A 109,233-nucleotide genomic window follows, 5' to 3' on the forward strand; every position below is an offset into this window, starting at 1 on the left:
AGTAACTGGCCAAAGGTCTCACAACTAGCAAGTAGCAAGGCCAGGACATGAATCCAGGCAGACTGGATCCAGTGTCCAGCTTCTTAACCACAAGGCTTCTTAACATATATTAAAGTGTAGTTAACATAGGGCCTGGCATGGGGTAGTTGTTCCATAAGCCATAGTTATTTCTCTATTCCTCTCAGACAGCTTACTCTTCAAATCTTACAGTTCAGCATCCAGAATGAAACCAACAACCGTTCTGACTCCATCCTGCCAGAACCCAGGGTCCCTCACTCCATCTTCTCATGCTTGTACACACTGGGTAGTAGCTGGAATTGAGGGCTCTCGAGTAAGGCTCTCTGAGTTCCAATCCAGGCTCCACCATTCACTAGCTCTGTAAACATAGAAATGTTACATCCCGCCCTGAGTCTCAGTTTCCTCACCTGTAAATTGGGGACAATAACAATCCCTATATCCTAGAATTATTATAAGGATTCAGTGAGATGATACATGCAGAATGTTTTCCACCTAGCCTGGCTCATAAAAAGTGTACAATAAATTGTAGCAATTATGATTAAGGCTTCTCAATGAGAAGCCCCCAAAGGCTCTGAGGCTGTGAAATACTCTCCCAACCACCTTTAGGGCCAAAATTGGGACCAGATGACCTCATTGCTTGCAGACAAGGCTGGCTGGGTATGAGGACTTCTCACCTGACCCAACACAGGATCTACCAGACACGTACTTCCTGGAGGCAATGTGGTTCAGGGAGTGATCTCTTGGGTCTGATAGACCTGGGTCTGAATTCCAGCTTGGATTTCTCCTCAGCACCTCAGTTTCTTCGTTTGTCAAATGGGAAGGGAGCAGTATGAGGAGTGATTAAGAATGTGGGGTGTGGATTCAGCATATTAGGTATCATTCATTCTACTCCTTGCTCAGCCATCGACCAGCTATGTGAGCCTTCACCTCCATGAGCCTCTGTTGTCTGTTCTAATGGGTGTTGTCATCATTCCTCTTCCTAGAGTGGCTACGAGGATTCCCCAGGACCGTGTGTGCCCACGCTCTGGACACTGTAGCTGTTAGGATGAGAGGCGTTGTATACCAGTGGTTAGGAGCTTAGGCTCTGGAGTCAAACTGCAACAGGCCTAATTCAAATTCCAGCTCTGACAATTACTCCTGGTGAGATCTTAGGGAAATCAAGTTCTTCTTATCTGTGAAGTGAGAAAAATAACAGTAAACATCTGATACAGCGTATGAGGATTCAGTCAGAGGATGCATGTAAAACACTTAAAACTGGCCTGGTTTGGTGTCAGTGGCCAAGAAGTGGCAAAGATATTATGATGCTGATTTTTTAAATATCCTTTTCTAGAATGCAAATGCATTTGCCCCAGAGTTTGAGGAGTTGAAAATATATGCTGAGTGCTGAGCCTTCAGGATGAGATTCAAGTCTAAAAAAAGAAAAACAAACAAGCAAAACAACTCATTTATATGATGAAGTAAACCAAGGTCATGTGACCACATCAGACCCCATTCCACATCTATATAAGATCAATCCTACTTAATTGTAGTGTAGCTCGGATGTTGGACTCTCACCAGAACCATGTCGGAGTCCCAGCAATGTCCATACTCACTGTGGAACCTGAGACAAGTGACTTCACCTCTGACCCTCAGCGTTTAACCCGGCTAGTAACAGACTCCCTCACAGAGCTATTTAGAAGGATTCAGTGAGATGATGCACAAAGCGTGGTACATGGAAAGGGCTGTTGTTACTACTACTACAGCGCCCGTCTTTCCCCTTCTATTTTAAGGGTTATCTCCCGCGTGCCAGACACTCGCCTTAGGCGGTCTCGGTTCCCACAGTCCTAAGCTCCTCTGAGTCGAGTCACGCCCTCCTCAGCAGGGCCCCTTCCAGCTCCTCCTCCCACCCCACTCTCCATCCCCATTTCCCCACTAGCCGTGGGGAAGGAGACGCCAGACAACAGTCGCCAGAACCCCGAAGCTGAGCAGAAGCAAAGGGACAGAATTCTAACCGCCGCCCGAAACCATTGGGCTGGGCTCCCTCCTCCCGGTCCCCTGATCAATCAAAGGCGAAGAAGCAAGCTTCGGGACCAATCAGAAGTGGAAGCGGTGGAGCAATGCCCGCCTCCTTAAAGCGCCCTCGCGCCTGATTGGATGTGTCCAGGCTAAGCCACTTAGGAGTGGGGCCAGCTGATCGACGGTGCAATGGCAGCGGGGCTAGGGGAAGAAGGGAGGCAGTCGGCCAGCCAGATTGGTACGGTGTGTCAGCACCAAAGCCCTGCCTAGTCAGAAAGCCCGCTGGCCGGGTTCTAACCCCGGGCCAGTTAATGGTGGGGCAGCGTAATGGGTCATTCTCTTTACGGTGTGTGTGTGGGGGGGGGGGCTGGTACATGAAGTACGCAGTTAATCCTGACTCAGCAGACAGTTGAGGCGTCATCGTGTATTTGAAGCGCGAGCATCTAGGCCAATGAGGGGGGTCAAGGCACTGCCCTCTCTTGTGTCTTCCCTGTCCCCGCATACTTTCGGGTGAGGCAGGGTGCGTTCTGCAGCCAATTAATGGTGGTGCAAGGCAAGAGACGGGAAAGGGGAGCTGCCCACAGGCACCCAAAGCCTGATGGCCTCCTATCCAATCCCAGTCACTTCTCCACAGATTGTAAGGGGTTGAGAGAAAGGTGAAAGGGTTTGCAACGAGGACTACACAGGGTAGCAAGAAAGAAGCAAGAAAGCAGTGGTATCCCTGAGCACTTGCGGAGGGAGCCTCCAAAGCTATGCAGGTGAAGGAGGTTCAGGCCCCAGTCTCTTCATAAAGAGGGTGGGACAGAGCAATCTCCGCAGCCAGAAAGCATTGAGGACCGGCTGGTGGATGAGATCTCAGCCTTAGAGGCCTGAAGCCTAAGTCCGCGGACCAATCAGATTTAAGGCCCTGTCCCTCCACAGCGCCAGCCAGGTGGGCGCGAGCTCGGCTCCGCAGCCAATCAGCGGAGGTCGCGAGGCAGAGTTGGGGACCCGGGGGCGGGGAGGGAGAGGGGCGGGAGTGGTGAGGAGTGGAGCTGTCCTAGGTGCCTCCCAGGCTGCTGAGATCCCTCAGCCGGCGGGAGCCAGGAAAGAGGGTGTGGCCAGCACTGCGGCCAATCAGCGTCTGCCTCGGGATCCAGGGCGACCAGCGAGCTGTGCACGCGGCCCGGCCTCGAGCTCCGAGCCTCGCGCCGCTCCACTTTCTAACGGCCACTCGGGCTTGTGCCGCCCTGAGTGTATGTGAGGCGGAGTGAGGAGAGGAACAGGGCCTGAGTCGGTGAGTGCCATGGATTTTCTTTCTTTTCTTCGGGCTTGGGCCTGGCCCAGGCAAAGCTGAGGTACGGGGGCTTGAGTGGTCGCCCTGAGGATGAGGATCGGGAAGTGGGGGTGAGGGCGTTAGGCTTTGGGGACTCCCTCTTCCCTGGAGAGGCTGGAAATGGGGCCTCCTGGGTATCGTTGGGCCCGGCTGGGCAGAGACCAGGCCGGCATGTCCCTGGTCCCTGAGACAGCCTGATTTGGAAGTGTGTTGTGGGGCAGGTGGAGGCACTTGGAGCTCTGTGTGGGGTCATTGGCCATGAGGTATGGCCTCTGAACTATGAGAGGTTGTCCGGGGTCTCTGGACTGAGACTGGATCTGGTGACTGGAGAGGTCTGTGACTCTCCAGAGGCTCTTGGGAGTCTTTGACCAAGAAATGAAACTAGTGAGAACTTGAGAAGGTTTTCTGGAGTCTTTGGATCCAGCCTGTTGATGAAGTCGAAAGCCCAATGGGAAGTTGTCAAGAGTCATTGCATCCTGGCTGTGATGGGAACATGTGGCTGCAAGACTTTTGGGGGACTCTGGCTTTCGGGTTGGGGCACTCATGTAAGATTTTCCAGTACTGGGTCCAGGTTGGACAATGTGGCCAGGAGCTTAGGGCCGTGGTCTTCTGGAGGTTCCGGGGTGGGGAGGGTGTCTCTGAATCCCAGCAGGTTGTTTGCCCTCCATGAAGTATTATTGTTTTGTGGTGGCTCTAGACAGAACCAGGATTGAGTCGTGTCTGGGGCCTTTTAGTCCCTGTTCCCATTCTTCTGCAAACTGTCTCTGGTCATTCCCAGAAGACATCAGGCTCTAAGCATGGGGCAGCTGCTTGGGGAGGATGGACGTTGTACTGGAGCATAGGAGGTGTGTGAGATATCCGGCTCTTTAGGAAATCACCCAGGTTGTCTTTACTGAAGATCTTTTTATACTTATGAGGCAGGATGTTGATATCTAATTTCACTCAGCTGTTCAAGCTCTACCTGGTACTAAAGCTTTCAGGGTACTTTCATGTACACCCAGAGTTCTTAAACCAAGGGTGGAGGTGCAAGGGGGGAGTCTATGAGTGGATTACAGGGTCTATGAGCTCCTGGAAATAATCCAAAAAACTGTATGTGTGTTGGCGGGGGGGGGGGGCGGTAAAAGCAGCCACAAGGATGAGGAGTGAAGCCTGTCCAAGGGTGAGTTTCAGAGCAGTCTGTGACTCTCTTGTCATTCATATGCAAAATGGTATGAGAATCTACAATTTTCTGATGTAAAGAGTTGATTCCGTGACTTACAATTTTAAAAAGCATAGTGACCCCCTGAGAGGTTAAGAACCACTAAAATAAAGCAGGCTCCCATATTATTTATGGGGCTTAGGCAAGACTAGAAATGGAGATTTCCCCTCTTATCCCCACATCTGGTGTTGGCGCATACTTCAAGGTGTCTCACATACTAGCCTGCATGTCCAAGTTCAGTCTACGTGCCCCTCCCACCCAATCAGGGCCACACAATTACATCAATCACACAGCCCACTCGGAAGAGTATAGACCTGGGGCTGAGGCCAATGTAAACCCAGGAAGTGGGGCTATTTGGGCCAGGAGGTCCAGGGTTCCGAGTTCCCAGAGCATGGTCTAGAATTGGGGGGCACAGGTTCCAGGTGGGTACTTCCTAGATACCCTTGGACTCCTCAGTCCATGGGGAGGGACACAACTAGAGGTCAGAGTGGGGCCCTCTGTCTGGATTTGAGGCAATATGGATATTCAATACTGGTCTTGAAAATAGTCCCTATGAGGAAGTTGAGGGTCTCAGAAGAGTTAGCCCCATGTTAGAGCTGAAGAAAAAGGCAGTCCACTGTGAGGATGCAGTGGAACCTAAGTTGTTTTTACTTCTCATCTGGTTCTTTTGCCACTTAATCCACAAGAGGTGTGCTATGATAGGGTCTCTATGACCTAGATTCAGCTCACCTGCCTATTACTATATCCAGATCTTGGGCTATGTAGAACATAGATTTAAGGGAAGAAAGAAACTCATTCATTCTGTGGTGTCTCTCCTCTGGTATGTGTTGGATGTACTTAACTAAAAAGAGTGAACATTTGAAGATTTATGTAAGGTTTGGATAATTGGTTTTAATCTATATAAAATGCTGTAGGGAGTTTAACCACCTTAATTTGCCGAAAGCGATGTGTTCCTGGGAAGAGTGGAAAATTCATAGAACTTTTCTGAATTGAATCTTGTTTAACCTGGCTTTTGGAGGTACTCAATACCTCAATACGTGAGACCAAGGGAGGATATTTTCATAAAACAGATAATCATCCCTCTAATTAGCATATTCTGATGGTTTAGTTTTAATTATAATATTTGAAGAGACTCTATACTTGTATTGCTGTGTTGACATTTTTACAGCAAGCTGGGTTGTGCCTGAAGGGGCTTATGGTCAAGTCTATCAGTAAGAATAAAAGATATCAGATTTCAAACTTTATTTAGTAATATGAGTATTAGAAAGGACTGAGAGGCAAAAATCATACCTCCTTTTCCCACATTCTTTTCTTCCAATTATATCCTACCTAACCTCTCCCACCTACGGTACCCTCTCCCAGGATGCAGGCTTGTGTCCTCATAACCTGTGGTTTCCTGGCTCCACCCCAGAGAGACAACTGCAGGAGATTCCTACTGAGTCAGCCTGGGAAGTGGAAGGTGGGCAAGGTTTCTGAGGCTGGGGAGGAGAGTCCTTTCAAGAAGAGAAACACAGACTTCCCTGGTGGTCCAGTGGTTAGGACTCCGGGCTTCCAATGCAGGGGGCACGGGTTCGATCCCTCGTCAGGGAAGTTCTGCATGCCATGCAGCCAAGAAAAAAAAAAAAAAGAAAGAGAGAGAGAAAGAGTCAGCAGTGTCCCTACCCTTCCAAGTCAAAGTGCTATTTGCTTCTGCTTCTGCTACCACTGCTCAGTGCAAGGTGGTTTGGACTGTGCAGTCAAGAATGTCGGAAGGAAGAAGGGCTGAGGTGTAGAGGGCCCTAGAGATACCTCTAAGGAGGCAGTCTCTAAAGGGATATCCTTAGATGGGGGTAGACACCAAGTGGGAGGAAAGATGGGGTTTCCCAATCTTGGGGGCTTTTGTTCACTGAATGGGGAGTCCCCTTGCCCCTTGCCCTCACTTTTAGGTTTCCTGAAAGCCCGTTGACACTCCCTGTCAACTGCATAAGAGGATGCTGCCCTTTGAGCACAGCCTCCAACTCTTTTGAACATCAGTGGGCAACCACCAGTGGGGGAGCCGAGTCATGGGCACATGATGTAGGCCTGGGAGGTGAGGGGACCCTACTCCACTGGGTGATGATGTAATCTTCCAGACCCCTATACCTACACTTGGGGTTTCTCCTTCATGGCTTTCCCCACTTATTCCATATCCTCAGGGAGTGTGTATTTCTGTGTTGGAGGAAGGATGTTTCCCTCTGTATACCTACATGTCAGGGATTGGTGCATTTCTGTGTCCAAGTCAAGTGTCTTTTATATGGGTATCTAATGAGTCCCTGGGTGTGGTGGTGTGAGGAGTTAGAAAGCTCAGAAATGGAAAATATTTAACGACCAGAGTAGCAAATGAATACAGCTTGCCCATTTGCATTTTCCCTTTCACTCTGACTCATCTTCCCCTCTCCCCACACTATTATTGCCCCTCCACTAGCCCCACCCATTGGCACACCCTGTCTGATCTAGGAGGGATTAACATCCGTTTGCACCCAAGCTAGAATGAGAGGTAGAGGGAAGGCATGTTAGGTCTGGAGAGAGAGTAGAAGGATGGTCTGAACATCTGGGGGTCCTGGAGCCAAAAGGTGAAACAGCAGTTTTAGAGACATAATATTTGAGTCTAGGAGGGGACCAGAATGTAAGAGAGAAGCCTGGGGGGAAGCAGACTGTGTCTTGTCACCAGAACAGCCTACCAGTGCCTGCCTTGTGAACCTTCCAGTTATTCATTAGGCACATATCATAAGCGATTTAGCAGCACTGGTTCTGTGAATGAAAATTCTGCCACAGGACGAGGAATAATAAAATAGTAAGAAACAGAGAAAGAAATTTGAGTCTCTCAGACCTCATCTTTTCCCCAGGTTAAGGAGTGCTAAAGTGTAAAAAGAGGGGAAATCTCTGAGGACCTTCACCCCCTGGGCAGGAAGTCAAAGAAACCTCGGAGTCCTGATTTCAGAGAAATGTCATTTGTCATCAACCCAGGAAAAGGAGTTTTTCTCTTCGAAGACCACCGCAGGCCCTTCCTGGGGTTGCCCCCATCAGAGCCTGATGGGAGGATCTGAGTCACTCACACACCCAGTCCCCAGTGATGGCCCAGATGACAGGGGTCATTCCCACAGAGCAGTTGAGGCTTCCTAGTACCAAGTCAGAGAGAGGGAGGAGGAGGCATGCTTTTGGCCCTCCTTCACTCTCTCCTTAGAATGCAGATGTTTCAGTCCTTTTTACTTTTGAGGTAGTAGAAAGAGCTTCCAGCTGCTAGAGATCTACTGACACCTCTAAGAAACAGAACTAATACTATTTGAATGATGCTATGTACCGAGAAACCACTTTCACATATATCATGTCATTTCATCTTCACCCCACCTCCAAATGAGGTAAGCAGAGGTTATCCCTATTTCATGGATGAGTTAACTGAGGCTCAGAGAGGTGACTTGCCCAAGGTGACTCAACTAGTAAATGGCAGAGATGAGACTCAAACGCAGGTCTGATTATCCCAAAGTTCTTATTGCTTTAGATACACTTCTTTGACTCTAGGAGTTCACAAATGAAATAAGGAGACAGGAGGTTAGGAGGCAGAATACCTGGGCTCTGGAGGGGAGGAGTGGTCTCTCCTGGAGGGGTGAAGCACAGCCAGGGGTATAAAACCACACCCCTTGGGGGACTGTGGCAGACTGATACTTGGGACACCCAATGGACGACTGTGAGGTCAGGGGCGGGGCTAGCTCCAGGGTAGGGGCGCCCAGGAGCCCCAACAGCAGTTCAGAGCATGCGGTGTCCAGGAGGAAGCTACAACCGGTGAGTGGCTGCTTCTCCCCAGCTGAGACTTTCCTCCCACTACACCCCTCTTTCTGTCCACTTCCTGCCAGCCTGTAGCCCTCTCCGTGAAGTGTCCAACTAGTAATCCTCCCTCCTATGGGGTCCATACTCATGGTGAGCCCACACCTAGGAATATGCCTGCTGGGCACTGCGACACTTAGGTGCGTCTCTTCGTATCTGGGTTCCCAGTTTTCTTAAAAGCCAATGTGGTGGTTTTGATGTGTGATAAATTTCTGCCTTGTTCGGTTCTGTCTTTCTGTTCTTCACTTTTGGCTTATGAAAAACAAAATTGAACCATCTCCTTATCCTAATCTTGAGAGGAAATAGCCTCTCCCTCTATAGTTCCCATTTCCCTTTCTCCGGCTTCCTCAAGGGTCAAAGCCTTCTCCAAAGTCTCTCCATCTTCGGGTGAGGAGCCTTCTCTCCTGTGGCTTCTGACCTGCTCTCTTATCTCACTGCATGGGAGTCTTTGGTCTCTTCCAGTTCCTTCTCTGAGGATGGGTTCTAGAAGTTTCGTCCTCAGGGAGATGATTGATTGATCCCTTAGAGCCTGCCCTCCTGCAGTTACGACCCCTGTCTTGCTGCCCTTTCTTCCTCTCGGGACCCTCAGCTCCACATGATGGGCTTGCAGGGGGAGGACACACTAGCTTTCTAAACTCACCCATGAAGCTGTGTCTTGCTCCATCCCTAACTTCCAGGGCTGACTGGGTTTTGTGGTGATCTTCTTGTCTGGAATGAGGAGAGCCTGACCTATTCAGAGGTCTTTCCCTGCAGACGAGCTTGGAGAAGCAGAAGTATCAGTGTTTGCTATCCTTTAAGTCAGACATTGCCAACTGGCAGGACCCATCTCTACTAGTCTTAAATCCACTACTTGACATAGTTCTTAACTGTCTGGTCCTTGCTCTTTAAGTCCTGAATTTGGTCTGATTTCCATTCTCCCACCACCCCACCCCCACCCCTGGCCCCTGCTATGATTCTGGATAAGCTCAGGTCCTCTCTCGGGTCAGTTTATCTGCTCCATTCAGGACAGAGAGCTCTGATTCAGAACCAGCAACTCACTCTCTCTCCCCTCACCTCCACAGGCTTGAGAATATGCTGTTCCTCCCTCCACTTTTCACCATGGACCCCACACTGTGGCCCTTCTCTCAGAACCTCTGAGATTGGTACCCAGGCAAGGCACAATGCCCATGTCCCCAACAAGACTGCCTAGTCCCTATGGCTCTGATCGGCTGGTACGGCTAGCAGCCAGGCTCCGGCCAGCACTGTGTGATACCCTGATCACAGTGGGGAGCCAGGAGTTCCCTGCCCACAGCCTGGTGCTGGCAGGTGTGAGCCAGCAACTGGGTCGCAGGGGTCACTGGGCTCTGGTGAAAGGCATCAGCCCTTCCACCTTTGCCCAACTTCTGCACTTTGTTTATGGGGAGAGCCTAGAGCTGCAACCTGGGGAACTGGGGCCCCTTGAGGAGGCAGCCAGAGCATTAGGGGTGCAGTCCCTGGAAGAGGCATGCATGAGGGCTCGAAGAGATACAGCCAGAGAAGAGGTGGGTCCAGGGCTGAAGGAACAACAGGAGGAGCCAGAGAAACCCACAAGGGATTCTGTGAGAGGAGTGGGGGGCTTTGGAGAGAAGCAGAGACCACAGAAGTTTGTTAGAGCTGGTGGGAAAGAACAGGAGACGTTGCACAGGCACAGGCCATCAAGAGAGAGCCCTGAGATGGCAGAGGCAACTCTCGAGGATCAAGGGGAGCAGATGAGACCAGAGGAGAAACTCAACCAATCCCCTGTTGGCCGCGGAGGAGCAGATGGGAAGCAAGAAGTGATCATGTGGGTGAGGGACAGTCCAGGGGGCTCTGAGGAAAGTCTGCGGGAGTTCCCTGGCCCCCTTCCCCCACCAGGTTCCCTCCAAACCGGCATCACCCCTAGGCCCTGGTGGGCTGAGGCCCCTTGGTTGGGGGAGGGCCAGCCTGCCCTGTGGAGCATCCTGCTGTTGCCGCCCAGATATGGCACTCCCTTCTCCCATAGCACCCCCATGACTGCAGCCCGGCAGGAGGTCTGGCCTCAGGACCAGAGGTGAGTTGAAGGGCCTATGGAAGACCTCCGGTTGGGAGGGAGTGGCTCAGGAGAGGCAGCAGTGAAGGGTGGAAGGGCACCACATCTCTTATCTCTACTATACATTTCCTGAGCTGGGGAAAGGACAAGAAGCTCCCACCACAGGGAAATCCAAAGCCCAGCCCCTGAGGACTCATGACACCTCCCTCCCCAGAAAGGAATTGGCCAGGATCCCAGGTGTAGCCAAAGCTGTAACTCTTCCCCATCCCACTCCCAGGATCCCACTGTCCCTGAACCTCCACAAAGGCCTCTGGAACCAGAACCAGTTGGCCTCCTGCAGCCCCACCCCAGGTAAGCCCCTCACTTGCCCTGCATGCACCCTGTAACATGTTCTCTCAGCTGGGGCTGAGGCTGGGGCTCCAGGAGTCCAGCCTGAGCAGAGCCCCTACTTTGCTCCCTTCAGGTTCCCTCCCCCAGGGCCCCACACAGCTCAGCCCTGGGGAGATGGAAGAGTCTGATCAGAGGCACACAGGTGAGTAGGGTGAAGGCACTTTTGCCTCAGCCCCACTGTAGCCCCTGATGTCTTGCCTGAGTGTTCCAGTGATCCGGCTCTGGGATTCCCAGCCCTGCCCTCCTTTGCCTTTTGTCCCCATAGGTGAACTTGCAACCTGTGTGGGTCATGTGGGCACAGCAAGCCACGCATCTCAACAACACCCTCCCCCACCCCCTCCTGCTCGGTCTCGGCCCTATTCTTGTTCTGTCTGTGGAAAGAGGTTTTCACTCAAACATCAGATGGAGACGCACTACCGTGTCCACACAGGTATGGGCGCCCTGCCCTGTGTGAATTGTCTACCTCCTTCCAAACTCCAGTGGGCCCACTCCTAAGTCCCTCTCGAGTGTCTGGCTCCCCCGCAACGACCTTGCCCAGTTGCCCCAATCTACCCCTAGGCCAGCTTTCGTTCCTTTCTTCTTTCCTTCATGGGTCTTCCCCTCCACCTGCCCTAGGAGAGAAGCCCTTCTCCTGTAGCCTCTGTCCCCAGCGCTCCCGGGACTTCTCAGCCATGACCAAGCACCTGCGGACGCACGGGGCCGCACCCTACCGCTGCCCTCTGTGCCAGGCCGGCTGCCCCAGCCTGGCCTCCATGCAGACGCACATGCGCGGCCACTCGCCCAGCCAGCTCCCGCCGGGATGGACCATTCGCTCCACCTTCCTCTACTCCTCCTCCTCCTCGAGGCCATCTCGGGCCTCGACCTCTCCCTGTAGGCCCCCTTCCTCAACCACCTGACAGGGTGTCAGTAGCTTCTTTGGCTTCAGCCAGCGTACAGAATAAAAGATGGGCCGGCGGGCCGGCTAGGCTTCTGACCTCGCACCGCGGCTACGGCAGCCTAGCAAACTCTGCTCCAAGAAGCGTCGCAGGAAGGGCGCCAAGAGCCCTCTCCCAGATGACCGCGGGCCACAGAAACCTGGGCCAGCGAGCCCGTGTGGGGTGAGGGCAGTGAAGTGTGCACGAGTGAAGGTTAACTGTGCGGGGACTGGCGGTTCATCACCAAAATAAAGAGTTTCCTGTGCCCTCCTCTCCGGACCAGAAAGCCGAGTCCGGACTTCAGCCTGCGCGCGGGGGACAGCCTTGCCCCTAGTCCTGTAGCGGCCCCTGGTGGTTCAGCGCGGCGGCCACCTCCTCCGTCTCCCGGGGCTCCCCGTCCTTACCCGGAGGCAGCGGGCCGCGAGGACTCGGCGTCCAGGCCGACTTAGCAGCAAGCCCTGTGGGGGGAGGCTGTCAGAACCCAAGTTACCCGTCCCTTCCACAGCAAGCAACTGCGCGCGGAGTCTGAGTCTGGGCCCCCAGCCGGGGGCTCGAGAGGAACGCGTGCTCCGCCCTGCTTTCGGCCACCCTCCTTCTTTCCTAGAGCACAAGAGCCGAAAGGCCGCAGCCTCTCCGGCATCTTCCCTCCAGGCTGTACGAAACGGCTGCCGGGTCGAGCTCCGAACTGAGAGTAATCTTTTGCCGCCGCCCCTTACCCAGCCCACGCCTCCTGCAGTAGCGAACTTCATTTTCCAGTGTCTCTGGTGTTCCCAGGGTCCGAGGCCCACCGCCCTCTGGGAGTGGTAGTTCACACGGGCCGCTGGCCTCGACAAGAACAATGGGAGGAGTCTGGGGCAAGAACCACATCTCCCGGCGGCCCCGGAGATCCCTTTCTGGGTCGGGTCAGGACCCCATAGTCCCAGCTCTCGCGGCCCTAGCTCGCCGGGAAGGAGCGAGGCGCTTGAACTACATTTCCCAGAGGCCCCATGCGCCTCATCCTCTCCCGCCGCGACGCGGGGGTCTATGCTCTTCAGATGCGGTCTAAGGGTGACGGTCGGACGGCCTCGGACTCCCGCTCCCGTGGTGCCCCGCGCGCGGCCGGCCCAGCCCCCGGCTCCCGCCAACCCCGCGGCGGCGCTGGTTGTTGTCGTGAGCCGCCGCCCCGCCCCTCCTCTGCTCCCCTCCCCCCCGGCCCTGCTTACGGGCCGCCCCTCCCCCCGCCTCCCCGGCCCCTCTCACGGTGCCAAGATGGCGGCGGCGGCGGGCGGCGGCAGTTGCCCCGGGCCTGGCTCCGCGCGGGGCCGCTTCCCGGGCCGGCCGCGGGGTTCTGGCGGGGGCGGGGGCCGCGGCGGACGGGGCAGCGGGGCCGAAAGAGTGCGGGTAGCTCTGCGGCGCGGCGGCGGCGCGGCGGGGCCGGGCGGAGCCGAGCCCGGGGAGGACACGGCCCTGCTCCGTTTGCTGGGGCTCCGCCGGGGCCTGCGCCGGCTCCGCCGCCTGTGGGCCGGCCCGCGCATTCAGCGGGGTCGGGGCCGGGGCCGGGGCCGGGGCTGGGGCTGGGGCCCGAGCCGGGACTGCCTGCTGGAGGAGGAGAGCAGTGACGGGGAGTCCGACGATGAGGTGAGGCAGTCGGAGGCGTCCCCAGCGCCGGGCGGGGCGGAGGCGGGGGGCTTCCAGGGGTCTGGGTGGCCCCGAGGGGTGGCGTGGGGAAGCGTGGTCCTCAGGCCTCCTGAGGAGGGAAAGGGCCCTGGAAATAGGCATGGGAGGAGGTAGGCTGCACGGAGCTGTCGGAGGAAGAGGCCTCTGAAAGTGGATAGAGAAGCCTGGGCTGTAGCTGGGCACTTGGGCCCGAGGCTGGTTCTGCTGAAGTGTCTTGGGCTGATCCTTCTTGGTAGTTGGCAAATCCAGGGCAGGAGATGTTTGGGCTAGGAGGCTGTGGAGACTGCACGCCCAACCGGTGGTTGACAGCAGCAGGGTGGCTCGAGTGGACCCAGGCTAGGGCTCTCTGGGCTCTTACCTGCAGGCTGCCCCGCCCGGCCGCATAACCTCCGACACATCCCTGATTTCACCAGCGCCCCAATTCTTCTTCTGACTTAAAGTGGAGAGAGGGTAAAATGGTGGAGGGCTTCCTCTTGGGGGCACAGGTTGAAGAGAAATGGAATGCAGGATGAGACTGGGCACTCTAGCAGGTCTGAGTTCAATTCAGGATTTATTATCAGTCTCTCAGAAAGGCAGGAAGATGTGCGTTTTATTACTTAGGACAGTTTGTAGCCACCTGAGGACTCAGGGCAGATTATAATATGATAAACCGCTTGATATACACACACACGCACACACACCCACACACAAACACACACCCTGCTTGGGTGCCCCAATTCCCATTTTCATTCAGGAAGAAACTACAGCCCGAGAGGGTATAAGCGGAGGTTCCACTTTTTTCTCAGTTGGGGATGAGGGAATCTGAGGATAGTGCCTACTGCCTGATCTGAGGAGACCCTCTTGTGTTCCCTTTGGACCAGTGAACCACTGATGGCTGTGCTGGTGTGGTCTGGAACTGGGGGTGCAGCTTCAAAATACCCTCTGCCTCCATCCCTAGGAGGAGACCATCTTTTCTTTTCTCCTCATTTTCCAGTCTTTTTAGTTCTTTTGTAAATAGGGATATGTTAAGGGGGAAGCTGGGGATATTCCTCGGAACCTGAGTCTCACATGAAACGAGGGCTTTGGCACTGACTGCTGTTTCTCCCCTCCACCCCTGGTCCCCTAAATCAGGAGTTTCAGGGTTTTCATTCAGATGAAGATGTGGCCCCCAGTTCCCTGCGCTCTGCGCTCCGATCCCAGCGAGGTGAGTGATGGGGAAACTCTACCTCTATAGCTTTACAGGAATGTTATTCTTGCTTTTCATGTCAGCTCTTCCCTGCTCAACTAGAGTCTTCATCAGTTACCAAGTGTGTTCTGTGTTCAAAGCTCAAGCTAGGCTGGGCTGTTGGGGAAACAGACAAGACTTAGTCCCTGCCCTCCTGGAGTCTTCCTCAGTCTGCAGGGCTACCTTGACCCATCTCCCCACACCTATTCTCCTTTTAGGTCGAGCCCCCCGAGGTCGGGGCCGCAAGCATAAGATGACCCCCCTTCCGCCTCCTCGCCTAGCAGATGTGGCTCCTACCCCCCCAAAGACTCCTGCCCGGAAACGGGGTGAGGAGGGCACAGAACGGATGGTGCAGGCACTGACTGAACTTCTCCGGCGGGCCCAGGCACCCCCAGCCCCCCGGAGCCGGGCATGTGAGTCCTCCACCCCCCGTCGGTCTCGGGGGCGGCCCCCAGGACGGTCAGCAGGCCCCTGCAGGAAGAAGCAGCAAGCAGTAGTGGTGGCAGAAGCAGCTGTGACAATCCCCAAACCTGAGCCCCCACCTCCTGTTGTTCCAGTAAAACACCGAACTGGCAGCTGGAAGTGCAAGGAGGGGCCCGGCCCAGGACCTGGGACCCCCAAGCGTGGAGGACAGTCTGGGCGAGGAGGCCGTGGAGGCAGGGGCCGAGGCCGAGGCGGGCTCCCCCTCGTGATCAAGTTTGTTTCAAAGGCCAAAAAAGTGAAGATGGGACAATTGTCCTTGGGACTTGAATCAGGTCAGGGTCAAGATCAACATGAGGAAAGCTGGCAGGATGCCCCTCAAGGAAGAGTTGGATCTGGACAGGGAGAGGGCCCCTGCTGGAGGAAGGAGCAGAAGCTGGAGGAGGACGGAGAGGAGAAGAAAGAAGAGAAAGACAAGGAGGAGGAGGAAGAGAAGGAAGAGCGAGCTGCAGCCGAGGAAGAGATGGTGCTAGCTGAGGAAAAGGAAGAGGCAAAGCTGCCGTCACCACCCCTGACTCCTCCAGCCCCTCCACCTCCTCCTTCCCTCCCACCCCGCTCAACATCTCCTCCATCCCCACTTTGCCCTCCACCACCCCCAGTGTCTCCTCCGCCCCCACCATCCCCTCCACCGCCTCCTGCCCCAGAGGAGCAGGAAGAATCCCCTCCTCCCGTGGTCCCAGCTACATGCTCCAGGAAGAGGGGCCGGCCTCCCCTGACTCCCAGCCAGCGGGCAGAGCGGGAAGCTGCTCGGGCAGGGCCAGAGGGCACCTCTCCTCCCACTCCAGTCCCCAGCACCACCACAGGAGGCCCTCTGGAAGACAGCCCCACTGTGGCCCCCAAAAGTACCACCTTTCTGAAGAACATCCGGCAGTTTATTATGCCTGTGGTGAGTGCCCGCTCTTCCCGTGTCATCAAGACGCCCCGGCGATTTATGGATGAAGACCCGCCCAAACCCTCAAAGGTGGAGGTCTCACCTACTCTACGGCCTCCTGTTGCCACCTCCCCACTCGCCCCCCAGGAACCAGCACCAGCCCCGTCTCCACCGCGTGCCCCAACTCCTCCACCTACCCCAGCCCCACTCCCTGAGAAGAGACGGTCCATCCTAAGGGAACCCACATTTCGCTGGACCTCACTGACCCGGGAACTGCCCCCTCCTCCCCCTGCTCCTCCGCCGGCCCCACCCCCGCTTCCTGCACCCGTCACTCCATCCCGGAGGCCCCTGCTCCTTCGGGCCCCTCAGTTTACCCCAAGCGAAGCCCACCTGAAGATCTACGAATCGGTGCTTACTACTCCTCCTCTTGGGGCCCCTGAAGCCCCTGAGCCAGAGCCGCCTCCTGCCGATGACTCTCCAGCTGAGCCTGAGCCACGGGCAGTGGGCCGCACGAACCACCTCAGCTTGCCTCGATTTGCCCCTGTGGTCGCCACTCCTGTTAAGGCCGAGGTGCCGCCTCCTGGGGCTCCAGCTCCAAGCAGTGGGCAGCAGCCTCAGGCTCAGCTGCAGCAGCCCGTACAGGCCTTGCACACCCAGCTGCTGCCTCCAGCACTACCACCACAGCAGTCACAAGTACAGCCGCAGTTACAGCTGCAGCCGCTGCCACCACAGCAGCCGCCACCACTGGAAAAGGCCCGGACTGCAGGCCTGGGTTCCTTACCACTGTCTGGTGTGGAGGAGAAAATGTTCAGCCTCCTCAAGAGAGCCAAGGTGCAGCTAATCAAGATCGACCAGCAGCAGCAGCAGAAGGTGGCATCTTTGATGCCGGTGAGCGTGGTACTTGGGCCAGGCCCCTGCACCCAGCCTCAATTCTCTGCAGCCCCTGAACCTCGTTCCCTCCCTAGACACCCTCCAGCATTGCAGGGAACCTTCAGAGCCAGTCCTTCCCCTGTCCCCCAGCTTCCTGTGTTCCTTCCCTGGCCCCATCCCTCCCCAGTGCTAGTCTCCTGGCCCCATTTTTTCTCACACTCTAGCCTCTGACCCTGTTTATTCCCCCACCAGTCAAGCCCTGGAGGGCAGATGGAGGAGGTCGTGGGGGCTGTCAAGCAGATCCCAGACAGAGGTTCTGTCAAGTCTGAAGATGAATCGATGGAAACTAAGAGAGAGAGACCGTCGGTATGGAGTGGGAAGAAGGCCCTCTGCAGAAGGCTGGTTGCGGGGCCACAAGGGGCAGCGCTCCACATGTGTTCCTGCTTTCTCCTCCCCCCAGGGCCCCGAGTCCCCTGTGCAAGGCCCCCGCATCAAACATGTCTGCCGTCATGCTGCTGTGGCCCTGGGTCAGGCCCGGGCCATGGTACCCGAAGACGTCCCCCGCCTCAGTGCTCTCCCTCTCCGGGATCGGCAGGACCTCGCCACGGAGGGTAGGGGCGGGCTTGTTGGGAAATTTGACAGCTGTGTCAAGTTGGGGGCAAGTGAAGGCATCAAGAACCTGGGGGAATGGCAGCTGAGTCGGGTGCTTGGGGCCAGGTGGCAAGTGGGTTGGAGTGCTAGGTCTTAGCACTTAGTGTTGGGAGCACCTGGAATGGGAGCACTGTGGGAAAGGGGGGACCAGAAGGCCAGTTGAATGGGATCTAGGGGAGGTTAGGGAAATGAGGTAGAACTCCTGGTGGCTTTGTGGCTCCATCCCGGCCTCTCCGCTGCACTAGATACGTCGTCAGCATCTGAGACTGAGAGCGTCCCATCTCGGTCCCGGCGGGGCAAAGTGGAGCCAGTAGGGCCTGGGGGAGACTCAGAGCCTGCGGGGTCTGGAGGAACCCTGGCACATGCACCCCGGCGCTCACTGCCCTCCCATCACGGCAAGAAAATGCGGATGGCACGGTGTGGACACTGTCGGGGCTGCCTGCGTGTGCAGGACTGTGGGTCCTGTGTCAACTGCCTGGACAAGCCCAAGTTTGGGGGCCCCAACACCAAGAAGCAGTGCTGTGTGTGAGTAGCTGGGGTGCAGCCTGCCTTCCCACCCATGGTTGTCAGTTACCCAGGCCTCCTGCCCCTGCAGAGCAGTGGGATTGGCATCCTTGTGGAGAGCTTCCTCTCTTCCCCCAGACCACCAGTCCCCTACCCTGGTGACGTGCTGCTCCCCTCCCCAGATACCGGAAGTGTGACAAGATAGAGGCTCGGAAGATGGAACGGCTGGCCAAAAAAGGTAACGAGGTTTGAGGAGCACTTCTTTACACAATCTTACTGAGATTCGTGGTACGGAGGAAACCATGTCTTCTTTGCTCTTCTTCCCATATCTTTGCAGTCTACCACCTTTCTTTTCTTTTCCATCGTGTGCTTGTTTGCTTCTGCCCCACTTTTTTCTGGCTTTTCTCCATCCCAGTGTCCCATGTCCCTGGCTGAGCTCAGATCCTACTAAGTCCCCTGTTCCCACAGGCCGGACGATAGTGAAGACGCTGTTGCCCTGGGATTCCGATGAATCTCCTGAGGCCTCCCCTGGTCCTCCAGGCCCACGCCGGGGGGCGGGAGCTGGGGGGCCCCGGGAGGAGGTGGTGGCCCCCCCGGGGCCCGAGGAGCAGGACTCCCTCCTACTGCAGCGCAAGTCAGCCCGGCGCTGCGTCAAACAGCGACCCTCCTATGATATCTTCGAGGACTCGGATGACTCAGAGCCCGGGGGTCCCCCTGCTCCTCGGCGTCGGACCCCCCGAGAGAATGGTGCGAATTGTTTGTTGCTTCCTCTGTCGGTCAGTCCTGTGTCTTTTGTGTGGAAGGGTCAGGACTCCCAGACCCAGGGCTTTGTCGGTCTCAGTGTAGAGAAGGGGGGTGGTTTTAGTGGACAGGGAGAACGGGTGCAGGGCGCAGGAGGTTTTCAGTAGCCTGCTGAACAAGGCCCAAGTCATCCTAGTGGACCTTGTCTAGTTAAAGAAGGCCCTAGGGATCCAGGTAACAATTGGGGGTTGTAGAAGAGGGGGAATGGGGCAGAGAAGAGGGGGAAACCTCACCGCTCACGTGTCCTGCCTAGAGCTGCCAGTACCAGAACCAGAGGAGCAGAGTCGGCCCCGCAAACCCACCCTGCAGCCTGTGTTGCAGCTCAAGGCCCGAAGGCGCCTGGACAAGGTCAGCATAGCCCCACACCAAGAACCCCGAGTCCTGTGGAAGGCATGGCTCCATCCAAAGGAGCTTCCTGGCAAGTCAGGGTAACAGGCTCACTTGAGTGCCGTGGTGTGTCCACGCCAGAGGACAGGTCCTGAGGGGGTGAAGCAGGCCTATCCTTCTGGAAGGCCAAGTAGGATCTGGGCAAAAGGTAGGGTTGGGTAGGCTGGAGGAGAGGGCGGTGAGGAGAAAAGTTGGCAAAGGGTGGGGCTGGCAGCACTCTGAGCACCACCATCCTCCCTAGGATGCTTTGGCCCCTGGCCCTTTTGTCTCTTTTCCCAATGGCTGGACTGGAAAACAAAAGTCCCCTGATGGCGTGCACCGGGTTCGTGTGGATTTTAAGGTATGGCACGGAGCAGGGGAGGGTGGTGGGGACTACGGTGGGAAGAAACTTGTTGATTATGAGTGAGAAACCAGGGCTCTAAGGTTGGATCTGGCTTGTGTTCCTGGCTGCTCTCTGATCCCTTGTCTTCTCTTCCCTCAGGAGGATTGTGATCTGGAGAACGTGTGGCTGATGGGCGGCCTGAGCGTCCTCACCTCCGTGCCAGGGGGACCACCGATGGTGTGCTTGCTGTGTGCCAGCAAAGGCCTGCATGAGGTTGGACCCCTGCCTTTTTTCACAGCCCCCCAAGTCTGGTTTCTTGGGCCCTCTCCACAGGGTCACATTCCCTGGCCTCCTGGCCTCACACTCTGCCCGTCGTTCCGTCTCCCCACCCCAGCTGGTGTTCTGCCAAGTCTGCTGTGACCCTTTCCATCCATTCTGCCTGGAGGAGGCCGAGCGGCCCCTGCCCCAACATCATGACACTTGGTGCTGCCGCCGCTGCAAGTTCTGCCATGTCTGTGGGCGCAAAGGCCGGGGATCCAAGGTTTGGGCACGAGGGCCATGGCAGTGGAGGCATGAGAGAGAAGGGGTGTCCCTGTGCCAGTAGGTTCTGCCATTGCTGTCTTTCTCCAACATCCAACAGCACCTCCTGGAGTGCGAGCGCTGCCGCCATGCTTACCACCCAGCCTGCCTGGGGCCCAGCTACCCAACCCGGGCCACACGCAAACGGCGCCACTGGGTGAGAGATGAGGCCCCCACCCCTTACTTTGGCGTTCTGATTAATGCCGCACACCACCCCCAGACTTGCTCTAGGCCAGGGCTCTCAGGAGGAGGGGAAGGGTGGAGGTCCTTCTGAGAGTTTGATAAACATCACACGTCCTCTTCAACAATTTCACGTAGACAAGATTTATGTGCAGAATTTGTATGTAATGGTTTTACGGGCTCATGTATTCCATGGTCCCCAGCTCACAGCCCCCTCCTGCTCTAGCCTAACTTCTTCTGTCTCATTCTACCGATCTCCCCACTTCATTTCTCTCCTGCTCTGTTTCTCTCCTTCTCCCTTCCTCCTCCTCTTCACCTCTCCTGCACACCTTTTCTCCTCTTACCCATCCTTCCTCATCTGTCTCCTGCCTCCTCTTTGCCCATCCCCCCTTCGCACTGCTCCAGCCCGGTGTCTGGCTTTCCCCCTAACGTCGCCCTGCCTTCCCAGATCTGCTCAGCCTGCGTGCGCTGTAAGAGCTGTGGGGCGACTCCAGGCAAGAACTGGGACGTCGAGTGGTCGGGAGATTACAGCCTCTGCCCCAGGTGCACCCAGCTCTATGAGAAAGGTGGGGACCTGGCAGGGGACCGGGGCCCCGGGGGCCACCGGGGAGTGGGCCAGGTTCCTAGACAAGCAGTTGGAACAGATACTCTTCTCTAGTGGCTTTCTACTCTCTTCAAACTTTGGAGCCTTTCCTTCCACTCAGAGTACTCTCCCACTGAGGGCAGTGGGAGTGGAGGGCCTGGAGCCCACCCTTGTGGTGGTCCCTGAGATACCTCCTGGAACCTCAAGTCTCCACTGAGCTCTTTGAAGACCTGGGCTTCCTCATTTACTCAGGCAGCATGTTTAGCAAAGCTCTTTCCTTTGTGAGGCCTTGGGGCTGCAGAGTTAGAAAAGCAGCCTTATCCTCAGCCAGCTTTTGGGGAGCGGTAGGGACCCAAGTGGGGCATGACAGAGGCAGCTCATGCAGCAGTCAAGGGATGGCTGGCCTCTGGGCAGGGACTCTGAGCGGCAGCTAGTGGCACCAGCCCCTCTGACTTGTCTCTTCCTCCCTCTCGCTCCAGGAAACTACTGCCCGATCTGCACACGCTGCTATGAAGACAACGACTACGAGAGCAAGATGATGCAGTGCGCCCAGTGTGACCACTGGGTGCACGCGAAGTGTGAGGGGCTCTCAGGTGAGTGGGTGGATTACCTGGGGGCTGACCTCAGTCCTTTGGGGATCCCTGTTCTACCCTCCACCACAGGCCCTCAGGGGACAGGGCTAAATGTTCTTGGTGATCTGGGGGCTGCTGAGAGCCCTCAGGTCTCCCTAAACCATTTTTTCCTTTCCTGCCCTGTCTGTTCTAGATGAAGACTATGAGATCCTTTCGGGACTGCCAGACTCGGTGCTGTATACCTGTGGGCCGTGTGCTGGGGCCACGCACCCCCGCTGGCGAGAGGCCCTGAGTGGGGCCCTGCAGGGGGGCCTGCGCCAGGTGCTCCAGGGCCTGCTGAGCTCCAAGGTGGCAGGCCCACTGCTGCTGTGCACCCAGGTCTGGGGCCCCAGGTGGCAGGACGGGGTGGGCCTAGGCCCAGCACGAGCCCTGCTGACTTCCCCTCTTTGCAGTGTGGGCAGGATGGAAAGCAGCTGCACCCAGGGCCCTGTGATCTGCACGCTGTGAGCCAGCGCTTTGAGGAAGGCCACTACAAGTCCGTGGTGAGTGGGACACTGAGAGGAACAGGTGGGTGCCAGGAGGAGAGGGTTGGGGTCGAGGCTCGAGTCCTGACAAACCCCCTTACAGCACAGCTTCATGGAGGATGTGGTGGGCATCCTGATGAGGCACTCGGAAGAGGGAGAGACGCCGGAGCGCCGGGCTGGAGGCCAGACGAAGGGGCTCCTACTGAAGGTGAGCTCTTTGGGGGATGCCTGGAGGGTAGCTAGCGTGGTAGTGGGGAGGAGAGAGTGGGTCCTTCAGATCCTGCCCCTGCCAGCTCTCCTGGGGAAGCCAATTTTTCTCATCCTGTTGACCTGCTCCCCAGCTGCTAGAGTCTGCGTTCGGCTGGTTCGACGCCCACGACCCCAAGTACTGGCGACGGAGTACCCGGCTGCCCAAGTGAGCAAGGCTGGGTAGCAGGAGGGGAACCAGGGAGTGAGGGCAAAGGCAAGGGCACCTAGGAGTCCAGGGTCAAGCTGGACTGAGAATAGACGAGGAGCAGGGTTAGGGTCTGGAGGGTGGTGGAACCAGCATGAGAGTCCCTAGTGGCTCTAGACGAGCAGAGACTCAGATTGTGTAGTTAACTCTCACTTCGGTTCTACTTTATGCAAGGCGGTGTTGGGGACAGCAGTGGGCGAGCCATGTTTGGGAGGGTGGGCAGGCACTGATGACCCAGACAGTCAGGGCGTGATGGGGAGACCCAGGGGCTCTGGGAGCCCAGAGGAGGCGCCTGCCTAGGAGCCTAGGGCCTGAGGCTTCCCGGAGAGGTGACATCCAAGCTGAGAAGTGGAGGAAAAGTATTCCGGGCATGAGGAACAGTGTTTCGTGGGCCAAAGGTGGCATGAGAGGGCCTGGCTTGTTTGGGAGACTGAGAGAAATTCCACGTAGAGAGAGGACAGAGAGTGTCATGGCATGTTCAAGCTGATACTGTGGGTGGGCCCCAGTGCAGCCCCCACCCCCCGTTAAAAGGCGTGTCAGAGGCTGACCCTGCCTGTCCACAGCGGAGTCCTCCCCAATGCCGTGTTGCCCCCTTCCCTGGACCATGTCTACGCTCAGTGGAGGCAGCAGGAACCAGAGACCCCAGAATCAGGGCAGCCTCCAGGGGATCCCTCAACAGGTACTGGGAAATCGGGGCTGGAAGCCAGATCCCCTGATTGGTGGGCCAGGCTCCAGGTCCTCATTCTTGGACCTTCCTTCCCACACCCCTTCCAGCTTTCCAGGGCAAGGATTCAGCTGCTTTCTCACACCTGGAGGACCCCCGTCAGTGTGCGCTGTGCCTCAAATATGGGGATGCAGACTCTAAGGTGAGGGCTACTGCATGAAGCCCAGGCTGTGGGGTCTGGTCTCTGGGGCCTCCCCTCCTGCCACCCTCCTCTGTCCCCAGGAGGCGGGGCGGCTTCTGTACATCGGGCAGAATGAGTGGACACACGTCAACTGTGCCATCTGGTCAGCCGAAGTGTTCGAAGAAAACGACGGCTCCCTCAAGAACGTGCACGCTGCTGTGGCTCGAGGGAGGCAGATGGTGAGGGCACGGGCCTGGAGAGGTGGGCAGTCCTCGGGGCCCTCCTCCACTCGGAGACAGCTCTTGTTTAGTCTCTGCCACAGCTTGTCCTTCCACTGCTGGTCCTAGGTACCTTTCTTGGTTGTCCCAGCACTGTGGTGCTGCAGTGACAGCAGCTCTTTTCCTATTTGTGCTCTCTGGCCATAATATGGGCCTGAAGCCTGGGAGACTAAAAGTCTGTTGAATCCTGTTGATTAAACCTGTGCTGGATGCTTTCCATACAGTGTGGCATTTAGCTCTTATTACATCCCTCTGAGGTGAGGTGTAGCCTGAGTTAGAATCCCCCTTACCAGTTTCGAACCTGAGTCAGGTACTGTAGAACGTCTCCAGCTCACCCTCAGAAAGAAGGATGATAGAGAGATGTACCACGGAGGGCAGATGTGAAGGTGAAATAATACAGGTTCCATGCTAGAACAGCATGAGGAAGATGGTAAGGTAAATGCCACTCTCAGCCTTAGCTCTTGTTATTTTTTTTCCTACTGCAATTGTGTTTCAAACAGTCTGAAATGGTTTTGATGTGTACGTGGCCCTGGATGCAACTAGGGGAGAGGTAATGTTTGGTGAGTGCCTTTGCTTGGTGAGGTGCTGGGCTAGTCAGGGGCCCAAGCAGAGTCTCAAGGACAGTGATGCTGAGTGTCAGACCCTGGCTCGGGTCACTGGCTTCCCCCTTTAGCATCCCCTTCCCCCCACAGCGCTGTGAGCTCTGCCTGAAGCCTGGAGCCACGGTGGGCTGCTGCCTTTCCTCCTGCCTCAGCAACTTCCACTTCATGTGTGCCCGGGCCAGCTACTGCATCTTCCAGGATGACAAGAAAGTTTTCTGCCAGAAACATACAGACCTGCTGGATGGCAAGGTTGGCCCGCACCCTGGGGGAGACAGCTCCCCACTGCACTCTCTTCCTCTTCCACTCAGGGAGCTCCGTAGCCCCTCAGGCCTGGCCCCAGCTGCCTCTCAGTGTCTCTTCCTTGTTCTCTTACCCCCCGCCCCCAGTCCTTTAGTCAAGCCCCTGACTGACCAGTCTCTGCCTCCAGAGCCTTCCCTCGCATCCCCCTCACCCCCCACCAATCCAGCAACCCCGTTTGCCACCCCCCCCCCCAGGAGATCGTGACCCCTGACGGTTTTGATGTTCTGCGCCGAGTCTATGTGGACTTTGAGGGTATCAACTTCAAGCGAAAGTTCTTGACGGGGCTTGAACCTGATGCCATCAATGTGCTCATTGGTAAGCAGCTTGCTCTCTACCCTGGTCTTCCTGACCCTGCCTGGGCCCACCCTCCTGACCTCTCCTCTGCACCATAGGCTCCATCCGAATCGACTCCTTGGGCACTCTGTCTGACCTCTCAGACTGCGAGGGACGGCTCTTCCCCATTGGCTACCAGTGAGCAGTCCAAGGGACATTGGTGCGGCAGGGGGGTCTCCAGGACTGGATCTTGTTTCCTAAGTTGTCCTGACCCTCCTGTCCCACGCGCCCACCCCTCAGGTGCTCCCGTCTATACTGGAGCACGGTAGATGCTCGGCGGCGCTGCTGGTATCGGTGTCGAATTCTGGAGTATCGGCCATGGGGGCCGAGGGAAGAGCCGGTTCACCTGGAGGCGGCAGAGGAGAACCAGACCATTGTGCACAGCCCCGCCCCTTCCTCAGGTACAGCCTGGGAACTCCTTCATTTTCTTCCCTGAGTGCTGCCCTCCCCAAACAGTTACCCACCAACCCTTATTCTCCTAGTGCCCTAAGGAAACCCCAGGATGCTTGCCATTGTTCCACTTGTTGTAACGGCAGTAGCTTGAGATGACTTAATGGCTGCACATAGTGTGCGGGGGCTGTGCTCAGCGTCTCCCAGGACGCTGAGGGGAGAGCGCCATGCTACCTGCTTGTGCACAAATGTAGGGAGCATTTATGGCCACCTGACTTGGGGCTGCATGCTCATGTAATGCTCCCACAGCCCTTTGAGAAAGGTATAAGCTCCTCTGTACAACTCAAAGAGGGCAGTAGCTCTCCACAGTGACCTAGTGGTGGAGCCAGGATTCAAGCCTAAATCTGCTCATTTCCCAAACTGGCACCTTCCCATCTGTGCTAGCACTGAGGGATGTAGCTGAGCGCTGGATGGCATGAAGCAAAGAACGGGCTTGGAGATAGGTAGAGGGAGAGGTCCTTGTGGGCCGAATGGGAGGAGGAGGAGATTTGGATTGCGCTTGTGGGTAAGGTGTTTGTTCTGGGTTGGAGCATGACACAGGGTAGAGAGGGGAGGAGGGTACAGCCATCCTGGCTGGAAACAAGGAAGTGTTGGGAGGAGGCAGCAGAGATCAGCTTGCACAGATTGGGTGGAGCCAGGTAATGGGGAAGCCGCAAGCGCCAGGACGGGGTGGATGCATTTGATGTGGCAGGGATGTGCAGAGCAGGTAGGACTGGCCGTGTGTGGGGCCTGAATCAGCAGTAGGCAGCCAGCAAGTGGGGAGATGGCAAAGGATGGGTGAGGAGGGGTCACAAAGGAACTCTGACCCAGGTGTGTGTGGAGGTTTTGCAGAAGCCGCAGAGGGGTTTGGGACCTGGGTGATGACTGGGAACCCATGCGCCTTGTCCCCAGCTCAGGGGCCAGGCAGAGAAGGTACGGTTGGTTCAAAAGAACGAAGGGTATGTGAGGGGAGGCTTTCACAAAGAGCCCCTGCCATCCATGATGCCATTCTCTTGCCTCTTTAGAGCCCCCAGATCATGTGGACCCCCCACCAGATACAGATGCCCTTATCCCTAGAGCTCCTGAGCACCACTCACCCGTTGAGAACCAGGACCCCCCACTTCGGCCGGATCCAAGCAGCGCCCCTCCTCCAGCCCCCCGCTCCTTCTCGGGGGCTCGAATCAAAGTGCCCAACTACTCACCATCCCGGAGGCCCTTGGGGGGTGTCTCCTTTGGACCTCTGCCCTCCCCTGGTGAGTACCTGGGAGTGTCTGGGAGAGGGGTGGGACAGGGTGAGGCAGGAGCTCCTGGCTGACCCTGACCCTTCCCCCTACAGGAAGTCCATCTTCTCTGACCCACCACATCCCTACGGTGGGAGACCCGGACTTCCCAGCTCCCCCCAGACGCTCCCGTCGTCCCAGCCCCCTGGCTTCCAGGCTGCCACCATCGCGGCGGGCCTCTCCCCCTCTCAGAACCTCTCCTCAGCTCAGGGTGCCCCCTCCTACCTCAGTCGTTAGAGCCCTCACACCTACCTCAGGGGAGCTGGCTCCCCCTGGCCGGGCCCCATCTCCTCCACCACCCCCTGAAGACCTGGGCCCAGACTTTGAGGACATGGAGGTGGTGTCAGGACTGAGTGCTGCTGACCTGGACTTTGCGGCCAGCCTGCTGGGGACTGAGCCCTTCCAGGAAGAGATTGTGGCTGCAGGGGCAGTGGGGAGCAGCCACGGGGGCCCAGGGGACAGCTCGGAGGAGGAGGCCAGCCCCACCCCCCGCTACGTCCACTTCCCTGTGACTGTGGTGTCTGGCCCTGCCCTGGCCCCTGGAGCCCTCCCTGGAGCCCCCCGCATTGAACAGCTGGACGGAGTGGATGATGGCACCGACAGCGAGGCCGAGGCAGTCCAGCAGCCTCGGGGCCAGGGGACTCCACCTTCAGGGCCAGGAGCAGGCCGGGCTGGGGTCATTGGGGCTGCAGGGGACAGGGCTCGACCTCCCGAGGACTTGCCGTCAGAAATCGTGGATTTTGTGTTGAAGAACCTAGGGGGGCCTGGGGAGGGGGGCGCTGGGCCTAGAGAGGAGCCACTCCCCCCAGCACCTCCCTTGGCCAATGGCAGCCAGCCCCCTCAGGGCCTGCCCCCTAGCCCAGCTGACCCCACCCGGACGTTTGCCTGGCTCCCTGGGGCCCCAGGGGTCCGGGTATTGAGCCTGGGCCCTGCCCCCGAGCCCCCCAAACCTGCCACATCCAAGATCATCCTTGTCAACAAGCTGGGGCAAGTGTTCGTAAAGATGGCAGGGGAGGGTGAACCTGTCTCACCCCCAGTGAAGCAACCACCTCTGCCCCCTCCCATCCCCCCCACGGCCCCTGCTTCCTGGACTCTGCCCCCAGGACCCCTGCTGGGTGTGTTGCCAGTAGTAGGGGTGGTCCGCCCTGCCCCTCCCCCACCCCCCCCTCCACTGACGCTGGTGTTGAGCAGTGGGCCCCCCAGCCCGCCCCGCCAGGCCATCCGCGTCAAAAGGGTGTCCACCTTCTCTGGCCGTTCCCCACCAGCACCTCCCCCAAGCAAAACTCCCCGGCTGGAGGAAGATGGAGAGTCCTCGGAGGACCCCCCCCAGGGTCCAGGGCTTTGTGGCAGCGGGTGAGTGAGCGTGCCCAGGCTGCGGAGTGGGAGAAAGGTGGGCAGGAGAAGGCACCTCAGCCTTCTCACGGTCCACCCCGCACCAGGTTTAGCCGAGTGAGGATGAAAACGCCCACTGTGCGTGGAGTTCTCGACCTGGATGATCCTGGGGAGCCCACTTGGGGGGAAAGCCCGAGGTGAGTGGCCAGCCTCCTTTCCCTGGAGGCTCTGGAACCTCTGTCGCTTCCTCCTTCTGACAGGTCTCTCCTCACAGGCCCCTCCAGGACCGGTCCCCTCTGCTGCCACTTCCAGAAGGTGGTCCTCCCCGGGCCCCCGATGGTCCCCCTGACCTGCTGCTTGAGTCCCAGTGGCACCACTACTCAGGTAGGGGCCAGCCTTTCCCTCTCACTGCATCCTTCCCTGTGCTTGCCTCAGCTGAGTAACTCACAGATACAGAATTGGTCCACTTAAAAAAAAAAAACAAAAACAACGCACTGGGTGTTGCACATTGCACACCTACCTGGGTACGAGCCTGAGGCTGGGTGTTAGAGTTACAGAGACACCCTTGGGAGCTTATGGCCTGTGTCAGAAACAGACACATGCCTGTTCAGTGTGCCCAAGAGCCCAAGGAAGGGCTTCAGGGGCTAGTGTACCAGGGTCAGAGGTTAGGTACCTAGTAAAGCCAGAGATGAAGTTCTGGGGATCATCCACAGAGGATGGAGCCCACCTAGGACCCAGAGGAAGGACAAGAACAGTGGGAAGGAGATCAGAGGCGGGTGGTGTCCCAGAGGCTCAGGGAAGGGAGTGGTCAGCAGTGCCAACTGCCACAGAGAACACCAGGCATGTGGGGTCTAGGATTGGTGTACTGTCTGGGCAGGTGGCACAGGGTAGGGAGGATGTTGTGTCCGAGTCCAGAACTGAAGACAGTGTTTGATGAGGAAGCCAGAACAGCAGCCAGGCACCTTGCCAAAAAGCTCAGTTAAGAGTCTGGGGTGGGGGGTGGGGGTTGGGGGGAGCAGCTCAGAGGGGTTTGGTGTGAGGGCTGTGACAGCAAAAGCAGGAATAAGGGTGGCGGGGACTCGTGGATGGAAAAGGAGGTGGGAGGAGACGTAGCAGTCAGGTTCGCATAAGAGACCCCTGAGATGGAGGGAAGGACATGAGGAAGGCGTACAGGCATACCTCGTTTTATTGCCCTTTGCTTTGTCACGTTTTTTACAAATTGAAGGTTTTTGGAAACCCTGCATGGAGCAAGTCTATCAGCGTCATGTTTCCAACAGTATTTGCTCACTTTGTGTCTCTGTGTCACACTTTGGTAATTTTCTTAATACTTCAAACTGTTTCATTATTTGTTACGGTGATCTGTGATCAGTGATCTTTGCTGTTACTCTCGCAAAAAGATTACAACTCCCTGAAGGCTCACATGATGTTTAGCATTTTTTTAGCAATAAAGTATTTTTTAATTAAGGTATGTACATTGTTTTTTTAGACATAATGCTGTTGCACACTTACTAGACTACAGTATAGTATAAACGTAACTTGTATATGCACTGGGAAACTAAAAGATTTGTGTGACTCACTTTATTGCAATATTCGCTCTATTGCCGTGGTCTGGAATTGAACCCGCAGTATCTCCGAGTTATGCCTGTACTTGCAGAGATACGAGACATCAGTATGCAGGATGGGGGCACGTGGAGCAGTTCTGGCTGATGGACTCAGTGAAGCTGGAAGGGCAGTGCTCTGTTGGTCATGGAGGGCAGTGGGAGAGGGAGTAGGCTACGGCCAAGTAAGCTGATAATTGAGCAGCCTGAGGCTCGGAATTCCTTGTGGCCCCAAGTCCTGTCCAGATGTGTGGATTTTCTCATTATGTAGAGTTAAGCTGCTGAGTATGGAAGTGGAATGAAGTAGACTGAGACTGTTTAACTGAAAGGCTACTTACAGGGGTCGGAGATGGCATGAGGATATGGCAGTGACCATGACAGACAGGTCCCTGCCCATAGGGACCAGACCACATTTTGCTAGAGGAAACAGATGCATAATTAACAAGCGCATTCTAGCTTAGGATGAGCACCATGAGAAAGAAGAAAGTGAGAGTGTGCCCAGGCGAGGCCTCTGTGGTTGTGCTCAGGGAACAGAATGGAAGTGAGGATGGGGAAAGGTGGCAGAAGTCAGAGGTGGACCCTAGGGCACTGCGAGGCCCGGAGATGATGTGGGACACACAGCAAGAGTTAGGTTTAGAGTCTTGCTTAGGGCTGGAAGGGCATATAGGCAGGTTGGCCCAGAGCAGTTCTGTGGGGAGAAAGTACGGCCATGTGACTCCTGCCCCTCCTAAAGTATGCTCCACTCAAACGTATGCCCCCCACCCCACTCAACCCAGGTACAATGGTCAGGCCTCAGTCCACATCCTGCTTGAGCCAGTAGCAGCATTTGGTGTGCTGATCCCTCCCTCCTTGAAGCACTTCCTTTCCTGGCTTCCAGCACCCCAGCCGTCTCCTCACCTATGGCTGTGCCTCCTCACTGCCCCAGCCTGTCAGCTTTGGTGTGGCCCCGGGCCCTGGCCTTGACTTCTCTAATCTCCACTCACTCCCAAGTGCTCTTGTCTAGCTTCCTGGCTCTAAACCCCATCTCTAATTCTGATAGCCCCCAAATCACTAGCCAGGCTCTTATATCCTGCTGCCTGTTCGCCATCTCCACAAGCAAGTTGAAAGGGGAGGTTTTCTAAGAGGAATCTCAGGCTCAACATGTTCCAAACTGAGTTCTCGACCTTCACCCCAAACTCGTTTCTCCCTCACCTTCACCATCTCAGTCAGTGACCATTTTATCCTTCCAATTGTTCAGGCTCCACACCTCAAGAATTGTCTTTGACCCCCGTTTTCTCTCACATCCACCTCACCTGTGTCAGCTAGTCCTATCTGTTCTAGCTTTAAAATTTTTAGCCCCTGAGAAATCCCTCATAGTGTACATATACTTGATTCTGTGAGTATGGGCCTTTATAATAATATACTGGTAATCTTTACAGAAATGTGGTGCACATAAGAAAAATACATGTGCAAAATATAGTAGTTCTCCAGTACTTTAAATTTTGTGTGAGATGCAGAAAAATGAGGAGTAGATCGGCATTTACGGTAGACTGAGTTTGAGTGAGCCATAAGCACGTCCTGCAGTAAAGGGACTGTAGGCCCTCTAGAAAAAATAATGTCCATTCTTTAGGGTTCACTGGGCAAATATTGCAGGAGGAAGGCCCTCAGACCCAGCAACTGTGCTTATACGCGGGGAGGAAGGAAGGGCAGAGGGGAACCAGGGGCTTTGAGTCCAGGAGGGGTGACCCTCACCAACTCTGATCTGCTCCTTGGGACCAGGTGAGGCTTCAAGCTCTGAGGAAGAGCCTCCATCCCCAGAGGACAAAGAGAACCAGGCCCCTAAACGGGCTGGCCCACACCTGCGTTTCGAGATCAGCAGTGAGGATGGCTTCAGCGTGGAGGCCGAGAGCTTGGAGGGTGAGTTTGGGAGTAGCATTGACAGGGAGGGAAGGTGTCCCGTAGAACACCATCCTGACAGCTCTGGCCCTGCCCTCTCCCCAGGGGCATGGAGAATTCTGATTGAGAAGGTGCAAGAGGCCCGAGGGCATGCCCGGCTCAGACATCTCTCCTTTAGTGGTAACTGAGGGGTTTCACAGGGATGCTGGGGGCCGGGATGACTCCCTGTTGGCAGGATGGGCCTCCAACATGACTTATGTGTCCTCACTTTTGACTCTCCCCAGGAATGAGTGGGGCAAGGCTCCTGGGCATCCACCACGATGCTGTCATCTTCCTGGCAGAGCAACTGCCCGGAGCTCAGCGCTGCCAGCACTATAAATTCCGCTACCACCAGCAGGGAGAGGGCCAGGAGGAGCCACCCCTGAATCCCCATGGGGCAGCCCGTGCTGAGGTCTATCTCCGGTGAGAGGTCTGGGGTGTGGTGCCTGAGTCGGGGTAGCCCTATAGGAGTTCTCAAGGGTGGGAATTAAGTCTTTACAGATTAGAAACTGAGGTCTGAGGAGAAGATACTAGGCCACTCCGGAAGTTATTCCTAGAGTTCACATCAGAAGAATGAACCTCATCTGTTCCCCTTTTGCTGTGTCTTCAGTAGTAGCAGTATTGCTCCTACCCTACCGGCAGCAGGCCCAGGCCAGAGAATAGATGGGTAGCATCTTCTTGGAAGAATCGGTGTGAACCTCCTTCCCTTCCTCCCTCCCACCTGCAGGAAGTGCACCTTTGACATGTTCAACTTCCTGGCCTCCCAGCACCGGGTGCTCCCTGAGGGAGCCACCTGTGACGAGGAAGAGGATGAGGTGCAGCTCAGGTCAACCAGGTATGGAGGGCAGGCCAGGATACTGGGGATGGTCTGGAAAGGTCCAAAAGAGGGTGATCGGGGCAAGAGAGGTCATTCCTGGGTACCAACCTGTGTGACACTGCCGTCCCCCACCAGACGCGCCACCAGTCTGGAGCTGCCCATGGCCATGCGCTTTCGCCACCTCAAGAAGACATCCAAAGAGGCTGTGGGTGTCTACAGGTCAGTGGGGTTGGGGGGAGGATGCCCCTTGGGTGGATGGATAGGTGCCCTAGTGTGGGACTGCCTTGGTTCTGTCCCCCTGCCCCCTGACCTCCCCCTTGCCCATGCAACCCTGCAGATCTGCCATCCACGGGCGGGGCCTGTTCTGTAAACGCAACATCGACGCCGGCGAGATGGTCATTGAGTACTCTGGTATTGTCATTCGCTCTGTGCTGACTGACAAGCGGGAGAAGTTCTATGATGGGAAGGTAGGCTCTGCCAGGCCATGGGAATGAGACGGGTGAAACGGTGTGGTCCATGGGAACAGAGCCCCTGACTGCCCCACCCTATCCCTGTAGGGCATTGGGTGCTACATGTTCCGCATGGATGACTTTGACGTGGTGGATGCCACCATGCATGGCAATGCTGCCCGCTTCATCAACCACTCGTGTGAGCCCAACTGCTTCTCTCGAGTCATCCACGTGGAGGGCCAGAAGCACATCGTCATCTTCGCCCTGCGCCGCATCCTGCGTGGCGAGGAGCTCACCTATGACTACAAGTTCCCCATTGAGGATGCCAGCAACAAGCTGCCCTGCAACTGTGGCGCCAAGCGCTGCCGTCGGTTCCTTAACTGAAGCTGTGGCTGCCTGCCACGCCCCCCGCTGCCATCTTGCCCCTCGTCCCTCCCAGAGCATCTCACCCCACCCTCATGTTCAGGGTGGATGTGGGCATGCAGGTGGCAAGGGCCCTGCCTCCACCCCTCCAGCCCACCCAGCAATCGCCCCCTTCTTTCCCTGGGGGCCCAGGATGTAGATATTGTACAAAAGTTTCTAAATCCCTCCTTTTCTATGCACTTTTTTATTTAAGAGGGTGGGATCCCAGGTGGGAACCCCCCACAATAAAGTCTGTCAATGTTTGGAGAGGTGGTCTTCCATTTGTATGGTGCTGGGGGCAGGTAGGAGCTTCTGTTCCTCTGCGCCCCACACTCATCCTGAGCCAGGGAAGGCGAGAGGGCATCGTTCAGAATTAGAAGTAAACTGTGGGGGTCTCTTAAGGCTCAGAGCATAAATGTAACACCTATTCCAAGTTAGAACTCAGATGGGTCCCTATAGATGAACCCTCCCAAGGGTAGCAGGGCCATTTCTCAGAGGGGACCCTGGTTGCCCAGAGGTAACCCACATCTGGTCTTGTGTGTGTGGTGGGATTGGCCCATTCCCTGAATGGGGAGGGGAGTGAGAGGATGTCTGTTGGGTTTTGGCCCAACTAAGACTATTTTAAGAGGACCCGTGATGAGGCCCAGGGACAGCAGGCACTTACTTCAATGGAAACTTTATTTTTATCGGGTACTAGGCCGGGCAGGCCCCAGCTCAGCCAAGCTTGGACAGCACCCGCAGTGCATCTGCCCGCCCTCTCTGGGCAGGTGTGCGTCAAGCTGGCCCAGAGAGGCAGAGGGCTCCCTTGCCACCACCATCTCCATCAGGGCCCGCCGAGGCCAGCGACTGGGCCGCAGGGAGTAGGCGGAAGTGGACCAGGCAGCAGGCAGTCCATATTTTGCAGCCAGGTGTCGAGTGCTGCCACAGGCTCTCCCCCAACCTGGCCCAGGCTCAGGATCCAGCAGCACGATCAGCTCCTCCAGCACTTCCAGCTCATCCAGGAGGCGAGACAGCGGCAGTGATTCCAGACTTGGCAGCTCTAGGAGACAAAGGGAGGGGTGAAGGGGAGGAAGCGCAAGCTTCCAGCCCACCTCCCCCCCTTCCTTGGTGTATCCTCAACTAACCCCTGCCTAGGAGTGGAGGCAGAGGGACCTCCTTCCCTGAGTCCCTGGCCTCTGAAGCCTCCAGGGAGCCTGGAGGGGACGAGTGCAAGGACAATAGGATGTGGGTGTTCAGGTCGTTGCAAATCAAGCCAGGATAGGGGTGTTGGACGGCTTTCCCCTGGTGGTGGCGACGGCAGTGCCTTTGCAGGGCGAGCAGGAGGATTACTGCTGAGGTCACGAGCAGAACCAGCACCAGGGACAGGTCAAAACTCCAACTCGGCCAGGCCTGCTGAGGGACTTTGTGCTCAAGATGTCCACGGGAGACTGGGGATCGCCGGTGAGCTGGGCTCCTGGGAACTAAGGACGCTCAGTTTTCCACGTGTCAGGGGGCAGGGCTCCTTGTTAGGGACCGGCTTCTGGAAATGAAGTGGGAAGCATGCCCTACTCCTGCCTCCTCAGCACAAACTTCCCATCCTTAAATCTCTCAATGGGGCCACATCCCCGCCTGATCCAGCCCTCCCACCCCCCAACCCCGACTCCTTTAACCCCTGATACTATTAATACTATGCCCCCATCCCTATCCTCTTCAGTTAGGTTACACCCTCCCTTCCCTTGATACAGACCCCGCCCATCCGACCCCAAGCCACGCCCCCAGCCCCCGCCCCACTCCGGCAGGCTGCACCTTGCCCAGGCCCTCCGGAGCCCAACCAGCACCTGTCTGCCGCGCCTCCGGGTCCCGCCGCGGCTCCCCAAGGAAGTGGGGGCCGTTGCTCCGCCGCCACAAGGGCTACATAGCTCCTCGCTGTTGGGGTTGCACTGCCCAGGAGGACACTCTTTGAAGGGGTGCGTTACGTGATTGCCCGCATCATCCGGCCGGCAGTTTTCCGAAAATTCAGTCTGGTGGGACACAGCGTCTCACGTGCAGCCGCCAAACCTGCCCCCTCTGCGCTAGCTACGTGCTTTCCCCTTTGTCCTATCCCAGCAGTCCCCGCCCCTTGCACTGTACTCACCCAACCTATCAGCGGACGCGCCCACCTCTATTTCCCCGCCCCCACCCCCCCCCCCCCCCACACACACACACTAGCCCTGCCAGTCTCCCAACCTTCTCTACACAGGCCCCGCTCCTTTCATTCCCCCGCCCACCTCTTCCTCGCCTCCCGGTTCCCGCCTGTCTAACCGGCCACACCCCTTAACCATGACCCTCTTAACTCACACTGTCCCTTCGCAAGCTCAGCCCCCCATCCCCACTTTGTCTACGTACGGCCCACCGCCCCTACCCCGAAGCAAGCCTCACGGGCCATACCCCACAGACCTCGCCCCTTCCCCTTTCCCTATCACCCCTTAACTCCGCCTGAACATATGCAAACGCCCAGTCCCCGCTCCTTACCCGAGCAGGGGGCGGCCCGAAGCGCTGCAGGCAGCTGCCACTGCACAGGTCGTCAGGGTTCCAGTACTGGAGGCGGCTGCAGTGCTGAGAGGCCTTCCTCGGCGCCGCCTGGGCCAGGAGCAGCACGGCAGTCAGGAGGAGGCATAGGGGCCCCATCCTGGCGGTGCCTGCCTTCTGGGGGGCCATGACCACAGGACTTCCTGCCACAGCGCCTCTGCCGCACTTGCCAGGAAACCGGGTCAGAAGAAGGAAGCAGTGGATGTGGGGGCATAGGATCCCCAGTCCCCTTTGGAAGCCAGGAATCTACTCTCCAGCCCCCAGACCAGCTCCTGGCCCGTTATCAGAGAGGCCACAAGGCCTCAAGATGGCTACAGCGAGGACTCTGGAGCCGGACTGCGTGGATTTATATCCCATCTCTGCCATCTTCTTGCCCTCTCTTTTCCCATCTGTAAAATGGGATAATAATAGTACCTGTCTTAGAAGGTTATTGTGGAGAAGTAAAACCATTACTGGAAGTAAAGCATTTAGAACACCTGGCACCTGGCATAGAGTAAGCTTAAGTATTAGGTACTACCTATTCCCATCTCAGGGCAGTGGGCATAGAGGACCCAGCCATCACCCACTGGAGACTCCCACCCAACTCCCAGCAATCTTACCTTAGCTCCTAACCCCAATCTCCTCCAGACTGGGAATCCTCCAACCTGCCACAACCAAGCATCTCCCCCTTGAGAATCCTCTGATGGACGTGCTGAAGTTTCAGCACAAAGGCAGCCCCACCCAACCAGTCCCACTTGGGGGTTTCTAGGACCCTGGGAATGCTGCTTTCCCACCTGTTGTTGGAAGTTCCTTGGCTGAGGTTGTGGCCAGAGCCCAGCCCTACTTCCCCTTTTCATCAGCAGATGTGGGGGTGGAAGGAAACCAGCCCACAGCCAGGCTCAAGCTAACAACGAAGCTCTAAACCCTCAATATAGAACTTTATTAGGGGCGGGGCGATAGAAGGTCCCTGTGTTGAAGGTATTACATCATGGAGACCCGGAGCCTGGAAAAGATGGCACTAGGGAGTTAAGGGAGCTTTGAGGAGGGGTCCTGGCCAGGAACATATGTGCCTGCCAGGGGTGGAGGGCAAGGAGGTCAGCATCTCAGAAACGGCCATGCCGGTGGTCTGGGGACCGTCGTCGATTTCTTTCTCGGGGACGGTGGCCAGTATGGGACCTTGGGGGTGACCTGGGGACAGGAGAGAGGAGGGTTAGAGCCATGGGAATGGTGTGCAGATCCCCCAGTTCTGCCTCTCTGCTCTGGGATAAGGCATGGCAGTTGATGAAGTCAGTAGAGTTCCTGGGGGTGGCCTCAGGATAGGTGCACAGGGGCCGACCTCAGGATTGGAGATCCAGGATGGACTTGGGTTTGGGGTTCAGGCTGGTTTGGGGGTTGGGACTTAGGTGCTGGTCTTCAGATGGGGCTCAGGGCTAGTCTTAGGGCACAAAAGGCTTGAGACACTTATTGGGGCACAGGATCAGATTCATCTCAGGATACAGAGGCCTTGGGATACGAGAAGTCTTGGCAGGCTGGTCCTGAGGTACCTGCGCCTGGGTCCCCGCCCATAGAGCTGCCGCCGGAGGTTGCGGGAGATAGGTCGCAGGTGCATGAAGTTGCAGAAACCACCCCGGGTACATTCCCTGGGTAAAGCATGGATGGACGGATGAGGCCATTGTCACTGACAGCCCCCTCAACACATACACAGAAGTCTGGGACTCCAGGTGACCATCCCACCCCTGCACTACCATACCCCATCTCATACTGCCGACAGCACGACTCCCGGAAGTCAGTGACGGGAGACAGCTCGGCATGCACAGCCTGCCCGTTGAACCAGCGGTTATTGAGTTCAGCCACTGCCCGCTCTGCATCCTCCTCGCGCCGAAACTGAGGGAAAGTCGGTCAGGGTCAGCAATCAAACTCAGAAATCAGGGGATTAGCCAGCAGCTCAGGGTCTGGAGTGGATTTAGTGATGGACCTCAAGCTGTGAGGCTTCAGCGGTGGCCGTTAGGCATCGCAATGCCTCCACCTCTAGGCTCTAATGGAGAGACAGCAGGCACCTTGACATAAACATTGCCCACGAGGTGATCCCCCAGGTTGTCGCACACATTCATCTCTTCAATCTCCCCGTACTTCTCCTGCAGTTCCGTGAACACTTCCTGTGGAAGACCAGGAGGAACTCAGCTGAGCTGCTGGCCCACAGGAAACTGAACCCACCCCTGCCAACCCTCACCTCGAAGAAGTTATCATAGTGTTCTTGCACCTCCACGTCGCTCACGTGACCTGGAGGAGGGGGGCAGGGTGGAATCAGGGCGTGGCCTGCTGGGAGCTGTCCGCCCTGCCCCCAAGACAGGTCCCTCACTCACAGTGCGATCCGTCTGCGGTTTGGGCGGTGTTCTGTGGATTCCGGTACAGGTTGAGCAGTACTATGGTCTGAACAGAATTTAAAGGGGGGCGGGGCCTGAGCTCAGAGGGCGGGGCTATATGCAAAGGAATTGGGTATGAAAGTTGGGGGTGAGACCTTGCACCAGAGAAAAAGCATAAGCATCTTGAGTGCATCAGCAACGCCTGTCCCTCAGAAAACCAGAAGAGGGGGTACCTAGCAGTGAGGGACAGCCCAGGGGTGTGGCCTTTACGTACGGGGGCGTGGCAAGTTCCTGGGAGAAGGGCCTGAAGGTTGGGGGAGGAACCTGCAGAGGTCCGACAAGAAAAAAGCCGGGCGGTAGGGTGGGCCCTAGAAATCCGGAAAAGGCGGGACCTCGTGATGGTGGACAACAGAAGGGGAATGGACAGGAGGTTAACCCCCCAGGCTCCGTGCCGGGTCTCACCTGGCTGAAAGTCGGTTTGTTGTGAAGCCGGGAGCACCGGTCCCCATGCCGGCAGGCCCCGATCTTAAAGTAAAAAGAGCAGTTAACCCTGGAAGAGGTGCAGAGACAGAGGTGAACCGAGGGCCGGGGAGCCGGACACCCCAGAAACACTGCCCCACGCCGCCCAGCCACCAGGGAACCAAGTGCCTCGTCCTCGGGCTCCCGAGGGGCCACTCCCTGCGCCCGTTCTCACTTGTCCTTCTCAGTCCCGAATATCGAAGCTAAATATTCGGCCATTTTTACCCGAACCCTGCAACTATGTCTGCTATTTACGTCACTTCCGTTGCTTAGGGGCATTGGGAAATGTAGTTCTTCGCGGCCTCCGGACACTCAGAAACTCTCTAGTGCGCTTGCGTGATGGAGGCTCGCACCCTCCCCATGGACTCACCCACTGGAGTTGCCTGAAAGCGCATGCGTGCGGCGTTGCCTGACCAAAAAGACTACAAGGTCCAGAGATACTTGCGGCATCTCGCGCAAAAGTCCGTAGTTGAAAGTGGCAAAGGGGTCCAAACAGGAGGAAGTAAGACTCCACTGGTGAGTTAGGGGTCGTCTCCGTACCCCAGTAAACATAAAGAGCGTCTCAACCCAGTCAGCTTGCTGGTGGGGGCGGGGGTACCCTTCTTTCAGAAAACCCACCCTTCAATTTCTCTCCCTTTTGTCGTAATAGGGGCGTGGTTGTTTGTGATCCTTGCATCTGTCACTTAGGGTCAGGGCTTGGGTCTTGCCCTGAAGACCCTCGGAAGACCCGGCCCCAGCGCAACTATGAACTTGGAGCGGGTGTCCAACGAGGAGAAGTTGAACCTGTGCCGGAAGTACTACCTGGGTAAGGGCTGATATCTTAGGGTCCCCGGAGAAGAGAGGGGACGGGACTAGAGCGCCTGGGGGAAGAGGGTCTAGGGGCCTGGATTCTTGGGTCTAGAGGATGAAGTGGCTGGGCACGCCGACTCCTGGGTCCCAAGAGAGGAAGGGCCTGGGTCCTGAGGAAGGAGGAGACTGGGGCCTCAATTTCTGGGTCCCAAGAGAGGAGGGGAGTTGGGGGCCTGGGCTCCTGGTCCTGCCAAAAAGATGGTTGAGGACTCAGATTTCTGGATCCCGGGGAGGAGTCAGGATTCTTGAATCCCTGATAGCAGAGATCTCCATTTGAATTTGGGTATGGGAGAGGACCTTCCAAATTGGTCTTCTACGTGGGTGTTGGGAGGATCCTCATTGCCTTAAGTCCCAGTTTATTTTCTTCTCTTTAGGTGGGTTTGCGTTCCTGCCTTTTCTCTGGTTGGTCAACATCTTCTGGTTCTTCCGAGAGGCCTTCCTTGTCCCGGCATACACGGAACAGAGCCAAATCAAAGGCTGTGAGTCCAGGGCACAGATGAAGGGAGGCCATCGGGTGTGGGGAGGGGGACTCTGGGAGCCTTGCTAGGAAGGGACAGTGGAGGTTCCAGAATTCTGGGACTCTGTGGAAGAGAAGAGAGGGCCGGTCTCGGGGAGACCAGAGAGCAGGTGGAGGCCAACCTTTCCCCTCCTGTTCCCTCTTACAGATGTCTGGCGCTCAGCTGTGGGCTTCCTCTTCTGGGTGATTGTACTCACCACTTGGATCACTATCTTCCAGATCTACCGGCCACGTTGGGGCGCCCTTGGGGACTACCTCTCCTTCACCATACCCCTGGGTACCCCCTGACAACTTCTGCACAGGCCTGAGGACCAGGATGGGCTCCTCTACTCCAAGCCCGCTCTCAAGCCCCTAAGACTTGTTCCTATCTCCTGTGTTCTCTGCTGACACCCCCTAATAAAGGACCCTAATTCTCAATATTGATTTCCTGGGATCTTTTGGAGGTTGAAGCATAAAATGATTATTAATATTCCGAAACATTTATTGATTCCTTACTTTGTGCTAGGCTTAGTGCTTCATACATGATGCGCATTAGTTCACTGTGTACTACTCATAACCCATCAAAAATAGGAACTTTCTTGCTTGGGAACCCTATTGTACAGATCTGGAACCAAGAAAGCAATAATACTTCCGTTACTAGGGACTGTTATCCTGTACAGGTAGTATGTGAATTTGAAAACATTACTTCCCTACTCGCCCTCATTATTCTTATCAGAAGTGTGGATCACAATGCTACCCCCTAGAATTTATCTATGCCAAGGCACATGTGGTAAATGGAAGTTCCTCATTTTCTGAAGGAGATCGTCTGCAGCAATAGACATGTATTCAAAAGATTTATTAGAGAAGGTTTCCTTGACCCTCCTATTTAAAATTTCAATCCCCACCTTGGCACCTCCCGTGGAGCCCTACATCAAGGACACCCTACATCAAGGACAGAGGACAAAAACTCTGGAATTAACCGAGCCCCCATAGCAACTAATCTAAACTGGACAGCCCCCCAACTCCATATTAGGTAAAATATCCACCATGTAGTAACCTTGTAGCTTCCTGACCAATCACCTAATGCCATCCTGCCCGCAGGATTTTTCTTTGTCTTGAGGCTATAAAAGTTGGCTGCTAGCCCACAGAGGGGGTTGACTTTCCCTGGCTACCAGGAAGTTGGCCCGCTGTTCTTGCAGCGACCCTTCTCTTTTTTTTTATTTATTTATTTATTTATTTTTATTTATTATTTATGGTTGTGTTGGATCTTCGTTTCTGTGCGAGGGCTTTCTCCAGTTGCGGCAAGCGGGGGCCACTCTTCATCGCGGTGCGCGGGCCTCTCACTATCGCGGCCTCTCCTGTTGCGGAGCACAGGCTCCAGACGCGCAGGCTCAGTAGTTGTGGCTCACGGGCCCAGTTGCTCCGCGGCATGTGGGATCTTCCCAGACCAGGGCTCGAACCCGTGTCCCCTGCATTGTCAGGCAGATTCTCAACCACTGCGCCACCAGGGAAGCCCGACCCTTCTCTTTAATAAACTCTATCTTCCTTACATTCTGCCTTGTGTCTGGAAATTCTTTTCCAACCCGCGCTCGGGCCACCACACTCCCTATGTCTTTCAGGCTATATCCTTTCTCCTCTTACATTTCATTTAAAATGTTCTACTTGTTTATTGTTCATCTTCCATCCTCTAAAATATAAGCTCATTAGGGCAAGGATTTTTGTCCATTTTGTTCACTGCGGTGTCCCCAGTACCTAGGAGAGTACCTGGCTCAGGTACTTAATATTTGCTAAGTGAATGGGGCTGCACCTGAAAAGAGTTTAACAGGTAGCTGGCACCTAGTGAGTGCTTAGTTAAGAGGGAACCCAGCCTAACCCCAGACTTGTTTTCCTCTTAGGGACCAAGAGAGACTCCCACGGTTAAATAACTCCTGTTCAATAGCGAAATTGGTGTTACTCAAAGCTTCTAATACTGTGAGTGCCAAGCAACCTCGCGACGCTCTGATCCTTGGTCTCCCACCGTGCCTCGCGCGGCGCAGGCGCCCTTACTTCTGCTGAGTCTCGGGAGCTAGAACCACACCTCCCAGGAAGCGCCCTGGGATATCGTTGGTTTGTTTCCGGAAACCTGGCCCCAGAAAGGTGGGACTTAGAGCTGGGAACCGACAGCGGCAGCTGTGAATTGGCCAGGGTTCGAGATTGACGGTTGCATTGACTAATGGAAACAAGGGATTGCCGAAGGGGCCCGCCCACAGAAGCGCAACTGGAGGAGGTGGTGGCCTCCGCGGCCGTCGCGGCCGGACACTGCTCAGGGCGGAGGACTGCCCACACACGAAGCTTACCTTTGACTTCTCCCCGTCTGCCTCCGGCCTTGACTTGTGACCCTAGGCTCTTTTGGGCTTCTCTGACCCAGCTAGCCAGACCCCAGACCCCAACCATGTTCCCGGTGAAGGTGAAAGTGGAGAAATCAGGTGAGGACCCCGAGGTCGGGGGCCTGTAGGGGAGCACCGGACTGATCAGGGTGTGGGAGTCCTTATAGACAGCATTATCGCGATAAGGCGGACTACGCGACTTCTCCCCGCAGCCCATCTGACTATCGCTGTTAGGCATCGAGCGATTCCTGCCACCTTGATACCCTCCGGTCTGTGTTCAGGATAGCTTTGAGGTTGAATGGTGGTGGCTCAGGCAGTGGTGTGGTGCGGTAAGACATGGGGATCCCGAGCCGTGTGACTCAAAGAAGTACTCTTTTCTCCGTTTCCCCATTTCTCGCAGTGGTCATGAGTCCAGCATTTGCTGAGCACCTGAAGTACAGGAAAGCTTTTAATCCTCGTAGTCACTGTATCCCAATAATCCTAGGAATTGGGAAATGTGGTAGATGGGGAAACTGAATCTGAGAGAGAGGAAGTCATTTTGGGTTGGGGCCAAGCTTGATGGGAACCCAGGACTGGCACGTTAAGGGTGGTGGGAGAGGCATGGAATCCAGACAACAAAATAATAGTAAAATGACGTGAGATGTTAAATGCTATAAGTGGTAATAAAACGAAACAGGAGAAGGTAGGGAGATCAGGAGTGAGGCAAGGTGAGGGAGAGAGCGATGAGGATAAGTGAGGGAACAGCAAATCTGACAAAGAAAATAGCTTTGAAACAGCGGAGAGGTGAAAGCCTTGTCCGGAGTGTTCAAGGGCCAGCACGGAGGCCAGTGTGGCTGGAGCAGAGCGAGTGACGTAGAAAGTGTGAGGAGATGAGAGCAAAGGGGCCGGGGGGGGGGGGGGTGGTGGCAGGGGGCAGGTCTTTGGCTTTTGCTCTGAGGGAAATGGGGAGCCAAGGGAGGGTTTTGAACCAAGGAGGGAGTTTTACAAGATGGCCCCCCAGATGCCAAAAAATGCCCCCAAAATCGTGGATGGAAAAGTGAAGGGGGCCTGACCACAACAAAATGATGGTGGTGAGGAAGGAGTAGTCAGGGTCATGGAGGCCTGTGAACACCAGGCTGAAACACTCAGACTCTGCCCCAGGGGGGCACTGCAGAGTCGTGGACGGTTCTAAGCAGGGAAGGTTCAGGGTCAGGTTTGGGTTTAGGAAGATTCCCCTGGCCACTTTGCGGAGGGTTCATTAGAAGGGGAGACTGAGGCTGGGAGCCCAGGGGGAGGGAGGGAAAGGACCCGGCTGGGCAGACTAGGGAGGGGGGAGGGGGGAGAGACACTCAGGGGACCAAGTGGACAGGCCGTGGGGTGGGTGGGGGAGGGAGAGAAGTGACCGTGTTGAGGCCCAGGGAGGGATGGAGTGACAGTGTGGATACCCCTGAGAAGGGGGTCCAGGAAAAAGGATAAGTTTAGAGAGACACTGAGGCCAGTGTGGGACCCAGTAGGTGGCAGGAGCCCGGGGGATGTCAAGGGGAAAGTGTCCAGGAGTCCATAGGATCCCAAGATCTGAGGTTCAGGAGAGAAGCAAGGACTAGGGAAAGAGAGATGGGCATGATCCATACCTTGGCTCCTAACCAAGGCTCTTTGCTAGAATCTCAGCTGCCCCCAGCCCTGCATCCCCACCCTGTCTCTCCTCTGAGTCATGTCTCCTGGTCTCTTCAGGAAGTCTCAGGGCTGACAAAGCATGTCCCCAAGTGTCCTTCCAGGCTCTAGAGCGCTGGGTCAAGCTCCTACTAGTTGGAAGAGAAGAGCGAACACCCCACAAGAGTAAGAGGAGAATATTTATAACATCATCATCTACTTATGTTCCATGATGAAGAGAGGCAAACACACAGGCTGACAGGGCCAGGCAGGGGCTGTGGCATGCAGGAAGGTGGGCCCAGATCTCATTTCCTGGGGGAAAAAAAGCCAAAAATGGGTATTTGAGATGAAATCTCCCAATTATTAAATGTAGTCATCTTATTCAGATTTAACTCAGATTTAAAATAACACAACTACCTCAGCCAAACAAAGCACATCTGGCGGCTGGATTCTGCACCCAGTTTGAGTCCATGCCTTATAACTTCACCTGTGGAGCCAGATGACCTGGGTGCAAATCCTAGCTGTGTGACTTTGGGCAAGTAGCCTAACATCTCTGTGCCTCAGTTTCATCATCTGTAAAATGAGGATAAACATCATATTTACCTGCCAGGGTTATTGTGAAAACTCAATGGGTTAATATGTGTGATGTGCTTGGAACAGTGCTTGGCACATAATAAGCACTCTATATATGTTACTCATTATTATTGCATCCTGCTGAGATTCATATACAACATAGGTTTGTTTAAACCTCAAAGCAGTCCTAGCAGGTAGGTATCATTCGGAGACCCATTTTCGAGATGAGGAAACAGGCTCAGTGAGGTAAGGTGATTCACCTTAGGTCACACATGAGCATGTGGGTCAGCCCTGGAAGCCAGAGCTCTTGCTCATCATTTCGGTAGTCTCTGCCCGCTGTACCCTCCCAGCATGCCTGGGCCCGACCGAAGGATTGGATACACATGCCCTTCCCTGGCCCAGTGGCTGCCCACCTGCCGTGGGCCTGGGAAGTGACTCCTGCTCGGTACCCTCTTCCGCAGAGTTGGAGATGGCCAAGGCCCGGAACCAACTGGATGCTGTTCTGCAGTGTCTGCTGGAGAAGAGTCACATGGACAGGTTGGGACCTGGCCCAGCATGGGGTCATAGGGAGTCGGGGGCCCTGGGTGGGACTCCAGAGGCTGGCTTAGGGAGGAAGGGGCCCAATGGATGAGGCCACTGGGTGCCTTCCCACCCTGGGCCCTTGGAACCCTGAGCCTACAGTTCTCCTCTGCTACCAGGGAGCGTCTGGATGAGGAAGCTGGGAAGACCCCCTCAGACACCCACAACAAGTAAGTTTTATTGATGGGATCTGTGTTTGAGGGTTTGTGGTAGATAACTTCTTTCCTCATCCAAGCCCTGACCACCCTGCCCCATGCTTTCTCCACCACACTCCTAACCACTCTCCATGTACAAAGGCCCTGGGGCAGCAGAAGCTTAGGTCCCCTGATGATGCCACCTCGAGCCCCGGTGTGGGGGGAACACAAGGCCTAAGGAGTTGGTGGCGTCTGTATGAGCTTGATCACAGTACCCCCAGGGTGCCCTTTGGGGGGTTTTGAGCAGGCATTTGTTCATGGGTAAGCCTGCTGACTCCCTGTCTCTCCCCACAGGGATTGCTCCATCACGGCCAGCGGCAAACGGTAAGGTGGCAGGGGCCCCAGCCAGCTGATGAGAGGTCCTCAGTCCCCACCCCGGTCCTGAAATTCTCCCTCCCCACACAGGCCATCTGCCCGATTCCCCCATCAGCGGAGGAAGAAGAGGAGGGAGATGGATGAGGGGCTGGCCGAGGGAGGGCCACAGCGATCCAGTGAGTAGGCGGTGGCCCTGGAGGGCAGGCAGTGATGGGGGTCTATGTGACGATATTCATACCCCTCCCACTCACCACCCTAGACTCGTACGTGATCAAGCTGTTTGACCGGAGCGTGGACTTGGCTCAGTTCAGTGAGAACACACCGCTGTACCCGATCTGCCGAGCCTGGATGCGCAACAGCCCCACAGTGCGCGAGCGTGAACGCTCACCCAGTTCACCGCTGCCCCCACTGCCTGAGGATGAGGAGGTGGGATGGGTGGTGGGCCCCCGCCCAGCAGCCAGGGAGGGCAGTGGGTAGACAGTCACAAGGTACCTTCCCCCCAAGCTAATGGGATAGACAAGCACAGGTCTCTGTGTCTCTCAGGTAACTCCTGGATCCGGTGAGGCACACAGATAGGAACCCTTAGGCCAGGGGAACGGTTGGAGTGCCCCAGAGCAGACAGACGTGGCTATCCGTTCTGGGAGGGAGAGGGGACAGGGTTCCTCTGGGCAAATAGATGTGACCTCCAAGATCAGGGGTTCCCAAGAGCTGGGGGACTGGGCAGGGGTCCTTAGTGCAAACAGGTGTAGCCACCTGGCCTAGGGGAGCAGATGGGGACCCCTTGGGCTGGGAATGGAAGTCTCCATAGATGGAGGTCTGTGTGCTGGGCAGGAGTAATTGAGGGGATCCCTGGGTTGGATAGGATAAAACAGGGATCCTTGGAGCAGACAGACATGACTCCTAAGTACAGGTCCCTGGTGAGACCCTCATGTCTTTTGTCACTGGGAAAGGAAGGAGGTGTGAAATGTGTGCCCCTGGCCCTCTTCTCTGACTCTCTTGGGCTTGGTGTGGGGTCCTGTATCCTCAGGGTTCAGAGGTCACCAACAGCAAGAGTCGTGATGTGTATAAGCTGCCTCCACCCACAGCTCCCGGACCACCCGGAGATGCCTGTAGATCCCGAATTCCATCCCCACTGCAGCCTGAGACCCAGGGTACCCCTGATGATGAGGTGGGTGTGCAAGGCCGGCCTGGGGCAATGGGGCAATGGGGCAGGAGTTGTGGGGCTCGGGCGTGGCCACCCAGCCTGGCCTCTCTGTCCATGCAGCCCTCTGAGCCTGAGCCCTCACCCTCCGCACTCATCTACCGAAACATGCAGCGCTGGAAACGCATCCGCCAGAGGTGAGCATCCCCCAACTGCTTGTTCCCTGTGGCCTGTGCGCCAACTGCTGAGTCCTCCCTCTGCCTTCCCCCCACCCCAACTGCAGGTGGAAGGAGGCATCCCATCGGAACCAGCTTCGTTACTCAGAAAGCATGAAGATCCTACGGGAGATGTACGAGCGACAGTGATGTTCCCCTGTCCCCAACCCCACACCAATAAACATTCCCCTCGTCCACACTGGCCTCCGCTTTCTCCAGCCCATCCTTCCCGGATCAGACATAAAGCAGTTGGCACAGCTGTAGCACATTTATTGGGGGAGTGAGGGGATGGGGCATCAGGGAATTTGAGGCGAGAGAAAGATTGTGGGGAATCAAAGAAAGTGGCTGCTTAGTTGGGTCTTGGAGAATAAGGGGAGGGGTGTGGAAGGTGGCCATGTGGTTGGAGACTTGGGGGTCAGGACAGTGACTGGGGAGTTCTGGTTGGAGCTGGGCGTAGGGGCCTAGGACATCCGTGCAGAGTCTGAGGAGATGGGGTGGGTATCTGTACAGTGTGAGGTTGAGGGTCCTGGTTGGCCTAGAATAGGTGTAAAAGGGTGGGGGTCAGAAAAGGGGTTCAAGAGTCTGGGGGTGGCTGGCTGAGGTTTCAAGTTAGAAGATGGGTTGGGGGGAGAGAGTGAGGAGAAGTGGAGTATCTGGTTGGAATGAGGGGAAGGACCCAGAATCTTGGGGACCAGGCCAGGAAGGTCCAGGGTGGGAGGTCTGTGCAGGGTTTGAGGGGAAGCAGGGGCTTATGCTTGACTGGCCTAGGCCTAGGGTGGGGTCAGGTCTGCCTACACCATAATCTTGGGTGGGGGGGATTGAAACGGGGTGTGGAGATGTTTTCCTAGAGAAGTCAGAAGGAAATAGGGAGTTTGGAGTGGGGTTCTACGCCAAGCGGGGTCAGTGGGGATGGGAGACTGTAGGCTGAGGGATTGTGCTTGTAGGGTCTGGAAGCCAGAGAGGTGTCGGGAGGTTTGAAAACAGGAGCGTGTGTGAGAGAGGGAGTGTCAGTGGAAAGGTCTAGGTTATCAAGGCTGCGTCTAGGTTGGAAGGTTCAAGGCAGACCCCAGATTGGGCGGGCGGATAGTCTTGGCGCGCTTGGGACATCTGGCTGGGCGGAGTCAGGTCGGCTTTAAAAGTGCGGTGGAGGGGCCTGAGGCGGCTCCCAGGGTTCAGGCGTGCCATGGCTCCTACTTGGCGGCAGCCGCCGGCGGCGACGGCAGCGGAGCCTGGGCCGGAGCAGGTGCGGCCTGGATGGAAAGGACGCCCTCAGGGGACAGCGCGGACGTCACGGACGCAGGGTCCACGCCAGGCGGCAAGCGGTAGCGGCGGTGAAACTCGCGCGCGATGTATCCGTGCTCATCCTGGAGGGAAAGAGGCTTGAGGGGCTCTGCCCATTCCCTGTAGATGCCCCGCCCCTCCGGCCTGCGGATCCCGCATACTTGTTCTGGCCCCGCCCCCGCCAGCGGGCTCACCGGGCGCTCCTCGTGGCGCGCGTGCACCTCCACGTGGTCGCCAACCACCTTGACGGCGATTTCCTCGGGTGAGAAGTGCTTCACATCCAGCAGCACCGAGAAATGCCCGGGGTCGGTCGATACCTGCGCACAGCCCGATAGTCATCGGGCGGGGCGAGGCTCCGGAGACCCAGAAAGGCCCCTCCCCTTGGTTCTCCGTTGGTTCCGGTGCTGCAGCTGTTCCTGGCCTCTGGAACTGGGGCGTCCCCTTTCCTACACGTAGCCACCGAGGACCTCTTCGCCCAGAATAACTGGGATCATCCCTCCCCTTGTAGCCACTGGGATTCCCCTCTCATCCAGAGTGATGAGGCCCCCTTACCCTGCAAGGTCAGGGACCTCCGTCCTCACGGGGTGAGGCCTGCCCTCTCCCCCAGTGTCAGCAACGCCGTAGTCGGCGTGTCCTTCTGAACACTGACTCCTCAGCCCCCTTCCCCTCAGAGCCCCAGGGGCCCTTACTGCGCCACCCCCGCCAGAAATCGCCAAGATGCCGCCTCCCCCAGTCTCCAGAGTCCCCTTTCTACCCTCCCACTCGAGTCACGGGATTGCTTGAGCCCTCAGTAGTTACCAGTACTCCTCCCCCACTTCTGAGTGGTCAGACCCCCCTTTCTCAAGTCACAGGACCCTCCCTCCCCTCTACCTCTCCAGGAGACATACAGTCACCACAGTCTCCAAACTCTCTTCCTCAAGAATAACAAAATATTCCCTCCCCTCGGGAGGCACTGGGAGCCCCACGCCCTTCAGAATGACTGGGCTCCCCCTTTTTCCCAGATTCCCTGGGTCCCCAGCCTCCTTCAGAATCACCAAGACTTCCCTCAGAGTGACCGCCCCCACCCAATTAGTGACCCAGCCCTTACACTCCTCTCGGAGCTGAGACCCTCCCCAGACTGACGGGGACCTCCCACCCCTTTCAGTAATCTGACCTCCGAGAATCCATACTCAGGGAACTCCGGAAGCCCCTCTGAGGGGCCGGACTCTCTGGCCCGCTCAAAGTCAAGGGACATTCCTTCACCCCCCTCAGGGTGACCGGGGACCCCAGCCTTGGAAGTAGACGGGTTACCGCCCCTCCCCCAGGCCTGGCACCTGGGTGGTAGGCAGCGCCACGCTGGGTGCGCGCAAGTAGTAGGGGGCCAGCGCGGCGGGGCACAGCGCAGCCAGCTCGGCCTCCAGCAGCCCCTCGCCGAAGCGCTGGTCGAAGAGGCGCCCGGGTGCCGAAAGCCCGGGCAACGGGGCCGAGGCGCGGCGCAGCCAAGACGGCTGCACAGGCACCGGGATCTCCATCGTGCTCCGCCGCCGCCCTAGGCTCCGCAGTGCCCCAGCGGGCGCCGCCGCTGCTTTATAGTACGCTCTGTGTCCGCCCCTCGGCGGGCCGCCCGGGGACGTTGGGACTGCGGCCAGAGCCGGCCATTAATAGAGTCTTATTTAGACAGCCCAACAATGACTTGGCCATTTATTAAGCGCCTGCTGAATGCCAGGGAAGTACCATTCCCCAATTTTCCGAAAGGAAAACTAAAGCTGAGGAGGCGGAGCCTTGCCAGAGTGGGGTGCAAGCGTGGCGTTTGGGACCCACGGCCTGAGAAACCCACCAAAGAATTCCCAGTCCCTTTAATCCACCCCCGCCCCGAAGGCGCTCTGAGGATGACGCAGATGGCGGTCTTAGGAGCAGATTCCTGGGTACAGGGAATGCGGTAGCTGGGCCAGGCTGTCAGGAGGACACAGAACAGACCCTATTCCCATCTCAGCAGGGCCCTGGTCCCAGCCCCCCGGCAAGCCGGGCCTAATTCTGTGCGTCTGACTCAGCCTCGGGTGCACAAGGCAGTGGGGTCTGCCAGGTGAGCAGCGGCCAGGGGGCGCGGGCAAGAACAGTCCAGGCTGGCCCCCCTGGGGCAGCGCGCCGGGGCCCAAAATAGCTCATTTTGATCCAGCCACCTCGGCCAGGAGCCCAGGCCTGGCATTTGGCGCAACCAGCTGCTCCTGGAGCAAGACGGAAGTGGTTAGATGACCGGGTGGGACTGGTAGGCTGCTGGACTGATGGAGGGACGGCGGTTAGAGAGGATATAGACGCCCTTATTGCCCCCGCAACGGGAAAAGCCGTAGTTAGACTGAAATCTGGATGAGATTTACGCAGCAAGAGGGGGAGTGGCTAGAATACACGACTACAGGAAAGCGAGAGTACATTGGAACCCTTCCTAACCGCGAGCCCAGCCTAAGCTCCTTTCCATTGGTCCACGGACTTGCCAATTACTGCAGCTCGCTACGGTTCTCCAATCAAACATGCTCTCTCATTCACGTTACAGCCAACCAATTGTGAGACATCTCCCTTTGGCCACCGTCCAATTACTTTTATTTTCCTATCATTGGTCGCCTTGGAGGCCGCTGTCTTCCCGCGCCTGCAGTCCCAGAGAGGGGCGGGGCTGATAGGGCATTGCTAAGCAACAAAGATGATCTCCGAGTGAGTCCGGTGACCAAGCAGAGCAGGCGGAATCGGCGAGGTAGCTGCGGGATGGACCGCAGGTGAGGCCGATCCCTCTTCCGGGGATCACAAGAGGCCTGGGGAGGACCAAGGGTGAGAGTAATGCAGCCTAGGATCAGGTTTTCTAGGGTCCGGAGTCTCTCGTTCTCAACCGCACTGGAACTACAACTTCCAAGATGCTCCACAGCCTTAAGCGGCTCCCGCCTTGGACTTCACCATCCCGGGGGTTCCCTAGCGTCTTACGTTCCGCTAAGTGGCCCCGAGGGCTTTTTTTTTTTCCTCTAAGGGTGTTCAGGAGCATCTTGGGAATTAAGATTCTTAATTTTGAATTTGTCCCCAGACTCCCATGGGTGTTATTTTTTACCTTTCTTGCTTAGGCGGAGCCCAGTGACTATAGAGATTGTAATCCATCTACCCCTTTCTCCTCAGATAGTGTCCCAAGGACTTATGGGAAATGTACAGTGATAAGGTTTAGCCTTGGCCCTTAACGTGAGCTCCACTTCAAAATCACCTGGGACACTGCGAAGAAGATGTATGTAGATGCCCAGCCCCCTTCCAGATATTCTGATTCTTTTGGTCTGGGGTGAGGATCACGCATCTGTAGTTTTAAAAGATTCCTCCTGGACTGGATCCACGGTTAAGAACCACCAACCAACAGTTCCTGGGTTCTTCTCTTTTGAGACTGCTCCAAGGGCGAGTGGGAATCGTGCCTCCAGTATCATTATCTTGAGTGTGCAGTGGTGCTTCATGGGAATTATAGTCCATCTCTTCCAGGAATCCATGGGAATCGTAGTGTGGTTCTGCCCTCTTAGCATTCTCCCATTCACCCCACCCACATACAGCCTCCCAGCAGGGCTGCAGTGACCATGCTCTGCCTGCCAACCCCCCTCTCCCCTTGCAGCTTGCCAGTTTTCTCCACCCAAGACAGTACTTTTGGGGACGCCCCCCTGGGTCGAAGCCACTACTGGCCATCCTGAAGCCAGACCTGGCACCCCAAGTTGAGGACACCCCACAGAAAGTGCTGTGTTCCAGCCCAGTAGCAAGGGAGTGACGACTAGAGAGAAGGAAGACATGATGAGAGATGGGGGTGAGAGTTCAAAAGACAGTCCCTCCTCTCTTCCCCATGGCCCTGCCCTTATCCTGTCCTCTACCACCTAAATCCCTCATCACAGCCCCAATCACTTTGAGTTGTTGCAATCGTGGGATGTGTTTCCTCCCCTCCGGACTGAGACTTCATATGTGTCTTTGTTCCCCTACAGGGATAACCCCTCAGCCTCACTTTTTCTTCTCCTCGCTTCCCCTAACTTAGACCCTGAGCTCATCCAGGTCCCAGAGATCCAGGCTCCCAGAAGCTCCCAGGGCTCTGGCCACAGGTCCCAAATCCCCTGAGCTGTTTGAGGAGTCCTGGCCATCCAGCTCAGGAACCCCTTCCCCACCCAGCACCACTGAGGGACAGATGGGAGCCTCTCCACCACCCACCATGACTGACAGCGAGGACTCTGTGATGGCCAAGTAAGTAGCAGTAGCCCTGGGGGAAAAGAAGGGTTTGGATCAGTGGGAGGGGGCAGGCATCCCATAATAATCATCACAGCCAGATCTCCACTTTTAGGACCACACTTCATGCATGTTAGCAAGCGCTCTGGAGCGAGGTTCAAATCCAAGCTTTGTCACCAACTCTGTATATGATCCTGGCCTCAGTTTCCTCATCTGTAAATTGGGGATATTAATAGCATGTATGCTCTAGGGCTGTTTTAAGTTTTCAATGAGTTACTGTCTGTACAGCATCTATAACAATGCCTGTCACATAGTGGGCACTTGGATTTGTAGGATCCAAGTTCAGCTGCTATAACACAGAGTCCCAAATTAATTGTGGCTTAAACAAGAGAGTACTTATTTCTTCATCACCTAATAGTCCAGACAGAAGCAACCAGGGCTGATATGGCAGCCCCTAATTGAGGTGTCAGAGACACTGTTTCCTTCTTTCTTGTCGCTCTCCCTTCCCTAGGCTGTTACCCTTTCCTTCATGGCCCATAATGGCTTCCAGCCACATCCACTTTCCAGAATCACATCTCCTCGTACCTGTTGGTCAAGAACAGAGTTACATGGGCATAAAGCTACAAGGGCACCTGGTAAATGTATTTATAGAATGGCTATGTGCCCGGGATTATATCATCTTATATAATACTGCATTACTGGGGGACTTCCCTGGCGGTCCAGTGGTTAAGACTCCGCACTCCCAATGCAGGGGGCACAGGTTCAATCCCTGGTTGGGGAACTAAGATCCCACATGCCGCACAGCCTGGCAAAAAAAAACACAACAAAACAAAACAAAATTGCATTACTCTATAAGAAAGGAGAACAGATGTTGAGGGACAACTACCAAGTGCTGCTATGGAGCTAGGTAAACATTGGCTATTGTGATTATTATTGTTATTATTAAATATTAGGCTCTCCTCATCCCACCCACCTCGCAATTCTCTGATGCTCACAGGTACATAAACCGGTTCCGACAGGCTCAGCCCACAAGCCGAGAGGAACGCCAGTCTGCAGGCCCAACCCCAGCTGACTTCTGGTGGCTGTGGCCTGAATCACCAGACCCCAGCAGTCAACTTGCAGCAGGTACCTGCTTCAGTCTCACTACTCCTGGCCTATAACCTCTCCTGAGCGATATCCCCAGCAGCCACTCCTCCTGGCACCCCCTAAATCAATTGGAGCTTCTCAACAGGAGCCAATGAACCAGAAGGAAGACCCAACACAGCAGTCCCGACTGGTGCCAAGGTGGCCAGTGCATCACAGACTATGGCCCCCCTTCAGGAAATAAAGCAGGTGACATCCCCATCCACTCCTTCCCGTACGTGCCTGAACTGGCAGCACCAGCCCTGGGATAGAATTAGAGTCAACCCCCAATTCAAGGAAGTGTAAACAAAAAAGGGAGGTCTTGCTGGCTAATGCAATCAAGAAATCCAAAGGTAGCTGCTTTCAGGCATAGCTGAATCCAGGTGTTTGAACCATATTGGGAGGAACTTGACTCTCATGGCTCTCTGTTCCTCTTTGTTTGGCTCAATTTCAGGTAGGCTTTCCCCTCAAAATAGCCAAGATGGCCCCGTTAACTCTAGGCTTCTAATGTACTTGATCACTCCAGTGGAAAGAGAAGGCTTTTCCAATAGCTCCATCCTAAACCCCAGGGCTTACTCTCATTCACTCATCTTTGAGCCAATCACTGTGAACCAGAGGACAGAACATTATGACTAGCCAGGCCTGATCAGGAAGGCAGGGTCAACCCTTCTATAACAATGACTGCACTGAGGGATATGGATCCACAGAGGAAAACCTGGTCTCTCTTTCCTGAGGAGGAAGAGCAGATTCTAAGCCAGCATGTGAGGGCACCAGGTGGAATGTAGACCTGCATCCAGGCCCTCTGTCCCGAGCCCCTTTCCCAGTAGCCTTTGGGATGGGGACTGGCCTCTGACCCATCTCACCTCACAGAGCCTCAACACGTGGAACTCATCCCTGCTGGACTTGGAGACACTGAGCCTGCAAAGCAGAGCTGCCAGGCTGCTCAAACGCAGGTGCCTCCCCCGCCCCCATCACCCTCCCCACTCCCACCCCTCCAGGCTCGGGCCACTGCCTCTGAGACCCCCGTTGCCTCACTTCTGCCTCTCCCTACAGCAAGGCCTCCATCTCTTCCTCCTCCTCCCTCAGCCCCAGCGATGCCGGCAGCTCCTCATTCCCCCTCAGCTCTGATGGCCTCTCTCCCTTCTCCATGACCTTCACTCCTGACTCCAGCAAGGGCTCTGACCCCAAGGCACAAGGTAGGTTCTGGGAGGCAAGGATGAGGGCAGTCTGGGTGCAAATCCCAGCCTTTCGACTTACCAGCTCTGTGACCTTGGGCCTCTCTGGGCTTGTTTCCCCAGCTGTAAAACAGGGGAAATAATTGTACTCCTCTGCTATGGGTGTTGTGAGGATTAAATGAGTTGGTGAATACATGGAACACCTAGCACGGCTCTGTTAACAGTAGCTATCAGGAGTATGCAGGTTCTCTCTCCGCATCCTGTCTGCAGTTCTGAACACGAAGCCCCAAAATCAGAAGTCTTTTTGCAAATTTGGCACCACAGCTGATTTGCCAGCTAAATTTGATGTAAACAATATGAAGAATATTCATATATCTATCTTATTTAGGGTGAATATTTTTTATTTTTTTTATTTTTTTTATTTTTTTATTGAGGTATAGTTGATTTACAATATTATATTAGTTTCAGGTGTACAACATAGTAATTCAAAATTTTTACAGATTATACTCCATTTAAAGTTATTATAAAATATTGGCTATATTCCCTGTGCTCCACAATATTTCTTTGTAGCTTATTTATTTTATACATAGTAGTTTGTACCTCTTAGCCCCTATCCCTATCCTGCCCCTCCTCTGCTTCCCTCTCCCCACTGGTAACCACTAGTTTGTTCCCTATATCTGTGAGTCAGTTTCTGTTTTGTTATATTCATTCGTTTATTTTATTCTTTCAATTCTACATATAAGTGATAACATACGGTATTCACCTTTCTCTGTCTGACTTATTTAACTAAGCATAATACCTTCCAGGTCCATCCATGTTGTTGCAAATGGTAGAATTTCATTCTTTTTAATGGATGAGTAGGATTCCATTGTATATATACACCACATCTTCTTTATCCATTTGTCTGTTGATGGACACTTACTTAGGTTGCTTCCATATGTTGGCTATTGTAAATAATGCTGCTATGAACATTGGGGTGCATGTATCTTTTTGAATTACTGTTCTCATTTTCTTCAGATATAGACCCAGGAGTAGAATTGCTGGATCATATGGTAGTTCTATTTTTAGCTTTTTGAGGAACCGTCGTATTGTTTTCCACAGTGGCTGCACCAGTTTACATTCCCATAAACAGTGTACAGGGGTTCCCTTTTCTCCACATCTTCACCAACATTTGTTATTTGTGGTCTTTTCGATGATAGCCGTTCTGACAGGTATGAGGTGATATCTCATTGTGATTTTGATTTCCATTTCTCTGATGAGTAGCAATGTTGAGCATCTTTGAATGTGCCTGTTGGCCTTCTGCATGTCTTCTTTGGAAAAATGTCTATTCAGGTCTTCTGCCCATCTTTTAATCAGGTTGTTTGTTTTTTGATGTTGAGTTGTATAAGCTGTTAATATATTTTGGCCATTAATCCCTTATCAGGCATACTGTTTGCAAATATTTTCTCCCATTCAGTAGGTTGTCTTTTTGTTTTGTTGATGGTTTCCTTTGCTGTACAAAAGCTTTTAAGTTTAATTAGGTCCCATTCATTTATTTTTGCTTTTGTTTCCTTTGCGTTAGGAGGCAGATCTACAAAAATATTGCTATGATTTGTGTCAAAGAGTGTTCTATGCCTGTGTTTTCTTGTAGGAGTTTTATGGCTTCAGGTCTTACATTTAGGTCTTTAATCCATTTTGAGTTTCTTTTTGTATGTAGTGGGAGAATATATTCTAATCTCATTCTTTTACATGTAGCTGTCCAGTTTTCCCAGCACCACTTATTGAAGAAACTGTCTTTTCCCCGTTGTATATTCTTGCTTCCTTTGTTGTAGATTAATTGACCATAAGTGTATGGGTTTATTTCTGGGCTCTCTGTTCTATTCCATTGATCTACTTGTCTGTTTTTGTGCCAGTACCATTCTGTTTTGATTACTGTAGCTTTGTAGTATAGTCTGAAGTCAGGGAGTAAATATTCATGCTTCTTTCTATGGATATATAACATTGAACCATATGAAATTTTTGTCTGTAAGTAAAAAATGGTTGAATAATGGCAATTTCATATTGTTCAACTAAATACCAATGTGTTTGAGTCTGGTGTACTGACCCAGACCCCTGTCAACACTGTACATACCATGTAACTTTCCTAAAACATGCAAACTGTTGAACTCTCAAATTTCTGCCCCCAAGATTTCAGAGATTGGATTAAGGACCTGGGTTACTGTTACGGTCATCGTTGTTACCGTTACTCTGTGCCCAGGTCCTGGGATGCAGTGTTGCACAGGACAGATGCTCTCCATGACTCACAGGACTCCCGTGAGTGGGGACAGGCAAGCAGAGAGAACAGAGTGGTGTTTGTGCATGTTGTGTGATCCTGCCCAAGCACTCCCCTGTCTGATTCTTTGCTCCTTCTAAACTTCTCTTTTTATTCACTTCTCCTTCTTGAGCCTCAGTTTCCTCATCTGTAAAATGGGGATAAAACTACTACCTACTTCATGAGTTGTTTTGCAGGTTAAATGTATTCATTATTTCACATAACAAACATTGAATATCTGTTGTGTATGAAGCCTGTGAGCGGGATTGGGGATTCCTTAGTGAACCAACCATACATGGTCCCACCTTCATGGTCCTCACAGGATAGTGAGTGTGGAGCAGAGAATAGCTACATAACTCCACAAACAAATGTGGAATATAAGCAGAAATGAGGGCCATGCAGGAGATAATTGCGATGCTGGGATGTCAGAGGCCTTCCTGGAAGAGGTGCTATCTAAGTGGAGACCTGAATGATGCAGGTGGGGACAATAGCCCTCTAACCTGCACAAAGGACCTGAGGTTGGAGGGAACACGATGCAGACAATGAACTAGGAAAGGCAAGAGCCAGGAGTAAGAGTAGTGTGGGATAAGGTGGAAGAGATTGGCAGGGGTCAGATTCCATAGGCTCTGTAGGCATGTGAGGCATTTGGTCATAATCTACCGGGGAGCCACTGGAGAGTTCTGAGCAAGGAGGGCACGGGATCTTTATTGGCTCCCTATGGCTGCTATCAACATCTAGTGAGAGACAGACTCTGGTAGTTTGGGTTGGGCCAGAGCCTGAGGAGCAGAGTAGAGGGAAGTGGCCAGGTTTGGAAGTAGAATCACAGTATATAGAAGGGAGAGAAGAAGAGGTCCCACATGATGCACCCCCCACCCCTTCTCTGTGCAGCATTAGTAGGTGGGGCTTCTGAGAGATAATGGTAGCCATACTAATCATAACTGACAAAATGATGCTCTGGGTGATAGGGAATGGTGTCTCTTTGCCCCACAGGACTGAGGACAGCCAGTGGCCCTGCCTTTAGTCACTGCTGTATTCCCAGCACAGGGCTGGGCACTGGGATGGAACACAATAAACAGTTCATTTTGCATTTATGCCACAAATACTGACACTAGGTCCTGTTCTTGACACTGAGGATATGATAATGGCCAGATAGACAAAAATTGCTGCCCTTGTGTAGCTGGCATTGTGGAGGGAGAGATGAACAATAAATAAGCAAAGAAGTATGATATTTAGTAGTTAGAAGGCGCTTGTGTAGTTGGCATTGTGGAGGGAGAGATGAACAATAAATAAGCAAAGAAGTATGATATTTAGTAGTTAGAAGGTGATAAGTGCTAAGGAGAAAAATGGAACAGGAAAGAGGATGGAGAGTGGTAGGGCTGGGGTTGTTGCAGTTTTGAATAGGGTAGCCAGGGAAGACTTCACTAAGAAGGTGATACTTGGGCAAATATTGGAAAGACTTGGAGTGAACCCTGTGGTTACATGAATGAAGAGCCTTCCAGGCAGAGGAAACCGCAAATGCAAAGACTTTTGCTTTTTACCAGGAGAGAGGTGCAGCCTGGGGAAGATTCTAACCCAGGAGGGCCCTGATCTGACTCAGGTGTTCACAGGCTCCCTCTGGCTGCGGGTGGGGACAGTTTGGGAGGATAGGAAGAAGGGAAACCAGGGAGGAAGTTGCTTTGGGGTTGGCAGGTGAGGGAAGTAAAGTGGGGAGAAGTGGGCAGATTCTGGAGGATCTGCCTTGGTCACTGCTGTAACCACCATGTCCAGAACAGTGCCTGGCAAATAGTAAGAGCTCAATAAATATTTGTTGATGAATGAAGAATTGAATGATGACAGGTTGAGAAGCCCATGAGGGCTCTCTTCTCTGATTCTGCCCCTTTTCCCACTTCCCAATCTGCAGGGGATTATCTGGAGAGCCTGTCTGAATAACCTTCTGGTACAGTCGAAGGGTGTGTGCTAGGCTGTCCTTGCTCATCCCCCCAGGCCCTGCCTTACCCCTCTTCCCTCTACTTACTCCACAGCAACCCCAGCACCTGCCCCCATCCCTACTCCATCCCCAGTCTCCTCCCGGGCACCCCTGCGGCCAGAGGATGACATTCTGTACCAGTGGCGGCAGCGGCGGAAGCTTGAACAGGCTCGAGGAAGCCAGGGTGATGGAACCTGGGTGCTGCCCCAGACCCCTGCCCTCACCCCTACGGTGAGATGGGGGGAGGGAGGAGACTGAGGGGGCTGGAGCGGGGATCCTAAGGGAAGTTGGAGGAAGGGGGAGGCTGAGGGGGACTGAGGACCCTCTACCCTTTCTCTCCCTCTCAGGTCCCTATCCCCATCTGTCTACAGACCTCTCCTGCCCCTGCGGAGACCCTTGGTTCCCTGGGAACCCAGCCTAACTGCATCCCACTTTGGGGCAGTGTGGCTCCACCTGGTCCCCGGGAAGCCTTCCGCTTGGAGAGGCCTCCTATTCCCCCAGGGTTCTCTCCACATATCTTTTGGGGCCCCAGTCCCCATGGATTCTTCTGGGCCCCGCAGCCCGGTCCCTGGGTATCTCTTGGGGCCATCCCTCCCACGGCCGCGGCCTCCACCCCAGCGCCCCCAGCCTCCACTCCTGCGCCTCCAGCCTCAACCACTGCGCCCTCTGCCTCCACTCCCGCGCCCCCTGCCGCGCCCCAGGGCCCGCCCATCCCTGCACCATGCAGCCCAGCCGAGCTCGAGAGGCAGAGCTCCAAGCCTCGAAGAAGCAGAGCCCAACGCCGGGAGTCTGCTGGGCGAATCACGGCAGCGGACGAGGGCCCTGGCCCGCAGCTCAGAGGCGCGCTGGGCCAAGTAGTGGCGGCTCGGCTGTTTCCGGACAGCCTGCAGGACACGCCCCCTCGCCAAGAGGGCCCGCCTCCACCCGAGGCTGAATCTCAGAAAGTCAAGGCCACACGCCCTCAAACCGAGACTCTGTCCCCTCGTTCAGAGGTCACGGCCCCTCCATCTGAATCACGGTATCCCCAGGTAGAGACCCCGCAGGGTCGGTCTAAGGCCGAGTCTCGGAACGCCAAGGCCATGCTCCCCCTAGTGGGATCGGTGCCTAGGAAGGACAAAGACACTTTCTTGGCTGAAGTCGGGTGTAAGCCGCCCAAGGTCCGGCCCCCTCCAGCTGAGGAGGCGGCCACTTGTGTTAAGGCCCCGCCCCGTCCGTTCAAGGAGGGGGCTCTTGAAGTTGTGGCCACGCCCTCATCCGCTGATGGCCACGCCCCCTCAGAGGACCTCCTCTCCCAGGCTGCCAGACTTCTGCAGGCTGCGGAAGGTGAGCTGATGCGCACCGACGCTCGTGGCTGCCCGGATCTGGATGGCAGTCCAGCACGCTACGAGTCAGGCCCGCTGAATCTCGCTCTTTTCCCCCCAGACTCCGACGGCAGCGAGTTCCAGGACGACCCTATACTGCAGGTGCTAAGGGTTCAAAGGGCGGAGCTGCGGCGGCAGAAAAGGTGACCATGCCAGGATTTAAGACACCCGGCCCCTGAATCCTCTGAGACCGCCGTTTGGTACCCACCTCTCCTGAGCCCCTTTCCCAGAACATACACAGCCGCAGACCCCAATCCTGAGCAAAACCTCAGCCTCTACTCCCCTGTCCTTTTTCCAGGAAAGTGGATGCCCAGATATCCCGCCTGCTGGGCCACACTGAAGACCCAGGGTCTTGGTCTCCTCCAGCCAGGTCGCCTCCCGGGTCCCCAAGGATGCGGCTGAGGAGGGAAGGAGCCTCTCTTGAGGCCAGACGACTTTGAATTGTACAGATTCTATTTTTCCTAATAAATTTTTTTTTCAGGTTACTGGTTGTCTCTGAGAAAGAAGTTGTTTTGGAAAGGCCAAGGGTCATGCTAATTTAGGGAAATAGCTCCCATGCCCCGCCTCCCCCCCACACACACCCTAGCTCTGCCCTGCCCCACCTCACCCTAGTTTCTGACCACTGAAGCAAAGTCTCTTCTGGTTTCATCCTCTATGAGGGCAGGAGAGGGGTTCCGGGCAAGACTGGGACTCACCTTATCTGACCTTCAACTCAGGAGTGGATCCTCCTGTCTCAGATGAGACCAAAGGAACTGTCCTCTGGGTATGAAGCTTGTAGAGTCATCAGAGTGTTGGACAATGGTCAGGCCTCAGTCCACATCCTGCTTGACCCAGCAGCAGCATTTGGTGCTCTGATCCCCACCCCCTCCTTGAAGCACTTTTCCTGGCTTCCAGAACCCCAGCCCTCTCCTCACCTCTCTGGTTGTGCCTCCTCATTGTGCCTCACACCTGTCACTTTAGTGTGTCCCAGGGCCCTGGCCTTGACTTTTCTATCTACAGTCAATCCCAGGTGCTCTCATCTGGCTTCGTGGGCTCTAAACCCCATCTCTTTTCTGATAGTCCACAAATTGCTATCTTCAGCCTAGAACCTCAGGTACCCTGCTACTTGCTCATCATCCACACAGAAAGGTCTAAGAGATGTCTCAAACTCCACAGATCTTAATCTTCCCCCTAAACTTGCTCCTCCCTGGCCCTCAGCTCCGTCCTTCTCAGGTCAGAGGCTGCTCAGGTCAGAAGCCTCACAGCTGTCACTGACTCCTCTCGTTCCCTCACACCCACAGTCAGTTGACCAGCAAGTTCTATCATCTCTACCTTTAAAATCTCTCCAGAATTTAACCCCGCCTTTCTCCCCATTCCACTGCCCCACCCCAGTCTAGACTATCGTCACCTGTCCGGACTATTGAAAAACCTATTGTTTTATCTGTGAATACTTTGACACATTTCCCATCAAAAAAGTAGAGTCTATGTCCCTTCTTGAAACTGGGTTGAACTTTGTGACTGCCTCCACAAATAAAATGCAGAGGAAGTGATATTACTTTAACTTCCTAAACTGGATTAGAAAAGATGATATAATTTCCACCTGTTTTTCTCCCAGTCTCTCTTCTCTCTCCGTCTCTCCCCGTCCCCCTCCTTTTGGAGCCCTGGGATGCCATATGAAAAGTCCAGTTGCCATCCTGGATAAGGATTTTGACTACAAAGGTGTCAAAATTCAGTGAAATTTATGAATTGCATGGTATGTAAGGTTTACCTCAAAAGAAAAATAAATATTGAACTCCAATGAAGGATATGCATGCTGAAGTATTTAGGAGACAGTATACAATGTCTTTAATTTATTTTGAAATGCATCCAAAAATTAGATTAATGGATGAATAGAGTAATAGGTAGATGTGAGATAAAGCAAATATAGTAAAATGCTAATGGTAGGATCTAAGTGGTGGGTATATGGGTGTAAAATTGTTCAGCTTTGCTGTATGTTAGAAAATTTTTATAATAAAATGTTGGAGAATATATGATCAGGATTATTTTGATATTTGTATTTACAAAAAAAGAGAAGATAGGATAGATTTCTGTAAAAAGTAGCTTCTGTATGTCACAGACATGGTAAACATTTGTTTTCAGTCTTTTTGAACAAACCATACATTTAAATAAAATCAAAAGAAGGAAATAGCTGCTTAGATATAAGGAGAAAAAAAGATGTTTATAGTAGCAGAATCTGATCTTGGGAGGTGAGTGGGACCTAGAAATTTTCCTGAGGAAGTTACATTTGAGCTGATACAGGTAGGAATTAATAACTAACAAAGGGCCATCCTAATTACTATTTCTGGGTTACAAGCCACCCCAAAATTTAGTGGCATAAAACAATCATTTTATTATGCTCATGGATTCTGTGAGTCAGAAATTTGGACAGGGCACAGTTGGGGACAGTTTGTCTCTGCTCCATGATGTCTAGGGTTTCAGCTGGGAAGACAAAGGTGGCTTGACAGCTGGGGGCGGAATCTCTGGAGCTTCTTCACTCCCAAGTCTGACATCAGGGCTCAGATGACTTTAAGCTGGAACTACGGGACTGTAGTGCCTACACAAGGTCTCTCCATGTGGCTTATGCTTCCTCAGAGCACGACTACCTCAGCAGAGTTGCACTTCTCACATGATGCCTCAAGGCTCCAGAGCTAGTCATTCCAGTGGACAAAGAATGCCTTTGCCTTTTACTACATAGCCTTGGAAATCACAGTGTCAATTCCTATTCATTACTATTCTCTATTGGTTGAAGTTGTCACAATCCTGCCCAGATGGAGATAGACTCTACTTTTTCATGAGAGGAGTGTGAAAGAATTTGCAGTCGTGTTTTAATGGGGGGGGGGGGCGCAGAGAATACTCCGGGCAGAGGGAAATTCATGTGGGAAATCCCTGTTATGGAAGTGAGGTCAGCAAGTTCAATAAACTGAAATAAGTAGCTGTAAATTTACCCCTCCGTCAGCACTCCCTTTCCCCAATCTCGGCTTAAATTTTATCCATAGAAATTATCGCCTTCTAATATTCTGTATTTTAAAATACTTATTTTGTAAACTGTCTTTTCCCACTAGCTTTTGAGCTCCATGTGGGCAGGGTATATTTTCCCCTGTTTTGGTTACTGATATATCCACAAATTAAGCGATCAGAGTTTTTGAATGAATGAATGGGTGGATCAAGGATGTACCTTCGAGGGCCCTGTTGAGGGCATGACCAATGGCAAATTCTCTTGGAAAGGGCGTTGTTACAGAGTGTTTTCTTTTTCTTTTCTTTTTTTTTTTTAATGTACATATCTGGTCCAGGGATCAGAGAGCTGTATTTATTTATTTATTTATAATTAATTAATTTATTATTTATTTTTGGCTGTGTTGGGTCTTTGTTGCTGCGCGCAGGCTTTCTCTAGTTGCGGCAAGCGGGGGTTACTCCTGGTTGCGGTGCGCGGGCTTCTCATTGCAGTGGCTTCTCTTGTTGTAGAGCACAGGCTCTAGGTGTGCAGGCTTCAGTAGTTGTGGCATGCAGGCTCAGTAGTTGTGGCACACGGGCTTAGTTGCTCCGCGACATGTGGGATCTTCCCGCACCAGGGCTCGAACCCGTATCCCCTGCATTGGCAGGCGGATCTTTAACCACTGAGCCACCAGGGAAGTCCCTACAGAGTGTTTTCTGAGCCTCAGTCAACAGCGGGAACAACTGGGACTGGCTTTATGGGAGGCGTGGTCATGTTCAGGCATGCAGGCTAAATTTATTCCTAGGAAAAAGGAGTCAAGGCTGGAGGCCAGCCTGTAAGAAGCAGTAGAGGAGGAGGCAAGGATAATGTCCAGTGGGTAGGGGGAGGCTAAGTCGCAGATTGCCTAGGGTTATGTCCCAGGCAGGGCATCTGAGCCAGTGAAAAACATCCAGGGGCCAATGTTGTTAGTATTCTGTGGGCAGGGGAGGGGTCAAGGACTGACAAAGTGGGGTCAGAGGATCGAGACTTTGAAGAGCTGCTTAGGGGATGGAGAAAAGCTTGAGGCCATGGGAGAAGCCAATTGAGAGTGGCAGAGGAGCGGTCACTGACAGTGGACTAAGGGAAGGGTCCACTGCTTAGTATTAGAAACGTTAGAAGCAAAGCATAAAGAACCTGAGGGTGTGTCTCAGGAGGGGAATGACGGCCAATGAAAAGCAGGCATAGGCGTGGCGCTGTCAAACTTCGCGGGGCGGGACCGGAGAGACCGAGCCAGAAATGAGACCCAAGCCAATGAAAATCCGCCAGGTGGGCGGGGCGTCGTCCTAAGGCCAAGGGTGGAGCCAATGAGACGCTGCGCCGCGTCCCCCATTGCCCCAGTCCCTGTGAGGCTAGTGCCGGAGCCACGGGCAGCCGTTAGGGGCGGGGCCTGCAGCCGCCCGCGCGCAGCTCGCGCCCTCCCCTTTGTGTCGCCATGGCGGCGGCATCGGCGACGAGGACGACGAGCGAGGGGTCCAGCGCGGCCGGTGCCTGAGGAGGCTACACGACCATGGTGGTGAGGCGCCCACGCGGCCGTCAATCTGTCGGCGAAGTCAGTCTGTCCGCGCGGGGCCACGCCCCGCGCGCCCCGCCCCCGGCCCCGCCCGAGCCCGCGGCCTGCGCCGCCCCTCACCCCTCACCGCGGTCCTTCTCCTACCCCGGCCAGGTCTTGGGCCCGAGCTCTTACCCGAGCCCCGCCCCCTCAGCGCGCATCCCCCTTCCACGCCCTGGATGGGGGTGACGGTGGCCGAAGACCCAGACTTGGGAGGAAAAAGGGCTGGTCCAGGGAAGGACCCCGCATCCTCCAAGTGGCCCCCGCAGGGGCTTGCTGAGGCTCTCTGGGTCCTTCACCAGCCCCTATCCCAGAGCCATCCTCAGCATCCTCATCCCAGCCTCCACCCCTCCCTGGTCTAGACCCCTCCTCCTCCTGCCATCAGCCGGTTTCTCATTCTTGAGCCCCACCCCCACCCGGCTCCATCCTCAGCCTGACCCTTTTCTTCTCCTTCTCGTCTTTCTCACCCCTTCCCAGTCCCTCTCAACCAACCCTCCCTTATCCCCCATCAGCCTGAACCTTTACTTCAGCCTCTCCAGCTGCTACCCTCCTCCTTACCCCACCCTAATCCCAAGCGTGCATTGTACCCCGATGTGATCCTTGGGTCCTCTCCATCTTCTTGTCCTCATCCACCCTCCCCCAGCATCTCCCTCTCCCACCATGCTGCTCCTGCCCATTCATCCATTCATTCCCTCATTCGCTCACTTAACATTCACTGAGACCTCTGTGTAGCCCCTTTGCTCCAGGCACAGAGAAAGTCAGATCCCCTCCTGCCTTGGGGAGCTTCATGGGCTGGAGAGGGACCCACCCAAGGGTGAGACCCAAAGGATGAAGTCGGCGTTGTAGGGATACGAAGGAGGGAGAGGCTAGAGCCCAGTCTGAGGAATCCTCACCTGGCAGATGGTTAATTTATTCATCAGATTTTACCCAGCCCCCGCTGTGTGACTGAGCTGGCACTGGGCATTGGGACCCAGAGAGGAATCAGGCACAACCCAACCTGTGAGGAGCATCAGTTCTGTTCCCAGCTCTGTGCTGGGCAATGCTGGGGGACTAGGGACTCAGCCCCAGTGCAATGGGGGAGATGGACTCCCCCATTGGACTGTCACCAGACAGGGACATCTCAGAGTGCTCAAGGCTGTAATGAGGGAAGCTTAGGCAACATCATCAAGCCTGGGATGGGGGAGGCTCAGGGGATGCGGGAGTCCAGAAGAGGGGCCTGACACAGCCTGAAGGGTCAGGGAGAACTTCCGAGATGTGGGAACATGAGAGTTGAGACCTGAGAGATAAGTGAAAGGACAGGGAAAGGATGGGGACGAGTGTTCCATGCAGCAGGAACAGCCTTTGCAAAGCCCTAGAAGGAAATGAGAAGATGGTGCTTTTGTTGGACTCCTAGAAGTTTGAGAGCTCTGAGAGCGGAGGCAATGGGAAGAGATGAGGCTGGAGAGGTAAACAGACCAGAATATTTAGACTTTATCTTAAAGACAACAGGGAGCCATTGAAGATTCATGACCTGTGGAGAGACAGAGGCAGATTTGTGTTTTGTGAAAGTTATACTGGCTCTTGCTGTGAAGAAGCTGGCAGGAAGGGAGAGGTGGAAGCAGGAAGACTGATAAGATGGGAGCAGTGACTGTCCAGATGTCTATGAAAGGCGTGAGAGGCACATACGGGAGATGACTGTACTCTGCTGGGGCTACAGGAGGGTTTTAAATGGGGAGAGATGGTACCAACATGCTCTTTCCCTAATTCACCCTTGGGCCCTGCTCTTCCAGCCCCCCACCCCAGACCACACATGAAGAAGCAGACCTACCCTCAGCCCAGCCTTTACCTCCCCCGACCTACCCCTCTTCTCCCTGCTCAGGGCAGCGTATGGAGCAATTCGGGCCCGCAGGCCCAGGCTGCCAGATAACTGCTCCCGTTGTCTCTCTGCTCCCATCTCTGGGGGCCTCTGATTCTTCTTTCTGCTCTACAGGCTCGCAGCACTGACAGCCTGGATGGCCCAGGGGAAGGCTCAGTGCAGCCCCTGCCCCCGGCTGGGGGGCCCAGTGTGAAGGGCAAGCCTGGGAAGAGGTGAGAGGTGAGGGAGAGGCTCAACTTAGGAGGGGAGCCAAGCGCAGGAGCCACTAATGACCTGTCACCTGTCCCCCAGGCTCTCGGCTCCTCGAGGTCCCTTTCCCCGGCTGGCTGACTGTGCCCATTTCCACTACGAGAACGTTGACTTCGGCCACATTCAGGTATGGGGGCTGCACCAGGTGGGTAGGCAAGATCCCACCCAACCCTGAAGCAGTATCAGCCACTTTACCGCTGAAACCTACCCTTGGGACTGGCTGCTCAGTGGCAGGAGCTGCAGGGCAGAAGGGGAGAGTTGTTCATTCATTTGTTCCTTTATTCACTCAGCAACAACTTCTTGTTAGGTGTATGCTTTGTGCCAGGACCCTGTACTCTGACTGAGACGTCACCAGGCCCTGCCTTTGGGGAGGCTCAGGAGGGGGACACAGACCCATCCTTAGATAATGCCGATCTGGAGAGGTCAGGGCTGGAAAAAAGTGAGACCCTCACCTGGACCTTTGTTTCCCTCTACAGCTCCTGCTGTCTCCAGAGCGTGAAGGTCCCAGCTTCTCTGGAGAGAATGAACTGGTGTTTGGGGTGCAGGTGACCTGTCAGGTGAGGCCACCCACCCCTGCCTCCCATCGAGCCTGGCGGACTGGTTGCCACGGTCCTCAGCTCAGGGTAATGGAACCATTGCTCTCTCCTGTCCTTCCCGCTCCCACAGGGCCGTTCCTGGCCAGTTCTCCGCAGTTATGATGACTTCCGTTCCCTGGATGCCCACCTCCACCGGTGCATATTTGACCGGAGGTTTTCCTGCCTCCCAGAGCTTCCCCCACCCCCAGAGGGTGCCAGGGCTGCCCAGGTAAACTACTTGTTGTCCCAGCCCCTACCTCAGCCAAGGTGTGTGCTCATCAGAGATGTGTGAAACCATCAAGGCAGGGGAATAGATAAATATTTAAGCACTGGTATGGCCCGAGTCCCAGCCAGTCAGAGGCCTTAGAACTGCAGCAGGGTTCTGGAGACTCCCTTTAGTTGTAGGATCATAGGGAGTTCCCGGGGGTTCCATGGAAGGGTCAGAATGGCCAGACCAATGGGGGCACACCATTGTGGGGGACTCGGCATAGTCTATTTAACCAATTGATATGACAGCATTTCAGTACTTAAGAGCGAGCGGAGCAGCGCCCATGCATACAAGTTGAATTTCGGCTCTGCCAGAGGCGAGCTAGGGCAGTATAGGAGGGCAGTGGGCTGTCTTGGGCGGGGTCTTCTCACATAGCCCACTCTGACAACCTGCCCCCAGATGCTGGTGCCGCTGCTGCTGCAGTACCTGGAGACCCTGTCAGGGCTGGTGGATAGTAACCTCAACTGCGGGCCCGTGCTCACCTGGATGGAGGTGGGCCCGGGCAGGAGGGCTTGGAGCTGGGAGTGAGTGCGGGGCGTCTGGGGAGCAAGAACCAGCCTGGGAGGGTGTGTGTGGGCACAGGAAAGAAACGAGCCGGCGTGGAGGAGACACTGGTATTTCAGTGTCTGTGTGGGCGCTTGCCTATGAGGGAAAAACGTGTGCGCGCGCGTGCGCGCGCAGGTGTTGAGCTGTAGGGATGTGAGAATTTCAAGGTATATTGGTTAGAAATAGGTTTGGCTGTAGCTCACAGAATGCCGGGCTAAGAGTGGCTTAAAGCAGCGGGTTTTTTTATTTTAAATTTATTTATTTATTTTATTTTTGGCTGCGTTGGATCTTCGTTGCTGCACGTGGGCTTTCTCTAGTTGCAGGGAGCGGGGGCTACTCTTCGTTGCGATGCACGGGCTTCTCATTGCAGTGGCTTCTCTTGTTGCGGACCACGGGCGGGCTCTAGGAGCGCGGGCTTCAGTAGTTGTAGCACACAGGCTTCAGTAGCTGTGGCTCAGGGGCTCTAGAGCGCAGGCTCACTAGTTGTAGCGCACGGGCCTAGTTGCTCCGTGGCATGTGGAATATTCCCGGACCAGGGCTCAAACCCGTGTGCCCTGCATTGGCAGGCGGACTCTTAACCACTGCGCCATCAGGGAAGCCCCAAGCAGCAGGTTTTTAGATAGCAGATGTGCAGTGTCTGCTATGGAGGACGAGGGTGCAGGGGTGTATCAGAAAGACTTCGGGCAGGGGAGTCCTGGGACATGGAAAGGACTTTGTTTTGGGAGGGGCAAGAATGTAGGTGTTTGACCATTAGCTCTGAGTGACAGGGGCTTTTGGGTGGGGGACAGGTGGTGGCCTCCACTGGGCATGGAGGAACCTTCTCTGTCTTTATTATCGCCTTCCTCTGGCCTCTCCCTGCCATATTCCCTTCCATCTCAGCTGGACAACCACGGCCGGCGACTGCTCCTCAGTGAGGAGGCCTCGCTGAATATCCCTGCGGTGGCCGCCGCCCACGTGGTGAAGCGGTACACAGCCCAGGCACCAGACGAGCTGTCCTTTGAGGTGAGGCTGTGGAGGAGCAGACTCCAGCTGGGTCCCCACTTCCCCTGCGCCTTCTGACCCTCCCTCCTCACACCTGCCCACTCCCAGGTGGGAGACATTGTCTCAGTGATCGACATGCCGCCCACGGAGGATCGGAGCTGGTGGCGGGGCAAGCGGGGTTTCCAGGTGAGCCTGGCTGGGGGTGGACAGGTGGAGTCGGGGCACCGCGCCAGCTCAGATGGCCCCGTCACTGACCCCAAACCCTCCTCAGGTCGGATTCTTCCCCAGCGAGTGTGTGGAGCTGTTCACAGAGCGGCCGGGTCCAGGACTAAAGGGGGGTGAGTGTCCTGGGCAAAGTGGGGAGGCCCTCCTGCATCCTTTGCCTGCCATCCATCCTTTCCACCCTTGTTCGCCCCACAGATGCCGACGGTCCCCCGGGTGGTGTCCCAGCTCCCCAGGGTATCTCCTCTCTGACCTCAGGTAATGCAAACGAGGGGCAAGGCCCCTGCCCCCCACCCCACCAGACCGGGGGCTGCACTGACCCTGTGTGACCCGCCTTTACTCCCACAGCTGTGCCCCGGCCGCGTGGGAAGCTGGCCGGCCTCCTCCGCACCTTCATGCACTCCCGTCCTTCCCGGCAGCGGCTGCGGCAGCGGGGCATCTTGCGGCAGAGGGTGTTCGGCTGTGACCTTGGAGAGCACCTCAGCAACTCGGGCCAGGATGGTGAGACCCGGGCCCACCTGCCCTGCCCGATCCTCCCACCCAGGCTGCAACCTGCCCAGCCCTGACCCCGCTGTTTCTCCCAGTGCCCCAGGTGCTTCGCTGCTGCTCTGAGTTTATCGAGGCCCATGGGGTGGTAGATGGAATCTATCGGCTCTCGGGTGTGTCATCCAACATCCAGAGGCTACGGTGAGGACCCTCCACCAACCCCTTCCCTCTGCAAACATTTATTGAGCATCACCTCTGTTCCAGGCCCTGTGCCATGTGCTGGGGACACAGAGTTATTGGGAGGGCATAGGGCAGGGTTGGACCGGGGTGGGGGCAGGGAAGGCTTCCTTGCGGAAGTGACACCCCAGCTGAGGTCTGAAAGGTGAGAGCAGAACAAGCACTCAAAGCAGGGGGTCAGCCTTCACTGAGCACCTGCCATGTGCCAAGCACTCGGCACTGGGGACGCAGTGGTGAACGAGACAACCAGAAACTCCGTCCTCATGGGGCCCACGTGCTAGAGGCGGAGCCAAACAAGGAAATGAGAGAGTTTACAATAGGTGACAAGTGGTATGGAGAAAAAAAGACAGGGGTAACGAAGATCATAATAAGAAATCAGGGAGGGGTATTGCGGTTTTCAGGAGGGTGGGCGGAGAAGGCCTCCTGGGGGAGAGCTCGCTGTGGAGGAGGTGAGGGAGCGAGCCATGTGCTTATCCACGTTGGAGGGAACAGCCAGCGCGAGGGGAAAGCAGCAGGAGATGATGTCTGCGAAATGATTAGGGGCAGAGCATGCGGGGCCTTTTTGATGACTGTTAGGATTTGGGCTTTTACTGGGAGTAAGAGGGGAACCACAGGATGGGTTCTGAGCCCAGGAGGGGCAGCATGCATAACAACAGTCTAAGAGGTGGGAAGCAGTGAGGCATGGGCTTCCAAGCTGACAGGAGGCCGTGAAGCAAGAGCGTGGAGCCTGGGGCAGTGAGGGATGAGGCCGAGGTCTCGTGCATAGAGCTTTCACCTGAGAGGGTGGGACACCGCCAGGTTGTGAGCAGGGGCCGCTGGGATTTCAGCTGCATTTTCCAATGTGACCTCTTGGAGCCAGGAAAATGGCACAGCTTTGTGGACAGAGCCCGGTTACACTGTGGGGGCAGATAGCCTTGGGTAGCTACAGGCAGGGCATCTCCCACCCGAGCCTCAGTGTCCTCCTCTGTAAGTGGGGTGCCCTTGTCTTTGGCACATAGGGTTGTTGGGGGGAAGGGGGCTCAGTAAGGTTCTGAGAGCCTCTGAAGAGCCCAGCACAGGAAGACGATTGCATCCACCTGTGGACACTTTAGGGGGCGGGGGAAGGACACGGCCAGGCGGGCTAGCTCTGACCCGAATCTTCCTCCTCCTTGACCTGGTGGCCTCAGGCATGAGTTTGACAGTGAGAGGATCCCTGAACTGTCTGGCCCCGCCTTCCTGCAGGACATCCACAGCGTGTCCTCCCTCTGCAAGCTCTATTTCCGAGAGCTGCCGAACCCCTTGCTCACATACCAGCTCTACGGGAAGTTCAGCGTGAGTGAGGGCGCTGGCAAGGTTGGAGGGTGCTGGGAGGCGTGCGGCCCCCCTCATTCATGCCCGTGCATGATCTCAGGAAGCCATGTCAGTGCCTGGGGAGGAGGAACGCCTGGTGCGGGTCCACGACGTCATCCAGCAGCTGCCCCCGCCGCACTACAGGTAAACCAGGAGGGGCAAGGAAGGGCTGTGTTGGGCTCCCAAGGGAGTTGAGGCTCAGGCGTCCCCCTCCGCTTCCACCCCCAGGACCCTGGAGTACCTGCTGAGGCACTTGGCCCGCATGGCGAGACACAGTGCCAACACCAGCATGCATGCCCGCAACCTGGCCATCGTTTGGGCACCCAACCTGCTACGGTAAGCTGGCAGCTCACCAGCCTGCCCCCCTAGCTCCCTCCCACAGGCTGGGCCTTGAGTCTCCCCCTACCCCTACCCCACCCCAGGAACCCACCCAGCTTTTGCTCTCTTGTTCATTTCACATATTTCTTAAGTGTCGGATGCCAGTATGCCAGCCCCTGTTCTCAGCACCGGGGACACAGTAGTGAGCAGGAACCTGTGCTCTGGGCTCACATTCTCATGCGGGAGATGACAGGGAACCATTACAAGAAAGACACAGAGCACTGTCTGATGGTGATGAGTGGCAAGGAGAAAGATTACAAAGTGGGGAAGGGAGATCTGCAGGGCCATGGCATTTGAAATGTTTAGAGTGGCAGTGAAGGCTTCAGGAAGAAGTCTTCCATGGCCAGCAGCAGGGTAAGCCCCAGAGGATTTGATGGTGACCAAGACAGGCAAGTTCTCTGTCCTGGAGGAGTTCAGTTCTTCTTGGGAAACAGATAAGTAAATAAATAAAATAGATGGTACATGGTAGGTATAAGAACTACGGGGGAAAAAATAAAGACAGACCTGGAATATAGAGGTTTACAATTTTAAATGAAGTGGGTGCGGAAGATTCCATTGAGAAGGTAACATTTGAGTTGATACCTGCAGAAGGTGAGGGAAGGACCCATGTGGATATCTGAGGAGGAGCAAACTAGGCAGAGGGAATAGCAAGTGCAAAGGTCCTGGGGCTGGGTCAGGGCCTAGTGTTTTGGAGGAGCAGCAGAGGGGCCAGTGTGACTGGAGCTGAGTGAGTGAGGGAGGGGTTGAGGGGGAGGAGATGGTAAGGTCAGAGAGGTGATGGACCCGGTAGTGGAGGGACTTATGGGTTGTGGGTCATAATGAGGACTTTGGCTTTTACCAGGAGTGAGATGCAGCCAGAGGAGGGCTCTGAGCCAGGAGGGCCCTGATCTGACTCAGGGGTTCACAGGCTCCCTCTGGCTGTGTGTGGGGAGCAGACTGTAGGGGCAGATGGGAGCAGGGAGACCAGGGAAGAGGCTGTGTGATGGTCCAGGAGGGAGAGCATGGAGGCTGGGCCAGGGTGGGGGCAGTAGAGGAGCAGAGTTTAGATTCTGGGTAGATTTTGTGGGTGGAGCCAACAGGGTCTGCTGAGATTGGATGTGGGTGTGAGGGAAAGAGGGGTCAAGGACAATTCTAGGGTGTTTGGCCTGAGCCACTAGAAGTACACTGACTGAGATGGGATAGGCAGGGAGGGAGCAGGTTTGGGGAAGGGTTGAGAATGCAGTTTTAGTCTGACAGGGTCAGAGACATTGAATGATAGTCATTGCTTCCAAGGCTCCCTACCTCTCCTGGCCAGAACCCACCAGCTGGGGCTCGAGGCACCCGGCCACCTTCCCCCTCCTCCCATCCAGGTCCATGGAGCTGGAGTCAGTGGGGCTGGGGGGGGCAGCAGCCTTCCGGGAGGTGCGGGTGCAGTCGGTGGTGGTGGAATTCCTGCTCACCCACGTGGACGTCCTGTTCAGCGACACTTTCACCTCTGCTGGCCTTGACCCTGCAGGTATGCCCATCCACCCCCGATGTCCTGACTACTGCCCCCTCATTGTCCGGGCTGCAGCGGGAGGGCAGGTGGGCTCCCAGCCCCATCCCTATCCCACTGAAGCTGGACCTCCCTTCTGGCTCCTTGAGGACCCCGCCCCGGCCTCTCCCTCCCCTCCCCCCCCTTCTCATTTCAGCTCCTACGCTCAGGATCCCCACTTCTTGGCCCGGACATCGTTCTTCCTTCACCCCTTGTAGCTCCTGGGGGCGCTCGGGGCCTTGGGTCCACCTGGGAGGAGGTGGGAGGTCCCCAGACTTGACCCTGCCCCGGCCCCACCCAGACTCCCCGCCCTGCCCCGGACCCCAGCCCAGTCAGGATTCAGCACGTCGGAGGGCCCTCTGGCTCGAGGTAACTGAAGCCAGAGCCGCTGTCCTCGCTGGCTGCTGGGAGCTGCCTCCTCATCAGCTCGTTCTGCCTCACGCCTCCTCCTCACCTGCCTGCTGCCCACCCGTTCCCGCCTGATCCGCCCTGGCCCCCTGCCTTGCCAGCCCGGGTGGGCACGCTGCTGGGCCGGGGCTTGGGCTGTAGCGCTTGGCTTTGCCTGTGGCCTTGAATGGTCCCAGGGCTGACGGCTGCCCCCTTTCCCGACTTGCCAGGCCGCTGCCTCCTCCCCAGGCCCAAGTCCCTTGCGGGCAGCGGCCCCTCCACTCGCCTGCTGACGCTGGAGGAAGCCCAGGCTCGCACCCAGGGCCGGCTGGGGACGCCCACCGAGCCCACAACTTCCAAGGCCCCAGCTTCACCTGTGGAAAGGTGAGTGGGAGGCCTGGAAGGGGAGGGGCCAGCCTGGGGGCCCCAGCTCTCATCCTGCCTCCTGTGTCTCACCCAAACTCCAGGAGGAAAGGGGAGAGAGGCGAGAAACAGCGGAAGCCTGGGGGTAGCAGCTGGAAGACCTTCTTTGCCCTGGGCCGGGGCCCCAGCATCCCCCGAAAGAAGCCTCTTCCCTGGCTAGGGGGCACCCGTGCCCGACCGCCGCCTTCAGGTCAGAGGCCGGGCAGCTGGCGTGGTGGTCAGAGAGGCACTGCGTAGTGCCCCCCGTGACCCTTCTTCCTCTCCCTGCAGGCAGCCGACCTGACACTGTCACACTGAGGTCTACCAAGAGTGAGGAGTCTCTGTCATCGCAGGCCAGCGGGGCTGGTGAGCACAGGGCAGCGCTGCCTATGCCCAGGTGGAGCTGGGAGGGACTGGGGCCCTGAGTTGGCCTCCAAGTGGTGTTTTCAGATTTGGGGGTCTTGGGTTTTCTTCGTTTTTAATCTGGACCGTAGGTACAATAAGTTGGATAAAGCTTCACCCTTGTTTCATGATGCACTGTGATCACTGGTCCATGCAGCGTCCTTTCAAAGTCTTTTATTCATCCCTTTTGAAAAAAAAATTAAATAGTATAATGAACACCCATGAACCCACTGGCCAGAACTAAAAGAGCGCCACTATGTTACCTGCGAACTCCTCCCCCTCCCACCTGCTGCCTCCCCACCACAGGCATCCTCTAAATTTGATAGTCTTCATCCCTTTGCGATTACAGTTTTATCACGTACAGGTGCAGGCATCAATAACATACTGCGAAGTTCTAGTTGTTTTGAAACTTTAATTAAAGGGTATCATTAAAAGCGGTATCGTGCTATATGTGGATTCACTCACCACTACATTATAGGCTGCCGTCCGCGCTGCTGAGTGTAGCTCAGCCTCCTTCCTCTCCGTCACTCTCTAGTGTTCCATGTGTGGTATCCCCTTGGGAGTTGCGTGTCCATCCTCCTCCTGATGGATCTGGGGGCTCTGATGAGCTCGCCCAGGAGTGGAGGTGCATACTGTACGGTATGCTCACATCCAACTGTACAAGACAAGGCCCAAGTATCTCCCAGACGTGGTCGCCCCACGCTGTCCTCCCAGCCACTGCGTATGAGATCTTGCTGGTCTCATGCTCACAGCCAGTGGGGTCGTCAGACTTCATTCTTGCCTTCGGGTCTGGAAGGATTCTCTTCATGGACTTGCCATTTATTTCCTTTATCACCCATGAGTCTGAACAGCTCTCCCTGGATTCCCAGCCATTGTGACCCTATCCAGGGACGTGCCTCTTCATGTTATTTCCCCAACTTACTGGGTGGTGTGTCCTGTTCTCACTGATGTATGTGGGTATGTAAAGTTCTGACCCCGACCCCTAACTGCCCCCCCCAATACTGCCCTTCCAGGCCTCCAGAGGCTGCACAGGCTACGGCGACCCCACTCCAGCAGTGATGCTTTTCCTGTGGGCCCAGCACCTGCTGGCTCCTGCGAGAGCCTGTCATCATCCGAGCCCTCCTCCTCCTCCTCCTCCTCCTCCTCCGAGTCCTCCTCCTCCGAGTCCTCAGCAGCTGGGCTGGGGGCACTCTCCGGTTCCCCCTCACACCGAGCCTCAGCCTGGCTAGATGATGGTGACGAGCTGGACTTCAGCCCACCCCGCTGCCTGGAGGGGCTCCGGGGGCTTGACTTTGATCCCCTTACCTTTCGATGCAGCAGCCCCACCCCAGGGGACCCTGCACCTCCCGCCAGCCCGGCCCCCCCGGCCCCCGCCTCTGCCTTTCCACCCAGGGTGACCCCCCAGGCCCTCTCGCCCCGTGGGCCCACCGGCCCTGCCTCACCCATTGCCCTGGACATCTCAGAGCCCCTGGCTGTATCGGTGCCACCCGCTGTCCTGGAGCTGCTGGGGGCTGGGGGAACACCTGCCTCGGCCACCCCAGCGCCAGCCCTCAGCCCCAGCCCAGGCCTGCGCCCCCATCTCATCCCCCTGCTGCTGCGTGGAGCTGAGGCCCAGCTGAGCGACACCTGCCAACAGGAGATCTGCAGCAAGCTGGCACTGCCTGGTCCCCGGGGAGCCCAAGGCCAGCATGGTGAGTCCTGTCCAGCCCACCCGACTCCGCACCCTCACAACCCTGAGGCTGCGCCCAAGACCCTGCTGACTCCTCTTCCCACCCCCCTCCTAGGTGCCGCTGTGGATTCACCGCTGCTGCCCCCACCCCTGTCCCTCCTTCGCCCTGGGGGGGCCCCGCCCCCGCCTCCTAAAAACCCAGCACGCCTCATGGCCCTGGCCCTGGCTGAGCGGGCTCAGCAGGTGGCTCAGAGACAGAGTCAACAGGAGCAGGGGAGCACCCCGTCTGCTCCCCACTCCCCTTTCCATGGCTCACTGTCCCTGGAGGTGGGCAGTGAGCCCCCAGGGACCTCAGGGAGTGGGCCACCCCCCCACTCCCTAGCCCACCCGGGTGCCTGGGCTCCGGGACCCCCACCCTCCCTACCAAGACAACAAATCGATGGGAGCCTGGTGAGGAGCCAGCGGCCCACGGGGACCTCAAGGAGGGGACCCAGGGGCCCTTCCCAGGTCAGTGCCCAGCTCAGGACAGGTGGGAGGTGCAGGGATGTGCCAGAGATGGCAGCCCACTCCCTGTGTTCTGTCCTCCCACAGGTTCCTACCCCTGGCTACTTCTCCTCAGCCCCCCGGGAGTGCCTACCATCCTTCCTCGGGGTCCCCAGACCAGGCTTGTACCCGCTTGGCTCCCCATCCTTCCAGCCCAGCTCCCCGGCCCCAGTCTGGAGGAGCCCCCTGGGTCCCCCTGCACCACTGGACAGAGGAGAGAACCTGTACTATGAGATCGAGGCAGGCGAGGGGTCCCCTTACTCTGGTCCCACCCGGTCCTGGAGTCCCTTGCGTTCCATGCCCCCAGATAGGCTCAATGCCTCGTATGGCATGCTTGGCCAATCACCACCACTCCATAGGTCCCCCAACTTCCTGCTCAGTTACCCACCACCCCCCTCCTGCTTTCCCCACGACCACCTTGGCTACTCAGCCCCCCAGCACCCTGCCCGGCGCCCCACCCGACCTGAGCCCCTCTATGTCAACCTAGCCCTAGGGCCCAGGGGTCCCTCACCCGCCTCTTCCAGCTCCTCCTCCCCTCCGGCCCACCCCAGAAGCCGCTCTGATCCTGGTCCCCCAGCCCCCCGCCTCCCCCAGAAACAGCGGGCCCCCTGGGGCCACCACACCCCTCACAGGGTGCCTGGGCCCTGGGGCCCTCCAGACCCTCTCCCCTACAGGGCAGCCCCACCAGCCTATGGGAGGGGGGGCGAGCACCACCGAGGGTCCTTGTACAGGAATGGGGGGCAAGGAAGGGAGGGGGCTGGTCCCCCACCCCCCTACCCCACTCCCAGCTGGTCCTTCCACTCTGAGGGCCAGACCCGAAGCTACTGCTGAGCCAGAGCTGGGAGAGACCTTCCTCCTTTCTCTTCTCCCTCACTGATCTTGGTCCAACCTAATCCCTTGTTTTGTATTTTCTTGAGCTCCTGACCCCTACCCCAGGTTTCTAACTTTGTAACTTGCCTCTGATGTGGGTCCCTAGCCTGTTATCATAGCTTACCTACCCTGGGCTGAAGGGCATGCCCATCCCCCCACCATCCTCCATCCTGGGGGCTCTTGCACAAATCTGAGAGGGTTAGGCTGACTCCCTGTCCTCCCTTTCTCTCCAGGAGTTCCCAGCATGTCCTGTCCTGTGCACAGGGGGTGGGGGGACAGCTCCTGCCATCTCCCCCCACATACCCCACTAAACCATCTGACAAAATTAATGAATAAAAATGGTGAAAATGTGGCTGCTAGTGTCATGCTGGGGCCAGGCTCAGTGAATAAAGAGGCAGTAACAGATGGGTTGCTTTCTCATTTTATCATTTCAGCAGGTGCTAAGTGGTGAGTCACTCCTGGGAGACTCTGAGGGGGCGATATCTGCAGAGAAGGGGCCATGGGTGCCCTAACAATTTGTGTCAGGAGTGGGATTGAGCCTGGGCCTGTCTTCAAGTTGGCATCCACCTTGTAGCTCTGCTATGATCTCCTCCAGCAGATCCATCCTGGGGGGGTGTGCGGGTAGGGGTGGACTGAGGGTTATCTCAGGGATGAGGCAGGGGCCTGTGGCCATCCCACCAGTGCCCCATTTCTCACTTCTGCAGGCTGGAGAAGAGACTTCCTCTGATCAGCTCAGGGCTGGGCACCTGCAGGAGTAAAAGACTAGAGCTGCCACCCGGTGGCCACGGAGCTCAGGATGGCCCTGGGAGGGTGGGGTGGGGCAGGGGCTGGGCTCAGGGTCCTCTGCTTCACCTGCCCTCGTGGCCTTCCCTGCCAGCAGCCTCCAGGGTGTGGGAAGCCTCCCTGTGGGTCAGTAGGCAGGGGGTGGGCTCACAGGGCTGGGGGTCCAGCAGGGCAGCCCTGTCTGTGTGCCGCCGCAGCCCCTGCAGGGCTTGGATCTTGGCTGAGAACTTCCTCTCAAACTGCTCCTCAGAGCTCTGAGTCCCCAGCAGGGAGGCTGAGTCCTGAAGGCTGGAGTACAGGGCAGGGCCCTGGGGGAAGCAGGGTTGGTTGGGGGTCACAGGTCATCGAGGGGACAGTTGGGGGTCCCAGGGGGTCCCTGGTCAGAGGAGAGGCAGCCAGGGAAATTGGGGTTGGTGACAACTGGAGGGAGGGGCCACAGGTGAGCAAATGGATGGTGGCGCAGGGCTCAGGGTATCCATACTGTTGATCTGGGCTCCAGGCAGCGGTCCAGGCTGACCCTGGCTGTGGGGCTGTGCCCTGGGCAGAGGCTGGGGCTGGGACTCGAGCTGCTGCCTAGAGTCAAGCTGCTGCCCGAGTCCCAGGCTGCACCCCTCTGGACTTTGCTGTGGCCCATGACCTGCAGAGAGCGATGGCAGAGAGCTGGCATGGTTGCCCAGGTGCCCCACAGCTCCCTTGGTCCTCCACATGCCTGTCCTGGCTCCTACCTGGGATGGGGAGGGGCCTGGGGACATCACAGGGGGCACAGGCCTGAGTGCAGTCTTGGCTCTGGGAGCCACCTCATAGTACGTCGTCTCTGGGGGAACAGACCAGTTGGTTGGAATGGGGTGGGGGCACAGCTGATCTGTGCTTAGCATCTGCTACCATCCCCTCCTTGCCCTCTAACCTGGTGGAGAACCCTGGGGTGAAGGGCACAGTGTGGTCCAATCCATTGGGGAGCTCACCTCAGAGGCTGAGTCCTGTGGAGAGGAGGCTGGGTGTGGGACACGGGCCCTGCCTGAGGTTCCAGGGCTACCACCCACCCCGGCCCACCTGCCTTATACCTGAGCCATGGCCTTCCGCAGCAGGTATCATGTACTCTGCAGGCTGCCCCAGCGGTCAGCAGGCCCTAGACCTAGCCCAGCCTGAACCAGGGCCTGGTAGGGGGCTGGCACCAGGGGGTCCAGGGCTGGGCTCTCACCGGCCTCCAGTTCAGCCTTCATCTCAGGCCCTTCTCTTCCAGCCCAGGGAAGCTCTCCTGTGAGGAAGCATAATTGGGGGACCCAAACGGGTGGGGGGCCTCACTGGGGCAGGGAGCGGGGTCACTCGCTGATCAGTGAAGACCTCCTGGGCCAGGATGCAGAAGCTGTAGAGGTCTGAGGTGGCGGCAGGCACGTTACCGCAGATGAGCTCAAGTGGCAACCACGGGTACAGTTCGGGAGGTGGGGGCAGCCCTGGGCCTGGGCCTCCCCACGGGTAGCCCTGCTGTGGCCTGTGGAGGCCGAGGAACCTGGTGAGCCAGTGGCCGCCGGACAGGGACACAGGGGCAGGCAAGTGAGGCAGGCGCTCACCTGGGCCGCAGCCAGAGTTGGTGCAGTGGGCGCCCGTGCTCCAGGCTGCCCACCTTGGCCAGGCCTGGCCGCATCAGCTGCACAGTGTGGGAGCTGAGGCCGCCAGGAGCACGCCAGCGGGCCTGCAGGAACAGCAGGGCCTCCAGCACCTGCAGTGGCAGGTGGCCGGGCACAGGGCGGGGCCCCTCTCTCTCGGTCCCAGCCACACGGGTTCGAAGAGAAGGCAGAGCCCCGACGGGTCGGCCGAGGGGCTCAGTGCCATCAGCAGCAACAGGCTGGGGTGGTGCAGGGCGCGGGGCAGGCGGAGAGCAGGCCACTCGTGAGGAGGCCCCAACGCACACGGGGCAGGGGCTGCTCTCGGGCACAGATCACCACGCACCAGGGGCTGACGATCTGCCTCAGCCACCAGACGGAGGGGAAACCGAGACCCCGGGTCACACAGCCTGGCAGTGGTAGAACCAGCACCCTGTCCGTGGTACCCCCCCCTACACCCGCCTCCTCTCAGAGGCCTACAAGACAGTGCGCAGAACTGGGTACCCACGTGCCCGTGGGGAGGGGTCACTCCAGTAGGAGGGCTTCATGCCAAGCGCTGGCCCAGAGGTGAAGACTGTAACCGCGGCCACTGCCACACTCCCTGGGCTTCTGTTTCCGAAACACTTGAGTCGGGAGGGCAGGCAGGAGACTGCTCTGCAGGACTGGGCTGGCCTGGGGGCAAGACTGGGGTGACGTACCTGCAGTGCTGAAGGTCAGGCATCAGCACATCAGGCTGGGCTCCAGGTGCCTTCAGCTGCCGCACGGTCACGGTCACGGTCACGGGGTGGCCCCTCCACGGGAGGCTGGAGAAACGGGGAGGGGGAGAGAGTGTGGGCCTGAGACAAGGGGGTTTTCCCTGTAAGGGGAGAGGAGAGCTGGGCTCTCCCCCGAGCTCTGCTGGACAGCCAGGCAGGGGTGTGGGAGGGTTCTCTCTCTCACTTGGCCATGAGGGTGTGGGAGCTGCTCTCGTAGGTGCGGTTGGGCTCGCCCCGGGCTGGCAGCAGCTCCTCGGGGTCTGCGAGGGGTCCGCTGGGGGTGGGGAGCAGGACCATGAGGCAGGAAGAGGACGGAGTGGTTCCCACTCCCTCCAACATCTCCCGCTTACCTGGCTGAACCCTAAGGCTGGGATTTGGGGGGGTTCTCCTGATCTGCTCCGGCCTCCGTGCCCTGGGGTAAAGGGCCATCTGAGAGTAAGTCCAGGGCAGCTGGGAGTGGTGGGTGGGCAGGCTTCGGGATGTGGGCTGTTACCTGTCGGCCTGCGTCAGCCGCAGACCACCACACAGGCTCTGTCCAGAGCTGGCCTGCAACTGGCCCAGGGGCGCAGTGGGTGCCAACTCACTGCCATGCACCAGTGCTGATGTGTGGGCACAGCAGAGCTGTAACGGCTCCAGCACCCGGACAGGGGGTGGCACGTGGGGTGAGGCAGGGTGGGCCGCCTGCCCTGACGCCCTCACCCCACCCCGGCCATGGCTCACCTCCCAGCTCTGTTTGGAACCGCCTTGCTCTGCCCACTCCCGAGGGATGCGACCCTGCTGGTCATGCAGACGCAGGTCACCCCCCGCCTGCAGCACGTGCAGCATCACCAGGCTGCAGCCCGAGAAGGCGCCCGCACGCACAGGTGTGCTGCCGTCCAGGCAGCGGCTGCAGCAGAACGATGAGAACAGTAATGGATTAGGAAAGGGACGGAACAAGGACAGGAGGTGCAGGATGGGAGGACTGAGGGATAAAGGGGTCACTATGGTCATGGGAGGTGGCGATAAAGATGGGGGGGCTCACTTGGGAACACAGTGGAGTCTGAGAGGGTGAGAGGATCGCGGTGAGCATGGGAGGCACTGGGAGAATGGGAAGAGTCACTGGAGGACAAGAAGGGGCGAACTGGGCTTCCCTGGCGGCGCAGTGGTTAAGAATCCGCCTGCCAATGCAGAGGACACGGGTTTGAGCCCTGGTCCGGGAAGATCCCACATGCCGCAGAGCAGCTAAGCCTGTGCGCCACAACTACTGAGCCTGTGCTCTAGAGGCCACGAGCCACAACTACTGAAGCTCGTGCGCCTAGAGCCCATGCTCCGCAACAAGAGAAGCCACCGCAATGAGAAGCCTGCGCACCACAACGCAGAGTAGCCCCTGCTCGCCTCAACTAGAGAAAGCCCGCGCACAGTAACAAAGACCCAACACAGCCAAAAATAATAAATTTGAAAAAAAAAAAAAAGTGCCTTGAGGTTTGCAAGTCACGGCATAAATCTTGATAATAAACATACATTTTTAAAAAACAAAAAAAAGAAGGGGTGAACTGAGAGAACAAGGTGGGGGCTGGTCACTGGGGATGGGAGGGTCATTAGGGGATGGAAGGGGGTCTGAGGGAGAGAGGCCTCTGGGGAAGACAGCCCTGGCTCTCAGGCTCCCTGGGACTCAGACTCAGGGCGCTGGGAGTGTGGGGCATCACCACCTGTCCACTCACTGGTTGGGGCTGGCACCAAAGGCCAGCAGGAGCTGCACGGCAGAGCTGTGGCCCAGCAGCGCCGCGAGGAACAGCGCCGTCTGCCCAGCAGAATTCTCACCATCTACCTGGACAACGGAGGGGCAGCAAGGCTGAGGATTACCCCTGCCCCTTACTCCGGGGGCAGAGGTCCTCTCCCAATTCCCTGCCCCCACAGTCCCTCCTTGACTGGGTGATCCTTGACTCCAGGTTCCGTCTCTATGTCCTGGAACGCCCACCTCCAGCCGCTGGGGACTCTGCCTCAGAATCCATCTCAACACAGTCCTCACCATTAAGTCCACAGAACTGGAACAAGGTGACATCTACCTGCCATGCCAATATCCATCCCCCATCCCAGAGGTGTCAAAATCACACCAAGGTACCCAGGGGCCAGGAGGAAGTGGACTTCATGGGCACTTGGGCTTATAGGAGCCTCGTGCACTGTCTAGGGCAGGCAGGCTCCACCCAGCTCTACTTCACTATATGAATACAGGTCCCATGTGGTCAGCACCAAATTCAAGAAAAGCAAACTCTCTGGATTTTATCAGGAAATCTCTCAAGTTTCTTTTTGAACACTGCGTTTAAGAGCTGAATCCAGGTAGTAACCTCCCCTGGATTCAGCCTCCATGCCCTTGCCAATCCCCTACTCACCATCATCCTGCTCAGAGCCCCCCTCCCAACCCTTCATCTCCACACCCATCATGTCCCAAGCCCTGTTTCTCTGCATCCATCATCCCTGAGTGCCTCTTCCTCCAGACTCTATCCCATATACCCATGGTGTCTTTGTCCTTGCATTCCTATGTAACTGGCAGACACAGCTAATTAATCATGTACTTGGTCCAACCTAGCTTGGTCTCTGTCGCAAAATCCCTCCAAATGTGGTCCTTCAGGAACCTCTGAATATCACATTTACTGCATCCTATTTTACTCAGTAGCCTACCATCTTTTGCAATGGCATCCTAACTGGTTTTCTGCATTTGTCTTGCCCTGCAGAGGGATCATCTTAAAACACAAATCATTTCACAATATAATCATTACGATAATCACTTCATGTATAACCTTATACAAGTTCTTCCAAAACAGAAAAATAGAAAAAGAGGGCAAGGCTCATTTTTATGAGGCGAGTACAACCTTAACTCCAAAACCAGATGAGAGTTTCCAGAATCAGAAATGAAGCTATATATCAATTCAATTTATGATCATATACGCAAAGCCCCTAAATAAAGTAAAAAGGGTAACCCAATCGATTTATTCCCAGAAAGCAAGGATGGTTCAACAAAAGAAAATCTATCAATGTAACAAAACACATTCATGAATTAAAAGACAAAAATCACGTATAACTGCATCAGTAGATGCAGAAAAAGCACTTGATAAAATTCAATACCTACTTATGATTAGGGAGAAAAAAAACGCACTGCAGAAAACTAAGAATAGATGGGAACTTCCTTACTTGATAAAAATTACAAACCAAAACCCAAAGAGCAAGCATGGTGCCTAGTGCAGAAACATAGGCTCTTCTCTCTAATATCAAGAACAAGGAAAGGGATGTCCATTGACAACAAGGTTTGGGAGTTCTGGTCAATACCTTATGACAGGAAAAAGAGATTGGAGTTTAAAGATTGAATAGCTGAGACCAAACTGTCACCGTCTGCAGATAACAAAAAAGTGAAAGAATCAACACACAATTACAACTATTAAGCAAGTTCAGAAAGTGGCTGGATACACAATCAACTTACAAAAATCAATGAAAAACAGAAACTGTAAATTTGATAGTGTTAATTTTCTGCCTACGACTCCAATGGTTTCCAATCACACACAGAACAAAATCCAACAAAATTCACACCCCTCTTAAGGCCCTTTCCTGTCTGTACCTGCTGCCCCCTCAGCTTCAGTTCTCTCCCTGAGTCCCCTTGCCCCTTGCTGCTACTTACACACACCCAGTGTGTTTTGACTTCAGGGCCTTTTCACTGGCTATTCCATCTTTCTGAAGTGCTCTTCCCCCAGCTGTTTGCATGACTGACTCATACTGTGGGACCCAAGTCTCACCCTATCTGAAAGGCCATCCTCTTTACCTCTCCTTTCTACGTCATTCTCATCACTCTCTTAAATTCTCATATTAGATTTCATTCACAATGACCCAGAAGGTCATGTTTACCCATAAATCCCCATCTCAGACGACAGAGCCTTGGCACACGATAGGTGCCTGCTACACCATTGTTGACTGGCCAACTGAAGTCGCACCCTCCATTCTGCCCCTTGATCTTGTCCCCCCAGGCAGTTCCAGCAGCCAAACTCTCACCTCTCCACAGGAGCCGGGTGAGGCCCCAGCCTGGGCCCCTGGCCACAGCCAGTCGATGCAGACGGCCCACCTGGCCTCCTGGGTCCCCAACGGAGCCCAGCTCCACGGGGAAGCGAGAAGGCAGTGAGGACATCTGTGGGCTCTGGACTCAGCTCCTGGCCAGGGATCAGCTAGCGGGTCTCATGAGGGCTTGAGGAAGTGAAGGACTAGACCTCTGGGGGGCAATAAAGACAGAGCTGGCTGGGAGTCCAGGGGGGCAGACTGAGAAAAAAAGGCAATTCGGGAGGGGTCTGCTTTGGAGAGAGGCATCAGAATGAGAAAAGGGGTGGGCTCTGGGACAGCTACAGAACAGCAGGTCAGGGGTCCAAGGGAGTCTGCGAGTGAAGAGGATCCATGGCAATCTGAGGGCTGGGCGCTCCATCTGGGAGAGAGGGTGTAAGGGCTACGGGGATAGGATTTGGGCCAGGGAAAGCAGTCTGGGGGCTTGGGAAGAGGGTCTGTAGACTACCTAGGGGCTGGAGGAAGAGGGGTCTGAGGGTTAGGACCTGAGCGGGGCTGGGGTCTACGGGCTGTGAGAGGGAGGCGTCCAAGGGAGGAGGACAGTCTGAGGGCAGGGTCTGCAGGCTTGAGGAGGGGTCTGAGGGTAGTGGCTGGGGTCTGTCGGCTGGGAGAGGGTCTGAGGGTTGGGGGCATGGACTGAGGTTTAGGGAAGCGTCTGTGTGCTAGGATGGGGTCTATGGATTATGAGAAGGGACGGAGGGAAGGAAGGGGTCTCAGGACTGCATCCGTGGGCTGAGGGAAGGGAGCACGTAATGAAGACACGGTCTGATAAAGGGGTGGGGTCTGAGGGCGTAGGAGGGGCGGGAAGGAAGGGAGGAGTATGAGGGAGGGGGAGGTCTGAGGGCGGGGTCTGTGGGCTGGGGAAGGGGCCTGGTGGACGGCTGAGGGCCCAGTCCCTGCAGCTTTGTACCTACCGTTGGGCTCCAACAGTGATCCCCACGTGGCTGCCACGTGACCCCGTGCACTAGTTCTGGCGATCTGAGCGGGAATCCTCGGCTCGTGCGCACCAGCTGTCTCTGGTCACCTGTGCGCTTGCGCAGTAGCCTCCCTCCCCTGCGAGCTGCCCCTGCGGCCCTGAGGTGACCCGGTAGAAGAGACAGCAATGGCCACCCCAGAGCTACTGACTGCTCCCTGATGTTACCGCCTTCTTGTTTGGGCTGGCGGGCCCTTTATGATCCCTGCCCTTGGCTGTCTTTCCATGCTTTTCACCCAGGCCCACGGGCGGTTTCCTCTGTCTCAGCCCCAGCCTCTCTTCTTTGCCCCACACCTGGGGCTCCACAATGTCCGGGACACCTCTCCTTGGACGTCCCCTGGGACCCTCACACCCACTGGGTCCTACACCGGCCTCAGTATCTCCCCCAAACTGCATCTCCTCCCAGATCCCCATCTCAGAGTTGGACCCACTGTCCCCTCTTTAAGCCAGAGCCCTGGGCCTGGCCCTGAATGTTTCCCTCAAATCCAGCTTATCAGCTCCACGGCCCTTCGCTCAGTCTCCTGATTGTTCTTTCCACCAGCCCCCTCCTCCCTTCCCCACACCCTGCCCTGCTCTACCCACCTGCCAGGATTCCCTACCCCGGCTTCCTCTGGGCTCTCAGGCAGAAAGCTCAAGGTCCACTCGCCGTGCAGCAGCCAAGGGACTCTCACTAAAGCCCAACCTGACTCTGTCCCTCCCCTGCTTCAAAGCCTCTTTACTCCCCAGTGCCCTTGGGACAGAGTCGATACCCTGCAGTGTGGCACCCAAGACTGCATCTTCTGGCCCCCCACCCTCCATCCTTGTCCCCCGACTCTGCAGTCTGTTCATGCACATGCCCTTGTCTTGGAATGCTCTTCTCAGTATTCACTTGGTTATTCTTATGAATTCTCTGGGACGCCCTCTTGATCACCAGGTGTCTCCTCTGGCCTCCTACAGCCTCCAGGCTTTTCCCAACGTTGCCCTGATACTCTGCCTGGGCTCCCCTCATCACAGCCCTGACCACCCTGGGCTGTCACTGTCTGAAGATGGGTTTGTCTACCCCTACTGGACTAAGAGCTCTGTGAGGCCAGGCCTGGGGTTGTGTTTGGTCACTGTTGTGTCCCTAGCACTGTTCACCTGGAAGCCTAGCTCAGAAGGAGACTCAGTAAATGCTTATTAAATGAGAGAGTGGCTTGTTTCTTCTCTCTGTCCCTCTGTGGACGTGTGGCCTTAGCCCAGCCTCTGGATTTCAGTGCCTCAGTGTCTGCCTTCATCTGTGCTCTTCACCTGGGCGTCCACTGGAGTGAAGACAATTCCCGCGTGAGCCACTAACTGGCTGAGTAGAGCTGACCCCAGGCCCATCGCAGGATCGTCTGCCTCAGGGTTGGTGGGGGAGCTCACTAGTCTTTGATCAATGCCCTTGCTGTGCTCTAGGGTCATCTAAAGATCTCTCTTGAGCCACAGAGCCCCCTTAGCTTGGGCTGGCTGAGGCCGAGATGAGCCCTTCCCCAAGGAGGTGGCTTCCGTACAGGGCAGCTGCCTGGGCAGCAGCTCAGGACCTTTATTGACCGTATGACCCCTGCGGGTGCTAATGGGGTACCCTCAGGCCCCGCCCCAGCAGCCTCCGCCGAAGTTCCTGGCTGAGCAGCTCCTGCTCCCTGCGGGCACCCCGCAGTACACTTCGGTTCTCCTGGGCCCTCCGGATCAGGTAGGGGATCACTTCCTCCAGGGAGCCATAGGGGATGGACTTGTACACGGCATAGCCAGCCTGCCCTGGAGGGAGAGTATTTGCAGGGTGTGGGCTGGTGTTTGGGGAGAGGCTCCCCCAGGCCCCATCTGGAACAGAGATTTCCACTTCTGAGCACATGGCAGACTAGGTGGGTTGGACAAAATCTCCCACTGAAAAAACTAAAAATCCTGGAGTAAACATTAAAAACAAAATCTTCTCAAAGTTATGAAAATGCTGCCAAGAGAATAAGGAATTTACTAATCCAAGAATTAAGAGAAAGTGAGAACCCAGAGAAGGAAGGGTTACACAAGAAGCATTTCTATCCTGAAGGCAAAATTGAGCTGCTATTTAATGACTTCAAAGCTGAGGGGGTACAGAAATGGAGGCCCAAAGCCTGACCAGGGTAAGAATTATAAAGGAGAACTTCCCCAGATTAAGTTGGAACCCCAAAATCTAGACCCTCAAAGTAAGAGTTAACAAGAAGTCAACCCTCCCACCCTCCCTCACTCCCAGGGAATGGCCTTGACCATGAGCAGAGCAAGGACAAAAATAGAGAAATCCATCTCTGACAGGTTGTGGCCATGGGTTAGTCCCCTAAAATATTTGCAGCCCCAATTTGCATCCCTGGGATATCTCAAGAAACCTCAAGCTGTGAAGTTAGGGTGCACTGATTTTGTACCCCTTAGCGCCTGGCAGAAGAAAACATAAATCTTCTGGTCACAGGCCCTGGTGAACAACACAGTAAAGATAACAAAGCACACAGGCGACAAGATACCATGATGAAGAACCAACAAAAACAACAGACCACAGACACAGAGACACAGGCCTGCAAGGCCTTCAGCTATGGGACAGATCTATCTGGAAGGGTCTGGCGCTGGGCCGGCTGCAGGCTCTGGATGGGAGCCTGGCCAGGAATTGTCTGGGAATGGAAGATGGTATCTGTTTGGGAGGGAATGAGGCCTGGGGCTGACTGGGTGGGATGTGGGAGTGGGGCTGGGAAGGACAGATCATTCACATACCCAGTGCCAAGGAGACATGGTCACACATCCCCAGAAGTTGTCCAAAACAGACAGGCCCATCCAGAGGAATGCCCAGCTCCCACATGCTACAGAAAAGGCCACATCATCAATCCAGACAGTGGCTGCATCCCGAGCTGAAAGTCAGCCATGATGCACTCATATGGCTGTTCTAGTTATTCGAATATTGAAGTACTTCCAAACTCACTGATAAATAACCACTGCCCTGGGCCCCCTGAAGGATCCCCAGTGAGTCCCCACTTCTTCCCTGGAACCCTGGGACCTCCCCATGCCCCAGCAAATCAGGGGCAATGCCTTGTTCAGCTGGGGCCTATGGGACCTGCAGGTGTAGCAGGAGTTAAATATTTTGAATATCCTCCCCAGATCCCCTTTGAACCTAGCGGCCCACACTGTCCCTCCCCTTGTTCCACGTCCACCACCCTTTGGGCACCTATTTCCCATTCCCCTACTTCCTACCGCTCGGTCGCCTGGTGAACAGAATCCTCATTGTGGGAAGCCACCATGAGGGGGCACATGGGGCCACGATGGGACACCTGGGTCAGCATCAGCTCCAGACAGCGGCTGTAACTGAAGGGAGATGAAGGTCTGGCATATGACACCTGGTAAGTGAGAGTTAGGCCCCAGGGACTGGGGTTTTCTGTCCTTGGGAGGTGGGGTGCCTAAGGGCAAGGACCCTGAAGTCAGGAAGTACCTGCATCCCACCTGCCTCCGCTGCGAGAGACATCCCCCCTCTGAGCCTTTTTCTTCTCTTTCACAACCCACGTTCACCTAACAGTGTTGTTGTGAGGATGGAGTGAGATGAGGGTGGACATAAAGCCTCTGGCACAATGGCACTCTCACAGCAAAGGGCCACATCACACAAGATGACATTTATCCAAGGTCATTCACTGCAGCAGTGTCTACAGAGCAGGGTTAGTAACAACCCAAAGGTCTGTAAGTGGGGGACCGGCTAAATGAACACCCAGAGGAGAGTGGAGTGCCCCTGCGGGGGCAGGGAGACCCCGTGATTACATGGGGATGTGAGTGGACATGAGCTGTGTCGGTGTGTTCATTTTCATATCATTTTGATTTTTGAATCATGTGAATGTATTATTTATTCAAAATCTCTATTAAAACATGAATGGTACTGTGCTGGAGAAGATGTGGAGAAATTGGAACCCTCCCACCGTGCTGGTGTGAGTCTAAAATGCTGCAGCCACTTTGGAAAACCATCTGGTAGTTCCTCAAAAAGTTAAACATGGAGTGACCATATAACCCAGCGATTCCAGTCCTAGAGAACTCAACTTTTAAGAGAATGAAAACTGTATGTTTACACAAAAATGTGTATGTGAATGTTCATAGCAGCACTATCCACAATTGACAAAAAAAGTGGAAACAATCCAAATATCCATCAACTGATGAAAGGATAAAACAAATGTGGACTCTCCATACAATGGAATATTATGCGACCATAACAAGGAATGAAGCACTGACACATGCTACAACATGGTTGAACCTTGAAAACATTATGCTGAGTGAAAGAAGCCAGGTACAAAAGGTCACGTATTATATGATTCCATTAATATGAAATGTCCAGAATAGACAAATCTACAGAGACAGAAAGTAGATTAGTGGTTGCCAGGGGCTGAGGGGGGGTGGGAATGGGGAGTGACTGCTAATGCATACGGGGTTTCTTTTTGAGGTGATGAAAATGTTCTGGAATTAGATAGTGGTGATGGCTGCGCAATCTTATGAACATACTAAAGGCCACTGAATTGTACACTTTTAAATAGCAAATTTTACGATATGTGAATTATATCTCAGTAAAAAAATGGTGCCAGATGATTAAGCCCATGGGACACAAATGTGCCTAGGAACCTTCATGGGCTTGGATGCAAGCTTAGCCTTCGTGGCTTGGCAACTTGCTCTGGAAGCTTGGTAAGTACTTGCAACTCTAAAAACCTCTCCTTGGTCCACTGTGAAATGGAATTGGGCTTTGAAAACTCCATGAGGACAGGGCCTGGTGGCCACCTTGGTTGCCACTGCAGCCAGGGTCCAACACAGGTCCTGATCTAAATCAGGTGGTCAGGGACTTCCCTGGTGTCACAGTGGTTAAGAATCCGCCTGCCAATGCGGGGGACACGGATTCGAGCCCCAGTCCGGGAAGACCCCACATGCCGCGGAGCAACTAAGCCCGTGCACCACAACTACTGAGCCCGAGCTCTAGAGCCCGTGAGCCACAACTACTGAGCCTGCGTGCCATAACTACTGAAGCCCGTGCACCTAGAGCCCATGCTCCGCAACAAGAGAAGCCACCGCAATGAGAAGCCCACGCACAGCAACGAAGAGTAGCCCCCGCTTGCCGCAACTAGAGAAAGCCTGCGCGCAGCAACGAAGACCCAACACAGCCAAAAATAAATAAATAAATAAATAAATTTAAAAGAAAAATAAATAAATCAAGTGGTCAGCAAGTATGTATTGAAAGAATAAATCCTTTTTTTTTTTTTTTGGCTGTGGCCTCTCGGCTTACAGGATCTTAGTTCCCCAACCAGGGGTTGAACCTGGGCCCCTAACAGTGAAAGCCCAGAATCCTAACCACTGGACTGCCAGGGAATTCCTTGAAAGAATAAATTATTTCTTCCCAGGGCCATGGGATGGTGGCCCAAGGAACTCACAATGATTTGAGGTGAGTAAAAATGTGGGTTCTAGAGCCAGTCTGCCAAAAATCTTGGCCCTGCCACTCACTAGCTGTGTGACCGTGGGTAAGTGATTCCACTTCTCTGTGCCTCGATTTCATCCCCTGTGAAATGGGGATGATAATAATAGTATCTACCGCTTGGGCTGTTTATTCATTCTTTCAACAGATCTGTACCGAGCACCCACCACACAGGAGGCGCAATTTTAAGCACTGGGGGTTCAGCAGTGAACAAATCAGAACGCCCTGCCCTCCTGGGCCCACGCTCCCGTGGGTGAGACGAATAATGAGCAACCGAATGTGAAACCTCAACTGCTGATAAGCGCCGGAAGAAAAATAAATCTGAGAAGTGAGTGGGTGTGGAGAGTTCTAGTTTTTGATAGGGAGGGCAGGAAGGTCCCCTGAGAAGGTACCACCAAGTAAAGACCTAAGGAGGTGAGAGATTGAGCCACACCACTGTCTGGAGGGAGAAGGTTCTGGGCAGTGGGAACAGGAAGTGCAAAGGCCCTGGGGGTCATCAAGGAGGCCAGTGTGGCTGGAGTGAAGTGAGCGAGGGGACAGGATTGCAGGCCGCTGCAAGGATCTGGGGTTTATCAAGGGCGCACTGGGAGCCATGGGAGGATTTTGAACTGAGGAGGGACAAGATTTGAGGCAGGTGTTAAGAGGCTCCCTCTGGCTGCACTCGGGGACCGAACGGGAAGGGGGGATAGAGGAGGGAGCAGGAAGCCCAAGGAGGAGGCTGATCTTCAGGTGGGAAGTGACGGCGTCCTGGGCCGGGGAGAGGGAGTGCTGTGTATACCCACATAGGACGCTCGGCACCATGGCGAGTGAGCTCTAATGAAAGGTTAGGTGCTAATATTATTTGTCTCAGAGGCCAGCCCGCCCCAGTCCCACCTCTGACTGGTAGCCTTGTAGTCAGGCTGAGTGGGATCTTCGGTACCCTGGAGCCGGGCCACCTCTCTCTCCTTGTCCAGATACGCCCCTCGTACCAACTTCACCCCGAAGGCCAGGCCAGCCCTGTCTGCGGCCTCAGCATCCCGCCTCAGCTGCTCGTAGGTGTCCTGGCAAAGCACAGGGGCAGCTTCGGGTCAAGGTGCTGGGACCCCGGCCTGCGGTCCCCTCCCCCGGACCCCCCCCCCCCCGCCGCCCCAAGTGCACCACACACCTTCAGATAGGCCTGGTAAGTGTTCCACACCCAGGGCCCGCCTTCCCTGGGGCTGTTCCAGCGGGTGGCCAGAGCGGCCACCAGCAGAGAGAGTGCAGGGTTCAGGCAGGTGTACTCAGCATCCACCAGGAGCCTCACATGCTGGGCCCGGGCGTGCTGAGGGTGAGAGAGACTGCGGTCGGGCCCCCAGGAGTGACCAGCAAGCAGGTGCAGTGGAGCCAGACCGCGGCCGCAGGTGTTACCTGTACCACCCGGTGCAAACGGCTCAAGGAGGCCTGGAGATGCCGGGTTTGCTCGGCATTGAGGCAGGAGACCTGGAGGTCCTGTGGGGGGCAGGGGGTGGCAAGAGCAGTTCAGGGCTACTGGACCCTTCCAGAGCCTAAGTCTTCTCTCCCCCACAAGCAGGAAGGGAAAAAATGTTCAGAAATTGTTAGAAATCTGAAAAGTAGCTGTATCACATTGATATTATTTATTGAGGTATAATACAGTGGTTGAGAGCTCAGAATCTGAGTTTGAATCCTGGCTCCACCACTTACTGTGTGGCCTTGAACAAATCATATAACCTCTCTGGGCCTCAATGTTCTCCTCTGTAAAATGGGGGTGATAATAATAACTACCTCATGGAGTTGCTGTGTGGATAAAAATGGGTTAATATATGAGATGTGCCTGGACATAAACAGGACAGGACAGTGCCAGAATATGATAAGCACTCAATACATGTTATAATAATAGGTGGTTTCAAATGCCATCTTATGTATTTAATCTTCACAATGATCCTAGTAGGCAGATGTTATTCCAAGCTCCATTTTCCAGTGGGAGAGTGATGTGACTTGGAATTAGCATCTAGAAAGTGCTTGGAACAGTAGCTAGATCATAATAAGAGCCATAAGTGTTACCTTGCATTAGTCTCTTGGGACCTCAGTTTCCTCATCAAACTTTGAAGGCCTCATTGCAACTCACAAGGTTCCCCTGGTCTGGCCCCTCTGCTCTCACCTCCTCCCACCCTCCGCCTGGCTTACTGCCCTCCAGCCTCACTGGCCTCCCTGCGAGTCTTTGAACATGCCAGGTACCTTCCCACCTCAGAGCCTTTGCTCTGGCTGTTCCTTCCGCCTGGAACACTTTTCCCCCAGATGTCCACTTACTTCACTCCAACCTCTCCACAGGGTCTTTATTTCAATGCCACCTTCTCTATGAGGTTTTCTCTGGTTTGAACTTGCAACTCCCTTCCTGGGGCTTTCCTTTCCCCTTCCTCAGCCTTATTTTTCCCTACGATGGCTGTCTATACTTGTAACACATCGGCTTTGTTTTTTGGTTTTTGTTTTAGTATAATTAAACATTTATTACATTTTTTCACACACTTATGGATAGAGTGAAGAGAGGGCAATGTTTCTCTGTGTCTATCTCTGTGCCACACTCCCCATCTGAATCCAAGATCATTTGATTGTAAGGGAACAATAAACAGAAACCTTTCAAAAGAGCTCAAGTGAAAAGGCGGTTTACTAATATGGGGAAGCTCTCGGAGCCCAATTTCAAAAGTACCTACTTTATCTGCATTAATTAATTTGATCCCCTAAAACAATTAAGTAAATATTATTCCCAATTTCCAGATTAGGAAACTGAGACCCCGAGGGGTACTAGAACCTAAACTTGAAAAAGAATGATTTTCCTGGCTCGGTGCACTGCCCCTCCAACCACCCCTCACCGGCATGAGGCCGGCAAGCCCCGACTGGGCTTTGGTTTTTTTGTTTTTTTGTTTTTTTTTTTTAAAGATAAGCTTTTTTTTTTTTTTTTTTAATTTATTTATTTTTGCTGTGTTGGGTCTTCGTTTCTGTGCGAGGGCTTTCTCTAGTTGCGGCGAGCGGGGGCCACTCTTCATCGCGGTACGCGGGCCTCTCACTATCGCGGCCTCCCTTGTTGCGGAGCACAGGCTCCAGACGCGCAGGCTCAGTAGTTGTGGTGCACGGGCTTAGTTGCTCCGCGGCATGTGGGATCTTCCCAGACCAGGGCTCGAACCCATGTCCCCTGCATTGGCAGGCAGATTCTCAACCACTGCGCCACCAGGGAAGCCCTGGGCTTTGGTTTTAACAATTGAGTGTCTCTTGTGCCTCCGGGACTAGCAAGTAATTATCTCGAGGGCAGAGATTTTGTTTATCTTGGTCATCATCCCCACCCCTGGCACAGCACCTGGAACGTGGTAGATGTTCAACAAACGTTTAGGGAGTTGTTACATTTGTAACGTGGAAATAATAACTGTCCCTAATTCAGGGTCCTCTTATGGGGATTCGAGGGTGAATGTGAGCTGCTGGTGACTCACGGAGTCCAGCTGGGTTCAAAGAAATTGGGAAGTTAAAGAAAGAGGAACAGGTGGAATTTAGGGCTCCAGTATAGTCAACAGGATGGATATGGATCCCGTCCTGGGGGAGAAGACTCTCCAGGAGAAGGGAAGGGTGAGGGGCACCTGCGGATTTCTTCTCCCCAATCAGAGAATTGTCTCCCTATGGGGCATCATCCCAGGAGAGTTCTGGGGTGTGAGCAGCTGGTGGAGCCGCCACCCTCACAGAGGGCCGACAGGGTGCCAGATGCTATTTCAGGTCCTCATTTACCCTTCACCACCCTCTGAAGTAGGGACTATTGTCATCCCCATTTTACAGAGGGGGAAACAGAGGTGAAGGCACAGAGAGGTGAAGTCATTCGTCTAAAATCACACAGCTTGGGACTTCCCTGGTGGAGAATGGTTAAGAATCTGCCTGCCAATGCAGGGGACACAGGTTCAAGCCCTGGTCTGGGAAGATCCCACGTGCCGCGGAGCAGCTAAGCCCGTGCGCCACAACTACTGAGCCTGCGCTCTAGAGCCCGCGAGCCACAACTACTGAGCCCGCGTGCCACAACTACTGAAGCCCATGCGCCTAGAGCCCGTGCTCCACAACAAGAGAAGCCACCGCAATGAGAAGGCCGCGCACCGCAATGAAGAGTAGCCCCCACTCGCCACAACTAGAGAAAGCCCGCGTGAAGACCCAACGCAGCCAAAAATGAAAATAAAAAAATAAACTTATAAAATCACACAGCTTGACCTGGGATTTAAACCTCAGCATCTCCAGGCAGAGAGTAAATGCTTCCCTCGAACACATATAAACCACTTAGGACAGTGCATGGCACGTTGTGAGTGGTAAGTTCTCCACCATTAATTTACTGTTTCAGACTCACTTGCTCCATTCATTCACTCATTTATTTAACATATGTTTATCACATCTTGTCTAGGTGCCATGGCCTGGGATATGGCCGTGAACAGGACAGTTATGAATCGTGCTGTGGAGCCAGTGGCTGTGAAGGCCAAGGATGGGTGGGGCCTGGGATCTGGGATGGGGGTGGTAGGACTGCTCTGAAATGGGGACAGGAGGAAGGGGCAGGTTTGGGGAGACACAGGCCAGTGTGGGACCCAGTTGGTGTGAGGGGTCTGGGGGACGTCCAAGCGGAGGTTCCAGAGGGGCTCAGGGGAAAGGCTGGGGCTGGAGACAGAAGGCAGGCATCATGAGTGCAGAGCAGGGAAACAGGCTGTAGCGGTGGGTGAGAAGGCCCCTTCGAGGGGAGTAAGGACTGAGAGGGGAGTGAGCCAGGACCTCGCCCTGGGGAACCTCCATATTTAAGAGTCAGGCAGAGTAAAACCTAACAAAGATTGAGAATGAGCTGGCAGAGATGGAAAAGGAACACCAGGTCTGATGGTGTTGGGGAAGCCAAGGGAAGCTAGTGACACAGAGGGATGAGGGCCCCTCTGTCATCGTGCAGATGCCAGCCTGGCAAGGGCTTTAGTCTTTAAAACCACCCTGGGAAGAAATTACTCTCACTGTCCTCACATGAGTAAACTGAGTTCATGAAGAGGTGAAATTCGGTACACTCCAAAGCTGATCCTTTGAAGCACTAAGTCCTGCTTCTATGTGTTCTGTGACACATATTAAAAATTACAAATTAAAAAAAAGAAACCTCAGCAGGTCCCAGGCAGCATTATTTGGGGTGACGGAGACTCAGAGGCCACCCGGGTGTCCATCCCAGGAGAGGTAAACCATGCGGCCAGAAGCAGCCATTAAAAACAATCGATTAGGGACTTCCCTGGTGGTCCAGTGGTTGGGACTCCACACTCCCAGGGCAGGGGGCCCAGGTTCAATCCTTGGTCAGGGAACTAGATCCCACATGCTGTAACTAAGAGTCCACATGCTACAACTAAAAGATCTCGCACACGGCAACGAAGATCCCGCGTGCCACAACTAGGACCCAGAGCAGCCAAATAAATAAATAAATATTTTTAAAAATGGATTAGATGTACACAGAGATGCTTGGAGGGATCTTAAAATCAGAGTGAAAAAAGTAAGAAACAGAATGCCATAGATAACATAATGTTACTTGTGTGCGTTTAAAACTATACCCTCCCCCCCCCAGCCCCATTGATGGAGAAGGGCACAAGGGAACTTCCTGCAGTGATGGAAATGTTCTATACCTTGATAGGGATTTGAATTGCTCAGGTGTGTATTTGTCAAAGCTCATCAAAGGGTACATTTACAATGTGTGCATTTCATTGTATGTAAATTTTACCTGAAAAGAAATAAATACCGAGCTCTAATTAGTGATGTGCATTCTGAAGCATTTGGGGGAGAAGTGTGCTGATGTCTGCAACTTACTTTGAAATGCATCAGAAAAATGTGGATTGATGGATGGATAGAGGAATGGATAGAAGGATAGATACGATTTAAAGCAAGTATATGCCCAGTGGCATGGACATACATACACTACCAAATGTAAAATAGATAGCTAGTGGGAAGCAGCCGCATAGCACAGGGAGATCAGCTGGGTGCTTTGTGACCACCTAGAGGGGTGGGACAGGGAGGGTGGGAGGGAGGGAGACGCAAGAGGGAAGAGATATGGGGATATATGTATATGTATAGCTGATTCACTTTGTTATAAAGCAGAAACTAACACACCATTGTAAAGCGATTATACTCCAATAAAGATGTTAAATAAATAAATAAATAAATAAATAAAGCAAGTATAGTTAAATGTTAACGGCAGCAGGTATATGGGTGTTCACTGTAAAATTCTTTCAACTTTTCTGTATGTTTGAAATTTTTCATAATAAAATGTTGGAAAAATATGCCCCCAAAGAGCATATACTTGGCAAAACAAAATCACAGTAACAAAGAGATACGTGCTGCTGATGGCAGGGAAGGTAGAAATAAGATATGGAAACAAAGAATACATGAAAGAGGGACTTCCCTGGTGGCACAGTGGTTAAGACTCCGTGCTCCCAATGCAGGTGGCCCGGGTTCGATCCCTGCTCAGGGAACTAGATTCCACATGCATGCCGCAACTAAGGGGCCTGCCGGCAACAACTAAAGAGCACACGTGCCACAACTAAGAAGCCCGCTTGCCATGACTAAAACCCGGCACAACCAAATAAATAAATGAATAAAATAAATATTTTTCAAAAGTTACAGTTAATTAAAAAAAAAAGAATAAATGAAAGAACAAATGAGTGAATGAATGAACCAAAACCCATTGGTCTAATCATAGCTTCCAGCTAGTTAGCACACACTAGCATAGCTGAGTTGATTGATAAAATATTGATTACTTTCTTCTAGTTGGTAAAGAGCTGCTGTCTCAATCTCTCCTCTGAGGGCTCCCAGCCCCCAGGCCCCTCCCCTAGAGTCCCCCAGTGACCCATATTCCATTTATTCCAGCCATGCCCCAGGTCTGTAGCCACATTTATTCTGATCATTCTAAGCCTGGAAAGTAGAGGTAGTTAAATATTTTGAACATGCCGCTTGCGGGTGCCTGCTACCTCCAAGTCCAGGGGGCTCTGCTTCCCCCACATTCCCCACCAACAATTCAATCTCCCCCAGCCTGAGGCCCTTACCCGCCCAGAGTCCATGGCTTCTGCCAGTCTTTCAGGGCTCAGCTCCAAGGAATCCCCTGGCCTTCGGACCCGCGAGGTTAGCTCCTTCTGGAATGGGGTGGTCGGTGGGGTGGTGAGGGGGAGGGACCTGGCGGGCAGCCACCCCGTCCCCTCCCACCCTGCCGGTCCCTTACACAGAGCCGAGTGTTCATCAGCGCCGTAATCTTCAGCTGCATGAGGATGTTTCCGGTCGGGCCAGGGGTCTCCAGGAGGCCTCGTGACAGGTCCACACATCGAAGCATAGCGCTGAGGTTCCCCTCATACCAGGCCTCGCTGCCCAGCCAGCAGGCGTCAGGGTTTGGAGCCCACTCACCCCCTTCTTGCAAGCCCCCCGGCCACCCTGGTCCCTGGCCCCCGACTCACCCAGTCTTGACAGCTGAGTCTGGCTCCTCCTCAGTGGGCACCGCCAGCAGGGGCCGGAGGCCTAGGGTCTGGAGCTGTTGGACACAGCCCCTCACCTCCTCTGTGGTCTCACCAGCCACGAACTGCCCGTAGATGGATGCTCGGAGAAGCGCGCCCGAGAGCTGGGACCCCAGGAGTCGCTGAGACCAGGCTTGGAGCTGGGGTGACAGGGAGCAAGGGCTCAGAGCCTGGCCCTGGGGACCCCCTGGGCCAGTCCCCAGGGTCACTGCTCACCGCCAGGCCGTGGGTGACCAGAGGGGGCCAGGCACACAGCCGTAGCACCAGCAAAGCCCTGGTCAGTTCTCCTGTGCCCTTGAGGTGGAAAGCCCCACCATCAAAGCTCAGGGGCTTCCAGCCCCCAGGGGAGGGGCCAGCTTGGGAGCAGAGCACACGGCAGGTCCAGAGCATCAGGAGTCCTTCGCCACTTCCACACTAGGTCAGGGGGTTTTGGGGGCAGCTGGTCCGCCTAGTGCCCCTTGCCCGGCCAGGGGCAGTGACTGATTAACCAGACCGTAACCAGGGAAAGGCAAATCTTTAGGATCACAGGCTCCTTGGGGGGCAGTTAATTATTAACTTATGGGGACATAGTTCAGAATAATGGGGACAGGAAAGGAAACCCCCCAAAACAGCCCCCAACGACCCTCAGAATAACAGCTCACAATTATTAGGTGCCCATCATACGCCAGTGGGTGTTAAGTGAGAATGTGGGCTCTGGGAGCAAGGCAGTGTGGCTTTGTGATCTTGGGAAAGTTATTAACCTCTCTTGTTGCAATTGCTTCATCTTAAAATGGGAGAGAGGGTAGTGCTACTGAATAAATTTGAAAATGCACATAACCTTTTACCTATCTGTTCCATATTAAGTACATATCTTAGAGAACTTGAACATGGGCATCAGGAAACATGTACAGGAAGAAATGTTCCCAGCAGCATTGTTTGTAATAGCCCCAAATGGGAACTACCCAAATTTCCATCAACTGGAGAATGGATAAATAGACTGTGGTATAGTCATACAACAGAATACTACAGAGCAATGAAAAGAGCATAAACTACTGATACATAAACCACATGGATAAATCTCACACACATGGTGTGTGAAAGAAACCAGACACCAAACAGCCAAACAGGACATGCTGTCTTATTCTATTCAAAAAACTCAAAAGCAGGGATAATGAAATGGCAATATAGTATGGGGGATACATACATGGGTGGTCAAACTATAAAGAAAAGGCAAGCAAGGAAATCATTATCACAAAAGTCAGAAAGGTGGTTACCTCAAGGGATTAGAGGAGTTGTAACTGGGTAGGGGCTCATGGGGGCTTCTATGTCCTTTTTTTCTTAACCTGATGATGATTCACAGTTGTTCACATTATAAGTATTTTTTAAAGCCATACATTTATATTTTACACTCCTGAATGTACATTTCACAATAAAATAAAAATAAGAAGTTAATCATAGTATCAGCCTCACGGAGTTGTTATGAGGATCCAGTGAGCTCGTGGACACACACAGCCTGGTATACAGTATGTGCTCAATACATACTGGCTGTGATCATTAAGTTTTGTGTACATACAACCCCATTGGTGTCTATGCCCCTGAAGAGGTATATGACATTAATCACCCCTGTGTTTAGGGATCCCCAAAACCACCTCAGGCTCACCGATTCGCTGGAGGGACTCAACTCAGAAAAGCTGTTTTACTCATGGTTATGATTTATTACAGTGAGAGGATACAGATCAAAAATACCAAAGGGAAGAAGCTATGGGACATAGGAGACATACGACCTGGAGACACCAAGACAAGACATAGGTCCTGGAGACACCAAGGCAAGCTTCTCATTGTCCTTTCCCAGTGGAGCCTAGTGAATGGTGCTCAATTCTCCCAGCAACAAAACATGAAAACACACATGGAGTGCCACAGCCAGGGACATTCACATGAGCCGTGGTGTCCAGACTTTTTATTGGGGGTCAGTCACATGGGCATGGCCTACCTCCCACATGACTGACCTTAGTCTCCAGCCCCTCCAGGGGTCAAGCTTATACTGCACAGCCCAAGAACCCCAGGTAAACAAAGATACTCCTAACAAGCAGGATATTCCAAGGGATTAGAGGTTACCTCCCAGGAGTTGGACAAAATTAATCCTTTAATGCACAACCTCCAATTCACAGATAGTAAAAGTGGAGCCTCAGAGAGGTAAAGATGTCTGAAGTGACACAGCCAGTGGCCAAGTGTGGATTTAATGTCCTTGTCCCCTAAACCCCAGGAATAAAATTTTAACTACCCTTTTTGCAGTCTTTTCCTCAGTACCTAATTCACAGAATCAAGGGACAAGAGTCAGACTATAAATCCAGAAAATCCTGGGTTAAAAAGTCTTTAAACTCTTTTTTATTACATGCACAGTTCATATTTTAAAATTAAAATAATACAAAAGGAAAAGGAGTGAAACAGTTTCTCCAACTCCTCAATTCATGCCTCTAAAGCAACAGGGTATCCTTGCAGAGGATAGTTTGTGCATAGAAACACACCTATATAGCTCCTTTTTGTTACATAAATGAGAAAATACCACTTGTCCCTTTGCATATTGATTTTTTTACTTCATGTATTTAGAGGGATTGTTTCCATCTCAGCACATATAGCTGGATCTCAGATTTGAAAGATTTTATGTTATTTCTTTCTTTAATCTTTGATAGATTTCACCAGCAAAGCCATCTGGGCCTGGAGCTTTCTTTGTGAGAAGGATTTTAATAATAAGTTCAATTTCTTGAATAAATATATTTTCTATTGCATCTTGAGTTACTCTCATATGTTATGTTTTTCAAGGAATTGGCATTTCATCTAAATTGTCAAGGCCTTGACACAAAGTTGTCATAATATTCTCTTTACATCCTTTTAATGGTGACAGAATTTGTAGTGATAATCTCTCTTCCAATCTTGATATTAGTAATTTCTGTTCTCTCTTTTTTTTGTGATCAATCTAACTGGGGATTTTATCAATCTTGTTGATTTTTTCAAACTTTGGCTTTGTTCATTTTCTCTATAGTTTGCTGATCTGCCTCATTTTTAACATTTGCAGATTGTTGTGTTGAATGGATTCCCATGACTGATAATTTCTTCACTTTCCCTGACATTTTATCATGAAAATTTGCAAACAAAGTTTAAAGTTGTCTTATAGAATGTCCTACATCTTGTATTTGCCTGATTATGATGTCATTGTGATGTCACTTAATGTGTTCCTTTATCTTCTGTATTTCCTGTAAACCAGAGTTTGGGTCTAAAGTCATAAATTTTTAAATTTATTTTTTTGAAGTATAGTTGATTTACAATGTTGTGTTAATTTCTGCCATACAGCAAAGTGATTCAGTTATACATATATATACATCATTCTTTTTCATATTCTTTTCCATTATGATTTACACAGGATATTGAATATACTTCCCTGTGCTATACAGTAGGACCTTGTTGTTTATCCATTCTATATATAATAGTTTGCATCTGCTAATCCCAAACTCCCAACCCATCCCTCTCTCACCCCTTGGCAACCATAAGTCTGTTTATGTCTGTGAGTCTGTTTCTGTTTCATAGATAAGTTTTTTGTGTCATATTTTTGATTCCACATGTAAGTGATATCATATGGTATTTGTCTTTCTTTTTCTGACTTATTTCACTCGGTATGATAATCTCTAGGTCCATCCACGTTGCTGCAAATGTCATGATTTCATTCTTTTTTATGACTGAGTAGTATTCCATTGTATATATGTACCACGTCTTCTTTATCCATTCATCTGTTGATGGACATTTAAGTTGTTTCCATGTGGATAAGATCAACTTCTTGAGTCAGTGTTGATCTGGTAAGAAGTAGAGGAGGCCACAAGAATCACTCCCTCAAAAAAGTCATGATCTGACAGGGGACAGAGTAGGGGGCAGCTGGGAGAGGTAGAGTTGCTCTAACAGTGGTTACTGACAGCCGCGCTGCTTACCAAGGTGCAGTGGTGTTGCACTCATCGCTCCAGTAGAGGCGGTGCCAAGATCTTCCCCTCTCTCATGAGAGGTTCTCATGACAAAACTAGTTATCCAGGCGTGTTTGACGTTTTCCAAGGATGTTTATGCTGGAGGGTAGGCAGGCAGGCCCTGATTGCTCTTTAATTAAGTTACAAGGAGATATATAGCAGTGGGAAAACTCAGTTCTGGGTGGGAAAGGCACCTTAGTGGGATTTGGAGAAGATATTTTTTATTTCTCAGCTGGCAGATCTTACTTTTTTTCCCCCCTTGCTTGTTCTTAAGGAGATAGAACCAGGACTTCCCTGGTGGAACAGTGGTTAAGACTCCACACTCCCAATGCAGGGGTCCCGGGTTTGATCCCTGCTCAGGGAACTAGATCCCACATACATGCTGGAACTGAGAGTTCACACGCCACAGCTAAGGAGCCCACGTGCCACAATTAAGGAGACAGACCAAAGCAGAAGCAGGTGAACTGCTTGCATTTAGGGATCTCAAAGGTTAATGGTGATAGAGGGAGATTAGTGAAGGGAGAACGAATTTGCTCCTTTCTCAAATTGGGCATAGGTGAGCCACACTTACACTGAACTAGTGATGTGTGTGGTTGTCTTCTATTTCCTGTAGTAGGAGGAAACTAGCCTGCTCCCTGACCGCTGACAATGTGTTCACCAATCGAAGAATTTAGTTCTACTCCCAGGGTAGAGATGTGGGGGGTGAACTGGGGTGTGGTGATGAGATTATTATCAGTCTGATGTTGATATTTACAAATGTGAAAAGTACAGACTGTCCCAGGATGGGGCCATCCAAGACTAGGGGTGAGTTCTTTAGGGTTATCGAGCAAGAGGGATGAGAAATGGGAAACCTCATCAGTAGTTAACCTTAGGTCTGTCCTAAAAGAGAAGATAAATCACTCTAAAATAATGATGTTCCAGCCTGGTAATATATTAAAAAAAAAAAATCACCAAGCACACAAGAAAGTAAGCCACCGTGAGTGAGGGTTAGCAGAAGCAACCCAAGAACCCCAGGTAAACAAAGATACTCATAACAAGCAGGATATTCCAAGGGATTAGAGGTTACCTCCCAGGAGTTGGACAAAATTAATCCTTTAATGCACAACCTCCAATTCACAGATAGTAAAAGTGGAGCCTCAGAGAGGTAAAGATGTCTGAAGTGACACAGCCAGTGGCCAAGTGTGGATTTAATGTCCTTGTCCCCTAAACCCCAGGAATAAAATTTTAACCACCCTTTTTGCAGTCTTTTCCTCAGTACCTAATTCACAGAATCAAGGGACAAGAGTCAGACTATAAATCCAGAAAATCCTGGGTTAAAAAGTCTTTAAACTCTTTTTTATTACATGCACAGTTCATATTTTAAAATTAAAATAATACAAAAGGAAAAGGAGTGAAACAGTTTCTCCAACTCCTCAATTCATGCCTCTAAAGCAACAGGGTATCCTTGGTAGCTTTAAAAAATAGCGATAATTTGTTCTGCTTACAATTTCTCAATTTGGGCAGGGCTCAGTTCAGTTGTTTGTTTCTGTCCCATGTCGTATGGGCAGGGTTGGCTCAACTTGGGGCTGGAGGATGCACTTTCAAGATACTGTACTTACATGCCTGACAACTTGGTGCTGGCTGTTGGCTGGAGATTCCGTCAGGTCTGTGGGCTGGGGGCCTCAGTTCCTCTCCATAGGATGCTTGGATTTCTTTGCAGCATGGTGGCGGAGTTCTTAGAGTGAGCATCCTAAAGGAATCAGGGAGGAGTTGTACTGTCTTTTATGACCTAGCTTTGGAAATCACAATGTCACTTCTGCCATAGTCATAAACTTGCCCTGTGTCAAGTCATATTGTAAAGAGCAAATCTTGTTTTGGCCATCTTTGGAAAAATACAATATAACACAACAACAAACACAAGATTCAGACCTGCAAGAATTTCAGATATTGGAATTGTCAAAATCAGACTACAAACTAGCCCTTGGTAAAATGTTTAAAGAAATAAAATATACAATCACAAATGTAAGCAAGCAACAAGAGAGTATCAGGAATGAAAAAAGTGGATTTGAAAAATAAAAGATGAAACTTTTAGAGATTAAAAATATAATAAATGTAATTCCCACAATAAAAATTAAAACAGTGGATTAGACATAGCTGAAGACAGAACTTTTGAACTGAAAGATTTATCAGAGGAAATTACATAGCACAAAGAGACAAAGAGATGGATATGTGAAGGAGAGATTAAGATACATCAAATATCTGATAAAAGACCAAAAAGCAGAAAATAGAATGAAGGAACAGCAATCTTTGAAGAAATGATGGCTGAGAATTTTCCAGAACTGATGAAAAACATGAATCCACAGTTCCAAGAAGCAAGTATATCCTAAACAAGATAAATAAAAATAAATACATGCCTAAATACACCAAAACGAAATTGCACAACATTGAAGACAACCAGATCTACTATTTATCTCTGCATCCTCCAGAGTATAGCATGGACTAGATGCCCCACAAATTCTTATTGAATAAAATGGGTGGGCATACCAGGTCGAGATCACAGACGATTTAAAGGCAAGGAGGTAGAAACAACTATAGAGGAGAAAAGCATTTCTTCTTAACTACCTGAAACACAGAACTAGGATTGGTAGAAAGTGAAGTTGAAAATGACAGTGCGGTGGGCGGCAGAGGCTAGGTGGGGAACCTTGAGCTCCTGGCAGAGCAGGCAGAACACAACAGGCTGCTCAACAGTAGCTAGGGAAGGTTCTTAAATGAAGTTCCCAGACTGTCCTTCTGTGGGTGACCACCCACTTCCTGCTGAGAGCAAAAGGGGCTTTAATATTAGCTCAGAGAACAGCTGCTGGGGTCAGAGTCCTCTCATTGGTTCTGACTGGGTCACCTGATGACCCGTAAGGCAATCACTGGGCTTAGAAAATAAGACACTCTGGTTGGTCAGTTCCGAGGGCTATCCCTATTCGTGGAGCCCCAGGTAGAGTGGGCTACATACAAAGCACGAAGCATATCTGAAGCAGGAGACTAGGCACCGATGCTTCCCAAGAGAAGACTGCATGTCACCAGGAAAAGGGTGAATGAACTCTGGATAACAGAACAACTGAGCTCATGGGTAATTCTGATGGTTCCGGAAGAGAATACATAAAAAGAACTTAGAAAAGGGATTGGCATGTGGAAACACCTCATAAATGCTGTCTGTCCGTTGTTGTCATTTCAACTATTCAGTGGCTTCGTATCACCCATAGGATAAAGTACAAACGCCATAAGATGATCTTCGTGATATATCTTTGCCCATCTCGCCAGCCTCAATTCCTACCTCTCCCTGCCTTGACAGTTATTCTCCGGCGACAATTTTAAGAAAATCCCTCCGCACACTGTGCTCCTGCGGTCCCCTATGTCTTGATGCCCTGCACAGCTACTTAGCCTTTAATATTGGGGCTCAGTGACCACTTAACATGCAGAAGACACTCCCACCACCACCACCAAGTTATTATCTCCAGCACAGACCCGTCCCCTGAGCTCCCAATACACAACCAATCTTCTGATAGGTTGGTTCTTCTCAAACGGGGCGGTACCGCCCCTTGGTGGGAGTTTTGGGAATTTACGCAAACGTTTTTGGTTGCCGCGTTGACGGAGGGCGCTACAGACATTTAAGAGGCCAGCGTCAAGGCATGCTGCTGGATACTGCGTCCGCGTCCTAAACAACTTGAAAACATCGTTAAAGGCATTCATATGGGTAAAAAGATAAGTTTATAATGATCTGAAATTAATATAAATACGCATGCATGAAAATTTTTGGTATGGTTTAAAATATACGAACTTTTTTCTGAAATGAAACTATACAGTAAATAGAGTGACAATTATAATTTATTTGTTCAGAACGGTACCAAGCATTGTTAACCATATCAGAAAATTATAATTCCAACCATAATGCCATCTATGAGATATAATGTAAAAAATTTAATGATACATAACACACATAAAGAAATGTGCCCATATCACAAGTATTCAGTGTGATAAATTTTCAGAAAATGACAACACCTGTGTAACTAGCACCCAAGTCAAGGAGCAACATTATCAGTCTCGTAAAAACCCTCCTTGTGTCCCTTTCCAATCACTGTCTCCCTCTCCCCCAAAGGTAACCACTCTTGCCACAAATCAGTTTTGACTGTTTTTAACTTTAAAGAGATGAAATCATACAGTATGTTCTCTTTTGGGTCTGTTTTAATTCAACACTGTGTTTGTGAGATTCATCCATGTTGTTGCTCTAGATAGTCTTCATTTCCCCTATGATCTCCTTTTCTTAACCCAACTTGAGCCAATCCGACTTGATCTGTCTGAAATTTGGAATAAAGGCACTACATTTCAGAGTCAGGCAAGGGTGTGGTGCTCTAGAACTGGGGCAGTCAATTCGTGGACAAGCAATAATTATGGACAAAGAGGGAAGCTAGGTATCTACAAGGAGAGAATGGAGGAAATCTGCTGAGGTATGTAGACAAAAGATGATGTGACCAATGAAAGATAAAAAGAACTGGATAGATTCGCACAACCCATGAGACCCAGTTGTACTTCCGATTCTTTTCTTCTATGACATTGTCATGCACCTTTACAATGCACTTTTTAGAATCAACTTTTATTTTGATGTGATATCAGGCCTACAGAAAAGTTCTAAGAAGGATACAAAGCATTTCAATACAGTTCACCCTCATTCCCCAAATGTCAACATTTTACCTTTGTTTTATCCTTTTCTATCTCTCTGTATAAACACACATTATTTTTCTCAGTTGTTTGAGTGTAAATTGAAGACACAATAACCTTTTACCCTAAACGATTAAGTGTACATTTCCTAAGAACAAGGCATTCTCTTACCCAACCATAGTGTAATAGAATTAACATTGACACAATATTGTTATCTAATCTACAATTCTTACTCAGTTTTGTCAATTGTCCCCATAATACCCTTTATAGAAAATATGTGTTGCCCTCAGTTGCCATGTCTCTTTAGTCTCCTTTAAGCTGGAACAATTCAGTCTTCTTTTGTGTTGTATGACCCTGACATACATGAAGATTACAGGACAGCTATTTTGTAGAATATCCTTCAATTTCAATATGTCTCCCTCATGGTTAGATTCAGATTATGCACTTTAGTCAGGAATATCATTGACATACTGTTGTATCCTCAATATTTCATATCAGCAGGCCCATGATGTCAATTTCTTACATGCCTGGTAATGTTAACTTTGATCACTTGGTAAAGTGGCATCTGTCAGGTTTCCTCCGCTGTGAAATTACTATTTTTCCCTTAGTAAGTAATAAAGTAAATGCCTTTTAGCTCTACTAATTTGAGTGAGTTTCTTCCCCTTGTAAATTATTCATTTCTGTATCAGTTTACTAAGGACCCCATTCAAACTGGCTTAAGGGAGAGGGTAATTTATGGTTGCAACTAACTGAAGACACCATTCAGATTTACCTAAGGGAAAAGGGGAATGTATAGTCCAGGAGTGGCTCTGACTTTGGGTATAGCTGGATCCAGGGGCTTAGCATAATTAGGAACTTGTCTTATTCAATGATATCTATATAAATTAAGAGGGACTCGATTCTGGGCAGACAGAAGCAATAGATATCTGTTACATTGATTCAAACAGTAGCAAAGAGGAAGTAAAAAGTGCGTGAAGAGACCCAACCACAGCCTGGGGGTTCCTTTGGTGAGCCTTACCCAAGTGGTTTATGTGGTTCTGAGCAACCCAGGACCTGGATTATCCACATATTTTGTTCCCTGGCCATAATGATTGGTTCAGGGATGGACGTAAGACCCAAGCTGGGCTGACAAAAGACAGCCCCAAGACCTTCCAGAACTATTGGCAAAAGATGTACTCTGGCTCCTAAGCTTGTGGAATGCCAGCCTAGAACTGCAAGTGGTCATCTTTGTCTCCCAAATGAAGGGTCTACCTGAGAATGAAGTCAACACAGAGAACAACAAAGCCAGGAGATACAGAGAGATAGACCCCTCGTAGCTTTGTTTCAATAAATTCACCTTTTCTCCTTAGCCAAAGTGGAAACAGAATGTTGTGTGTTTCTCCTCCTCCCCCCTCCCCCTCCTCCCCCTCCCCCTCCTCCCCCTCCTCCCCCTCCTCCCCCCTTCCCCTCCTCCCCCTCCTCCCCCTCTTCCCCTCCCCCTCCTCCCTCCTCCTCCCCCTCCTCCCCCCCTCCTCCTCCTCCTTCTTCTCTCTCTCTCTTTTTTTGGGGTGGGTGGGTGGGTGTGGGCCACACGGCTTGGCTTGTGGGATCTTCATTCTCTGACCAGGGATTGAACCTGCGCCCTCAGCAGTGAAAGCGTGGAGTCCTAACCACTGGGCCGCCAGGGAATACCCTGTAGTCTTCTTCTTTGAACAGGAAAAATACACAATTAGAAAAATTCTATTCTTAGGAATGGAATCTTTTTTTAATTAAAGGGAAATCAATTGGACTCCAATGTACTTGTGTATTCAAGTGCTGTGGTATAAAAACTTATTTTAGCCTATGCTGATAAAAAATAATATGTGGACAAGCATTTGTGGGGTTTTTAAAAATATTTATTTACTTATTTGGCTGTGCCAGGTCTTAGT

The 109,233-nt window shown here is 54.0% G+C and overlaps 11 protein-coding genes across 26 annotated transcripts; 6 read left to right on the plus strand and 5 right to left on the minus strand.

Moving 5' to 3' along the window:
• The first annotated feature begins 9,526 nt into the window (after positions 1-9,526).
• Positions 9,527-11,678, plus strand: ZBTB32 (zinc finger and BTB domain containing 32). 2 transcript variants are annotated; one of them, XM_061174133.1, is made up of 5 exons: positions 9,527-10,413; positions 10,607-10,743; positions 10,856-10,924; positions 11,048-11,212; positions 11,398-11,678. In XM_061174133.1, exons 1-5 carry the CDS (start codon positions 9,527-9,529, stop codon positions 11,676-11,678), a joined length of 1,539 nt encoding a protein of 512 aa, XP_061030116.1. The 2 variants fall into 2 exon arrangements, with proteins under 2 accessions (XP_061030116.1, XP_061030117.1); XM_061174134.1 differs by having other exon boundaries at positions 10,670-10,743.
• A 1,251-nt stretch (positions 11,679-12,929) lies between these two features.
• On the plus strand, positions 12,930-33,180 carry KMT2B (lysine methyltransferase 2B). Of its 3 annotated transcripts, none has more exons than XM_061174032.1 (37): positions 12,930-13,313; positions 14,463-14,535; positions 14,775-16,795; positions 17,030-17,143; positions 17,238-17,388; positions 17,674-17,953; positions 18,115-18,170; positions 18,401-18,679; positions 18,987-19,081; positions 19,362-19,460; positions 19,602-19,715; positions 19,837-19,983; positions 20,083-20,178; positions 20,650-20,767; positions 21,264-21,377; positions 21,550-21,734; positions 21,809-21,898; positions 21,984-22,088; positions 22,222-22,295; positions 22,898-23,013; positions 23,109-23,200; positions 23,281-23,418; positions 24,150-24,308; positions 24,554-24,674; positions 24,752-24,830; positions 24,933-25,093; positions 26,147-26,374; positions 26,458-27,754; positions 27,841-27,930; positions 28,008-28,117; positions 31,090-31,227; positions 31,312-31,386; positions 31,491-31,668; positions 31,973-32,080; positions 32,198-32,281; positions 32,400-32,529; positions 32,620-33,180. In XM_061174032.1, exons 1-37 carry the CDS (start codon positions 12,945-12,947, stop codon positions 32,893-32,895), a joined length of 8,160 nt encoding a protein of 2,719 aa, XP_061030015.1. In that variant the 5' UTR covers positions 12,930-12,944; the 3' UTR covers positions 32,896-33,180. The 3 variants fall into 3 exon arrangements, with proteins under 3 accessions (XP_061030015.1, XP_061030016.1, XP_061030017.1); XM_061174034.1 differs by lacking the exon at positions 12,930-13,313 and having other exon boundaries at positions 14,470-14,535; positions 14,775-14,969; positions 15,114-16,795; XM_061174033.1 differs by lacking the exons at positions 31,973-32,080; positions 32,198-32,281; positions 32,400-32,529; positions 32,620-33,180 and adding an exon at positions 31,856-31,961 and having other exon boundaries at positions 12,945-13,313.
• A 25-nt stretch (positions 33,181-33,205) lies between these two features.
• IGFLR1 (IGF like family receptor 1) lies at positions 33,206-35,596 on the minus strand. The gene is given in 6 exon segments (XM_061174156.1): positions 33,206-33,680; positions 33,683-33,952; positions 34,038-34,323; positions 34,325-34,432; positions 34,731-34,913; positions 35,404-35,596. Coding segments are annotated over 6 exon segments (1,107 nt in total). The 5' UTR covers positions 35,590-35,596; the 3' UTR covers positions 33,206-33,606.
• Positions 35,597-36,535: 939 nt separating this feature from the next.
• Positions 36,536-38,571, minus strand: U2AF1L4 (U2 small nuclear RNA auxiliary factor 1 like 4). 4 transcript variants are annotated; one of them, XM_061174184.1, is made up of 9 exons: positions 38,497-38,571; positions 38,265-38,327; positions 38,077-38,170; positions 37,803-37,869; positions 37,670-37,719; positions 37,497-37,595; positions 37,190-37,323; positions 36,984-37,079; positions 36,536-36,627 (listed from the first exon to the last, which is right to left on the minus strand). In XM_061174184.1, exons 1-9 carry the CDS (start codon positions 38,538-38,540, stop codon positions 36,543-36,545), a joined length of 732 nt encoding a protein of 243 aa, XP_061030167.1. In that variant the 5' UTR covers positions 38,541-38,571; the 3' UTR covers positions 36,536-36,542. The 4 variants fall into 4 exon arrangements, with proteins under 4 accessions (XP_061030167.1, XP_061030168.1, XP_061030170.1 ...); XM_061174185.1 differs by having other exon boundaries at positions 38,265-38,352; positions 38,497-38,565; XM_061174187.1 differs by lacking the exon at positions 36,984-37,079.
• A 178-nt stretch (positions 38,572-38,749) lies between these two features.
• PSENEN (presenilin enhancer, gamma-secretase subunit) lies at positions 38,750-40,104 on the plus strand. Of its 2 annotated transcripts, none has more exons than XM_061174204.1 (4): positions 38,750-38,837; positions 38,971-39,126; positions 39,545-39,649; positions 39,836-40,104. In XM_061174204.1, exons 2-4 carry the CDS (start codon positions 39,066-39,068, stop codon positions 39,973-39,975), a joined length of 306 nt encoding a protein of 101 aa, XP_061030187.1. In that variant the 5' UTR covers positions 38,750-38,837; positions 38,971-39,065; the 3' UTR covers positions 39,976-40,104. The 2 variants fall into 2 exon arrangements, with proteins under 2 accessions (XP_061030187.1, XP_061030188.1); XM_061174205.1 differs by having other exon boundaries at positions 38,757-38,837; positions 39,009-39,126.
• A 1,827-nt stretch (positions 40,105-41,931) lies between these two features.
• On the plus strand, positions 41,932-46,875 carry LIN37 (lin-37 DREAM MuvB core complex component). 2 transcript variants are annotated; one of them, XM_061174182.1, is made up of 9 exons: positions 41,932-42,131; positions 44,696-44,771; positions 44,933-44,983; positions 45,302-45,331; positions 45,413-45,498; positions 45,582-45,748; positions 46,408-46,490; positions 46,587-46,660; positions 46,747-46,875. In XM_061174182.1, the coding sequence occupies exons 1-9, from the start codon at positions 42,098-42,100 to the stop codon at positions 46,794-46,796; spliced, it is 651 nt and encodes a 216-aa protein (XP_061030165.1). In that variant the 5' UTR covers positions 41,932-42,097; the 3' UTR covers positions 46,797-46,875. The 2 variants fall into 2 exon arrangements, with proteins under 2 accessions (XP_061030165.1, XP_061030164.1); XM_061174181.1 differs by having other exon boundaries at positions 41,934-42,131; positions 46,350-46,490.
• Positions 46,876-46,931: 56 nt separating this feature from the next.
• HSPB6 (heat shock protein family B (small) member 6) lies at positions 46,932-49,568 on the minus strand. 2 transcript variants are annotated; one of them, XM_061174190.1, is made up of 3 exons: positions 49,273-49,568; positions 48,121-48,276; positions 46,932-48,042 (listed from the first exon to the last, which is right to left on the minus strand). In XM_061174190.1, exons 1-3 carry the CDS (start codon positions 49,468-49,470, stop codon positions 47,869-47,871), a joined length of 528 nt encoding a protein of 175 aa, XP_061030173.1. In that variant the 5' UTR covers positions 49,471-49,568; the 3' UTR covers positions 46,932-47,868. The 2 variants fall into 2 exon arrangements, with proteins under 2 accessions (XP_061030173.1, XP_061030174.1); XM_061174191.1 differs by having other exon boundaries at positions 48,154-48,276; positions 49,273-49,550.
• A 1,057-nt stretch (positions 49,569-50,625) lies between these two features.
• On the plus strand, positions 50,626-60,545 carry PROSER3 (proline and serine rich 3). Of its 6 annotated transcripts, none has more exons than XM_061174067.1 (12): positions 50,635-50,703; positions 51,092-51,194; positions 51,564-51,749; positions 51,972-52,174; positions 53,154-53,281; positions 53,388-53,488; positions 54,149-54,231; positions 54,332-54,474; positions 58,765-58,940; positions 59,057-60,032; positions 60,132-60,213; positions 60,369-60,545. In XM_061174067.1, the coding sequence occupies exons 3-12, from the start codon at positions 51,744-51,746 to the stop codon at positions 60,508-60,510; spliced, it is 2,040 nt and encodes a 679-aa protein (XP_061030050.1). In that variant the 5' UTR covers positions 50,635-50,703; positions 51,092-51,194; positions 51,564-51,743; the 3' UTR covers positions 60,511-60,545. The 6 variants fall into 6 exon arrangements, 5 of the variants coding, with proteins under 5 accessions (XP_061030049.1, XP_061030052.1, XP_061030050.1 ...); XM_061174068.1 differs by lacking the exon at positions 50,635-50,703 and adding an exon at positions 50,727-50,755; XR_009697964.1 differs by lacking the exon at positions 51,092-51,194 and having other exon boundaries at positions 50,626-50,703; positions 60,132-60,270; positions 60,369-60,403.
• A 3,865-nt stretch (positions 60,546-64,410) lies between these two features.
• On the plus strand, positions 64,411-77,866 carry ARHGAP33 (Rho GTPase activating protein 33). The gene is made up of 22 exons (XM_061174217.1): positions 64,411-64,572; positions 66,578-66,675; positions 66,755-66,839; positions 67,189-67,269; positions 67,379-67,516; positions 67,955-68,047; positions 68,981-69,103; positions 69,191-69,268; positions 69,354-69,420; positions 69,503-69,562; positions 69,653-69,805; positions 69,889-69,991; positions 71,194-71,338; positions 71,418-71,500; positions 71,585-71,692; positions 73,084-73,229; positions 73,865-74,018; positions 74,102-74,247; positions 74,328-74,402; positions 75,452-76,129; positions 76,223-76,614; positions 76,699-77,866. Exons 1-22 carry the CDS (start codon positions 64,567-64,569, stop codon positions 77,479-77,481), a joined length of 3,795 nt encoding a protein of 1,264 aa, XP_061030200.1. The 5' UTR covers positions 64,411-64,566; the 3' UTR covers positions 77,482-77,866.
• A 2,197-nt stretch (positions 77,867-80,063) lies between these two features.
• On the minus strand, positions 80,064-87,050 carry LOC133077657 (uncharacterized). The gene is made up of 8 exons (XM_061172445.1): positions 87,040-87,050; positions 85,651-85,810; positions 84,677-84,754; positions 82,360-82,466; positions 81,153-81,545; positions 81,010-81,071; positions 80,844-80,933; positions 80,064-80,707 (listed from the first exon to the last, which is right to left on the minus strand). Exons 1-8 carry the CDS (start codon positions 87,048-87,050, stop codon positions 80,682-80,684), a joined length of 927 nt encoding a protein of 308 aa, XP_061028428.1. The 3' UTR covers positions 80,064-80,681.
• Positions 87,051-87,109: 59 nt separating this feature from the next.
• On the minus strand, positions 87,110-99,122 carry PRODH2 (proline dehydrogenase 2). 2 transcript variants are annotated; one of them, XM_061174138.1, is made up of 10 exons: positions 98,871-99,122; positions 98,598-98,794; positions 98,369-98,507; positions 98,196-98,282; positions 92,536-92,616; positions 92,294-92,449; positions 92,023-92,189; positions 88,911-89,021; positions 88,437-88,522; positions 87,215-87,461 (listed from the first exon to the last, which is right to left on the minus strand). In XM_061174138.1, exons 1-10 carry the CDS (start codon positions 99,042-99,044, stop codon positions 87,277-87,279), a joined length of 1,383 nt encoding a protein of 460 aa, XP_061030121.1. In that variant the 5' UTR covers positions 99,045-99,122; the 3' UTR covers positions 87,215-87,276. The 2 variants fall into 2 exon arrangements, with proteins under 2 accessions (XP_061030120.1, XP_061030121.1); XM_061174137.1 differs by lacking the exon at positions 88,437-88,522 and having other exon boundaries at positions 87,110-87,461.
• Between the last annotated feature and the right edge of the window lie 10,111 nt (positions 99,123-109,233).

This window comes from Eubalaena glacialis, chromosome 18, assembly GCF_028564815.1.
Source record: "Eubalaena glacialis isolate mEubGla1 chromosome 18, mEubGla1.1.hap2.+ XY, whole genome shotgun sequence".
Taxonomy (NCBI): domain Eukaryota; kingdom Metazoa; phylum Chordata; class Mammalia; order Artiodactyla; family Balaenidae; genus Eubalaena; species Eubalaena glacialis.

What these genes read in the sequence shown, in the direction of transcription:
- U2AF1L4 (XM_061174184.1), bottom strand. Translation starts at nt 38,540, where the DNA reads ATGGCCGAATATTTAGCTTCGATATTCGGGACTGAGAAGGACAA. An exon ending in TTCGGGACTGAGAAGGACAA is followed by an intron (nt 38,328 to 38,496) that starts GTGAGAACGGGC and finishes TTTTACTTTAAG; the next exon opens with ATCGGGGCCTGCCGGCATGG. An exon ending in GGGCGGGGACCCAGGCGCAG is followed by an intron (nt 36,628 to 36,983) that starts GTACCTCAGGAC and finishes TCCTGTCCCCAG; the next exon opens with GTCACCCCCAAGGTCCCATA.
- HSPB6 (XM_061174190.1), bottom strand. Translation starts at nt 49,470, where the DNA reads ATGGAGATCCCGGTGCCTGTGCAGCCGTCTTGGCTGCGCCGCGCCTCG. An exon ending in TGGCGCTGCCTACCACCCAG is followed by an intron (nt 48,277 to 49,272) that starts GTGCCAGGCCTG and finishes GGCTGTGCGCAG; the next exon opens with GTATCGACCGACCCCGGGCA. An exon ending in CGGGGGCGGGGCCAGAACAA is followed by an intron (nt 48,043 to 48,120) that starts GTATGCGGGATC and finishes CTTTCCCTCCAG; the next exon opens with GATGAGCACGGATACATCGC.
- PRODH2 (XM_061174137.1), bottom strand. Translation starts at nt 99,044, where the DNA reads ATGCTCTGGACCTGCCGTGTGCTCTGCTCCCAAGCTGGCCCCTCCCCT. An exon ending in TGATGAACACTCGGCTCTGT is followed by an intron (nt 98,283 to 98,368) that starts GTAAGGGACCGG and finishes ACCCCATTCCAG; the next exon opens with AAGGAGCTAACCTCGCGGGT. An exon ending in GTTCACCAGGCGACCGAGCG is followed by an intron (nt 87,462 to 88,910) that starts GTAGGAAGTAGG and finishes CTCTCCCTCCAG; the next exon opens with GGCAGGCTGGCTATGCCGTG.
- KMT2B (XM_061174032.1), top strand. Translation starts at nt 12,945, where the DNA reads ATGGCGGCGGCGGCGGGCGGCGGCAGTTGCCCCGGGCCTGGCTCCGCG. An exon ending in GGGTTCGTGTGGATTTTAAG is followed by an intron (nt 19,461 to 19,601) that starts GTATGGCACGGA and finishes CTCTTCCCTCAG; the next exon opens with GAGGATTGTGATCTGGAGAA. An exon ending in GCAAAGGCCGGGGATCCAAG is followed by an intron (nt 19,984 to 20,082) that starts GTTTGGGCACGA and finishes AACATCCAACAG; the next exon opens with CACCTCCTGGAGTGCGAGCG.
- ZBTB32 (XM_061174133.1), top strand. Translation starts at nt 9,527, where the DNA reads ATGCCCATGTCCCCAACAAGACTGCCTAGTCCCTATGGCTCTGATCGG. An exon ending in CTCCTGCAGCCCCACCCCAG is followed by an intron (nt 10,744 to 10,855) that starts GTAAGCCCCTCA and finishes TGCTCCCTTCAG; the next exon opens with GTTCCCTCCCCCAGGGCCCC. An exon ending in GTCTGATCAGAGGCACACAG is followed by an intron (nt 10,925 to 11,047) that starts GTGAGTAGGGTG and finishes TTGTCCCCATAG; the next exon opens with GTGAACTTGCAACCTGTGTG.
- LIN37 (XM_061174181.1), top strand. Translation starts at nt 42,098, where the DNA reads ATGTTCCCGGTGAAGGTGAAAGTGGAGAAATCAG. An exon ending in CCCTCAGACACCCACAACAA is followed by an intron (nt 44,984 to 45,301) that starts GTAAGTTTTATT and finishes CTCTCCCCACAG; the next exon opens with GGATTGCTCCATCACGGCCA. An exon ending in ATCACGGCCAGCGGCAAACG is followed by an intron (nt 45,332 to 45,412) that starts GTAAGGTGGCAG and finishes CTCCCCACACAG; the next exon opens with GCCATCTGCCCGATTCCCCC.
- LOC133077657 (XM_061172445.1), bottom strand. An exon ending in TTTGGTGCCAGCCCCAACCA is followed by an intron (nt 81,546 to 82,359) that starts GTGAGTGGACAG and finishes GTTCTGCTGCAG; the next exon opens with CCGCTGCCTGGACGGCAGCA. An exon ending in CGGCTGACGCAGGCCGACAG is followed by an intron (nt 81,072 to 81,152) that starts GTAACAGCCCAC and finishes CCTTTACCCCAG; the next exon opens with GGCACGGAGGCCGGAGCAGA.
- PROSER3 (XM_061174066.1), top strand. An exon ending in CCCTTCAGGAAATAAAGCAG is followed by an intron (nt 53,489 to 54,148) that starts GTGACATCCCCA and finishes CTCACCTCACAG; the next exon opens with AGCCTCAACACGTGGAACTC. An exon ending in GCCAGGCTGCTCAAACGCAG is followed by an intron (nt 54,232 to 54,331) that starts GTGCCTCCCCCG and finishes CTCTCCCTACAG; the next exon opens with CAAGGCCTCCATCTCTTCCT.
- PSENEN (XM_061174204.1), top strand. Translation starts at nt 39,066, where the DNA reads ATGAACTTGGAGCGGGTGTCCAACGAGGAGAAGTTGAACCTGTGCCGG. An exon ending in GTGCCGGAAGTACTACCTGG is followed by an intron (nt 39,127 to 39,544) that starts GTAAGGGCTGAT and finishes TCTTCTCTTTAG; the next exon opens with GTGGGTTTGCGTTCCTGCCT. An exon ending in ACAGAGCCAAATCAAAGGCT is followed by an intron (nt 39,650 to 39,835) that starts GTGAGTCCAGGG and finishes TCCCTCTTACAG; the next exon opens with ATGTCTGGCGCTCAGCTGTG.
- ARHGAP33 (XM_061174217.1), top strand. An exon ending in AGGGTGCCAGGGCTGCCCAG is followed by an intron (nt 67,517 to 67,954) that starts GTAAACTACTTG and finishes ACCTGCCCCCAG; the next exon opens with ATGCTGGTGCCGCTGCTGCT. An exon ending in TCCAACATCCAGAGGCTACG is followed by an intron (nt 69,992 to 71,193) that starts GTGAGGACCCTC and finishes TGGTGGCCTCAG; the next exon opens with GCATGAGTTTGACAGTGAGA.